General features: G+C 37.2%; 15 protein-coding genes, 1 long non-coding RNA gene and 1 pseudogene across 21 annotated transcripts; 10 read left to right on the top strand and 7 right to left on the bottom strand.

Annotated features, from left to right (window-relative positions):
* Positions 1-7,957: 7,957 nt before the first annotated feature.
* LOC145553666 (uncharacterized) lies at positions 7,958-16,317 on the top strand. Of its 2 annotated transcripts, XR_014089717.1 has the most exons (3): positions 7,958-9,328; positions 12,437-14,571; positions 16,230-16,317. XR_014089717.1 is itself a non-coding variant. In XM_081612472.1 (2 exons), the coding sequence occupies exons 1-2, from the start codon at positions 9,268-9,270 to the stop codon at positions 14,362-14,364; spliced, it is 1,989 nt and encodes a 662-aa protein (XP_081468598.1). In that variant the 5' UTR covers positions 7,958-9,267; the 3' UTR covers positions 14,365-16,168. The 2 variants fall into 2 exon arrangements, 1 of the variants encoding a protein (XP_081468598.1); XM_081612472.1 differs by lacking the exon at positions 16,230-16,317 and having other exon boundaries at positions 12,437-16,168.
* A 4,463-nt stretch (positions 16,318-20,780) lies between these two features.
* LOC145553664 (uncharacterized) lies at positions 20,781-26,340 on the top strand. Its single transcript, XM_081612471.1, has 2 exons — positions 20,781-21,091; positions 22,710-26,340. Exons 1-2 carry the CDS (start codon positions 21,031-21,033, stop codon positions 24,668-24,670), a joined length of 2,022 nt encoding a protein of 673 aa, XP_081468597.1. The 5' UTR covers positions 20,781-21,030; the 3' UTR covers positions 24,671-26,340.
* A 1,613-nt stretch (positions 26,341-27,953) lies between these two features.
* Positions 27,954-30,505, top strand: LOC103472589 (uncharacterized; annotated as a pseudogene).
* Positions 30,506-30,607: 102 nt separating this feature from the next.
* LOC108166699 (uncharacterized) lies at positions 30,608-36,131 on the bottom strand. Its single transcript, XM_017307410.2, has 2 exons — positions 35,872-36,131; positions 30,608-34,750 (listed from the first exon to the last, which is right to left on the bottom strand). The coding sequence occupies exons 1-2, from the start codon at positions 36,014-36,016 to the stop codon at positions 33,471-33,473; spliced, it is 1,425 nt and encodes a 474-aa protein (XP_017162899.2). The 5' UTR covers positions 36,017-36,131; the 3' UTR covers positions 30,608-33,470.
* Positions 36,132-37,036: 905 nt separating this feature from the next.
* On the bottom strand, positions 37,037-39,069 carry LOC103472651 (uncharacterized). Its single transcript, XM_017307421.2, has 2 exons — positions 38,809-39,069; positions 37,037-38,149 (listed from the first exon to the last, which is right to left on the bottom strand). The coding sequence occupies exons 1-2, from the start codon at positions 38,987-38,989 to the stop codon at positions 37,260-37,262; spliced, it is 1,071 nt and encodes a 356-aa protein (XP_017162910.1). The 5' UTR covers positions 38,990-39,069; the 3' UTR covers positions 37,037-37,259.
* Positions 39,070-39,585: 516 nt separating this feature from the next.
* Positions 39,586-42,533, bottom strand: LOC103472593 (uncharacterized). The gene is made up of 2 exons (XR_014089733.1): positions 42,246-42,533; positions 39,586-41,711 (listed from the first exon to the last, which is right to left on the bottom strand). It is a non-coding gene; the product is annotated as an uncharacterized LOC103472593 (long non-coding RNA).
* An 837-nt stretch (positions 42,534-43,370) lies between these two features.
* On the bottom strand, positions 43,371-46,843 carry LOC103472592 (uncharacterized). Its single transcript, XM_008422345.3, has 2 exons — positions 46,536-46,843; positions 43,371-46,318 (listed from the first exon to the last, which is right to left on the bottom strand). Exons 1-2 carry the CDS (start codon positions 46,696-46,698, stop codon positions 44,661-44,663), a joined length of 1,821 nt encoding a protein of 606 aa, XP_008420567.3. The 5' UTR covers positions 46,699-46,843; the 3' UTR covers positions 43,371-44,660.
* Positions 46,844-47,608: 765 nt separating this feature from the next.
* On the bottom strand, positions 47,609-56,464 carry LOC103472595 (uncharacterized). 2 transcript variants are annotated; one of them, XM_008422350.2, is made up of 2 exons: positions 51,051-51,378; positions 47,609-50,036 (listed from the first exon to the last, which is right to left on the bottom strand). In XM_008422350.2, exons 1-2 carry the CDS (start codon positions 51,217-51,219, stop codon positions 48,712-48,714), a joined length of 1,494 nt encoding a protein of 497 aa, XP_008420572.2. In that variant the 5' UTR covers positions 51,220-51,378; the 3' UTR covers positions 47,609-48,711. The 2 variants fall into 2 exon arrangements, with proteins under 2 accessions (XP_008420572.2, XP_008420571.1); XM_008422349.3 differs by lacking the exons at positions 47,609-50,036; positions 51,051-51,378 and adding exons at positions 51,830-54,642; positions 56,179-56,464.
* An 872-nt stretch (positions 56,465-57,336) lies between these two features.
* Positions 57,337-61,254, bottom strand: LOC103472594 (uncharacterized). Its single transcript, XM_008422348.3, has 2 exons — positions 60,960-61,254; positions 57,337-60,316 (listed from the first exon to the last, which is right to left on the bottom strand). Exons 1-2 carry the CDS (start codon positions 61,114-61,116, stop codon positions 58,611-58,613), a joined length of 1,863 nt encoding a protein of 620 aa, XP_008420570.2. The 5' UTR covers positions 61,117-61,254; the 3' UTR covers positions 57,337-58,610.
* A 359-nt stretch (positions 61,255-61,613) lies between these two features.
* LOC145553657 (uncharacterized) lies at positions 61,614-66,537 on the bottom strand. The gene is made up of 2 exons (XM_081612459.1): positions 66,211-66,537; positions 61,614-65,237 (listed from the first exon to the last, which is right to left on the bottom strand). The coding sequence occupies exons 1-2, from the start codon at positions 66,272-66,274 to the stop codon at positions 62,182-62,184; spliced, it is 3,120 nt and encodes a 1,039-aa protein (XP_081468585.1). The 5' UTR covers positions 66,275-66,537; the 3' UTR covers positions 61,614-62,181.
* A 1,858-nt stretch (positions 66,538-68,395) lies between these two features.
* On the top strand, positions 68,396-72,496 carry LOC103472597 (uncharacterized). Its single transcript, XM_008422351.3, has 2 exons — positions 68,396-68,699; positions 69,807-72,496. The coding sequence occupies exons 1-2, from the start codon at positions 68,507-68,509 to the stop codon at positions 71,345-71,347; spliced, it is 1,734 nt and encodes a 577-aa protein (XP_008420573.2). The 5' UTR covers positions 68,396-68,506; the 3' UTR covers positions 71,348-72,496.
* Positions 72,497-73,573: 1,077 nt separating this feature from the next.
* LOC103472598 (uncharacterized) lies at positions 73,574-85,431 on the top strand. 3 transcript variants are annotated; one of them, XM_008422353.3, is made up of 6 exons: positions 73,574-73,695; positions 74,445-75,798; positions 76,360-76,855; positions 77,307-77,714; positions 82,396-82,451; positions 83,512-85,431. In XM_008422353.3, the coding sequence occupies exons 2-6, from the start codon at positions 74,584-74,586 to the stop codon at positions 85,285-85,287; spliced, it is 3,951 nt and encodes a 1,316-aa protein (XP_008420575.2). In that variant the 5' UTR covers positions 73,574-73,695; positions 74,445-74,583; the 3' UTR covers positions 85,288-85,431. The 3 variants fall into 3 exon arrangements, with proteins under 3 accessions (XP_008420575.2, XP_008420577.2, XP_008420576.2); XM_008422355.2 differs by lacking the exons at positions 73,574-73,695; positions 77,307-77,714 and having other exon boundaries at positions 73,702-75,798; XM_008422354.3 differs by lacking the exons at positions 73,574-73,695; positions 82,396-82,451; positions 83,512-85,431 and adding an exon at positions 79,442-82,386 and having other exon boundaries at positions 73,702-75,798; positions 77,307-77,940.
* A 622-nt stretch (positions 85,432-86,053) lies between these two features.
* On the top strand, positions 86,054-90,441 carry LOC103472600 (uncharacterized). 2 transcript variants are annotated; one of them, XM_017307403.2, is made up of 3 exons: positions 86,286-86,422; positions 87,275-87,293; positions 87,940-90,441. In XM_017307403.2, exon 3 carries the CDS (start codon positions 88,047-88,049, stop codon positions 89,967-89,969), a length of 1,923 nt encoding a protein of 640 aa, XP_017162892.1. In that variant the 5' UTR covers positions 86,286-86,422; positions 87,275-87,293; positions 87,940-88,046; the 3' UTR covers positions 89,970-90,441. The 2 variants fall into 2 exon arrangements, with proteins under 2 accessions (XP_008420580.3, XP_017162892.1); XM_008422358.3 differs by lacking the exon at positions 87,275-87,293 and having other exon boundaries at positions 86,054-86,422.
* Positions 90,442-91,397: 956 nt separating this feature from the next.
* On the top strand, positions 91,398-95,226 carry LOC103472599 (uncharacterized). Its single transcript, XM_008422357.3, has 2 exons — positions 91,398-91,725; positions 92,306-95,226. Exons 1-2 carry the CDS (start codon positions 91,560-91,562, stop codon positions 94,102-94,104), a joined length of 1,965 nt encoding a protein of 654 aa, XP_008420579.1. The 5' UTR covers positions 91,398-91,559; the 3' UTR covers positions 94,105-95,226.
* Positions 95,227-96,288: 1,062 nt separating this feature from the next.
* Positions 96,289-102,530, top strand: LOC103472601 (uncharacterized). The gene is made up of 2 exons (XM_008422359.3): positions 96,289-96,620; positions 98,592-102,530. Exons 1-2 carry the CDS (start codon positions 96,440-96,442, stop codon positions 100,430-100,432), a joined length of 2,022 nt encoding a protein of 673 aa, XP_008420581.1. The 5' UTR covers positions 96,289-96,439; the 3' UTR covers positions 100,433-102,530.
* A 928-nt stretch (positions 102,531-103,458) lies between these two features.
* On the top strand, positions 103,459-107,060 carry LOC108166698 (uncharacterized). Its single transcript, XM_017307406.2, has 2 exons — positions 103,459-103,751; positions 104,768-107,060. The coding sequence occupies exons 1-2, from the start codon at positions 103,562-103,564 to the stop codon at positions 106,252-106,254; spliced, it is 1,677 nt and encodes a 558-aa protein (XP_017162895.2). The 5' UTR covers positions 103,459-103,561; the 3' UTR covers positions 106,255-107,060.
* A 6,483-nt stretch (positions 107,061-113,543) lies between these two features.
* On the top strand, positions 113,544-121,170 carry LOC145553673 (uncharacterized). Its single transcript, XM_081612513.1, has 2 exons — positions 113,544-113,782; positions 118,727-121,170. The coding sequence occupies exons 1-2, from the start codon at positions 113,719-113,721 to the stop codon at positions 120,160-120,162; spliced, it is 1,500 nt and encodes a 499-aa protein (XP_081468639.1). The 5' UTR covers positions 113,544-113,718; the 3' UTR covers positions 120,163-121,170.
* Positions 121,171-123,423: the final 2,253 nt, after the last annotated feature.

The raw sequence follows: 123,423 nt of genomic DNA, 5'->3' as shown, positions 1-123,423 counted from the left end.
CTCTATGAAATAGTTAAATTCCGCAAAGAACAACAGGAGTCCTCAACTACGTAGTTAAATTCCGCAAAGGACAGGAGTGTCCTACTTAAAAGTGTGAAAGTGTGTGAGTGAATGAAAACTGATTATCACTAGATAAACAGTTTTATACCAAAACAACGGGGAACAAATGGTGAGATTTTGTGGATGTTTGTAGACAAGAAAACTCCGCTCTCTGAGTTGAAGTGAGTTTTACCACAATCTATTTATCACCATCCTGTTGAAATTTTCCAGTGTTTAGAACACAGCAGGTGTTAAGACCACACTGGACTAAATTTAGTTCAAAATGGGTACCGGGGGAAGCAAATATAAACAGAAGGTCTTAGAAGACCTGTCCAGTAAAGACTGGAAAAGAGTTGAAAAAATAAATGAGGATGCAGTAAACCCGCTTTGTTACTGGGTGAAGCAGTACGATTTTAATGGCAGGTTAAGTACCACAGGCATAAAAGAACTACAGCAAAAAATTAGAACAAAATGTAATGGAAAAGAAAAACAAATGGCAAAAGAGGGTTATGAACAGACAAAAGTCTGGCTCCAAATAGCTGAGAGAAGAGAAGAGGGAGAAAGAAAGGCTAAAGAAAAGAAAGAACAGGAAACGGAGGAGCAGAAAAATAAGGCGGAGGGGAACCAGTCATTCTGTTCACAGCCGATGTTTTATCAGTTTGTATTGGAATAGTTTGTTCTTGATATGCGGAGGGCTCCATCCTAATCAGACATCCGTGAGCCTGTTCTTCTGAAGCGATGGTCACATTGTTGGTCTTGTTGATAAAATGAAAAATGTTTGCAGTGAGCAGCCTTATTCCGTGTTTGTTAAGATTGCGTCCTCCTCTTCCAAAGAGGTGAAAGCGCTGCCAGTAGATACAGAGGTTTTCTACCAGGGAGGAAGAGACAGAGGTAGAAGCAGAGGACGTGGGAAAAGACGAGGCAGGGGGCGAGGATTTGGTCCACACCCAGAAACTCGAGCTTGTTGGAATTGTGGAAAAGAGGGCCATCTAGCAAGGGACTGTAGGAGATCCCAACACCAACAATCAGCATGACTAGATGATGTTGAAAAAAGAAAAAGATCTTGAAACAGGGGAAGAGGAAATTTTGAATTTAGAGGACTTATTTTTCGAGGAGAGATACAGGCCAGAGGTGACTTTGATGATAAAAGGGAATCTACTCACAAGCAATGTCAGCCAGCCTCTCCACCTTTGAACCCCCAAAAGGGAGCCAAATCCTGTTGTATGTAGATGACATTCTACTAGCATCAAAAACCAAAGAAGATTGTTTGATAGACTCTCTGGCACTATTGAAACACTTATTACTACAAGGACACAAGGTCAACAAAAATAAACTCCAATTAGTACAGCCAGCAGTAAAGTATCTAGGTCACCAACTAGCATCTGGGGGCCGTACAGTAATACAGGATAGAAAAACAGCAATACTACAGGCTCCAAAGCCACAGAAAAAAAAAAAAACAAAAAAAAAAAACAAATGATGTCATTCTTGGGGCTGATAAACTATTGTAGAAGTTGGGTGCCAAATTATGCTGAGATAGTTGCACCTCTGAGTGCACTAATCTATACTACAGAAATGAAAATGACAGATAAACTGATTTGGACCACAGAAAGTGAAGAAGCATTCTGTAAAATAAAACAAGAATTAGTGGGAAGTGGAACACTAGCTCTTCCAGATTACAAGAAGCCGTTTGTCCAAATGGTTGATAGCAGAGATAAATTTATGACCTCGGTTTTGACCCAAAAGCATGGAGATAAGATGAAACCCATAGCTTTTTATTCTGCTAAAATGGATGCAGTAACCTGTGCTCAGCCTCCATGCATTAGAGCTGTAGTTGCAGCCTCAATGGCAGTCACCGTAAGTGCAGATGTGGTCCTTTTTCATGAGCTAATACTTAGAGTGCCACATGCAGTATCTGCATTATTATTACAAACAAACATGACATTTCTGTCACCAGCAAGGCATTTGTCTTGCATGTCCATCCTGTTGTCTCAACCACATTTAACAATAGAGCGGTGTACAATTCTCAATCCTGCAACACTTATGCCAACCTTAGATGATGGAGAACCACATGATTGTGAAGCCTTGGCAACAACTACAGCAAAATGTAGGGAGGATCTGACAGACACCCCATTAACAAAAGGAATCACAGTATATGTGGATGGTTCTTCTAAGAAAGACCAATTTGGGAAAACTAGAACGGGATATGCTGTGGTAACATCGAGCAAAGTGCTAAAAGCTGCGGCGTTACCACAACATTTCTCGGCTCAGGCTGCTGAATTAATAGCATTAACAGAAGCCTGCAAACTAATGAAAGGAAAAGATGTGACAATTTATACAGACAGCCAGTATACGTTTGCTACAACTCATACCTTCGCACAATATTGGCAAAATAGGGAAATGGTTACCTCTACAGGAAAACCTGCTACACATGCAGATCTGCTAAAAGAACTTTTAAAAGCAGTAAAACTCCCAAAAAACATTAGCAATATGCAAATGTGCAGCACACACCTCTAATACTGATTCTGTTTCACTGGGTAATGCATTTGCAGATAAAACAGCTAAGCAAGCAGCAATGGGAGAAAAAGAAGTACTGTGGTCCACAGAAGAACAAATCGATAACGAAATATTGAAAGACATGCAAAAACAAGCAAGCACACAGGAACAAAAAAAACCTGGATAAAAAATGGAGCAACTGTAAAAAATGACTTATACATCTGACCAGAAGGAAAACCAATCCTACCAAAAATCTATATAAATGGGCAGCAATATTGAGCCATGGGAAGACACATGTCTCAACAGGAGGGATGGTAGGATTAGTAAAACAGCATTATACAACCTATGGTTTTAATTTTAATCTATATTCAAAAAAATTTTTTGTAGAGCTTGCCTCATATGTGCTAAGCACAATGCTCAAGGTAATCTATGTCCAAAGCAAGGGAGGTTTCCAACACCTAACTATCCTTTCCAGAGTATACACATGGACTTTATAGAACTAAATCAAAGTGAAGGAAAAAAGTACTGTCTAGTGATCATAGATTCATTTTTAAAATGGATAGAACTGTTCCCAACTAAAACACCAGATGCCCTAACAGTGGCAAAAGCCTTATGTAAAGACATAATACCCAGATATGGAATACCAGAAAAAATCTATAGTAATAATGGTACACACTTTGTGAACCAAGTGGTAAAAAACATAGGAACTGCCTTCCACATAAACTTAAAAAAACCACTGCAGCTACCACCCACAAAGTGCAGGACTGGTAGAAAGAATGAATGGTACTATAAAAAATAGATTAAAGAAGTGTATGGAAGAAACAGGAAGGCCCTGGACACGGTGTTTGGACCTAGTTAAAATGTATATAAACATCACTAGTACATCAGGACTAACACCTTATGAAACACTATTTGGGAGACCGTACAGACTCCCATTATTCAAGAATGAATGGGAAGCAGAGGATGAACCTAACTTAGCAGACTATATGAAAAAAAACTATATGAGAAAATCACCAAAGTGGGAAGGTCCCTATCAGGTCCTGTTGACCACAGGAACTGCAGTTAAGATAGCAGAAAGAAACACATGGATCCACTTAGCACATTGTAAACTGATAATACAAAAAGATGACTAAAATAACTCTCTTGGTAATAGCCTTCACTGCTACAGTATTGCTAAGTGTTTTGGTCATCAGCCTTTTCTACCTTTTATGAACAAAGTTTTGCCTACCTTCAGTTAGACCCCCAGAGGAAGCCCGTGGTACAAAGGGAACTGTATTTCTAGTATACAGTTGTCTCAAACCGGTGAAGATAGTCCACAACTCTGCCGAGGGGTTCTTAGGAAGGGAATCAAAACATAAAACATGATGACTGAAAGAAAATTAAAAAAAAAAAAAAAAAAAAAAAAAAAGGTGATCTTTGGTGTAGGAGCTACGGTCATAATTATTGCAGCTCTCCTATTATTTTGGTATGAAACAAAAGTAAGAACACATAACACCGAGAAGTATGGATGCCACCTGGGAAGAGTTGTATGTGGAGTCCAAGGTTAGGGACATGGAAAATCCCTGTAAAGGGTCAGGTGAAGAGGTTGTAGATGAAATCTACCTGTGTTAATGCATCTATATTGGCAACTGTGGTTTCCCTAGACCTAAATAAGATCAATATTGGGGGCTACCCAGGCAAACCTGGGCAGGTTATGATTGGTACATGGCGTCACGGGACGCTGTTCGCAGTGTACAATGGGAAAACGTTTTTAGCTGGAGGCCAAATCCAAAGGATAGTTACCAAGCACAGTACTGGGCTAAGGTTATACATCTGGAAAAAAATCAATAAAGAGCTAAAAATAATCATAAACACCACAAACAATCCGATTCCTTTCAAAAATGATGTTCTTTGTTTCTACTTCTCCCTATGGATCGAGAAAAGTGGAAACGACCCCTATAAAATGTTTTCCCTGTGCCAGAACATCACAGAGTCAAATAACTCCTCCCCAGGCATAGTGGTGGCGGGCCCACACTCAACTAAACTCGCAAGTTCTGAAATGACTATATTCAATGCAGATGATGATGATGATAACCACAGGAGTTACCAGCCGAAGCAACAACTGCAGGAAATTGTTCGAATATAGTATATGTTACTCGGTACTTCAAACCATTATCCCGTAGTGACATCTGGTGGTGGTGTGGAGATAACAGGTTGTTTGATAAACTGCCATTAAATACTACTGGTTTGTGCACTGTAGTGACTCTGATGTTACCTGTTTCAATATACCCTATGACAAGTGCCACAATTACTTGACTCACTAGGTAATGTGCTTCCATCAGTGTGGCAGCAGCGTCAGAAACGCTCACTGAAAGATGACGATGATCCCACATACATAGACAGTATTGGGGTCCCACGTGGTATACCTGATGAATATAAGCTGGTAAAAAATAAATAAAATGTTGATAGAATAAAACTACATCCACTACAATGTCCAGAGGTTAGGTAACAAAACAGAGCAAGGTTTCTCAGCCGTCCACGAGCAACTGTCAGCTACCTCCCTGATGGCTTTCCAAAACCGCATTGCTGTTGACATGTTTGTTGGCTGAGAGGGGTGGGGTCTGCGCCCTTTTTGGGGAGCAGTGCTCCGCCCTTATCCCCAACAACACCACTGCAGATGGCAGCCTCACCAAGGCCTTGGATGGGTTGAGGGCTCTAAACAGCAAAATGAAAGACCACTCTGGAGCTGATACAGAAATGTGGGACGGTTTGAATAATATATTTGGCCAATATCAACAACTAATAGTCTCTGTCTTAATTTCCATAGCTGTGTTTGCAGCAAAACTGACCTTGTGTGGATGTTGTTGTATTCCCTGTATCAGAGCTTTAATTCAAAAGCTCATCACCACTGCCATCACTCCGATGGAGGAACAAGTGTATTCTCTCCTTCCTCCTGACGACAATAAAAATGTAAGTGATGAAACAGATGCTGAGTCCAGTGATGAAGAAGATGAAATGTCTCTCAACTTTCCAGACTTGTATCCTGACCCAAATGTTCCTAGGTCGAACTTGTAATACAATGTTAATGATGTAATGTGTGGAATGTGACATTTAATCCTCTGAGTGTACCTGTTTTGAACCACTTAATGAATTACCAATAGAAAATCGAAAGAAGTTATTGAGTAAGGACTAGATCTGGCTAAAAATGGCATAAACAGGAGGGAAATGTTAGAATTATTATTTGTTTAATCTTACTTATATGAAGCCTATAGTGTTATGCCACTTTTAGAAGTTTGTTCTGTCTGTTGTTTGTTCGCTTCTTGTGTTGCAGAAGATAAGCTGCAGGACAGGAACTCACCCCAACAGCCTCGAAGAGAATGTGCTGTTCAAGTTATCTTATATGGATAAGAGTTGCTGTGTCAAGCTTCAACAGAGTATACTTCCCCCCCCCTTTAGCTTCATGTAATTAGGGCGTTCCTAATCTAATAAAAGAGCGAGGCGAGCAGAGAAACTTCAGAGTGTTGGTCGGAGATTGTAACTGAAGCATTCTCTGAGCACTCTCCTCGCGAGTAAGAAACTCATCACTGACTCTTTGTCTCTGTTTTTTGCAGTGTGTAAGAAATGTCTAGTGTTTGAACCTGACAATGTATAAACTAGAAACTAACATGATTTGTATTTTGGGTTCTTGTTAATAGCTGCTCTGATGTCGAAATGTTTGGTTTGCAGAATAATGTATTCAGTTTTGGATGGCTTCATTGGTAATCTACAATGTTAAGTTCAATGAAATATTTATATAATATAATGTTATTTTCACTCTGGCTTAAGCTCCTCACATTTTGGGAGGATTGTATTAGGACCTTGATATAAACTACAGTAAGTACAATAATGTGTGGAGTGAGCAGAAATAAAGAGACTTTGTTCACTGAGACACAACTTTTATTTTTTTCTTTTTCTTTTGTTTGTCTTAACTCTCTTGTTGCTCTGCCATCTGCTGGTAGCTGCTTCCTGCTGAAGGAGATCAGGTGTTCTAACGGTTCTCCATAATGTCAGCCATGTTGCTCTCTTGCTCCCTGGTAATCAGATGTTATAGCTTATAGCACTTAAATGTAGATAAATAACAGAGTTACTAATGTGGATGTTACATACACATAAGGAATTATTTAAAACAGAAATGTTACTATATATGTACATACTAACACTTTTTTTTTTACCATCCAGTCATACAGAATTATAAATAACTGGAATAGTTGTGTAAATTAAAGACAAAATCTAGTTACTTGTAAGTTTTAGACCTATGCAGGCATACAGCCATGGATAAAATACCACTATTGTTTTCTTCAGGTTTATTGTTCATTCTACAATTAATAATTCATAACAATTTGATTAGAGAACTGATATCTAGCCATTTTACAAAAGGGTTCCATATGTTTTATTATCTCACAACGGGGGAAACTCAGATGCAACAGCAAAATGAGAAACAATCGAAGCATGTAGATTCACACAAAGATAAACAAAAGAAGGTAACATGCTGTACAATATTGAGTTATTTATAACTGTAATGTGCAACTGAGTGTTTTCAGAAAATGCTCATGTTGTGTTTGAGCAGTAAAAATACAGCAGGCTTTGTGTTTTATATCTACAAACTCTCACCTGGCTGGAGAGCAGCAGCGTTAGCTGCATCTGAGTCGGTGTTCACTGTGGGGCTCCGTAGCGGCTAACGAGGCTGACGAGGCTTTCCATTCTCTCCACTACCGTGACAAAAACGACTCATTCCTCACGGGTCCATCGAGCTGCCGCTGAATATTGAAATCCGAAGCAAAGAAAAAAGCCGACAGTTCACGCCTTATTTGTATCTTCCATCACTTCCGTGTTGCAGTAAGTTTCAAATGTTGCGCCTTGGTTTTTTCTTCTCTCTTCGCTGCTCCGTCTATCCACGCCCTCAGCCAATCAGTGAACAGCAGCGAAGCTTGCGTCACCCACCAAACCAGGGCCGGCCCGGCTGGCTCTGCTCCGAAGCAGGACCCTAAAAAGCAGCGCCAGCCCCGTAAAAAAGCTGGTGGAAACTCTAGGAAAGCGAGCGGAGCGGAGCCGAGCCGGGCCGAGTCGAGCCGGTGGAACAGGGGCATATGTGCCAGTAAGCTAATACAAGTAAATGGACCAAACTTTATAAATTGCCGTTCTACAAGGTATTTTAATTTAATACATTTTCTCACACACACTAATATATTTGGTAATCAAAGAAATGATTAAAGACAGAGTTTCTAACTTTTGATGTGATTATTTAATAGTTTTAATTTCTGAATAAAGAGCACAATGTTTTTATTGGATAGAAATGATTCTGATAATTTTTATATCAACATTGATGAACAGACAGTTTTACAGTGTTTAATTACAGAACATATTTACATAATTCCATAATTTTATGTACATTTAACGTTTCAAGACAAGAAACAAATAATTTTCTTGTATTTATTTTTTGTACGTTATTGATAAATGATTGATTTATCAAATGACAATCAGTCATTATCAAACATTAAGCTACATATTTTTCTTACTTTTTTCCAGACAAAATATATTACAGTATATATCAACTCTGCTATTGACAGCAAAGAGTGAAAATAATACAGAATAAACTATTTTTATTTCATTACATAAGCTGTATTAATACATTAATGCTTCAGATTGAGATATTTAAAAATACACAAAAATTGAATGAATAAAACCTTTATTTATTATACTGGCAACACTGGCCACAGGCAGGGCTTCAGTCTGCTGGTCACACTGGGAGAACTCCAATGACTTCTGAGACGTCCTGGTTCACAGGCTAAAGCCAAGAATAAAAGAGAAATTATCCAAAAGTTAATATAAAATAAATATGTTTCCTTCACATTCATGAAAAAAATATTTTCAGCATGTTGGGCTCTGACTCCTAGCATCTTCATAGCATAGCTAAATGCTGGTGTTCTCGAGGACTGACTCACTGGTCTATGTGTTGTAGTTTTTTTAGCTAGAGTCGATTAAAGATTCTGAGGGTAGTGAAAAATTAGGTAGAATCACCCTTTAGCCATTTCCCTAAATGTAAGCTAAAATTTGAAACTAATTTCAGCTTCGTCGAAGCAGCGGGGCCAACATACATTTCTCTTAATGTATGACAAATCTATGGTCAGCATAAAAGTAAATAATCCCAATACATAATTTAATCAAACCCTCTCTTAAATGATGGTAACATCATTTAGCCCTTCAGTCGTTCTATCTAGAACATTTCATAGTTTGATCTCAATTTTTTATTTTGTGGCAAAATGTACTTTTTTTTCTATCTGCAATAACATTAACACGCCTTTGTATTGGTGTGCAGATGGGACGCCACCGTTTCTACCGAGATGTCTGACTGTGTCATCCACTATTCCTGAGCTTCGCACTAAGATAGAATTAAAATCATTACATGTGTTGTAACTTTTATAGTCTTTCTCAGATTCAGAGGAAATTAGGAAACGCAAAACGGAACTAAAAGTCGGTTTCGTGTTTCTTCATCAGGAGCCGCCGTGAAACACACAGGAAATGAAAACAGAGCACAGACCGCGCTGTTTGCTTTTCTTTGTTTGAATGTAACCTGAAGGAGGGTTTGGTGTATTTGGCAAATATTTGAGTGTTTGCCGTAACTCTGTCTTCAGTTCAGTCTCCTGTTAACGAGCAGTTAACTGCTGTTGAAGAAACATTAACGGAGTTTTCTTAAATCATTGTCAATCCGAGGAAGAGATGGATGATCAGCCCAGACTGCTGTTCTCCCGGATTCCCTTGATAATCTTACATCGAATAGGTAGGAAACACCAGCGTTTGGATGCAGGTTAAGGTCTAAATGTATGAAGCTTTCTGTATGAGTGTCATTTTAGTAACTGTTCCCCTGTTTATAAATGTTTTAACAGACAAATGAACGCAGATGTAAAATGTGAACATGGCTCTTTAGGTAGTGTTAAGAAAATGGAAAATCCTAACCGATGACATAATTTTTACTGACACATGGAGCATAAAATCAGCCAACAAAATCATTCAGACTGTACTTATTTTATTCACTTTCTGAAAGGAGACACTTTTACCATTACATCCGAGTTTCTAAAAAAGTCTGTGTAGCTTCTGAGGAAAAGGAGGAGGGTAGCTGATCATATGGACTGAAGACACTCCCTGAAATCACACCATGTCTCTGTGACCTGATAAGTTTCTGAGGAATGGGCCTGAGTGACTAACACATGTACTGACACATGGAGCATAAAATCACCCAAAAAAAATCATTCATACTTTACTTATTTTATTCACTTTCAGCGCTGAAAGGAGACGCTTTTATCATTACTTTTGAGAAGAGTTTCTAAACTAGAAAATTCCTGCAGAAATTTTAAAGGGGCATGCCAAAGTGTGCCCGTCGACTTTGACCCAGCGTTATGATGCTAAAAATTAGCATTAATGCTAAAGAAAGCTGCAATGCAATCAATAACCTGTGGAGAGGCAGAAGCATGTTGAATAAGCTGTACTTTTAGCTTATGCATTAATTATGTTAAAATTAATGCATAAGCTAAAATTAGCCAATATGCTAATGCTATCCTAAATGCTGGCAGTAGCATGTGGAGCAACAGGACCATGTTGTTTTCATTTTACGTGCTCCATTCAGTATACTAAACATGTCTAATGAGAAAATGAGCTAATAGCTAACTTTAGGTAAAAGGCTAGTGCTACAGTCAAGGGCAGTGAAATGCTACTGTTTGTGCTAATGTTAATGTCTATCCTGAGAAAAAAAACATTAAAAAGGCTGATATTATCGCACCGCCTATGGCGGTGCACTAACCTGAGGAGAATATGCAGACTTTTATTTTGAAACTTTCAGTAAGCTTAATTTTAACTACCACACCAATTCAATGTGTAACAGTAGTTTGTTTAAACCAGTCTCAAAAAGCCCAAAATAGCAATTACCTGATGTGAAAAATGTCAAGGCTTTTATTTTGAAATTTTCAGTAGGCTTCATTATTGTTACACATTGCATTAATGGCCACATTAATCCAACCTGTAACAGCCCAGCTATATAATGCCCAAAACAGCAAGTAGTTCTAAATGCCAACTCAGCCCTAAAGTGTGGGATGTGAGAGTTCCGGCATGTTGTAGTTCTGCTATAGTAAATAATCCTCAGCCAACTGCTGTGTGTGTGCTGTGCAAGGCAATGCACTAGGGGGCATGTTGTAGTTCTGACCTTCCTCTCTGCCCTCCGTATTAAAGTGTTTACAATGTTGCAGTTCTGACCTTCTTCTCTGCCCTCTCTGTATTAAAGTGTTCCACCATGTTGTAGTTCTGACCTTCTGCTCTGTATTAAAGTGTTCCGCCATGTTTAGAACTACAGAGTTTTTGTAGTCCAAACCAGCAGCTCTGCTTTCTATGTATTCTGTTGCTATAGTGATTAAGCCTCAGCCAACTGCTGTGAGAGAGCCCCTGTGTGTGAGAGAGGCTTTATCTATCTTTATGGGAACACAGTCAGTTTTAATGAAAAAAGCAGTCCGAACAACTCCTTCCCATTCAGGATCCTTAAGGCCGATCCAAAAACCGCTTGAAGCCAATGAGAGGGCTATTTGTCGTCTCAAATAGTCCTGCGATTCTGATCTGTAGCTCATTCACAGTAATTGCAGTGATGAGAGAAATATGGTGTGCGCTGAGCTCAGAAATTTTTCAGAAAAGTATGTAAAACAATGGGGGGAGCGTCAGTCATTCCTGTCCCATCACTTTGCTCTGAAGCACCTTGACAGAAAACGGTAAGCCCTAGAGAAATTTTGAAAACATTTTACCAACTTTCATACCAATAGTACAAGTTTTGCGGCCATGAGAGAGATTTCAAAATTATTTTGGGGTCAAAATTCCACTTTGTTTCTCACTCTAAAAAAGCGACAGTTGGTGTCAATTACACTCTGCGTTTTAGCAGTTGGAAATTTTGCTCGTTTTTCGCTTTTTACGTCGCCATCGTAACGCCGATCCCCAATAAAAATAATAGCAATAATGCCGGCATCGAGCCGCACGTTTTGATACCACTTTTGTTGTTGGGCACGGAGCAGTACGAGCCGCATTGACGGTGACGGAAGAATAATAAATAACAAAGAGGCGTTCTATTGGGTGTAGAACAATAAGTGCCTGGCATGCAATGCATGGAGGCAGTGATTGAATAATAAACAGACATTCTATTGGGTGAAGAACAATAGGTGCCTGCCATAGGGAGAGCAATTAAAGAGACATTCTATTAGATGTAGAACAATAGGTGCCTGCCATGCAATGCATGCTCTCCCTATGCATTGCTATTGCATGCCCTTAAAAAGTCTGTGCGAGGAGGAGGAGGCTAGCTGATCATATGGACTGAAGACACTCCTTGAAATCACACCTTGTCTCTGTGGCCTGATAAGTTTCTGTTTCTGAGGAATGGGTCTTAGTGTCTAAAAATCAAAAATGTAACTCTTTACAATCGGCCTTTTGTCTACCAACATGCAAGTCTTTCTCAACCTTGGTAAAGCGTCTCAACAGTATCTAGAAAAATCCTGCAGTCTGCGCTGATTATCCATCTAAAACGGTTCTGAAGACACTTATAATCACGCCTCGTTATTATAGGTTATGTATGCGTAATTTTAATTTTTTTATATGTATTAATTGGTTAGATTAGTGTAAATTAGTTTACATAGTTTCCCACTGGCAACAATAAATCCCGAATATAAAACCAACATTTCACTACCACAACCAACATAAAATGTAATAATTCCTAAATAATAGGAATAATTACAAATTGTAATTTTTTTAATTAAGTGCAATGAGAAATTTGGGATTAAATGGGTTCTGTCTGAATGTCTTCTCTCATTTACTTCAATAAATAAAGTTAACAATTCCTCTTTTTTTCTGTTTTCTTCTCTAGATCGCCAACAACGTAACGTTTATAAGGAGGAGCTATGTAACCAGGAGAGGAGATCCACTATGGACCAGGAGGAGTTAGAACATCTGCAGGTGAAACGAGAACAGAAAGAACCAGAAGATCATCAGATAAAAGAAGAGCCGGAGGATCTAGAACATCAGCAGATAAAAGAAGAGCAGGAGGATCTAGAACATCAGATAAAAGAAGAGCAGGAGGATCTAGAACATCAGCAGATAAAAGAAGAGCAGGAGGGTCTAGAACATCACCAGATAAAAGAAGAGAAGGTGGATCTAAAACATCAGCAGTTAAAAGTGGAAGAGAAAAAAGTTTACTGCAGTCAGGGTGGAGAACAAGTTGAGTTAAAACAACAGACTAATACCTGCATGGTGGTTCCTGTTGATGAACAAACATCCCAAACTGAATCAGAACCAAACAGAAACCAAGTCATCTTCCAGAAAGCTGATGAAGCTGAGAACCAAAATCAGGAAAGAAGAAAACCTTTCTCATGTGAGACCTGTGGAAAACGTTTCACTGCCATATTTATCCTCAATCGTCATATTAGAACTCATACGGGTGAAAAGCTGTTTTCATGTGTGACCTGTGGGAAAAGTTTTAGTCTTAAAGAGGATTTAACTCAGCACATGATGATTCACACAGGTGAAAAGCCATTTTCATGTGTGACTTGTGGAAAAAGTTTTAGTCTTAAACAGCTTTTAACTCGGCACATGATGCTTCACATTGGTGAAAAGCCATTTTCATGTGTGAACTGTGGAAAAAGTTTTACTCAAAAACAGCATTTAACTCAGCACATAAGGATTCACACTGGTGAAAAGCCGTTTTTATGTGTGAACTGTGGAAAAAGTTTTACTCAAAAACAGCATTTAACTCAGCACATAAGGATTCACATTGGTGAAAAGCCGTTTTCATGTGTGAACTGCGGAAAAAGTTTTAGTCTTGAACAGGATTTAAGTAAGCACATGATGATTCACACAGGTGAAAAGCCATTTTCATGTGTGACTTGTGGAAAAAGTTTTAGTCTTAAACAGCTTTTAACTCGGCACATGATGCTTCACATTGGTGAAAAGCCATTTTCATGTGTGAACTGTGGAAAAAGTTTTACTCAAAAACAGCATTTAACTCAGCACATAAGGATTCACACTGGTGAAAAGCCGTTTTCATGTGTGAACTGTGGAAAAAGTTTTACTCAAAAACAGCATTTAACTCAGCACATAAGGATTCACACTGGTGAAAAGCCGTTTTCATGTGTGACCTGTGGAAAACGTTTTAGTCTTAAACAGGAGTTAACTCGGCACATGATGATTCACAGTGGTGAAAAGCCGTTTTCATGTGTGACCTGTGGAAAAAGTTTTATTCGAAAAGTTCATTTAACTCGGCACATGATGATTCATACGGATGAAAAGCCATTTTTATGTGTGACTTGTGGAAAACGTTTTAGTCTTAAACAGCTTTTAACTCGGCACATGATGATTCACACTGGTGAAAAGCCGTTTTCATGTGTGACCTGTGGAAAAAGTTTTAGGCAAAAAGGGCAATTAACTCAGCACATGATGATTCACACTGATGAAAAGCCGTTTTCATGTGTGACCTGTGGAAAAAGTTTTTGTCACAAAGTTATTTTAACTCGGCACATGATGATTCACATGGATGAAAAGCCGTTTTCATGTGTGACCTGTGGAAAAAGTTTTAGGCAAAAAGGGCAATTAACTCTGCACATAATGATTCACACGGGTGAAAAGCCGTTTTCATGTGTGAACTGTAGAAAAAGTTTTCGTCACGAAGTTGGTTTAACTCAGCACATGATGACTCACACGGATGAAAAGCCGTTTTCATGTGTGACCTGTGGAAAAAGTTTTCGTCACAAAGTTGGTTTAACTCGGCACATGATGATTCACACAGGTGAAAAGACGTAGAACTATTTTCCATATACTGTATTTTCTGGACTATAAGCCGCTACTTTTTTCCTAAGCTTTGCACCATGCGGTTTATAGTTTGGTGTGGATTTTATGTAAATTTTTCTTCAACCACCAGGGGGCTTTTTAGCAGGAAGTGAATCATTGGAAGTCAAGTTGGAAATAAAAGAAGAAAGCGCCCATTAAAACGGAATAAGGTTATAATAGGTAATTGAATTTTGAGAATGTTATCAGTTAAATAGCATTGAGGGGAAAAAGATGATTTTGTTGTTTTTTTAAATAATACTGATGATATGAGAATTTGAGCTGGGTTTCCCCCAGTGTATTATAGGCCTGGCGGCCCGCCATGCTTTACTACTGCCACCGCCAGGCTAAGCTTTTCTTCCATCTATCCATCCATTTTCTTTACACCCTTGTCCCTCAGTGGGGTCGGGAGGGTTGCTGGTGCCCATCTCCAGTTAATATTCCGGGCGAGAGGCGGGGTCACCCTGGACAGGTCGCCAGTCCGTCGCAGGCAACACACAGGACACACAACCATGCACACACACACTCACACCTAGGGGCAATTTGGAGATGCCAATTAACCTGACAGTTAATTGTCAGGTTAATTGGTCTGTCGCGATAAACCATAAATCAATTAATCGCACAATAATTTAAACCTACCAACCTCATTTTAATTATCGCCTTTATCGTCTCTTCCGGCCTTTTTTCTTTCTGTTGACACTGAATGAAAAAAGGCTCAGCTCCGGTGCTCTCCATTGACCCTCGCTTCCTCATTTTCTTAGTGTAATGTCCAGCGCACACGATACGAATTATCGGCTGATTGTCGGCCTGTTTTCAAAACCTGAGAGACACATTAGCCGACAGAAATCCCAGGTATAACGGTTCGATCGGGTTTGTCATGCCGTGTGGTGTTCAGCCACATGGACACAAAATAATGGCTACAAGTACAGTTGACTAATTTTAAAATCAGGCATTAATCAATGCTTTACTACTATCTATCTACAATGCATGTGACTAGAGTCAGCGTAAAGTCCTGACTGAATGAAAATCATTATAACCTATTTATGTCACGTTAACGAAGAACAGCTGAAAACTTACTGTGTTTATCAACTGCGGTAGCAATTTGGCTCCAATTTCTTCCCTTGTCATTTCTATATTTTTTGCACGTAATGTTGAATAAACATTAATGTTGCTTCCACATGTCATCTCCAATGTCCGCTGGACTTCGGGTTGAGTCGTGTCAGCTGTTTGGGATTCCCCTCATAATTTTTCCTCAGAAAGCACGGAGGAGAATCTGAGCTTTCTGATTGGGAAAACCCCTGATTTAGATCGGAGCGGCTACGACGATCTAAATCACACTGCAGGACGATCGGTTACGAAATCACCAGCGACAATCTTAGATCGTCCAACGATCGAAGATTGTCATAAGAGGAAAATGGGGGCAACAAAATCATGCAGTATGAACTACTGCATTAGGTAGTCGGATGTGCCCATCTTCTTTATTTAAATCTAGTGATTACTGAAGGGCAATATAGTATACAGACTTCATAATCTGCACTCTTTTGGTTGAATGCGGTATTTTTTTCCACTTTGACTTTATGTTGTTTAGTTTTTATTCAAGTACGTTTTTTTGTTCATGGGGATGAGAGTCCATTTTATTTTTGTTTTTGGTTGTTTTGTTTATTTAGTTTATCAGTTCCAGTGTTATGTGTTCTTCTGAAAATAAAGTGTATCTTTCTATGGCAGGAAATCACATGCATTATTAGTCATTTCCATTAAATCTGTGTCAAAAGGTCTTGAATATTATCGTTTATCGCAATAATTTCTTTAGACAATCACTGCAAAATTTGTTATCGTGACAGGCCTACCTGACACTCACGTTTTTGGACTGTGGGAGGAAACCGGAATCCCTGGAGAAAACCCACACATGTACAGGGAGAACATGCAAACTCCATGCAGAAAGACCGGGGCCAGGAATCGAACCCAGAACCTTCTTACTGCAAGGGAACAGCTCTACCAACCACACCACTGTGCAGCCCTTAAGCTTTTCTTGTTTTTTTTTTTTATTTTAGGAAAATAAAATAAAAAAATCACCTTTTCTTTTAAGCCAGATGTCAAGTGTTTCAGTTGCTCCGAGCGTTTCACTGTCAGAACAGATTTATTCCTAAAAGATATGGTTATAGAAGATATGTTTATAGTCAGGGCCGTGCAGAGACCACTAAAGGGGCAGGTGCTCAACAAAAAAAGGGCACATCTAACCGCATTCTAGGACAGAATATTAACAAAGCCACACAGCTTTCAGAGTTTAATAAACAATGATAAATTACCAAATTGGGACATATACAATCAAAGCTATGGAGAATCTCTATATAGAGCATACAACTATGCATATGTAAGATATTTTATTAGTAATTTCTGCAGGTCTATTTTGTTATAGGAAAGTATTGCAATATTCAAAGCCTAAATTTACAAGATATGTAAATCAGAGCTGGACCACCAGACATATTTTGTCTTAACAGAATTACACTATTAAAAATATTAACAAGGGCACAATGCAACCTTTAAGTGACTGTAATCTATAAAACATAGAGCTGCCTGTTTGCTACACTTGCAGTGAGATGAAGATGGTCCATTCAGGAAAGCAGAGCTGCATCAAACTAACATGAAACTGCAGAAAAAAAAAATAATTGTTAATGTATGTCACCATGAGAAAAGTCTACTGAGTTTTGCTTAGAAAACTCTTTTTTTAAAAATTAAAATCACTAATTTTTGTCTTATGAAGTGAAAAAAATTATTTGCAAAACAAACTTATTTGCACATGTCATTAATTTTTTCTTGCTATTCTAGGTTTTTGCTTGTGATTCTCACATGATGTCGTTTGCAGGGCCCAAAATCACAACAAAAGATTTCTGATGTGTGCAAATAAAAGTTTGTTTGGCAAATAACTTTTTAAGTTCACAAGACAAAAATTAGTTAATTAATAAAAAAAAAAAAGTTTTTTAAACCTTTTGTTTAAAAAAAAGAAATAATTACAATTCCAAAAGTTTTGATTCCAATTTTATTTTACTTAACTGAGGTTAGTTTTTGTTCTCTATTAAATGATTGGGGAAAACATTTAACTCCATACTCGGTGAACCCGACACTAAACTTAAAGTCTGGGTTCAGTTTTTTCCTCTTCATAAATGACATACTTTTATTACCCTGAATTACCATGATAAATATATATCATGGTAATTCAGGGTGAGTTATTTTTAATTCTAAATCCGTGTTTCTCAACCTTTTTTGGCCTAGCGCCCCCCCCCCCAGCCTTTATCCAGGTCCCTCACGGCCCCCCACCAAAGAATTTGCAGGCTACTTTGCACTGACCATTATTTTGTAAATGGAGATAAATATAAATATAAAATATTCTTATTCTGTGCCATTTTCTAGTTGTAAATATTCCACAAAATGACCAGATAAAAGATGTTCAACATGCCAATTTAAACTTTGAACTATTTGCAAAAAGACTGAGCTCTGCAGCATTAAAACATGGATAGAACTGTAACTACATTAATCATAGCTCTTCTTCTCTTCAGTGTTTCTGTGAGTTTCTGGTTGTGCAGCTCTGTGCTGCCTTCAGGAGAATGGGACATCAGAGTATCATGAATAAATCTTCATCCACATGGCATTTATTGTGCAAACCAGAGCTTTCAGTGGAAAAACAAAAGTTCCAGGTCCTTTTAATGCCACTGTCCACTTTTAAAGTTCATCTTAAAACCCATCTATTTTACTTGGCTTTCAACTCCAGCGGGATCTAGTTTTAAATTGTACGTTTTTGTTTTTAAACTGTGAGAGTTTTAATTTTTTTATTGTTGTGTTTTAATGTACAGCACTTTGTATCAGCTGTGGTTGTTTTAAAGTGCTTTATAAATAAAGTTGGTATGATATAATAAATATGAGACAGAAACATGGATTATATCTTTATATTGACCTGTCTATTGATTTATAGATTAATAGTTTTACTGGACAGAAATTACAAAGAACAAGTCTGGTTCTTAATCAAATCCTAATGAGTCAAATTGAAATTATCATGGAGTCTCAGCCTCATGATATTAACACTGACATGAAAAATAATATTGAATAAATAAATATATCAAATCTAATTAAAAACATAAGTGATCAGTCAATTACTGTTATGGTCTGTAAGATATATTTATTCTCAGTACTAGATGTGGTCTCAACAAACCCATGATATTTCAACAATATTATTTAACTTTTTATCTGGAAATAGTGTCTTTTTATTCTTGCCATACAGTCCTCTGTATTAATTATTGCTCGAAAGGTCTTGCCATACCAGTGTATTCCTCTGTATTTACTTTAGTTTCTTAGTTTATTCTTACATTTTGTTTTTCATTCATTTCCATCTAGTTTCCTTTGATTAGTTTTATCCTCTCTTGGTTTATTGCTATGTCCACTTTAGTTTCTTTCCTGTTGCTAGATTAATTTGATCATTTATCCATTATAAGACGAATAATCTTCACTCATCACCTGCTGCGCCGCCTAAACGTCATGTTTCACTGTTCAGCTTTGGATTCTCTGTTTTTATCCCATAATTAGAAAGTACAGGTGGACAGTTTTTATCGTAAAATGCTTTAAATATTTATATAAATATCTCAAAAGCTTTATCAATATATTTTTCTTCATACAACACATTCCAGTTCTGTGATTGTATCTCGTTACTTAATGCTCTTATTGAGTCTTCTGACATTATTCTTTTGTAAATAATGTTGGTGCCCTCATTTATTTTTCTGGAAACCTCTTCTAGGATAACAAACACTGGTAGATGGTCACTCATAATTTATAAGAAGTCCACTTCTCAATTTACCTTCCATGTAATTAGTAAATATATTGTCGATCAGGGTTGAACTTTGTGTTGTTATTCTACTTGGTTTAGTAATTAGTGGATATAAACCTAAACTATGCACGGTATCAATAAAGTTAGCTGTACTTTTAACCTTGTTTGGATTCAACATGTCAATATTAAAGTCTCCACAGATGAAAATGACCTTTTGATAAATCTTAGCAAACAATGTTTCCATGTCATTTGTAAAGACGTCAGTGTCAGATGCCGGTGCTCTGTACACACAGCTGACTATATTTTTCTGCTTCTCAAACTGGATTTCAATAGTAATGCTTTCCATTACATCATCAACTGACACTGACTTTATTTTCTAATTTGTTAAATGTGATCATTTGGTTCTTGACATTTGGATACTTAGAGATGTAGAATATGAACTTGAAGGATTGATTTGTATTATTCTGAATTGAGAGAACGAGTGGGGTGAAGGAGATTTATTTTAATACAATTTTAATCCAAAATAAAATGGGCTGTTGAAAAAAATAACAGCACATTTTTTTAAAGTTGAAACTAATTTTAATCTCTACACATATAGATACATGTTTGTTTAAGTCCTTACAAAGTCACTTGATGACTTGCATTTCCTTTGAAAATGCAGTGAGTGCTGAACGCTACTGCTGAAATTTGCAGAAATATATGAGTTCAAGTGCAGAATCATGGTTACAAAGGTAAAGTAAAATATATATTGAATAATTTTAGGATTAAAGAGAGCAATGACTTTTTACCCATTGTGCAGTAATAAGAATGTATAAACAAACATTAATCACAAAGAAAACAGTTAGCTTAACTATCAATATTTGGAAGGTCTGCCTAGATTTTTTATCAAGTAGTACCTCTCTAAAACTCATATGATGAACTTTTTTTTCATGAAACTTGGCACAGAAAAAGGTCAGATTGTGTACTGTTCTTTACTACATGTTTTGGATTTCAACTGCATGCTTTGAAAGGAACCGTTATAGATTAAAGTGTTTTTTTTAGGCGGAAATTGATTTTTTTTTCTTAATTTTTGCTGTTTATCATATTAATTCACTTTCCTCAGTAACAAGCAGGGTGCTTTTTAGAGCTGTATCATATTCTCTAGGGTCTTGCCTTTTTTTTTGATACCAAAACAATTAAAATAAACTCTGTAGTTCTTGAGATACATTCAATTCATTTTGGGCATGTTATTTTCAGCCATATTGCTCAAAAACAGGCCGTGTGTCAAAGAGGGTATTACCTATGTGCCAGTAAGCTAATACAAGTAAATGGACCGAACTTTATAAATTGCCGTTCTACAAGTACTTTAAGTTAATACCTGTTATTGACACATTTTCTCACACACAATAATATATTTGGTATATGTAATGACTAAAGACAGAGTTTCTAACTTTTTATGTGATTATTTAATTGTTTTTAATTTCTTATCACAATGTTTTTATTGGATAGAAATTATTCAACATCATTACATGTGTTACAACTTTTACAGTCTTTCTCAGATTCAGAGGAAATTAGGAAACGAAAAACGGAACTAAAAGTCGGTTTCGTGTTTCTTCATCAGGAGCCGCCGTGAAACACAGGAAATGAAAACAGAGCACAGACAGCGCTGTTTGCTTTTCTTTGTTTGAATGTAACCTGAAGGCGGGTTTGGTGTATTTGGCAAATATTTGAGTGTTTGCAGTAAATCTGTCTTCAATTCAGTCTCAGAGAGAGTTAATCAACGAGCAGTTAACTGCTGTTGAAGAAACATTAACGGAGTTTTCTAAAATCATCGTCAATCCGAGGAAGAGATGGATGATCAGCCCAGACTGCTGTTCTCCCGGATTCCCTTGATAATCTTACATCGAATAGGTAGGAAACACCAGCGTTTGGATGCAGGTTAAGGTCTAAATGTATGAAGCTTTCTGTATGAGTGTCATTTTAGTAACTGCTTCCCTGTTTATAAATGTTTTAACAGGCAAATGAACGCAGATATAAAATGTGAACATGGCTCTTTAGGTAGTGTTAAGAAAATGGAAAATCCTAACCGATTAATCATAATTTTTACTGACACATGGAGCATAAAATCAGCCAACGAAATCATTCATACTTTACTTTAGAGGTGTGCCGATCGATCGGCCATATATCATAATCGGGCCGATTTTCGTGAAAAAGTGCATGATCGGTGATCGGCGATTATTGGCTCATGTTGCCGATACCGATCACCTGCATCTCATTTCTCAGCCTGCCTGTGCAGCTGGTCTCCTCTTTCCTTCACACTGCAGCAACAAATCCTAAGCGATGTGGATTTTTCAGCCGTTGCTCTGCAGTTTGACCAAAAGCTGACTCTTGAGGACTGCAGTAAAACTGTCAAGAAGTGGCTTCATTACACGCCAGAACGAGAGGAAGACATCACAAGGAATCAAAGTGACGCCAACCAGAGTGAAACTGGGGTTACCACAACTTGTACCGTTGTACAAGTTGTGGCGGAAAATTGAAGCACGTCAAAATGCATCAACACGATGAATATAATATGGCATAAAAACAATGCCATAATTGACAGAGTTTGGCTACATCGAGGCTCACTGCAGTAAAAAAGACATGTGGAGGATCAGATACAGTAGCAGGTAAAGCAGCGCACAGCTACAAACACCCGGATTAGCATGACGGTCAAAAAGCTAAACAAATAACCCGCAAAATTATTTAAGTCTTCGAGCTGCGATGTAAGACGCTGGTTCTGCTCTCACTGTTGAACCGCTGCTACGCGCTACAGGTAGTAATAATTGACAGGCGGAGCGCCGCTTCTGCTCCACCTGGTAGTGACTCACACCGAACCTCTGCTTAAAGCTGCGGCATCTAACCTAAAAAAAAATACATTTTACATACGTATTAAAACTTTCGCTGTCCTAACATGAGACAGATAATCTCTGAAAAAATAATCGATCTCCTCCCTGCTCCACATAATTACTCCGCTGTCAGAAACAGCCAATCAGAACTAGCAGTAATCAACTAGCCGCCATGCTATCAGGATATTTTAATTCAGTAACTCTGGATTGTTTATTGTAATGGAACCTGTATTTGCCTTTGAATGTTAAGTTTTATACTTGAATTTTTTTGGCAATGTTGAGAGGTTTTATTTTGGCTCTTTGCATTATTTAGCCTCTTCAGAGCCTTCATATGTTATCAGTCTGTTAAAGATAGTATTACCGATAGCAGTACAATTTGCAGAATGCCTGTTTTGTTTAGTTTTCTTCTTGGAAAAAGTTATTAAAAACAAGTTTTTGTCTAAATTAAGGTGAATTCATGGTTCCTTTTTCCACATAATGTAACCGGTAGTGTTTATGATAAAAAAATATATAAAAAAATTATGTGATCGGTATTGGTATCGGCAGGAAAAAACCTGATCGGCACATCTCTAGTCTGAATGTATTCTCTCATTTACTTCAATAAATAAAGTTAACAATTCCTCTTTTATTTCTGTTTTCTCTAGATAGTCAACCACGCAACGTTTATAAGGAGGAGCTATGTAAGCAGGAGAGGAGATCCACTCTGGACCAGGAGGAGTTAGAACCTCTGCAGGTGAAACAAGAAGAGGAAGAATCAGAAGATCATCAGATAAAAGAAGAGCAGGAGGATCTAGAACATCAGCAGATAAAAGAAGAGCAGGAGGATCTAGAACATCAGCAGATAAAAGAAGAGCAGGAGGATATAGAACATCAGCAGATAAAAGAAGAGCAGGAGGATATAGAACATCAGCAGATAAAAGAAGAGCAGGAGGATCTAGAACATCAGCAGATAAAAGAAGAGCAGGAGGATATAGAACATCAGCAGTTAAAAGTGGAAGAGAAAAAAGTTTACTGCAGTCAGGGTGAAGAACAGGTTGAGTTAAATCAGGAGACTGATACCTGCCTGGTGGTTCCTGTTGATAAACAAACATCCCAAGCTGAATCAGAACCAAACAGGAACCAAGTCATCTTCCAGGAAGCTGCTGAAGCTGAGAACCAAAATCCAGAAAGAAGAAAACCTTTCTCATGTGAGACCTGTGGAAAATGTTTCACTGCCATTTATAAACTCAATCGTCATATTAGAACTCATACGGGTGAAAAGCCGTTTTCATGTGTGACCTGTGGAAAAGGTTTTAGACTTAAACAGGATTTAACTCGGCACATGATGATTCACACTGGTGAAAAGCCGTTTTCATGTGTGAACTGTGGAAAAAGTTTTCGTCTTAATCGGCTTTTAACTCGTCACATGATGATTCACACTGGTGAAAAGCCGTTTTCATGTGTGAACTGTGGAAAAAGTTTTATTCAAAAAACGGATTTAACTCGGCACATGATGATTCACACTGGTGAAAAGCTATTTTCATGTGTGAACTGTGGAAAAAGTTTTCGTCAAAAACAGGATTTAACTCGGCACATGATGATTCACATGGATGAAAAGCCGTTTTCATGTGTGACTTGTGGAAAAAGTTTTACTCGAAAAGTTCATTTAACTCGGCACATTATGATTCACATGGATGAAAAGCCGTTTTCATGTGTGAACTGTGGAAAAAGTTTTACTCGAAAAGTTCATTTAACTCGGCACATTATGATTCACATGGATGAAAAGCCGTTTTCATGTGTGAACTGTGGAAAAGGTTTTAGACTTAAACAGGATTTAACTCGGCACATGATGATTCACACTGGTGAAAAGCCGTTTTCATGTGTGAACTGTGGAAAAAGTTTTTGTCTTAATCGGCTTTTAACTCGTCACATGATGATTCACACTGGTGAAAAGCCGTTTTCATGTGTGAACTGTGGAAAAAGTTTTATTCAAAAAACGGATTTAACTCGGCACATGATGATTCACACAGAAGAGAAGCCGTTTTCATGTATGACCTGTGGAAAAAGTTTTAGTCAAAAACAGCATTTAACTCAGCACATGATGATTCACACTGGTGAAAAGCCGTTTTCATGTGTGACCTGTGGAAAAAGTTTTACTCAAAAAGTTCGTTTAGCTCGGCACATGATGATTCACACAGATCAAAAGCCATTTTCATGTGTGAACTGTGGAAAAAGTTTTAATCAAAAACTGCATTTAACTCAGCACTTGATGATTCACACTGGTGAAAAGCCGTTTTCATGTGTGACCTGTGGAAAAGGTTTTCGTCGCAAAGTTATTTTAACTCGGCACATGATGATTCACACGGATGAAAAGCCGTTTTCATGTGTGAACTGCGGAAAAAGTTTTAGTCTTAAACAGGATTTAAGTAAGCACATGAAGATTCACACAGGTGAAAAGCCATTTTCATGTGTGAACTGTGGAAAAAGTTTTACTCAAAGTTCATTTAACTCGGCACATGATTCACACGGAGAAAAGCTGTTTACATGTGTGAACTGCAGAAAAAGTTTTTGTCACAAAGTTAGTTTGACTCAGCACATGATGATTCCCACAGGTGAAATGCCGTAGAACTATTTTCCGTACACCGTATTTTCCAGACAATAGGCCGCTACTTTTTCCTAAGCTTTGAACCATTCGGTTTATAGTCTGGTGCGGATTTTATGTGGATTTTTCATCAACCACCCGGGGGATCTTTAGCAAGAAGTTATTATTTTAAATAATACTGGGATCATGAAAATTTGAGGTATAGATATTAGGATCCAGTAGATGACAGTAGTGCAACAATAATGGATGCAAGCTGCCTTTGAAATCTGAATAAGAAGAAAAAGAAGAAGAACGTGTCATTTTCATTTAGCACATGCTAGTAGCAGACATGAAGGATCAGCACTTTTACTGTTACAGTTACTGTTCGGAAACTACTGTAATCAGTTCAGTTAAATCTAAACTTGGGATCTTTTCTTTTTCATCCGTAATAAATGTGTTGTTCAATTGACCTGTTATGACTCAAATTTTGGGTGTCCACCCCCCTCTGCTGCTGCTGCATCGTTGTGGAAAACCTGGAACGGAAGAGATATCTGCGGCTTATAGTCCGAAAAATACGGTATGTCCCTGTTGAGGTTCACTATAAAAGTCATTTAGATGAAAACTGGAGTTTTACACTGGAGGGTTTTCTTGTCTGTAATGTGGAGAGAAATTGTTTAATTTTCTAATTTGTTAAATGTGATCATTTGGTTCTTGACATTTGGATACTTGGAGATGTACAATATGAACTTAAAGGATTGATTTGTATTATTCTGTATGGAAACAATAAGTGGGGTGAAGGAGATTTACTTAAAATAAAATGTGCTGTTGTGGGATTTTCATTAATTGTTTTGCATTTGAAATTTACTGTATTCAAAAAAATATTTGATAGGTTTGTCTTTAAAACAAAACTAAATTGAAACTGATGCTGTTATTTGTTCCAAATAATATTAACCAGCCTATGTAAAAGCTTTTCAAATAAATTGACTTGCCCTTTTACTTATAAAATACAATATTCAATATAAACATTTTCCTTAATTGATTGTTCTTGATTGTTCAAAATATGTGTGATTATTGTCTTGTATAACTTGGAGTGTTGCTCGTTTTACTTGTATAATTTTTCTGTTGTGGCAGTTTTCTATTAAAGATCACTACATATTTTTTTAAAGTCGAAACCAATTTAATCTCTCCACATATAGATACATGTTTGTTTAAATCCTTACAAAGTCACTTGATCACTTGCACTTCCTTTGAAAATGCAGTGAGTGCTGAACGCTACTGCTGAAATTTGCAGAAATATTTGAGTTCAAGTGCAGAATCATGGTTACAAAGGTAAAGTAAAATATATATTGAATAATTTTAGAAATATTTTTAGGATTTACAGCAAGACTGCAGGAGGATTGAAAACATCATTCAATGTATTTTTACTTATTGTAGGAGGTATTTGTAAATTTTTGGAGCTTGGTACAGAATGTTGTGAGTTTGATGTTTTGCTCTGCTGTTTGAAAGAGATGGGCATCCGTGGTTGTATTGCGCTTGAGCCTGTTGCGTGGTGCCTTTTGATTGGTTGTTTTGTCTAATTAGTTTGTGAAAGATTAGAGCATGCTCTTTGTAGAAGTCTGGCACACAGTCTTTTGACCGTCACTTTCTATTTGTTTTTGAATCTGTTATTTTTATTTCCTTTTGGATTCAGTAAAGACTGAAGAATGACTATTGGATTCAAGACCTCTTTCTTTCTAGAAGAAACGTGTCGCGTCCGAAAGAGCTTCGATGGGGCTAGACTAGTGAGAGCTTGTCGCACGTACATCAAGTCAAAAGACTTTCTCACGGAAGGACTCTTTCAAGACCAAGTAAAAACGAAAAGAGGACTTGCAGACTACCGGATATCCAATTCAGCTGAAGTAATAAAATCCGTAAGTACGTTGTTATCAAGGGCGACAGAAGCTTCCTTTGCATCAGCGCGGTTGCTAAGCTAACTTGCTAACTAAGCCAGCACATGTTAACTCGATAGATCCCGTGAACTACGGATAAGAAATCCTGCACATATAGGAACTCTTGTCACACATGTTTGTGGACCTTTTAGAAGAGAAGACGATGTTTGGAGACTCGCAGTTCATGTGTAAAGATTTGAAAATAAAACGGGGCTATGGAAGAAGATAGTGAAGTTGCGCATGTTGGACAGAAGAGGGAGCCAAAACCCACAGAACGAGCTCGAGATGACAAAATCACTAGATTAAAAGGAGAAAGAAGAGAAAAGCTGTCACAGCTGACAAAAGAGAACAACATTGAAAGATTGAAACAGAATGAATGCAATGCTGATTTCATAAATGAAGAATATTTTCCAATGTTTGTTAAATGTCTGAGTATGAACGCATTAATAACGAACTATGTGAACTGATAAGTGAAGATGATAAACGTGAAGACCAAGATGTGTTCGAGAGTAGACATTCTGAGTTTAAACTTTTCTTACAAAGCGTTAAAGAATGGATAAAAGATGCAAAATGCTCTCCTGAGGAAGATGTGCATCCATACGACAGTGTTTCAAAGGCTAACTCGGTTGCAAGCAGTACATCGCAAGGATCAAGTACAAGTTCAATGCGGCTGAAAATTAAAGCAGAACGTGAAGCGCTTTTAGCAAAAGCAGCAGCGATGAAAAAAAGAAGCAATTAAAGTAGAAGAAGCCTGTCTTAAGTTTCGAAAAGAGCAACTAGAAATTGAAACGAAGCTTGCCATTTCAGATGCAAAAATTAAAGGTTTATGAAGAGAATGAGGATGCTCAGAAGTCTGAGATTAATTCCTTACAAGCTATTTCAAGACTGAGAGTTGGATCTGTTCATTCTGCGAGCAAATCAGAAAGGCAAGAAATGTTCTCAGATGATGAACAGGCAAATGCTGATCCTCCAGTATCACGGAAGTCTCGCTTAAAAGGCTTTTCAACGCATGCTCAGTGTTCTGATTCTTTTCCAGATGATCTGTACCAGGTTTTGCAGCAACAAAATCACCATACTGAGATGCTCATAAAACAACATAGTATATCTCGACTTCCTCAATTCCAGTATTTACAGGTGACCCCGTTTCATACAAATCATTCATAAGAGCTTTTGAACATGCTATCGAGAACCAAACTGACAGTCAACAAGATCTGAACTCTTCATCACATTTTAATAATATATGATAGCACATGTATTTCGCTTCCTGTCAGAAGAAACATATTAGTTAAATTCATTTTTTTTTATAAGTTTGTAATTTTAAAGTAAGCAAGTAAAGGATGTGTAGATGCACCAAGAGATAAAAGTGAGGGGTGTGTTTGTTTTTTTACTCACATTTATAAAATTTTGTTTTGCCTTTTTGTCCAGATCTTCCAGAATGCTATGAGTGTAAAGAGGAGGGGATTCTCAACAAGGTCAGCAACCAGGATGGAAACCCTATTTTAGACCAAGAGGAGCCAGAACCTCCGCAGATAAAACGGGAACAAGAGGAACCACAACATCACCAGTTCAAAGAGGAGGAGAATCAACTAAGAATCTGTCAGGATGAAGAGCAGCTTGTTCTGAAACAGAAAACCGAGGCTATATTGGTGACTCCTTCTGACGTGCAAATGATTAACTATGAAACGGAACCAAACAGGAACCAACTTGTCTCCTCTGCCTCTCCTGAAGTTGAGAACCAGAATCAGGAGGGAAGAAAAAAAAAAGAGAGAAGAGCAGAAACAACATGAGAGATATCAGAAAACCAGACAGCAGAAAGGTTCAGATAACTCAAGACAAAAAACAAACAAAACTCAAACAGACCAAACTTTAATTTCTTGTGACTCCTTTTCTCAAAAGAGTCGCTTGGCTAGACATGTGAGAACTCACACGGGCGAGAAACATTTTACATGTACGACCTGTGGAAAAAGTTACTGTGACAAAGGTAGTTTAATTTATCACATGAGAAGTCACACAGGGGAAAACCCATTCACATGTGTCATTTGTGGAAAAAGTTTCCGTCAGAACAACATTTTAAGTATTCACATGAGAACTCACTCAGGTGAGAAGCCTTATTCATGTACAACCTGTGGAAAAAGGTTTTCTAAAAATAGTAGTTTAAATTGTCACAGTAGAAGTCATATGGGTGAGAAACCTTTTTCATGCATTGCTTGTAGAAGAAGTTTCAGTCAAAAATCTCTTTTAACCATTCACATGAGCACTCACACTGGTGAGAAGCCTTTCTCATGTACAACCTGTGGAAAAAGTTTCACTCAGAAAGGTAATTTATCTGATCACATCAAAACTCACACAGATGAGAAGCCTTTCACATGTTCTACTTGCGAAAAAGATTTCAGTCAAAAAAGCCACTTAAAGATTCACACAAGGACTCACGCAGCTGAGAAACCTTTCTCATGTACCACCTGTGGAAAGAGTTATAGTGAGAACAGTGGTTTAACTTGTCACATGAAAACTCACTCGGGCGAGAGACACTTTTCCTGTGTGACCTGTGAAAAAAGTTTTAGAAAAAAATCTCACTTAACACGTCACGAGAATTCACACTGCCGAAAAGCCTTTCTCATGTATGACCTGTGGAAAAACTTTCACTCAAAAATGTCATTTAACTTTTCACATGAGGACTCGTACAGTAGAAAAGCCTTTCTCTTGTATGACCTGCAGTAAAAGTTATAGTGAAAAAAGTAGTTTAAATTATCACATGTCAAATCACACAGGAGAAAAGCCATTCTCATGTGTTACCTGTGGAAGAGGTTATGTTCAGAAATCTCATTTTATATATCACATGAGGAGTCACACCGGGGAGAAGCCTTTCGCATGTACGACTTGTGAAAAAAGGTTTGCCAATAGAAGCAGTTTAAGTGTTCATATTAGAAGTCACACAAGTGAGAAGCCTTTCTCATGTGTGACCTGTGGGAAAAGTTTCACCTTAAAAAGTATTTTAACTCATCACATAAGAATTCACACAGACGAGAAGCCTTTCTCCTGCATGTTCTGTGAAAAAACATTAAACAAAAATCTCATTTAATACCGCACCTGAAAACTCATAATGATTTGGCGTAATCTGAACCTCAAGAATGAAAGTGCTCTGTAACTTGCTGTTTATAAAGTTTAATGATTTAATGAACACACTTAAAAATGTATCTCATTGTATTTTGCATTATATTTAAAATAGATTTTACAGTAAGATAGTAATCAAAAAGTTAATTTAAATAAAATGGTTAAGTCTCAAGTTAATTTTAAAAAATGGTTTATGGTTTTTTTTTCAAGTGATATTAATATTGTGCCTTAAAGGAACCTAGTTTGACTTTGTAGCCTACTTTGATAGGAACAGCAAACGATTAATAAAACTACATTTTGTTAAATGCCATCATCAGTTAGACCTTGAAAATATTTACACTTTCACTGATAATCGGGTCCAGAGTCTTCGATTCTTTGTTGTATGTTGGATCAAGTGAAAGTGTTGAAGTATATAACGTAGCTCTAATATTGTCTTTAAGGGGTTGCATATTTGTACAATCACTTATTTTCTGTTATACGTTATTTGTCATTATTTTGTAGAAATCAGCTGTCACTTCATTAGTTCTGTTGATTTTTTCCCCCAGAAAGATGTTGATTGTGATTGATTAGCAAAAGCAAAAAAAGGTCAAAACAATCAAGATTTTGAATACTTTTTATAAACACTGTCGTGTGGAGAATAAAGAGCACCAAATTACAATAAATAAATGAATTATGAAATTATTTTAATGTGTCCATTAAAACCAGAAATAAATACAGAATAATTTATTATATTTGTGCTGCAGTTAAATATATTGACTTCATTTTAAAAACTAGATTTTTTAATGGTTTCATTTAAACAGCTAACTTCATTCATTAAACTCAGTGGGTGGGATTAGGGACCTCGACATCCGAGTAGCTGCTTCAAACGACAAATTATTCCAGGTTTACTATGACTCTGGGAACAATGTCTTTGCTGGAAAGAACAAACATTACTTCAATAAACTGGGTGAGAAACTCAAGCCTCTTTATTTCTAGTTTGGTCTGAAATATCTACTAACCTCACAAGAGAATCATAGAAAGCTTACAGACTGAAATAAGTAATACAATTTTTTTTTCTCCAGAAGTAACCATACCAACTTTATTTATAAAGCACTTTAAAACAACCACAGCTGATACAAAGTGCTGTACATTAAAACACAACATAGCAATAAAAAAACATCTTACAGTTTAAAAACAAACATACAATTTAAAACTAGATCCCGCTGGAGTTGAAAGCCAAGTAAAATAGATGGGTTTGAAGACGAGCTTTAAAATCGTAAAAGGTAAATCAAAGTTTATTGAGGGTTTTTTAGGGGGTGGGGAGAGGATATAAGTTCTGTTGGTACCAAAACATGAAGGGTAATTAATGAAGCAGAAAAACTTGCTAAAAGGAGTTTTTGGAAGAAAATAATGCACAATCCATTTGGGGAAAAAAGAGTAATTAATTAAAAGGAAAAAAAACTATAAAATACAAATATCTAATAAATAATGGAAAACGAAGAAGAAGGGAAGGTGTGATGACAAGATTGAGAGTAGGATGTATCTGGAAAAGGAATAATAACCAATGTGATGCTTGTGGAGTAAAAGGGAATGTAGATCGAAGTAAATTGTGCAACTGAAATGGAGAGGAAGAGGGAAAAAGTACAGAAATTAGGAAAAGAATGGAATCTATAATGAAAAGTAAAGACTTGAGTGTAATAAATCTGCATCATTTATTTCTTTTAGTAAATTGAGTAAATTGTTAACTAAAATACAGTAACGTTTTAGCATTATTCCAGAATTTCACATGTAAGTTAGGATCATGAAATTTAAGCGGAACTAAAAGTCGTTTAGTTTCTACAATTCAAAAATGTAAAACATTTTCAGCTTTTACCAACAACTTATTTTGCTTTTTGAAAAAACATAAAATCTCCTTTTAAGTTTTTTTCATTGTCAGAAGAAAAGAAAAATACAAGTTTTCAACTTGTTTAAAAAAATAAAATGCTTGGTCTTTACTTGTTTCTATACATGATTGTTTAATTAGTAATAATAATAAAAACATGGAAATCCATGGAAGCAGCTTTAATGAAAAGAAATATTTGAATTATAAAGTTCCCACGGCAGCTTTAAGAAACCCAGTTAGTGCACATAGAAAGAGAATGTGCACGAAAATTAGATGCTAGTTAAATATAAACATTTATCAAGTATTTTCTGTCATTTGTTTTTCTGAATAGCATAACAAATTGATTATTTCTCAATAATTAGTTGATTTTTAGGTTGTAGTTCTGCAATAAACAACCGCAAAATATAAATGGATCACTTTGTTTTGTCACATCAGACACTTTGGCCCCTTTAGGTTAAGCACAGCCTATTTTTGCAGGTAGAAAATATAGAGTTCCCCCCTGAGTGTGAGACAAAGGAGATTATTAGAACCAACATATTTTGGTTCTAATACCAACAATTATTAATTGTTGGTTCTTTAATTTACATGTTTCTGTCTCATGCGCAGCATGAACGCCATCTTAATGGGGATTTGTTAAGCTTCCTTGAATGAGTTAGGATAGGCCTGTGGGCTAAACAAAACACCTTTATAATTTTTTATTTTTTTTTTTACACAAAATAATTCTCAGATACAGATTTAGTCAGTTCTATTTTGAGCACCTTTCAGAATAAGTTGTTTTAGGGCCACTTGTCTTTTCCAGTAGCCATTGTACAACTCATACAGCAGTAAAACCAGCTGACCAAATGTGTTTGATCTCGGCTAGGTAACAGGACAATGCCTGTTGATTTGTAACATTATATTCCGAAAGGCTTTTGAAACAGTTTGCACCAAAACACCAAAAAATATTAACTTATTGTTCTTTTTTAAAACACCTGGAATGTTTCTAGAAGCAGTAGAGACTCAAATAGACGTACAAAAATATACACTAACTCTATGAAGAACCTTGAATTAATGAACTGCAGCAACATCTAATTTATCTTTGGGATCAGTAAAGTATCTTTTAAATTTCAAATGAAAAAGTGAAAAAGCCAGAGTTGAGTAAACAGCCAACAATTGATTTTATGAGAATGAGAATAGAAAAATCGCTGCAATGACTTTAAATTGTAGTAACATTTGTAGGTAAATCCCTTGTGCTTAATTCTGAACAAACTGATTATTTGGCAATAATTTTGCATTTGGAACAAATGGCAGCAACTGTTTCGATCTAGTTTTTGTCTTTTAAATTTGGCCTTTTCTAACTTTAGCTTGTTTAATTATTAGCTAAATGTCCCCAATATATATAAGACTGTAGTAACCCTCACATATCACATTCTTTTTTGCAAAAGTGAACACGACAAACTGTATTTATGGTATCATCATTTACCGTGATACATTTTTCATAAGAATTTTTGATTTATTATTGCCACTATAAACTCCAATTAGTGCTGTTTAAAACCCTCCAAAACCATCATTATTACCATGATTGATAGTTTTACTATTTTCTCCACTGCTTGTTCAATAAAAGAATCAATACATACCAATAAATTTGAAAATTCATAAATTTCAAGAAGTGATATAAATACACTTCTTTACAAAACTGGCATTTTCCTAAAGAAGCTCATTACAAACAGGAATGTTTTTAAACAGCAGTCATAGTCATAAAGTTACCTAAAAAAGATGTAATAAATAGTTACTATCGTCACTTTTATCGTTATCACAACGGCACCACAACATTTCCTAATAAAACTTTAAGTCCAGCCCTAGTGAACCATCACCATCTTCCACGTTATATTACATTAAAATATGAGCTGTTACGTTAGTGGTTGTTAGCATCTTTATCTCTACACTGTAAACAGCAGAAATGTTCCTAGCCGATGTGAGTCTTCATGTGTTTGGTCAAACTACTCTTTAGGCTGTAGGTTTTAGTACAAGCATTACACCTGAACGGTTTCTCCCCTGTGTGAGACCTCATGTGTCTATTCAGACGACTCTTTAACGTGAACGTTCTTTCGCAGGTGTCGCATGAGAAAGGCTTGTCGCCCGTGTGGGTTCTCATGTGGTTATTCAAGCTGCTCCTCAGGCTGAAGGCTTTCTGACACATACCACAAAGAAAAGGTTTCTCCCCCGTGTGAGTTCTCGTGTGATCCGTTAAACAACTTTTCTGAGCGAACCTTTTTCCGCAGATCATGCAGGCGAAAGGCCTCTCACCTGTGTGGACTCTCAGGTGTTTATTCAAGTGGTTTTTAGAGTTGAAACTTTTGTCACAAGCCAAACACTGAAAAGGCTTCTCACCAGTGTGAGTCCTCATGTGTTCAGTTAAATTGCACTTCAGACTGAATCTTTTCCCACAGGTGATGCACGAGAATGGCCTCTCGCCAGTGTGAATTCTCAAATGCTTATTCAAATGGTTTTTGGAGGGGAAACTTTTCTCACAGGCCAGACATGGGAAGGGTTTCTCACCGGTGTGAGTTCTGATGTGCTCGGTTAAAATACATTTTAGACTGAAGCTTTTTCCACAGGTCACGCATGGAAAAGGCTTCTCACCTGTGTGAGTTCTCAAGTGAAGGGTTAAATTCGATTTTGTAGTAAAACCTTTGCCACACGTCTCGCATGAGAAAGGCCTCTCCCCTGTGTGACTTCTCATGTGTATTGTCAGGTTATTATTCTGGGAAAAGCTTTTGTCACACATTTTACAAGAATATTGTTTCTTTTCTTTGTGAGCACTGTGCCCTTCTTGATGTGAGCGCTCAGAATACTGATTATATTGTCTGGTTTCCTGACCCCGCTCATTTAGCATTTGCTCTTCATCACTCTTTGACCCCCAGTCTTCTGAAGCGCTTCCTTCCTGGTTGTCACTTTCAGGGGAGTCCTGAGAGTCGAGCGGGTACCAGTTTGGTTCTGTTTCGGTGTGAAAGCTTTCCTCATCAGCAGGCGTCACCATGAAGGTGTCAGACTCCTCCTTCAGCTCAAGCTGCTCTTCATCTTGACTGATGAGGAGCTCCATGTCTTCCTCTTTTATCTGCAGATGTCCAAACTCAACCTGCTCCTCTTTCATCTGCAGAGGTTCTGGATCCTCTTCATCAAAACTGGAGCTCCTCTGCTGGTCGGCGAGCGCCTCCTCCTCCCAAACGTCATCCTGGTGGACGTCTGGAGGGTCAAACAGAAAAAGGCCTGGGTCAGTTCCTGGTCTTAAACTCCCTTTAATGAAATTCCAGCTCTAAAGCTAGATAGTGAGTTTGTAGCAGAGTGAGTCCATTTAATATCCCTGTTTTCTTCAGCTGGAAACTAAAGGATGAAATCTTTTACTGCTGTTAGCATAATGCTCTTTAGAAAGTGAAGTTTATAAAGCAGGAGTCTACAACTTCAGTCCTGCATCACACCTGAATCAAAAGGCTGAATTAGTTAACATGGCAAGAAGTTTTTCAAAGGAGTGTTGCATTTCCACACCATACTTTTGAGTCAACTGCCAATAATGCACCTAGTGTTGAGAGTATGAAGTATCTTGAATACTTTTAAATCTTTCTCCTACAATGTCCAGTTTTTCCATGTAGGAATTTTATGTTTACATCTTGTTTGAGTTATGTAAAGTTTCATATTTTTGTCTTTGTGTACAAAATACCAGAGCAAAACAGGTCAAATATGTTCTTTCCATCAATGCTACACAAACATAAACATGACATAAACTTTCTGTAAGAAGGAAATAGACTACATCTAAACCATTTAGACTATTTGAGTTATAGTCACAGGGTAATGTCATTATCTAACAGTTTTGGTTGTGTAAAGAAATAGCTGTTTTCATAAACGGGCTGCACATCCTGGTGGACGTCTGGAGGGTCATGTATACAAAATGAACCAGGGTGTATTTGTTAATTTATTGCGAGGTACTGTAAAAGCAAAAGTGTCCCCTCATGCCCCTTAGGGCGCTCCGTAGACTAAAGATAAAAGTTTTTTAAAAATGAGGTGGAATCATCTTTTAGTAGTTTCTCAAATCGGAAGCCAGCTTCCTATTACTAGTAGAAAATAATTTTCTCTTCATTTCCACATTTAAACACAAAATAAACGTTTTCACCTGCAGACATTTCGCAGCAGTGTGTGCCAGATAACTGATTTGCTGAGATACAAGCCGTCAGGAGTGTTTAATTATAGTTTATGGCTTCAATGTTCGCTGTTTTGCGCGCAGCCATGTTGGATGCTGATCTCTGGGGAGCTTCATGAGCTAATTTTGGGATTTAGCAGAGAAATGACGTTAGCATAGCTCATTTTAATACCTTCTTGGGAGAAATCCAGCAGACTGGACTGATCATCGAGCTCGTCTTCCGATTTCACGATGACTTCTTCAAACTCCGGGTCGGTTTCTTCAGCAGGAGTTAACTGCTGGGTGATAAACTTCCTCTGGGGCTGAACTGAAGACATCTTCACTGCAAATACTCACATATTCAGAGAATAACCGTCTCCAACGTCGGCTAGCAATCCGTTTACATTCGCCGCCTCTTCTTCTACTAGTGTTTTTTTTTCCCAGCGAGTGAACACACTACCACCCCCTAGTGGATTAGAGCAGAATGTTACTAAACATACGGCGAAAATCTAATACATTTCTTAACTTTTTCTTCATATAGATTAACCGCCCCCAAAAAATTAGGAATCAATTTCGTAATTGGTCCACATAAGACATTCAAATATTACTTTTATTCCAATATTGTTGTTTTTTTCAACTAAAGATGGAAAACGTTATATAAAAAAACATCAGCAGAAAATAGTTAAATGTTGAACATGAGTATTCTCTCAAAGAAAGTGCCAACTTTGCATGATTTAGTAAATAATGACAAATTAATGCAACGTTTTCACTTTTAATGGACTTTCAATGGAACTTTTAGAGCAACTTTGCATTAAAAGGGTCATTACTTACCGAATGACGCTTCATGACAACTGTCATAAACATTCATAAAGACTCGTTCATATTCATGACAGGTGTTACGTCATGTTTATCACAGTGTCATGTCAGTCTTATTCACAACCCGTCAAATAAAGTGTTACCAAGACGTTTTCCAGGCCCTCAAGACCTGGATGAGAACTCTCCAGCAGAACAATTTACTTTAGTATTTGAAGACAAGGAAGATTATGAAAAGTTCTGCTCAAATATTGTAGATGAAAAGCTGAAGGTTTCTGCTAGGTTTTAGATTAATCTCTGCTCCAATGCAGCTGATTCAAATGGTCCAGCTACCTCCTCAGCATGTCATAAAGTTCTGCAGAGGTTCTGCTAATGAGCCATCATCTGATTCAGGTTGAACCAGGGGAAGAACTGAAACATTTGTCTGCTGTGTGAACATAGCATTAGATATCTCAGTTTAAAACATTTTCTACATTTAAAACACAAAGGTTTTGTTTTTTTTTTACGTGAGTTAGCCAGGGGATATAAAATGTTTTTTTCATCCTAACATTTAAATAACTTTTCTCAAGGAAACCTTTATAAACATTTCAAACATAAAGAAGGTCTTTTATTTTTATGAGTTATCAGGACAAATAAATTTAATTCAAAACATTTTTGGCAGGCCAAACCTCCAAAAGGCTTCTCACCTGAATGAGTCACAATGAAATAAGTTAAACTGAATTTTTTACATGAAAATGTTTGCGACATGTTCAGCAAGACAAAGTGCTCTCATCTCATTGTCCGACTTGAATCAAAACAACCTGTAGATTTAAGATGTTTTCCACAGTTCCTCATGTGTTTCACCACGTTTCTTTTAAGGCTGAATGTCTTTTTACAAGCGTCACAAGGAAAAGGCCTCTCACCCGTGTGAGTTCTTGTGTGTTCAGTTAAAATAAATTTCAATCTGAAACGTTTTCCACAGGTCATGCACAGGAAAGGCTTCTCGCCCGTGTGAATTCTCATGTGTTTGACCAGATCTCTTTTTAGACTGAATGTCTTTTTGCAGGCGTCGCATGAAAAAGGCTTCTCACCCGTGTGAGCCTTTAAGTGACGAGTTAAATTGGATTTTTTGGTGAAACATTTGCCACAGGTTTTGCACGAGAAAGGCCTCTCCCCTGTGTGAATTCTCATGTGTGCGATCAAGTTTTTATTTAGAGAAAAGCTTTTATCACACATTTCACAAAAGTAAAGTTTCTTATCTCCATGAGTTTCTGTGGACTCTTTTTCTGGTGAACTTCTTGTGTCACTATGGTGTCTAGTTTTCCAATGTATTTGCTCTTCATCCATCATTACTCCTGAGACTTCGGGATTGCTTGTTTTCTGATCCTCATTCTCAGTTTCAAGAGGAAAGTTGAGTTGGTTCCAGTTTGCTTCTGGTTCAGAGTGAAATTCTTCATCAGTAGGAGTCGCCATTAAGGTTTCAGTCTCCTGCTTCAGCCCAAGCTGCTCTTCCTCCTGACTAATGCGGACTTCCTTTTCTTCTTCCTTTATCTGAAAATGTTCCAGCTCACCCTGCTCCTCCTTCATTTGCTGAGGTTCTGGTTCCTCTTCGTCAAAACTAGAGTTCCTCCGCTGGTCGGCGAGCGCCTCCTCCTTCCAAACATGTTCCCGTTTGAGGTCTGAGAGGGCAAAAAGCAAAACGAAACGCACCTTTAATGATTTTATTTATATGAAATAAAACACAGTTATCAAATTAACACACATAATCCAGTCCTCGAGAGCATCCGATGTTAAATAATGACAGAGCTGGGTAAAAAATACAATATAAGCATTTCATATCAGTTGATATCAATAATTCTCCATAATAATTTGTGTTAAGATATTTACCTCCCACCTTGTTTAATATGGACACGTGAAAAGAATATTCAGCGTTTCTTTGTACATAATTTTGACAACAGCTCTGCAGGATAGCCACTAGGTGTCGCCAAACCCCCCAAAAACTGGAGTCCGTCCGCCCTGGAGCGAGAGCTGACCGGTGTATTACGGCTCCAATTTATGAATGAATGTTTAAAATCTAAGATTTAACATGGAAAAATGGATGGGGAAATGACGAAACCTGTCCCGAATAACCAATAAGACTACGTGTTTATAAATATTGCTCTTTTAGATGGAAAAATCAATAATAGAAATTGGGAAACCTTTTAAAAATGCTTTTATTTTGAAAGCGGACAGGAAAGGAGAATATTGCATCCTATTAACTGTTCCCAATTTAAATACTTAAACCGCAGTATGCGTCCTTCGTCTTCAGTAAAACATTATAATCGCAGGTGTTTCGTACCTTTTCGGTGTAAGATGACTTGAGGAGTCCGAGTGAAATCCAGCAGTCTGCGTTGATCGTCCATCTTTTTCTCGGTCTTGGTTATTCCTTTAAACTCTGTGAATGTTTCTTCAGCAGGAGTTAACTGCTCGTTGCTCGTCTTTCGTTGAAGCGGGACTGAAGACATTTTTACTGAAAACATTCACATATTCAGCCAACAGATGATCAACCTCTTAAGGAATGACTTCAAGCAGAAGAGAAGCTACGCTGCTAGCAACACATTCTTCTTCTTCTTTTATATAATGGCGGACTTCAAGGTGCACATCGCCACCTACTGTACAAAACTGTACAGCAACATTCTTCTTCTCGCCATCGAGGGTGAACAGCAACGTCACTTTGATCGAAGATAACCAAATATTGCCAGAAAAGTATTCTGAATCATTTTAAAGTAAATACGTTTCATTATAATTCTGTTAGATCAACTCTTTGTTTCTAACAGTGTTATATAAGATGATATATTGTCCCCTCACCTCCACAGTACTCAAATTTTTGATAATTCTGACCTAAAACAGGAGAAGTTGGGTTTGATTTAGTTTCAGACAATAAGAAACGTGATTTTTTCTATTTTTTACATAGAGTAAATTTCTGGTTTCAACTTTTTCTTAAACCAGATTTTATTTCTCTCACATCTAGTAACAAAAACCATACAATAAATGGGGTTACAATTGTAGATAACATTGTTGGTACCCTTCTATTTATAACCAGAAAGCTGAAATAAGTTGAGATGGACAAGAGAAATGATAAATAAAAATTTATTGAAAATGAATAAATGAAAATCAGACACTGCTTTTGAATTGTGGATCAATAGAATCATTTCAAAAAACTAATTAATGAAACAGGTCAGGACAAAATTGGTGGTACTTGTATCTTAACTCTGCTTTCATTTTCTGGAAACATTGGTGAAAATTAAAAACAGAAATGTTTAATGTCACTTTCTTCTTTAATTTCATTATTTTAAATCAATGTGGACATTAAGAAAGTAGTCGATTTCATGCATTTTTTACATACATTTTTACTATTGTATCTAAGCTGTCTGCCATCTTAATTCTGACAAAGATGATTTATTTTGAAAAGCAGTGTATTAATCTATAATAACTTACAAGCTAATGGGAATAAGTTCTTCAGACTTTTCCTGTTCATTTTGTGCATTTCATATGTTAACATTAGCACAACAGCTACTGCATTTCTTGAAAATAATAAATACAAAACTGCAAAACACAGCTGATAACCTGCAGGAGTGAGCCACTTGCTAACAAATAATAGCTTCTTCCTCAAAAGCAAGTATTCGTATCAATGAAAGTGTCAATGTCATCAAAATGAGAAGTCCTGACAGCATTGTTCACGAACAAGATTTTCATGCGTTTGTTATGACAGTTAGCTTGGTGCTAAACAGAGCTTGGTGATAGAATCTGGTTGAGACAGCAGGTGAAAACTGCACAGAAACAAATACTGCATTAACGGGACACCGTGGCATGAGTCGTACTTCTGTATTATTCATCATCCTTTACACTTGGTTTCATTTTAATCCCACCTAAAATCTGTTGTCTCCGACTTTATTTTCTACCACCAAATAAAGAAAAACATTCTGAAAAATGCTGAATTTTACATTTGTGCTTCATGCCAAGTGTCAATCTGTTTTTCTCATAACTTTATCCACACGTCAAACAATGAAAAGGCTTCTCATTTGTGAGTTAGCAAATGGGCTTTAAAGCTATTATGGTGGATGAATGCTCTTCCACAGGTCTTGCACAAAAAGGGTTTCTCACCTGTGTGGATTCTCGTGTGTCTTTTCAGTGCATCCTTTCTTTTAAAAGATTTTTCACAGATATCACAGGGAAAAGGCCTGTCGTCTGTGTGATGCGTCATGTGATAAGCCAAATGCTCCTTTTGAATAAAGCCTTTGCCACAAATCGTACAAGAGAACGGCTTCTCACTAGTGTGAATTCTGACGTGTCTCTCAAAATTAGACTTGGTTGTGAAAGTTTTTCCGCAGAAAGAACAAAGCTTCCCATCCGTGTGAGTTTTCATGTGAACTGTGAAATGTACTTTTTCTTTGTAACTTTTTCCACATGTTCTGCACTGAAACGGTGTCTCCTTTGTGTGAGTCATCAGGTGAGTTCTTAAGCTGTTGCTTTCTTGGAAAGCTTTTCCACAGATCCCACACAAAAAGGGATTCTCAACTGTATTGTCGCTCGATGGATCTTTTGATGAGTACGTTTGTTCACAGGTATTCCAGGGAAAAGGCCTTTCATTTTTGTGGCGCCTCATGTGATAATTCATAGTATAATTTCGACTAAAACCTTTGCCACAAATGGCACAAGAAAATCGCTTCACACCTGTGTGGGTTCTGACATGAGAGTCCAGGACAACTTTGGTAGTGAAGCTGTTTCTACAGAGCCAACATTTGAAAGGTCTCTCGCCTGAATGAATCCTCATGTGATCCGTTAAATCCCTTTTCTTAAAAAAACTTTTTCCACATGTCCGACACGGAAAACGTTTCTCACCTGTGTGACTTTTCAAGTCTTGAATCAAATTTTTCTTTGGAATAAAGGAATCTCTTTTAAAGTTCTGAGAGACAATTTGGTTACTGATTGGTTCTGGTTGAATGTGGCTCTTTTCTTCGTGATTAGGAGTCAGCATTAATGAATCTTCATTCTCCTGCTTCAGATCAAGATGTTCTTTATGTTCACTTATGCAGAGCTCCAATAGTTCCTCTTTAGTGCAGGGATGATCTGGCTCTTGCTGCTCTTCTTTCAGCTGCAGAGGTTCTGGTTCCTCCTGGTCCAAACTGGGATCCGTCTCATGTTTACAAAGCTGCTGGTTAGAGCAAACTTTGTCTTTCCAAACACGATCCAGTAGGTGGTCTGCAAAACATATGAAATGGTCTGAAACATCAAAATCTCAGTTGAGAACAATCTAGTCTCTGATCAAAGAGTCCAAGTTTTGTAGTTTAACAATTAGAGCAGATTGGAGATGCTAAAGGCAATAAAAAGAAAATTATGCACAACCCTGACCATCCTCTTCATGAGACTGTCTTGGGAAAACAGAGGGTCTTCAGTCAGAGGCTTCTTCAAATTCTCTGTAACACAGACCGCTACAAGAGATCGTTCCTGCCAACAGTCATTGTAATATACAATAACGCTCTTAAGAATTAGGATTAGTATGAGTTACAACAACAGTTATTTTCCCTTTGGGCTCAATAAAGTACTTTTGAACTTGAAAACAATCGGTGGAATCGCCCTTTAGTCTGTTTTTAAAGTGGAAGGCACAACCGTAAGGAAACTTTAGCTTCATTGCCTGCATAATCTCCGCTAATAAATCTCCCAAATGAACGCTTTGGATCCACAATCTGCATCCTGCGTCATCGGTAAAAAGTTACCATCGCGGGCGTTTCATACCTATTCGACATAAGATGATCTGAGGTGTCCGGGTAAAAACCAGCATCTGATCTTCCATCTCTTCCTTAGACTTGGAGATTTATTTAAACTCTGTGAATGTTTCTTCAGCAGGAGCTCCTTTAAAACATCGTGTTGAATCCGGACTGAAGATGTTTTTACTGCAAACACTCACATGTTCAGCTCACAGATGATCTGACTCTCTAGGATGGCTTCAAGCAGAACGAAAGAAAGCTAAAGCTGCTAGCATCACATTTAGCTTCCTCCTTTTGGTGTTTATTGACGGTTAGCAAACAAATCGGGTAATTATCGCCACCAACTGGTCTGGAGGATGGACTGCAGCGTCACTTTAGTATAAATTTAACACATGTCTTTGTCTAAGCTAATTAAATATTTCCTGTGTAAGACTGGAAATGTTAATTTTACTTTTTATTGTTAGCAATAACAAATCTCTTTTCAATGTTGTCGTTTTATATTGTTGCACTTTGAGGTTAATTTGCCTTTATTGCAGTTCCAATTTTCTTTTGTAAGAAAAGTAAAAACTGTATAAACTGAAAACTAAGAGGGAAAAAGTATCTTTTGAAATTCTCATAACTTGACAAAATATTTCATATGCTGTGTTCAAAATATTTTAAGTTTTTATAATCTGGTTCATCAATCAGAAAACGAAGACAGTGGACAAGAAGCAGAAAATGTAGTAAAAGAAATCAGGAAAAAAGCACAATTAATCTAGATTCTGTACATAAATACCACATATTGAATTCAAAATGACAGCAATAAAATTGATAGGAAATTTGTATTTACAAAGAACTAAACTTCAAAAAAAGGAGAAAAGTTTAACTTCTAGTGTAAGATTTCTTTTTAAAAAGTATTCTTAATTCAACTCTGTTTTAATCAATTTCAACTATAAATCAAATGACAGGCAGCTTTAATCTTGATAAACTCGTTGAAAAAAACATTTTCAGTGGTTTTAGGTCTGAGCAGTGTTGCACTTTTTATTTGTGAGTTACACATAAACTGTGATATTATTCTTATTATGTGGAAAAATCTTAAGATTGGGAATGGCCTCCAAAAGGCGTCAGGAGTCGAGGTCAGAAAAGAGAAAACGAAGAGAGAAATTTAAAGAAACTCCACATTTATTTTACTAACAAAAAATAAATAAACCATAGCAAAATATTTTACATCCAGTAATGAGAAATGCTAAACTCCCTTTAAGAACTCAAAAACATAAAAAATGACAAATACAATGTGTAACATAATGAGATGAAGTTCTACAGATCTCGAGGAATTTTGGCTTCACAGTTTTTCCTTCAGTGGCTTTGGGACATTTCTCACATTAATATTTGCACAACAGCCAAACATAAAATGTTAATTTCTCAAAGCAATGAATACAAACCACAAAATCTCATTAACCAACAAAAGCGTGTTATTTGCTCTGAATCTGTGAATGGAAGCGTCATCATAATGAAACCTCACGTTTAGAAACATGTTTTCATTAACACAGTTCCCAGGTGACAGTATTTTCTTTTCTTTATGGCTACTAGAAATCTACATCTACAGTAATAAGTGAGATAAATAACCATCCGGCACTGAATGCATATGTTTGACGGTTTCGCAGTTCTAAATCGTTTACAGTATTGAGCAAAATTAAAGCACAAACTCGTTCACAACAGAAAAAAATGCACCAGCTGTTCACCAGATTCACCTCAGGAAAAAATGTTCAATTTAGGAAACATTTTCAGAAATAGATCAATTCTTGACATCTAGTTCGGCATTTTTTGTTTGTAATGACTCAGTTAATGAAATTACTGTAATTTGCACAGAGTTTGTTCAGCATTTATTTTTTTAGAATTTATTTATTGTACATTTTGGCTGCAAATTATCAGACAATTAACACATGTCCAAAAGGACGTTGCAACTTTTAGAAGTAATAAACTACTACTGTGGTGATTTAAGTAGCATTTATGAGAATAAAGTGAGCCGCCTCAAAGACCGAAGAGGCTTCATTTTAAAGAGATTTGACCAAATTATTTTCACACAGAGGAAAAAAATAAGACTCAACATCAAGACTATAGTATTATAATCCAAGTCCAAATAAAATCAAGCAAAAACAATGATAAACATCAGTTTATAAACCACACAGTGCCACTTTGTGAATTCCCTATTATCTAACTTTAAGGTTTAATTAAAGAAATGAACAAGTTGCATTGTTAAAACACAAATTTAATTAAAAACAAAGTGTTACTAGTTTCAACAACAGTAAATGTCTGACTGGATAGTTTTCCTATTAGATCTTAGTTCTTCAGCTCAGTGGTTCTCCCAACACACATCTGCCAAACTTAAATTTTAAACACCATTGCAGTAAGATTTCTGACAAAAACAAGTATGTGGCCTTTTACATAATACTGTAACTGTTACTTAAGGCTCCTCTGGTTTTCTGGCTATTCCTTTTGGGCTTACGGTCTCTGTAATTCTAAAGACGCTGTACTTTTTCCCACCAATCACGCATGAGAAGGGCATCTTGCATGTCTCAACTCTCATGTGTTCATTCAATAAATCTTTTGATCGGAAAGGTTTTTTACAGGTATCACAGGGAAAAAATATTTCTTCTGGGTGAATCCTCATGTGAGAAGTCAAGAAACATTTTTGACTGAAACCTATGCCGCAAATTGTACAAGAGAAAGGTTTCTTTCCTGTGTGAGTTCTGACATGCCGATCCAAAAAAGCTTTTCTAGCAAAGTCTTTTCCACAGAACAGACATTTGAAAAGATTCTCACCTGTGTGGGTTTTCATGTGAAATGTCAATTCTGTGTTTCTCATGTAACTTTTCCCACATATCAAACATGAAAAATGGTTTTCATTTGTGTGAGCTGCAAAGTGAGATTTCGGTGAACTGCAATCACTGAATGCCTTTCCACAGATCGCACACAAATAGGGCTCTTCACCTGTATGACTTCTTATGTGAGTCATTAATTTTTGCTTTTTATTAAACTTTTTTCCACAACTCACACACAAAAAGGGTTTCACGCTTGCGTGAACTCTCATGTGGCTGCTCAATGTATGTTTTGATCTGAACTGTTTTCCACAGGTACTACAGGGAAAGGGCCTTTCATCTGTGTGACACATCATGTGGCGAGACAAATTAATTTTCTGAATAAAACTTTTGCCACAAATCTCACAAGAAAAATCCCTCTCACCTGTATGAATTTTGCTGTGCATATAAAAGCCAGATTTACGATTGAAGCTTTTTCCACAGGACAGACATTTAAAAGGCTTCTCACCTGTGTGAATTCTCATGTGATCCATCAACACAAATTTTCGATTGAACCTTTTCCCACAGGTCCTGCACAAAAAAGGCTTCTCACCTGTGTGAATTCTCACGTGAACTGCTAAATCTATCTTTTTAAGAAAACCTTTTCCACATGTCGCACAGAGAAAAGGCCTCTCCCCAGTGTGAACCTTCATGTGTACATTTAAGGCATCTTTTCTAATGAACGTTCTATCACAGGCATTACAGGCAAAAGGCCTCTGCCCCGTGTGAATATTCATGTGCATAGTTAGTGAATTTTTTCTTTTGAAGGTTTTTTCACACGTATTACAGGCAAAAGGTTTCTCACCTGTGTGCGTTTTCAAGTAAGATGTCAAGTCAGATTTTTTTGCATGACTCTTTCCACATGTCATACACAGAAAAGGCCTCTTCCCTCTGTGAATTTTCCTCTGTACATATGAGTTTTTATGATGGTTTACTTTTTCATCCTGGTTCTCAGTTTCATTAAAGTCCTGAGAGATGATTTGGTTGTTGATTGGTTCTGGTTTAATGTGGTTATTTTCCTCATGAGTTGGAGTCGACATAAATGTATCTTCATTCTCCTGCTTCAGTTCAAGCTGCTCTTCATGCTCACTTTTGCAAAATTCTAATGGTTCCTCCTTAATACGGGGATGTTCTGGCTCTCGCTCCTCCTCTTTCATCTGAAGATGTTCTGGTTCTTCCGGGTCCAAATTGGAATGCCTTTCCTGTTTACAGAGCTGCTGGTGTGAGAAAGCCTCTTCTTTCCAAACATGACCCAGTTCGTGGTCTGAAAACCCAAACAAACACAAGAGAAAGGCTCAGCGGACGGATCGCAGGTAAAAAAAAAAAAGTACATTCACTATTAGAATTAGACCATTTCTACAACCGGAAGTTAACTTTCGTTGCCTAATCTCCGCTAATAAATCTTTATAAGTGAACGATTTAACTCCTAAATCCAAACTCTGCACCTCCAGTAAAACTTTATCATAGCTGCTGTTTCCTACCTATTCGGTGTAAGATGATCTGAGGATTTCGGGAGAAATCCAGCAGTCTGCGCTGATCATCCATCTCTTCCTCCTTCACGATGATTTCTTTCAACTCTGTCGTTTCTTCAGCAGGAGTTAACTGCTCGTTGATAAACTCTCCTTGAAGCTGGACTGAAGACATTTTAGTGCAAACACTCACACATTCTGCCTACAGTTGATCAAACTCTTTAGAATTGTTCAAAGCAGAAAAGAAGGAAAGCTAACGCTGCTAGCATCACGTTGACTTCTTCTTCTTCTCGTTGTTGATTTTTATTGGCTGTTGCCAAGAAATGTTACGGTTGCATTACCGCCCGCCACCTGGTGGCGGGCATTATGGAGTGTGGCTCAAATTAATTGTTTGTTTATATTTCTAAATTCCTCCAACATTAATCTCCTTTCTATCTCATATCAAATTAAAATAATATGTTATATTGTTTCATTTTCTTACAATATTGCCATTTTCCTGTCTTATGTTGTTTTATCGTGAATGAGTTGCTAAGTGTAGTATGTTCAAATCTTAACCGTAACAGTTTCTTCTCTCTTCTGTTTTTCCTTCCTCATCCCATTTCCAATATTTGCTTTTGAATCCTATAATACCATCTTCCTTTGCTATCTTCATCCCATTCTGTCAGCCACATATTCCTCAATTTTTGATTAATTTTATACTTTTTATCACGTTTATTGGTTGTTCTTCTTCGATTAGATTTTTTGGCGATTGGCAAACAACGCCACCAACTGGTCTGGAGGATAGCAGAACTTTTTTTTTTTTTTAAAAGAACCTTATTTTAATTTTAGACTTGTTACGATTTAATGGCTTCTACACGTGTTAAAAGCGAAAGATGCACTTTATGTGTAAGATCCTATCCTATCCAGGGTTACCATAATTTAACTAGCACATTCCTAAAAAAAGAGACTTCAGGCATGCTCCCTTTACTCAAAAAAATGCCTTTATTTTTTAGATATTTTACAGACTCCCCTTGTGTCTTTTACAGATGCCACTTCACTTTCTAAAACTTTTTTATGCTCTTCTTAATAAAAAAAAAGTAGCTTACTATGAGAAATAAAATCAGCTTTATTGGTCATGTTTCCACGCACAAACAAGGGAATTGAAATTGTTTATCTTTGTTCCCAACATACACAGATTTGAAATATAAGTATATAGACATAGTTACTTTTGTTTTTGCGCTTTAGTAAAACTTTATTGACTTCAAATTATCAGCAAAATTGTAATACTGTAATAAGGTAGCCTTATTACACTGTGAAAAGCACATTTTAAATGATTATTTTATTAAAAGAAAAAGTAAATCAATGTAATTAAAATCAGTTCATATATTCCAATTCCAATTCACAACACACCTCATGGTACTTAACAAATAAAAATAAAATCAGTGGAGTCATACATGTCACAACCGTTCATTATAACTGGAAATTAGTGTTTAAGTTTAATTTCACCCCTGAAGAATTTCGGCCCACTTTACGCTGGGGAAACATTTTAATTCTGCAATGTCGGAGGCTTTTCAACAGCATGTTTAGGATCATCCGACACACAGTATCCGAATTGGATTTCAGTCCAGAGTTTGGCTATACCACTCCAAAACTTCATCTTGTTGAAGTTACTCAAGAAACCATCTGGTGGAAAGATTTCAACCAATGCAACCAAATTTTGCACAGGTAGATTAAACTTGTTTGTAGACTTGATTGGTCAAAGATTCTCGGCTCTGTCAGGGTCTTTCTGTCCCTTTGCACTCTGACTCTACACTGGACTTTCAATTTGTGTCTGGGAAATAAAACAAAAAGACAATCGAGTTTTCCTAAACAAACCTGAATATTATCAGCTGAAAGCAGTGTACTCAACTCCTACTACATGCACTACAAGAAGGTGGACAAGTAACTTCAAAAACATCAATTCAACATATTGTTATAACTTTATAAAAATGCTTTAAACATTCAATTGTAACAGCTTCATATGTATATAAACACTGTACTGGAAATTATTAGGAGAACAGTCTATCCAGTCCAAGTCAGCTTTAGACTTTTCCCTAAGAGTCTAGGCTGGGATGGTGAGATGTTTACATAACTTTGCATATGTATGTGCAAATTTGTGTGTTTTATAACAGATCTTTCCAGTTTTGGTTGAACGTGTTTTGGAAGACTTCTATTCTGTGTGAATTTTCATGTGTAAATTCAAATTACTTTTTAGGCTAAACGTTTTATGACAAGTGTTGCATGAGAAAGGCTTCTCACCAGTGTGAATCCTCATGTGATCTGTTAAATGAGTTCTTTGAAGGAACCCTTTTCCACAAGTCATACACAAAAAAGGCCTGTCACCTGTGTGAATCCTCAGGTGATCCGTTAAGTGAGTCTTTTGAAGGAAACTTTTACCACAGGTCACACAGGAGAAAGGCCTTTCGCCTGTGTGAGTTCGGAGGTGTTTGTTTAAAAGACTTTTGATAGTGAAACTCTTTCCACAGGTCAGACATGGAAAGGGCTTCTCTCCTGTGTGAGTTCTCATGTGACAAGTTAAATTTCCTTTTTGACTATAACTTTTTCCACAGGTCACACAGGAGAAAGGCTTTTCACCTGTGTGACTTCTCATGTGTAGTTGTAACTGACTTCTTTGAGTGAAACCCTTTCCACAAATGCTACACGAGAACGGCATCTCACCTGTGTGAATTCTCATGTGATAAATCAAATTACCTTTCTGATTAAAGCTTTTTCCACAGGTCATACATGGAAACGGCTTCTCACCTGTGTGGATTCTGACGTGTATATTCAAACTGCTTTTGAACCTAAATGTTTTCTCACAGGTCAAGCATGAGAAAGGCTTCTCATCTGTGTGAGTAGTGGAGTGATGAGTTAAATGAATTTTTTGAGTAAAACCTTTTCCACAAATTGAACACGAGAAAGGCCTTTCACCGGTGTGGACCCTCTCATGGTTGGTCAAAAAACTTTTTTGAGAAAAACTTTTTCCACATGTCACACATGCGAAAGGCTTTTCCTCTGTGTGATTTTCCATGCTTTGAGACAAAAGACTATTGTGAGGAGTAAATTCGGCACCAATTTCACAAGAACACGCATTGTTATTATGTTGGCATCTCTTGTTTTGCATTTGCTCTTTTTCATCTGTCTCTGATTCTGAGTCTTCATCACTGCTTCCTTCCTGATGCTGGATCTCAATTCCAGAAGGATCCTGAGAGATGATCTGGTTCCACTTTGGTTCTGGTCCAATCTGGTATTTTTCCTCATTACAAAGAGTCACCATAACGGTCTCAGTCTCCTGCTTCAGCTCAAATCGTGCTTCATCATGACTGATGCAGACTTCATCCTCTTCCTCTTTAGTCTCTAGATGTTCCAGCTCATCCTGCTCTTCTTTGATCTGCAAGGGTTCTGGTTCCTCCTGGTCCAATGTGAAGCTCCTCTCCTGGTTCCCAAGTTGCCGGCCAACAAGAACCTCCTTCTTCTCAACATAATGCTGCGAATCTGAAGAAGCAAACAGAAAAAAAATTGCTTATTATCCAAGAAAACTAAAAACACTTAAAAAAAAAAAACCCTGCACAATACTTTGGGAATGTTGTGTTCCCATAATCTGTAGAGCTGAGCCGACAGCGGAGATACAGGTTATGCTTCATTTAATAACTCGGCAGCAAACCGCTGGCAGCTGTATCAACATAACGTCAAACATTCACTGTTTACAACTCAGTGAATGCAAACAGTAGCTCAACTCTCTGGCTCTGTCAGCCACTTCTCCTGAAATGCAACCAGGTAAGATCAGTGCAACAAAGCAAAGTTAATCATGATGCCTGTTAATGCACAATTACAAATAACCATTACATAATTAAGAACAGAAAACCTACTCAGTTGCACATTTCTTGCATAGTTGCACGATATTTTTTAGGTTATAATCTCATAGTTACTGCACAGTGTATTTTTAATGTTTGTTTTTGTTTACATTTGATATATTTTAATAGTTTTTATATGTTAGTGTGAACCTACATGCTGTTACACCTGAATTTTATTTTATATGTATGGAGGATTTGACCTTTTGGTGAGAAGAAAAAAAAAAAAAAAAGAAAATCTGACAGTCTATAAAAAAAAAATTGAATTCTGAGAAAAATATTAGAATTTTTATTAAATTCATATGAACCAAATGAAACGTAAGACTCCTCTCTTACAGATGTTAATAACCAACAGATCGCAAACACCTGCCCACAGAGCTCTAACGCCGTAATACACCATATATGAGCGGCGCTTAATTTCAGCCCAGGGCGACCCGTTGGCTTGCTTGACCGCAAATGAAAAACGATTTGTAGATTGACTTAAGAAAAGGCAAAACCTCGTAAACAAGAAATGGGTTGGACGAAATGAAACGGATAACACCAGAAAACTTACGTGACTGCTCTGTAATACGTTAACTTCGGAAATTAACTGCAAACCGCATCAAGCATCTGTAAATCCTCTCATCAGGTTAAATTTTGCACTCCTGGTGTTTCATACCTATTTGGTGAACGATTATCTGGGGTATCCGGTTGACATCCAGCAGTCTGCGCTCACCGTCGATCTCTTCCTCGGACTTTACAATTATTTCCTTAAGTTCCGTAAATGTTTGTTCGACAGGAGTTAATTCATCGTCACTAAGCTCTTCCTTACACGTTGGTGAAGACATTGTGATTATAGATACCCATAAATTCAGCTCAGACACCACAACGGGACTCAAAATGACACCAGACGAAGATAAGCTAACACCGTTAGCATCTCAGTTGGAGGATTCTTCTTCTTCTACTTCTTCTTCCTCTTCTATTTTTGCGAATTATTGCCACTCTATGGATGAATCGTGTATCACAATGGCTTTACAGCATGTCTATGCCAAAAGCCATTTTAATACGGAGGACATACCCTGCCAAAATAATTAATAAATAAATAATTTCTACACTTATTTAGTTATGTCATCTATTGTCAAATTTGGCAGGATAAGTCATCCTCATTTTTAGGTCTATGCTTTCCTGAAATAAATACACCATAACTTTAAAACTGAAAAACCAATACTTTTCTGCAACAATCCACTATTCATTACCGACTACTGGTAATTTATTTTATTTTACAGTTTCAAAACAGCCTGAAATAAATTGTCTGAACTCACATCCACCTGCAATATGCTGATTGCTTTTCATGGCTCTTTCAGTTTACTGCAAACAACATGTTGGAAAATGTCATAAAAAACTGTAAGCTTATATAAATATACAGTTTCTTATGAACAACCAAATAACACAAAGCAATGATTTTTAGTATTTATTTTTATATTTCATAAATAAAACCCTACAAATACAACTGGACTCCAGTACAGTGCTGTGGTTGTTTTGTAACATACTGTAAAGCAAAGTTACATAAACATAACAATGTCATCAACTTTTTTGCATTTAACAACCAAGATGGAAAATGAGACATAATTACAAACTTTTACACGTTTACCTCTGAACTCTTCATGAGGTCACAGCCAGTTTAAGTTTGCTGACTTTGCAAAGTGGGAACCAGTGGATTCGCTGAGTCTTGTGCTCAGTGACAAGGCTAACTGTTAGTAGCAGTGCGAACCAATACCTTTGTCAATATGTGCATGTCATTTTAACATAAAAATATCACCATAAACCGATGTGCTCACAGTTTTAACGAGACACAGAGCCGACCATCTTAAAAACTCATATCATGTGATTTGCTATGTTTAATGTTTAGTTTTTTTTGTGTTCAGCACTTAGTGATCTATAAGGTTCTAAACAAAGTTTTATTTACTTATTGATAAACTACCTTTCTCTTCAAAATAGTGTACTAGTCCAAATATGTAAATATTTTTGAAAGCAGAATAAATATTACTGCTTAGTTTGTGAGGCACTCTGTGTTTAAAGCAGATTAAAAGTAGATTTTAATCCAAACCGTAGGCCTGAAACAATTATTAGCTTCAGATTATAAGATAATACAACTTTTAACCAATTGAATTTAAATTAACTATCTGGTTGCTTATAAATCATGGAGTAAAACTAATAACATGGAAATATTTAGAAATTTAGGAAAAATGATGGAACTGGAAGAAACACTCGATTATTTAAGATAAACAGTGCATATGTAGTGGAGGATACTTGATAAAATGAACATTTGTTTAGAAGATTTCTTTAAAATTTTAGGGTAACGTTAATAAAAGGACTGGTAATTTGCAGAAAGTACATATCTGGTATTTGTTAGAACCTCTCAAATATTTAATCACATTTCTTGTTGAACAAAAAAAATATCACAAACATAAAGTTTGTTGTTAAATTTACGCTGTAAAAACAAATTAAAGTAGTAAGCTAAAGTTTCTCATGTAAAGGTCACATATAGTATGTGACCAAAGTTATTATTTATCATAAATAGAAAGCATTTTTATTCTTGTTTTCCTTTAAAAACAAAGATTTCATTCCAGATTTTAGTTGAAATACATTTAAATTTAGTTTAAATTGACAAAAAAGGTATTTGCTACCAAAACCTAAAATTCTTCATGTGATATCAGAGGAATTTCGGTTTCAAATTTTAGTTACATTTTTTTTTCTTTTGAACAAACTTCATGGCCCCAATTTTGCTCCGTAGTTGCCGTTCCATTCATGTTAAACTTTAGTAGGAGAGAAGTTTAAGCTGGTGTTTATTTAGATATGCTTGAATTTGTTTAGTATGACCTAATGTCACTCTAAAGTGAACCTATGTGTGTGTGTGTGAGCAAACAGTAGTTTTAATTTTTTCCGTGCAGCTCTATGAGTGTATACAACACAAAATTGTCCTGAAGACACATTCATTAGAGATGTGTTATTAACCATCAGTTCAAGTGAACATTGTTCAGACACGGATGCTACAATCTGAAACATTAAAGAACCAAAAAGCAAAATTAGAAGAATTATGTGAGGAGATGTAAAAAATGCTTCTTGGCTCCTTACACTGAGACGCTTCCCACAGGTCACACAGGACTCCTCCTATCTTGTGTGAATTCTCGCGTGTTTTTTTAGACGACTTCTTCGACTGAAGGTTTTTCCACATGTGCTACACGGAAACGGCCTCTCACCTGTGTGGATTCGCATGTGAACTGTCAAATGGCCTTTCTGACTGTAACTCTTTCCACATGTCAGACATGAAAATGGCTTCTCACCCGTGTGAGTTCTCATGTGATCAGTTAGGTGACCTTTGTGGCTGTAACTTTTCCCACAGGTCGCGCACGAGAAAGGTCGGTCGCCCGTGTGACTTCTCATGTGAAGCGTCACTTGACTTCTTTGACTGAAACTTTTACCGCAGGTCACACACGAGAAGGGCTTCTCGCCCGTGTGGATTCTCATGTGCTGCTTCAGATTGCTTTTCAGGTTAAAAGATTTATCACAGGCGTTGCACGGAAAAGGTTTCTCACCTGTGTGAATTCTCATGTGATCCGTTAACTTATGTTTGAGAGTGAAACTTTTTCCACAGGTCAGACACGAGAAGGGCTTTTCGCCTGTGTGGATTCTCAGGTGGTTGTTCACAATACTTTCTCGACTGAAACACTTTCCACAAAACTTGCATGAGAAAGGCTTCTCACCTGTGTGCGTTCTCGTGTGGTAGATCAAGTGAGTCTTTTGAGAGAACAATTTATCGCACACCGTACATGAATACAGACTTTTATCCTTGTGACTTTTCTTCTTCTCTTTTTGTTTTAATTTGTCAGAATTGTTCCCATACCGTCTGGTTTTCGGACGTCTCTTAATTAGTTTCGATTCTTCATCGCTGCTTATTTCTGTGTCTTCATCATTGCTTTCTTCCTGATTTCGGTTCTCAGCATCACAGCCGTCCTGAGAGACGAGTTGCTCCCCGATTGGTTCGGGTTCACTGCAGCTTATTTCTACACCGGCAGGAGACGCAGGAAAGGTTTTCATCTCCTGCTTCTTCACCACAGGCTGTTCTTCATCCGGACCGATGCTGAGTTCATTCTCTTCCTCTTTTATCTGCAGATGTTGTGGCTCACTCTGTTCTTCTTTCATTGTCAGAGGCTCTGGTTCCTCCTGGTCAGAAAAATCCTCCTCCTTCTTAACATCGTGATGTTGGACGTCTAGAAAAGCAAACAGACATGAAAAATGACATGAAACTGATTAATTGTCCAACTTATCCCCAAACAAGCGATTTAATACCAACTAAATTCAAACCTAAAATAATCCAACTTTATGATACTGAGCAGCGGAAATCCACAAAAAGAGAAAATCTTCTAAAAATAAAAACATGGACTGCATATTATGTTATGACTGGATGCACAGCTGCTTCTGCATCATGTCATTGCTTCACTTTTCTCTTTCTTTAAATTGTCAATTTGTTTCACTTAAACCTTTACAAGTAAGCATTCTGTTGCTCATTTTGGAAAATCTCGTCCTTTGCCCTTATTCTCACTTCCCATGTTAAAAGTATTTCCCTATTGCAAAACGTTTTCTGAGCCAAACTCCTTCCTCTAACCCTCACTGGATCCACTTTGGTCTGCTTTCTTGACGTAGAGAGCTCCAAATGAAGAGCAAATTCTGCTTTTCACTCAGTGTGCTGCTGCAGAGGCTGGTGTGGAGATGGAAATAGATGCTGTGGTTTAAACAAGGCAGAAAAACAACAGCAAAATGCACCTTTTATCTGCAAATGTTGCTAAAATGTACAAAATCTCAGACAAAATTTTACTCTTTTTTTAAGATCTTTTGGGACAACAAAAATGATGTCTGTTCACTAAAATGCAAGAATTTAAAAAGAGATCATTTTTTAAAGCAATCAACACAATCAGTAGTTAAACTGGAGAGGTTTGGATGAACCAGAGCTCCACAAATCTCTCCTCCAATCATACAAGAGTTAATTGAGCTTTTCCAAACTTAAAACTTAAATTATACTTAAGGTATAATACAAGCAATGATACAGGTTTACTTTGTAATACCTAAAAAGGTAATATATTAAAACAACCATTTTAAAGAAGTTTCTGATAGAAGTACAAAAAATGTCTGAATTTGTCCTCTTTAAACAGATTTAGAGAACACTGAAATATTTACATATTGTAGACAATATATATTTTAATATGCAGATATTTATAAAAAGATGTTTTATGTTTGTTAGTTTCCCTCTATGCCAATTCATATCCCTAATTTCTAGATGTGTATTTCTTTGAAATATTTTGAGCATAAAAAAGCTCAAGGATCTCTCCTAATTCAATTGTTGTTCGGAGGATTTTGCATTATTCGCCAACATGTATTTTATTGCCTTCTGAAGTCACAAAACCTGAAGGTCACAGATGCAACAGCAGCACACAACAGTACTGATACCATAATACACAGTGTATAGGCGCAGCTAATTTACAGAGACAAACGATCGGGTAGTTTGGCTGCTCTTTAGCTTCCCTCTTTCAAAAACTCCCGTGGAAAGACCCTCCTTACAGTACCGAATAATCATACTATAAAAAGAAACGCCAAAAATGTGAAATACTTCATCTTTGAGTTCGTATAACCTCAGCTTATGTAATTGAATGTTCTCTATAGCTTTAAAATGACATTTAAACGGCATCAAACAACATTCAGACACGTGATCTTATCGGTAAAATGACATTACCACGCCTGGACCTTCATACCTGAACGTTTTACGGGTAGTTGGGTTTTTTCGCTGAAATCCAAGCTGGCCTCGATCTCTTCCTCGGATTTTACTATGATTTCTTTAATGTCTGTTAATGTTTCTTCAGCAGGAGGTGAAGGCTCGTTGGTGAACTCTCTCTGAGATGAAAGCGAAGACATTGTTTCTCCAGGTAGTCATTTACTCAGCTCAAAATGTAAACAAAACTGGCTAGCAGCTCCATTAGCTTCCATTGTGTTATTACGTGACGCACAGGAAGTATGTCATTCTCCGATAGCTGAAATCCAATAGGCTGCATTACTGCCATCTGCTGGAGAAAGACGGTATTACACGTTTTCCAAAAGACCCCAGAAATATGCAGAGGAGGTAATAAATAACTACATTCACCTGAATGAGCTTTTGGGAAAATAAAATAAAATAAACAAGATCAAGAAGACACAGCAAACACCATAAACCTTGTTCTAACATGTATACACTACCTACTGTACATATTAGTCTTATATTTTTTTGTATTGACAGGTTTTGATTTGATAAAGAATTTCTTATGCCTGAATCTTGTTTTGTAGTTATGTCATTTCTTTAAATAGACTTATTGTCAGATACCAGAATTTAATATTAAAATGAATATTTATCAAATGTTAGGCACTTAGGTAAATTTTTAGAAAATACTTTTTTAAAATTTTGCTTCAGTTTGGCCAACACTTTATTTTTATTAGCACATTATTCACAGACAACAGACTCCTATCCGGTCCAGTCACTCTTACGAGGAAGGTTCAGGAATCCAAATAATCTCTTCAAGCAGCATCATGTGATGCTGCATCTTGACCCAGTTCTCACTCATTGTGCTTTGTCTTGACTTTATAGTCATGCCAGACGTCCTACAATGGTGTAACATGTACCTGGTTTGCACATAATTAGTACATTATGTCTTGACATTTGCACCAAGCAGGATAAGAACCTTTTAAATATCGATTTTTCATACATATTTTAATTTTCCTACATTAGAACTAATGTGTGATCTTGTACTTGTGAATGTGGTAGACTGGATTTGTTTCTGCTTTCTAAATCTAATGGCAGGCAGCTTTGGTCCCTAACCTCCACAAATACTGAGGGTCCATTTTATTTGCTTTCTGGAGAGGAATAGAAACAGAGACAAAACACATAATACATTTTTTTATTTCAAAGGCGCCTTTCTGGCACTCAAGGACACCGTACAAGAGTAAAAAATAGTGACAGAAACAAATAAAATATAACAATTAAAAATAGATAGAAATAAATAAAACAAAACAATGTATCTATATAAAATCTATGTAAAATCAGGCAAACCAATTGTGTCATATGGAAAAGGCAGATCTAAAAAGGTGTGTTTTGAGTTTGGTTTTAAAATTTGATAATGACTTTATGTTTCTAAGGTATGGTGGTAATGAGTTCCATAGTTGGGGAGCAGAGCGACTGAAAGCTCTGCTCCCCATGGTGGTGAGACGGGCAGAGGGGACAGTGAAATGGATAGAGGAGGATGATCTGAGGGAGCGAGAGGGAATGGCAATATGAATAAGATTTGAAAGATATGGTGGGGAGAGATTGTAAAGGGCCTTGAAAGTGTACAGAAGAATTTTGTAATCTATGCAGAACTTGGTGGGCAGCCAATGGAGTCTTTGCAGGACAGGAGTGATGTGGTGCATGGATGGGGTTTTGGTAATGATACGGGCAGCTGAATTCTGGACCAATTGGAGCTTATGAAGAGATTTCTGGGTGAGACCAAACAGAAGGGAGTTGCAATAGTCAAAGCGTGATGTCACAAGACAGTGAACAAGAATGGCAGTGGAATGGGGAGTAAGGGAGGGGCGGAGGGGATTGATGTTGCGTAGGTGAAAATAAGCCGAGCGGGTAATGTTATTAATGTGAGACTGGAAAGACAGAGTGCTGTCAAGGATGACACCCAGACTCTTTACCTGAGGGGAGGGATAAACGGGACAGTTATCAATTACAAGACTGAAGTTTTAGATTTTGGCCAGAGTAGATTTAGTACCAATGAGAAGAACCTCTGTTTTGTCACTGTTAAGCTTAAGCAGATTTGAGGAGAACCAGGATTTTATTTCAGTCAAGCAGTCAGTAAGCGAAGACGGTGGGAGGTTGGAGGCGGGCTTACTGGAAACATAGAACTGGGTGTCATCCGCATAACAGTGGAAATCAATGTCATGCTTACGAAAATATAGAAAATTGTATGTTTTGCTCCAAAAAACATCTTTAATTTATTAAAAACTGCAAGCGTGATACATTATTAGAGATGTTACATGTTCAAGAAAGTTTAGACACATTTCTGAAGGCATTTTTGCAATATTTGTTTTTAAATATGAAGCTTTTTTACTTTTCGCTTACTTCAGTTTCTAAAAAAGTGCCCAAGCTCCTTGATGCTTCAAAGCATTCACCAAATTACATCTTCTCATCTGTATGGGTTCGCATGTGACAAATCAAATGGGCTCTTTGCCTGAAAGTATTTCCACAGGACGAACATGAGAAAGGCTTCTCGCCTGTGTGGGTTCTCATGTGAACTGTTAAAAAACTTTTCCGAGTGAAACATTTTTCACAGATAGAACACGTGAAAGGCTTCTCCCCAGTGTGAACCCTTAGGTGAACTGTTAAAAAACTTTTGCGAGTAAACTGTTTTCCACATGTGTTACACAAGAAAGGCTTCTCACCTGTGTGGCTTCTCAAATGAGATTTGAATACATCTTTTTTACAGAAACTTTTTCCACAAGTACTACATGAAAATGGTTTCTCGAGCGAGTGTATTCTCATGTGATACGTTAAGCTACTTTTTTGAATATAACTTTTCCCACAGATTTTACATGTGAAAGGTTTCTCACCTGTGTGAGTCCTTAGGTGAGTATTAAAACTCTTTTTTTGGCTGAAGGATTTTCCGCAGGTGATACATGAAAAAGGCATCTCACCTGTGTGAATTTTCAGATGAGTTGTAAAGTTTTCCATCTTACAGAAATTTTTTCCACAAGTGACACAGTGGAACGACTTTTCACATGCGTGATTTTTTGTGTGATATATTAAATTGCCTTTCAAACTAAAACTCTTTCCGCAATTTATGCACGAAAAAGGTTTCTCACCTGTGTGACTTCTCATATGATAAGTTAAACTACTTTTTTGACCAAAACATTTTCCACAAACAATACACGAAAACGGCTTCTCACCTGTGTGGCTTCTGTTGTGATAAGCTAATTGACCCTTCTGGCTAAAATTCTTTCCACAGATCACACAGGAGAAAGGTTTCTCATCTGCATGAATTCTCATGTGAATCGTTAAATGGCTCTTTTGACTGAAGCTTTTTCCGCAAATGCTACACACAAAGGGTTTCTCGCCTGTGTGAGTTCTCATGTGATCAGTTAAATGACCCTTTTGCCTGTAACATTTTCCACAGGTTGTACATGAAAAGGGCTTCTCACCTGTATGAGTTCTCAGATGTCTAATAAACGTGCTGTTATGAAAAAATGTTTCATTACACGTTTTACAAAAATACCTGCTCTTACCTAAAGATATATTTTTAAGACTTTTTCGTTTTGCATTGTCAACATTGTTTCTGTGCTCTCTGGTTTTCTGAAGTCTTCTATTTTGTTTTGGTAATTGTGCTCTTGTTGATTCTGAATCCTCTGGATTTCTTCCTTCCTGGTTCTGGTTCTCAGCTTCAGGAAGATCACAGGAGTTGAGCTGGACCCTGTTTGGTTCTGGTTTACTGCAGTATTTTTCCTTGTTAGTCAGCGTTGCCATTAAGGTGTCAGTCTGCTCTTTCAGCAGAAGCTGTTTTCCATCTTGTCCCACAAAGCCAGGATGAAGTTCTTTCTCTTCCTCTTTTATCTGCACACATAGTATTTCCTCCTCGTCCTCTTTGATTTGCAGATGTTGTATTTCCTCCTGTTCTTTTTTAATCAGAAAATGTTCTAGATCGCCCTGGTCTTCTTTTATTTGAAGATCTTCTGGTTGTCCTTGCTCCTCTTTTATCTGGAGATGTACTAGTTCCTTACACTCCCCTTTTATTTGTGGACGTTCCAGTTCCTTCTGGCCTAAACCTGAGGTCGACTCCTGGATACACTGCTGTTGGTCATTAAAAACCTTCTCCCCCTGAAAATCGTCTTGAGAAAGAGAAAGAAAGGCAAAAAAAATCTTTAAAAAAGTAAGTAAAATATAACTAAAGTCACATTAACTCATTAGTGCATCTGAAGATTATTTTCTCAGTTTAATTTCGTCAATACATCCGCAAGCTGGCTCTTACTAACGTTAGCTAAAAATGATAACTTCAGTAGTTCAGCATCAAATTTCCACAACAAAATGACATTAAAGTACTAGTAATGTTCGCTTTGATCTATTTTTCTTATTATTAGATATAAAACTTTGTGGAAACAACAACACCCCACATCAGTGTACAATATTTCTCTTCAGGTTTGAGCTGTCAGACTGATAAAATTTTCAAGCTGGATACCGTAATTGTACAATTTAATCCCAAAACTTCCATAGAAGATTTTAAACAAATATAAAAAAAGATTAATTTTTGTGGTTTCTTAAAATTTAAATGATCTATCCATGTATTGTAATTTTCCAGCTATGCTTCTTTTATATAAGGTTCCTACAAACAGAAAGTCGGTGGAATAGCCCTTTAATCCAGCTCGATATCAGTCGTAAAATACTGTATAGAAGCGCAACAGATACGGAAACACAATCATCTTAACACAACAATTAACCCCTTAGTAAAACGTTATTGTCGCTGGTGTTTCATGCCTGTTTGTTGTGAGGTGATCAGAGGAGTCCGGGTTAAATCCAGCAGTCCACTCTGACCATCCGTCTCTTCCTCGGACTTGACGATAATTTCTTCAAACTCTGAAGACTTTTCTTTAGAAGGATTTAGCTGCTCGTCCTGAAGCTGAACTGAAGACATTTTTACCACAAACACTCACATATTGAGCTCACACACCTTCCTCGTTTTCACGTTCCCTAGAGCTGAAGGAAAGCTAACGCTGCTCATGTTGTTTTGGACATTTTGGATTTTCCGTGTCACACGAACACGCTACGGAAGAAACCGTAACGTAGTTTAGTTCCGCTTTGAATTTTGACTGCACTTATAAAGGATCCGTCTAACTTTAGCTAAAAAATATAAACTTAACCAAGACGAGTGGAAACGGCTTTTTATGGATTGTGTAGCGAACCGCACCTTCACTTCATGTATGACACGATGTTATGAGTTGTTTTTCAGCAGACAAACACTGCACTGTTAATTTACAGAAAAATAATTATTTAAATCACTTGACTCGTTTCTAAAAGTGCATGGTCCCCATACTACCAACAATGTAACCCAAAATATCACGTAGTCACAAAAATTTTTAATATATTAACACTTTACACTTTCTAAATAAGAGACAATTCAGTTTAATCCAATTCAGTTTATTTACATTTGCAACAATTTACAACAAATCGACACTTCAGAGAAAAAAGTCATTTCAATCACACGTTCAAATGAATCCTAATTATCAAACAATGTATCAAGTTCACTTTATTATTCAAATTAGATTAGAAAGTTTTCTATTTCAAAGGAATCCCAGCAGATTACACTGCAGTATTCAGTCGACTTTCAAGTAAACCCTCACATCTAGCATGCATGTGGCAACAGTGGAGACATAAAGAAACCTCCAGCAGAACCAGAACGTGGCTATTTGACATGACCGACTGGAAGTTTGAAAAGACAAAGCAGATAACAAAATTCTTGTCCACAATTTCATACACCTTTATTCTTCAGTTAAGACATACTGCTTATTTATATTTCAGTTTTTAATCCTTTAGAATAGGAAGTTTCTAGAAAATATTACATTCTTCTCATTTACTTAAAAAATTTAAAAAAAGAGGTTATGAACTTAATTGTGATTATTCAGTTATTCCAGCTTTTAGGCTGCGAGTTAATCAGGACCCCAATGCATGAAAATATTACATGGTTACACCTTATCGTGGTTCAACAAATACCTTCTCGCAAAAGCATTTCCACAGACCATGTGAAAGGCTTCTCACCATTATGATCTCTAATGTGACAAGTTAATTTATATTTTTGTCTGAAACTTTTTCCACAGATCGTACAGGGGAAAGGCTTCTCACCTGTGTGAACACTTAAGTGATGTTTTAGAGCCATTTTTACACTGAAACCTTTTCCACATGTCGTACAAGCGAAAGGCCTTTCACCCGTGTGAGACCTCATGTGACGTGTGACCTCCGATCTTTTGTTGAACGTTTTTTCACAGGACACACAAGGGAAACGTCTCTTAGACATGCTAGTTGGCACGTGGCTTTGACGAGAAGTCTGACATGTGCGACTTCTTATGTGAAAATTTAGACTACTTTTCTGAGTAAAATGTTTTCCACAGGACACACATGAGAAAGGCTTCTCACCTGTGTGAGTTCTCATGTGAATATTTAAAGAACATTTTAGATCGAAACCTCTTCCACAGATCGTACATGGGAAACGTTTCTCAGCAACATGACTTTTCATGTGACGATGTAAAGTAGCTCTTTGAGAAAAAGTGTTTCCACAAACATTACACAAGTAAGGTTTCTCACCTGTGTGGAATCTGACATGACAGGTTAAAGCATTTTTCTGAATGAAAGTCTTCCCACATATGTGACATGTGTGTGGCGTCCGAGGTACGTGGGTTTTCACGTGTTTATTTAAAGTACTTTTATAAGCAAACGTTTTTCCACAGGTATCGCACGAGAAAGGCCTTTCATCTTTGTGAGTGCTCATGTGACAAGCTAATTTACTTATTTTACTGAAGACTTTTTGACAAGTCTTACACGAGAAAGGCTTCTCTAGTCTGTGAATTCTTGTGTGTTTAGTCAATAATTTTTTTTCCGTGAAAGATTCATCACAAATTACACAAGAATACACACTGTTGTCTGTGTGAATTTCCTCACTATTTTTTAACAGTAAAGTTGTAGAATTTTCATCAAGCCGTTTGATTTCTTCATCTCTGCTTGATTCTTCGTCTTCAGGATTGCTTTCTTCCCTATCCTGGTTCTCAGTCTCAGTCGTCTTCTGGGAGACGACCATGTTGCTTTTTGGTTCTGGATCACTGTGAACTTTTTCCTCAAATGCAGGAGTCTCTATTAAGGCCTCAGTCGCTGTCTTCAAGTTAAGATGCTCTTCATCTCGACTGGTCCCATCAGTTAAGTGAAGTTCTTGTTCTTCCTCATTAATTTGCAGAGGTTCTGGTTCCTGCTGGGCTAAACTGGAGCTCTTCTCCTGGTAGACTGGCTGCTTATTCATAAACACTCCCCCTCCTGGGAAACGTTTCTCAGCAACATGACTTTTCATGTGACAATGTAAAGTAGCTCTTTGAGAAAAAGTGTTCCCACAAGAATTACACAAGTAAGGTTTCTCACCTGTATGGAATCTGACATGACAGGTTAAAGCATTTTTCTGAATGAAAGTCTTCCCACATATGTGACATGTGTGTGGCGTCCGAGGTGCATGGGTTTTCACGTGTTTATTTAAAGTACTTTTATAAGCAAACGTTTTTCCACAGGTATTGCATGAGGAAGGCTTCTTATTTGCGTGAGAGCTCATGTGACGAGCTAATTTACTTATTTTACTGAAGACTTTTTGACAAGTCTTACACGAGAAAGGCTTCTCTACTTTGTGAATTCTTGTGTGTTTAGTCAATAATTTTTTTTCCGTGAAAGATTCATCACAAATAACACAAGAATACACACTGTTGTCTGTGTGAATTTCCTCACTATTTTTTAGCACTAAAGTTGTAGAATTTTCATCAAGCCGTTTGATTTTCTCTTCATCTCTGCTTGATTCTTCGTCTTCAGGATTGCTTTCTTCCCGATCTTGGTTCTCAGTTTCTGTCGTCTTCTGGGAGACAACCATGTTGCTTTTTGGTTCTGGATCACTGTGAACTTTTTCCTCAAATGCAGGAGTCTCTATTAAGGCCTCAGTCGCTGTCTTCAAGTTAAGATGCTCTTCATCTCGACTGGTCCCATCAGTTAAGTTAAGTTCTTGTTCTTCCTCATTAATCTGCAGAGGTTCTGATTCCTGCTGGGATAAACTGGAGCTCTTCTCCTGGTAGACTGGCTGCTTATTCATAAACACTCCCCCTCCCGGGAAACGTTTCTCAGCAACATGACTTTTCATGTGACGATGTAAAGTAGCTCTTTGAGAAAAAGTGTTTCCACAAACATTACACAAGTAAGGCTTCTCACCTGTGTGGAATCTGACATGACAGGTTAAAGCATTTTTCTGAATGAAAGTCTTCCCACATATGTGACACGTGTGTGGCGTCCGAGGTGCGTGGATTTTCACATGTTTATTTAAAGTACTTTTATCAGCAAACGTTTTTCCACAGGTATCGCACGAGAAAGGCCTTTCATTTCTGTGAGAGCTCATGTGACGAGCTAATTTACTTATTTTACTGAAGACTTTTTGACAAGTTTTACACGAGAAAGGCTTCTCTACTCTGTGAATTCTTGTGTGTTTAGTCAATAATTTTTTTTCCGTGAAAGATTCATCACAAATTGCACAAGAATACACACTGTTGTCTGTGTGAATTTCCTCGTTATTTTTTAGCACTAAAGTTGTAGAATTTTCATCAAGCCGTTTGATTTTCTCTTCATTTCTGCTTGATTCCTCGTCTTCAGGATTGTTTTCTTCCCGATCTTGGTTCTCAGTTTCAATCATGTTCTGGGAGACGACCATGTTGCTTTTTGGTTCTGGATCACTGTGAACTTTGTCCTTAAATGCAGTAGTCTCTATTAAGGCCTCAGTCGCTGTCTTCAAGTTAAGATGCTCTTCATCTCGACTGGTCCCATCAGTTAAGTTAAGTTCTTGTTCTTCCTCTTTTATCTGTTCATGTTTAAGTTCCTTACGCTTCTCTTGTATTTGAGGATTCTCCATTTCCACTACTTCCTCTTTAATCTGCAGAGGTTCTGCTAAACTGGAGCTCCTCTCCTGGTAAACTGGCTGCTGGTTCAACAACACTCCCCCTCCCTGACCGATGTAATACAGCGGAATATCTGGACAGAAACAAAGACACAAAACAAGTTTTTAAATGAGTAAAAGAAAGTACATATTGTAATCAAATGAAATGTATGAGTTACATATATTTTATGTCAAAATGTTCAATTTATCCAGATTCAAATTTCAAAAATTGGAAAGGGTCTGAAGTACAAGCTCCAGATTTGATGTGTTTTGATTTCAGCATCTTCATTTGGCCTGTAAATAAAGCCATGCACAGTTGTCACAGGTTAATTTATCACTGGGATCTGCAACTTGTTGCTCTTAGGACCTTCAAAATGTTTTCTTAATAGCTTGGGCTAAAATTAAGAACCAATATTTTTTTCAAATAATACCAAATGCATGTTTAAGCCCTTTCACTCCTTTTAATATTTCAATTAAATTTGCACCAATAAATTTACACTAAAGTTAGCAGTAATTTATTTTTAGATCAATTTTCGTCACTAAATTAAATTTTCCATAAATACACATTCTATAGAGGATTATAAATCTATCTTCGTTTTATCCAAGTTTTATCTTTAAAACTGATTTTTTTTTTAACTAAAATAATTTTTTTTGTAGTTGCCTTGGTATCACTGACTAACGCCTGTAAAAACATTTTTAACACAATACACTCAGGTAAATAAATAAGCAAACACTGTTAAAAAGTATTAATAAAAATTCTATTAAATAAATACATGTCCCCATGAAATTAAACAGTCATTTTGTGGTGTGCAAATACATTATTGTTCCGTAAAGTCAACGGCATTGACATGGGCAGCTAAGTGGGGTCCTTCAGCTCAACTAGATGTGCGGTAGCTCGCAGCCCTCTGTCAACACGAAAACAAATGAATACAAAACATCGGAAGCGCAGCGCGCCAATTCTCTATTTGTAAAGTTTCATAAAGTAACACTTTAAACAACGATCTTGTCCAAATTTGTTTTTTTTAATTCTCCTATCCGTAAAATGTTAGCATCGCCGGTGTTTCAAACCTGTTCGAAGCAAGATGATCTGGGGAGTCCAGGTTACGTTCACCAGTCTGGGCTGACCATCCATCTCGTTGTCGAACTTCACGATAATTTTTTTAAAAACTGTGAATGTTTCTTAAGCAGGAATTAACTGCTCATTGATCAACTCTCTTTCTAGGGTTGAACCGAAGTTTTCTTCTTCTTCTTTTTCTCCTCCTCGTTCTTCTTCTAGTCTTGAGGTGGTTGGCGAACCACTTCAAGTGCTTTACCGCCACCTACTGGGAGGGAGTGTAAACCAGACACTGAAAGATTTATACTGGGTGGGCCTTAAGTTTCCATACATAGGAGAATTTTTAAATGTATATTTCATTTATATTTCAGATACCCAAGAAGATGCGTTTGACAAAAGAGAAAAGAAGTGAATTATACTGATGGCTGGATCGGGAAATTTTAACAGAAAACATGGAATGAGCATCACACAGACGACACGGTGGCAAAACTTATTTGCAAGTTTCAGAAAACTGGAAATGTTGCAGTTCAACCACAAAGAGGTCCGAGACGTGCAGTGATGAAAAAACGGTTGTCCAATATAAAGTGTTTACTTTTTCTATGTATGGAAACTTATGGCCCACCCTGTATTTTACAAATGTGCTTTGATAAATATTACCTAATAACTTCTATTTCTTGAGTTATTTCTGAGTAACTAAACCAAATAGTTTCATTTTAATCCTATTTAAAATTTTAGATCAATTGTAGTCTTGCTTCCTCTTACTTTTGACAGTGTAATATAACATTCCTTCATCATCTCCACAGATTTTGCTAATGTGCTAACCGGTTATAATTATTATTATTATTGTTGTTGTTGTTGTTATCATCATTACTACTACTACTACTACTACTAGTAGTCATAATAATAATAATAATAATAATAATAATAATCAATTTGAGTTATTCTGATTCTAATTCTACATTTTATTCTCTTTGAAGCTTGTTTTTTTTTACTTAAGGTGATTTCTTTCATTTTGGGAGATGGGCATATACTTGTGAAACCGATCTTATCTAACTTTGTGAAGGTCTAAAAACAAGTCATTGTTTCATTTTGTTTTGCCGTCAGAGAGGACTGACTCTTAGACCCACAGGGTTATGTCTTCAGGTTTGTGGTTAGCTATAGTCCTATGGAAACGTTACTGCTAAATTTAACAACTTTCAGACATCAACATTTCAGATACCAAATCGTGAGCTCAGTGATCAGTTAGTCAGAGACCTGATCGTTGCAATCGGACTAGTTTTATATATATATATATATATATATATATATATATATATATATATATATATATATATATATATATATATATATGTATTCTAACAATTTTTTGTGTTTTTCTTAATTGAGAGAGCATCTTTCACAAATACAAAGGTGAACAAATTAACAGAATACAGGATATGAAAAAGTATTGCAGGGATGTGTACTTCCACAGTAAATACTATGGTGCAAAAACATCCATCCATCCATTTTCTTGCACCCTTGTCCCTCAGTGGGGTCGGGAGGGTTGCTGGTGCTAATCTCCAGCTAATGTTCTGGGCGAGAGGCGGGGTCACCCTGGACAGGTCGCCAGTCTGTCACAGGGCAACACAGAGACACACAGGACAAACAATCATGCACACACACACACTCATGCCTAGGGACAATTTATACAGACCAATTAACCTGACAGTCATGTTTTTGGACTGTGGGAGGAAGCCGGAGTACCCGGAGAAAACCCATGCATGCACCGGGAGAACATGCAAACTCCATGCAGAAAGACCGGGGCCTGGAATCAAACCCAAAACCTTCTTTCTGCAAGGCAACAGCTCTACCAACTGCGCCACTGTGCAGCCCTGCTGCAAAAACAATCAAACAAAAAATGAAACAAAAGACAGACATTATAACAAATTACAAATATTCAATTACTGATAACATTCATATGTGTTCACATATGGGAATAGTGGATAAATCATTCAATTTCCTTAATCAAAACTGCCTTATAATAATTGCCAATCCTCTACTTATATTAGTGTTTTTTACCATGAAAACCAAAAGTGGTATATTTACACCTTAGCAAAAAATTGTTACAATACAAAAACGTTACAATGTGGGGATTTTTTGTCGTTTCCTCTGTTTTCTCTATTTCTCATCCAGTCCAGCAGGTGGCGGCAAGGCGCCTGGCAGTTGGTCTGCCACGAAGGAGAGGAGCAGAAGAAGAGAATCTAAGGAGTGGGATGAGATGGTGAAAGATACGACAGCGACGTTTATATTGGAGTCTTTTTGGAGACTCGTATGCTCTTTGATTCAGCTGTAAAAATGTCTTCAGTTCACCCCGAAATAGAGTTCATGAACGAACAGTTAACTTCCGCTGAAGAAACATTAGCAGAGTTCAAAACAACTATCGTGAAGGCCGAAGAGGAGGAGGATGATCAGCGCAGACTGCTGGGTTTAACCCGAACACCCCAGATTATCTTACACCGAATAGGTACGAAACACCTGCAGTGCTAACGTGTAATTAAGAAAGGAATGGCTCGATGTAAGTTTAAAGTAGTAGCTTCTGAAGCTTTTTAATAATGGAGAGCCCACTATTTAGACATATAAACGTGTCGATAAAGGGAAAAGTAATCGTGAAATGAAGAGACCTGATTCGCTGGTTTACTCCTCTGATGGCCAAACGGGGTTTAATGTGGTTCGGTAAGGATGGACGGATGGGCGGTTTCATCCCAACGGAAGCGAGGTTACAACATTTTTCTAACTGCAGCGAGCTGGACAGCAGACTGCCTGTCCGTTTTAAACAAAACACGCCGACCTTTAAGCACAAATAACCTTGGCCTTAATCTACAGCTGTTTATGGCGACTGTGGCACAAAGAGCAACACCCTGCTGCAAAAACATTCGGTGTCTTATCTGATAATTAAAGCCTGTAAATCCCGCCACCTGTGCATATAGGAAATAGAACAAACTTCACGATATTTTTGGCAAATTAGGAAAATAACCAGAAATATGTCCTCTACATTTTGTATTTTGTTAAGCATCCGTCACAAATTTTGAGAATTTACTCTTAATGGAAATATATAAGATACTCTGAATAATACTTTGTTTATTATTGGTCGTGTTGTCGCCGCACACCAATTTGTGACAGGAACTCTGAAGAAAAATTAGACACGCCTAGAACGCCTAGCAACCCACTCATTCTATGGTTACTTGGCAACAACCTGTTGAGAAACTTGTGTTTAAATTTCCACCACTGTTCCTCATAGCTGCTTAGAAAAAAAAACAGAGCGGTGTGAAAACTGTGGATAAAAGTTATGGTCATGCCACCAATCTGGCAGCATTTATATATTTGTAACAAAAGAATCTGCATAAATTATCAATATTGACGATTATTGATGTCGACTGGTCTGAAACACTTATATCGTTTTAAGTTTTTCAGCCACATCGCCCAATCCTACTCAGTGACTAACTTTATCCTTGTATAGATAAAGTTAGTTCATCATAAACATAATGTTTACTCCCAGTTTTTAAGGTGGTTTTAGGAAAACTTGTCTCAAATTCTATTTTTGATAAAAGCTTCTGTTTGCTTCCCTGACCAGACTTCCTGCATCCTGATGAAGTGAAGGAGGAGCATCCGTTTAACCAAGAGAACATCTCTAATTTGGACCAGGAGGAACTGGAACCACTGAGGATAAAGGAAGAGCAAGAGGAGCTGCCATGTCAGCAGATAAAAGAAGAGCCGGGGGATCTGGAACATCAGGAGTTAAAAGAAGAGCAGGAGAGTCAGGAAATGGAGCAAGTCGTGGTGAAGTGGGAGACTGATGTCTTCATGGTGACACCTACAACCAATCACAAAGACTCAGAAAGAGATGAAGAGCTGCAGCAAAATAAGGACGAGAATCATGACACTACAAAACAAAATCGGCTCATTGAAACTCAAGATAAAAGTTCGTATTCTTGTAGCATTTGTGACGAAACGTTTACTGAAAACAGCTTATTGGCGAAACACTTGAAAATTCACACAGATGAGGGACTTTTTTCATGTAAGATATGTGGAAAAACCTCCAGTCGAAAATGTCATTTAGATGTTCACATGAGAACTCACACAGGTGAGAAGCCGTTCTTGTGCAACCTTTGTGGAAAAGGTTTCAGTCAGAAAGGACATTTAACCATTCATACAAGAACTCACACAGGTGAGAGACCTTTCTCTTGCAAGATTTGTGAAAAAGGATTCATTGAAAAAGGTTTGTTGACTGATCACATGAGCGTTCACACTGGCGAGAGGCCTTTCCTGTGCAAGGTTTGCGGAAAAGATTTCCGTCTAAAAGCTGATTTACGTCGCCACACGATGACCCACACAGGTGGGAAGCGTTTCGCTTGTGTGATTTGCTTCAAAACGTTTTGTCGTAAAGGCCGTTTGACTCTTCACATGGAAAGTCACACGGGCGAAGACCCTTTCTCGTGCAAGATTTGTGGAGAAGGTTTCTGTGAAAAAGACTTTTTAACTGAACACATGAAAATTCACACTGGTGACAGGCCTTTCCCTTGTAAGATTTGTGGGAAAAGCTTTAGCCGAAAAAGTAGTTTAACCGTTCACGTGAGAACTCACGTTGCGGAAAAGCCTTTCTCCTGTGAGATTTGTGGAAAAGGTTTCTGTGCAAAAGCTTTTCTTAATCTTCACATGAGAGTTCACACAGGTGACAGGCCTTTTTCCTGTGTCATCTGTGGAAAAACCTACACTCAAAAAAGTCATTTATCTGTTCATTTGAGAACTCACACAGGTGACAGACCTTTCTCCTGCACGCTGTGTGGGAAAAGTTTCCAATACAAACTGTCTTTAACGGAACACATGACTATTCACACAGGTGAGCGGCCGTTCTTGTGCAAGGTATGTGGAAAACGTTTCCGTGAAAAATGCCATTTAACCGTCCACATGAGAATTCACACGGGTGAAAAACCTTTCTCATGCAACATTTGTGATAAACGTTTCTGTAAAAAATGCCATTTAACCGTCCACATGAGAATTCACACAGGGGAGAAGCCTTTCTCATGCAATGTTTGTGAAAAACGTTTCTGTAAAAAATGTAATTTAATTCTTCACATGAGAAATCATGCGAGTGAGAATTCGGTCTCTTGCTAGACATGATGACTCACAAGGGTGAGAAACATTTTTGTGTGTGATTTGTGAAAAATGTTTGGAAAAAAAAAGCCGACTGTGAAAAAAAACAGTTAAAAAAGTAAATTATATTATTTACATAGTTAAGGGGCCTGGGGGCCTTTATTAAAAACAAACTGTAGAAAATATTTAAAACAAAAACCTTTCTCACAAAACACTCCTGTGAGAGATAACTTCCTCTCAGATTTTCCTTCTGTCATTCGTAATTCATAAATCAGGTGAGCAATATCTGGCACAGAGCTTAAAAAATGTCAGGAAAATAATGAAAGGTTGAAATTTATGCCACTTTCAGAAACTGTCCTAGTGTCATTTTTCAAAGTTTGACCGTATTGATAAAATGTAACTGTTTTTCAAGGGAAGAAAACACTAAATCTGTAGCTCCCCTTCTAATAATGTAACCTTTGAACTTTAATTGAAGACTTTCAAGTGTAAAGTTCTACACCAACTAATTTTCAGTGAATTCGGGGTGATGTTCTTAATTCTGCAAAAGTTCAGAGATAATTCTATCTCTTTTGTCTTTAAAACACTTTGTAATTTAACCATTGTTTTAAATTTCTTTCATTCCTGCTGCAGTTGTTTTCCCTGTATTTTCATCTTTTTGTGATGGATTAATGTCAAAATTTAGCTTGGAGACATAAAATCTTGAACTTTTTTTCCCCGTTTTACTAACATTATTTGAGAAATGAAATGAATCAAGATATTAAAATGTCTGTACTTGTGCAGAACTTTATTTAGTCCTGAGGACCATAAACACTTCACTCTACATTCAGCCATTCATTCATGCACACATTCAGGCGCTATTGATTTAAATTAATGTTAACCATTAACCATAAATCTAAAAGTCTCTTTGATAATTGTTTCTTTTGAAGTAATTACTCACAAAGCTAAGTTACTCTAACCTAATTCTATGTGTATATGCTAATGAGGATTTAAACAATATGTTTAATGTTTTAAATGGTGTACAATGGATATGAATGTTATTGGTATGGTTTACTAATGCTTCATTTGTTCATTGAGCACAGGATTTTTTTCTGAATTGTATATAAAAACAAGCACGGTTAAAGTGAATGAATTAACATAAAATTAAATAAAATTGAGTTTTCAAATAGTTTATATTCCTGATTTTTGTGAATTTGTTTTCCATTTTCATTTGAATAAATGTATTTATGTTCCTTTTTAGCACTAATTGCCTTTATTTTGTTGACTTCCGGTTTATAAATAATGCTTTTATTTTGATGAGAACTTCCGCTGCTTATGTTGTGCAGCTTGGCAACAGAAGGAACGGAAGATGGCGACATAAAATCTATCTTTTTTTTATTAGCGGCCCCCTGGATAGAGCACAAGGAACGTTTATTTTGTAACTAGGATATTTCTAATATTTATCAATTGTCTGCTACAACAACATTATTTCTAGCCAAAAATGATGCATGCTTTTTCCAAAACACGAGAAGGTGTAAAGGGGGAAAAAAGTTTTCGTTTTTTATTTACATGAAAAAAGATATGCTATGTGCAAAGTTATTCATACACTTAACAATGATCAATAATCAATGGAAAATTTTCTATTGGTAAGTACAGCAACCAATAATGTAGGATATTACAGACTCCCATAGTGGATGTCTCTGCTGCCTGGTGTTTTTGTTACTATCCAATTCAATCTAATTGAATGGGTAAAAGTTATGTTTCATTGTATTGTTATCCATCCATTCATCCATTTTCTTTACACCCTTCTCCCTTAGTGGGGTCGGGAGGTGCTGGTGCCCATCTCCAGCCAATGTTCCGGGCAAGAGGCGGGGTACACCCTGGACAGGTCTAATGTAAAAACAGTCTTTTTAAATCCCTGTAACTGTTTAATGGAGTATAAAGTCCATAAAAGAGTTTGGAATCACCTCAGCTACACACCTAAGTAATATACACTGCTCAAAAAAATAAAGGGAACACTTTAACATTTAAGTGAACACTGAAGTGTTCCCTTTATTTTTTTGAGCAGTATATATAAATGTAAACGCATGTATGTATGTATTTAAAAAAATATAAGGGAGAACTTATGTTTAGTAAAGAGAAAAATGTATTTAAAAAATATAAGGGAGAACTTATGTTTAGTAAAGAGAAAAATATTTATTTCTGTTTCCTGCTCTGTTCACCATCCAATCCAGTAGGGGTCAGTAATGGGCCTTTGAAATGAACCCGAGCGGAAGATTGTGTTTCCGGGTGAAATTTCTCTCCATGTTCTGCAGCGAGACGCTTTGGGAGGAACAACGCGCCAGCGTCGTTACTTTGTTTAATTTTTTTGTGTTACTTTGAGGAAAGAGTAGGTGAGTGTTATGTAGACTGAGTGTCTTCGGTTTATCTTCAGATATGTTTCATTAAGCAGTAGTTAAGATCCACACTATATAAAGAAATGATCGTCGAGTCCGAGGAAGAGCTCGACGGACACTCTAGATAATCTCCCGAACAGATTTGAAACACCGGTGTTGAGAACATGTAGGAGAAGTTGTTGAATGCAGTTCCGATGTTTGTGTTCTCGCCTCTTTTCCGTCTCAGATTATTTATATACGAGTTTTTTCGTGAGGCTTTCAGAGATGGATTAAACAATTTTGTGCCACTTACGACTTGGAAGTAAAACAATAACACTCCTTGAAGTTGTTATTGCGAATAGCAAAGTCTCCGTTCGCCGAGCAATGTGCTTGGTATCCAATATGGCTGCCCGTCTACAGTATGCGGCGTTAGTTTGCTGTTTATAAGCGTTTTTGGTGGCTTATTTCGCATTAAACCGATTACACACATATTAAGCTAATATATAGTTTTTAACAAATCCACAAACGTGTTTTGTCTCCAGAAAATGGAGACAATATCGGGATTGTGTTGCTAACATTAGCCACCCTTCATCTATATGGGAACGGTTAGACATGTTTCATACGGTATATTGGCAAGAATGAAAGGCTAAATATGAAATGATATTAAGTTGTAAGTAACCAGTAATATGAAACCTGTTTGACTTGCGTTGGACCATGCGGCTTATGCGAAGGTGCGTCCTTTCTGTGTGTTTTTCTTTGACCGCCAGGGGGCTCTTTAGCAGGAAGTGAATCATAGGACGTCAAAGTTGGAAATCAAAGAAGAAAGCTCCGGGTTTTCATTTAGCACAAACACAAGCTAGCAGCAGGCACGAAGGAGCTTTTCTTTCAAACTCATACCCCTTCATTATGGAAATCACACGAAGAACTTCATATAATGCCGCTTTTAAGTTGAAGGCTATCGACATCGCAGTAAGGGAGGGAAATAGAGCCGCTGCACTTAAATTTGGCGTGAATGAATCAATGGTTCGGCGTTGGAGACGGCAGCAGGTAGAACTTACTGAATGCCAAAAGACGAGAAAGGCTTTCAGAGGACAAGACAGCAGGTGGCCTGAACTTGAAGATGTTCTTGAGGATTGGGTAAACACTCAGAGAGCAGGCGGCCGAGGTGTATCCACCTTGCAAATCCGGCTGAATGCCAAATCAATTGCCCGCCAAATGAATATTGACAATTTTAGCGGAGGACCGTCCTGGTGTTTTAGATTTATGAAAAGAAAGAACCTGTCCTCTGGGGCAGGGACACGCCTCTTTCAGCAACTCCCCCCGGACTACCAGGAAAAAGTTACAAATTTCCGACAATTTGTTGAGGCAAAGATCGTGGAGAGCGCCATCGGACCAGACAACATTATAAATATGGGTGAAGTGCCATTGACATTTGACATGTCTCTGACCAAGATAGGTGAATCGTCCATTTTGGAGAAAACCAATGGACACGAGAGGACATATTTCACTTGTGTCCTGGGCTGCACCGCTTCTGGACAAAAGCTCCCACCGATGGTGATTTTCAAGCGCAAAACTATGCCGAATGACCAACTCTCGAAGGACATTGTAGTTAAAGTCAACCAGAAAGGACGGATGTCAGAATATCTGATGAAGGACTGGTTAACGGAGTGCTACGGAAAGCGCCCAGGAGGATTTTTTCACCTGAAAAAAGCGCTGCTTGTTTTGGACAGTAAGAGGGCCCACATCACCAATTCGGTAAAAGCAGTCATCAAGAGAACCAGCTCAATTCCAGCTGTTATTCCTAGAGGTACAGAAAAGTATTTGCAACCCCTTGACATCAGTGTGAATCGGGCATTTAGAGCAGCATTCAGGGGTGAATGGAAGGCTTGGATGAGAAGCGGGGACAAATCCTTTACAGAAACTGGCCAAATGCGAAGAGTGTCATTTTCTGAGGTCTGTCAGTGGATCCTAGCAGCGTGGAGCAGAGTGAATGAATCCACCATCATCAGTGGGTTCCGAAAGGCTGGACTGCTGCGTGAAGAGGGCACCACAGCTTCAGAGCCAGCTTTACCCCGGGATGACTGCAACACGGAGAGTAACACTGACATAGAGGCAGAAAAGGTATGTGAAGAAGCTGTTCAACTCCGACACTGGAGAAGATGACTTCAGTGGTTTCAGTGCGCAGGAGGAAGATGAATGAGCCAATCAATAACTTTTCTGTTTTGTTTCATCAGCACTTTTACTGTGTTACAGGCACCGTTCGGAAACTACCGTAATAAGTTAAAACTAAACTTGGCAACTTTTACATCTTTTTCAACCTAAGTAAATTTGTTTACAAATTAATGTGATGGTGAATTTACCTGTTAGACTCAAATTTTGGGTTGTCTGCCCCCCTCTGCTGCGTCGTTGTGGAAAACTGAGAGCGGCGGAGTTTTCTTTTTTTAAATTTTTATTTATGGGTGCGGCTTATAGTGAGGTGCGCTATATAGTTCAGAAAATACGGTGCTATGCAGCTATATCTGCTGTGTACTGGTTGATCCACTGTATTTCAATGTATATTGTTTAATGTTGTGGTGCTAAATAATGCATTTGTATATTCCTAGACTAAGGAAAGTGTGGTTTATTTAAGCTACTATATTGTGTTTTTTAAAAAAAATTCTGTTTTCCTTTTTACAACTATAGGATTATGTTGAAATGGAGCAGCTCAGCAAGGAAGACAGGGACTTCAGTTCGCACCAGAAGAAAGCAGAACCTCTGCAAATTAAAGAAGAGCAAGACGGGGCAGAACATCAACGGATGAGAGGGGATCAGGAGGAACGAAATCCCCCACACCTTAAAGAAGAGCAGCAGGAGTTTGAAGCTTCCCAAATAAAAGAGGAAGACGAGGAACTCTGTGTCAGTCAGGATGAAGATCATCTTCTGCTGAAGTGGAAGACGTATACCTTTGAGGTTTCTCCTGTAAACGAAGAAAAATACCACCTTGAACCAGACGGGAACCAACTGGACCTCCAGGATGCTGCTGAAGCCGAGAACCAGATTCAGGAAGAAAACGACTCACAATTAAAGCAAGATGAAGATCTGGAATCAAATGGGAAATATTGGAAAAATCTGTTCTCTGGAGAAATGCATGATGGGTTTTTTCCTCAAGATGGCAGGAAACGCAGGAGAATCCACACAGGTGAGTTACTTTCCTATTTTTGTGGAAAATCTTACAAAAAATATTTACTTGTCATATGACAATACAAATTTATATAACCTATGATTTTATTAACTAATATGATCTAGTACAGACACACTACTACCAGTCACAAACACCTTCAGTAATCCACTAATATTTAGTTTAACTTTCTTTGCTAACTTTGAAAACGTTTAGTGCAATTAGCTTTCCCTAAATTAATTTTTACAGATAAATCCTAAAGCGCTGTTTTAACTATTTTATAAACTTTCAGTTGGAAAAAAAGACTTACCAAAGGAAAAAAAAAAAAATTCGTTAAAGATAAGTTGTCGTAATAGGTTGACACACAGTGGTTCGCTTACCATGTGTCATGTGACAAGACGTGATTGTTCGACTCAGTGGTGGGAAGCTAAACGAAGCATTGTGTAACGCTGAAGTCTTCCGTTGTTTTCAGCTCGCTTACAAAGCGTTTATTTCGTGGATGAACCGCGTGTAGAAGAGGAGTCGACAACAGCGGCTGTAGGTGAGGCAAAGTTCGCTGAGGTTGAGAGCCTGGAGTCTCACCCGTGGCCCCACCTGAAGGACTACTTTTTTTTCGAGGCCAGGGATAAAGCCAACGAAAAAACCCTCCACTTCCAGTGCGTCCTGTGCCAGCCCAAGAAGATCACCATCAAGGGACAAGCGAAGAGTCTGTACAATTTAAAGTCGCATATCAACCGGAAGCATCCGGCGCACGCCACCCAGTTCGAGGAGGACATCAAGGCCGGCTCTTCCCGTGGGAAACACAGGCTATCTGTTAGCAGCAGCACTAGTAGCCAGTCATCACAGCCATGTGCAAAGAGAGCGCGGCAGCCCAGCTTTGGTGAGACTTCTTGCAAAACAGCTGGGACTGACGTCAGCCAGTCTATGGTGGACAAACAGATTGTGGACCTGTTTGTCCACAACTTGCTACCGTTACATGTGGTGGAGTCCCCCACCTTTGTTGACCTGATAAAGATGTTGAACCCCAGCATGACGTCTATGTCCCGCCGCGACCTGAGCAGGAGCATCTCAGCCAGCCGCGATCAGCTGGAAGAGCACCTCATAAGGTACGTGTTAATCAGTTTTCTTATTTTTGGAATGGTGTGCTTTATGGTTTAATGATTGTCTAGTTTGACTTTGTTGAATGTAGTGTAATAAAAGAATAAACAAAGTTATACACAAAGCAAATCAATTTAAAATAAAAGAACGATGGCAAAGTATAGTTACACGATAATGTCATGTGTTGCATCGCGACAGTCGACAGCAGACAAATAGACTGAGCTTATATTCTGACCGTCCTCCATCTAGAGGTGGGTAAATACACAGAAATTGTGCTCAACAAATAATAGCACTGCTGTAACATATGTTTACTCTAGTAAAAGTAAAAAGTAGCCATTCAAGAAGCTACCAAAGCGTAAAAAAGTGGTTGGTAAAATTGGCTACTGAAGTACTGAGTAACTAATCAGAATATTTGATTGGATGTTCTACAGTGATGTCATCAGAAAAAATGAGAAGCTATATGAAAATTCAGATATTTTAATCACTTAAAAAAAAAAACTTTATAAAACAACAAATTGGAGTGACGGGATGAACAGTTTTTCTAAGCGTTTGAATTGTTTGACAGTGCAGTGAGAAAGCAAATCACACCAACAACAAACTACATTTATAAACAGGAGTTTGGTCATCAAATCGGACAGAGTCCACCGGACGACAATGTTTGAAAACAGTTTCAGTCAACCAACATTTATAATCAGTCCCTATTAAGGAGGTTATTACTTCCTATTTTGTTTCATTAGGTGTTGTTGAAATCTCAAAAAATTTCTATGCATTTATTCAGTTTATTGATTAATAGTCATTTACACCATGCAGAAAGTCACAGATCACAATACTCACACGTATCTATCACCATGGCAACAAAACACTCAAATTAACCAATTAATATTGTGCCAAATAATATACCAACAATACCAAGAAGGATGGTTTACATTGAAGATTTTATGTTTTTAAACGTGCTAAAATGAGATCAATATTTCTATTCTGATGAATAAATAATATATGAAACATCAGGATCCATTTTATTGATGGTTTTATTTTGGATATTTAAAATATCTTCTTGCTCCAATGTGAAATTTTCTTTACAAAACTGAAGTTTATCTGAGAAGGTGAACTTGTATTATTACGTCATTATCAGTGTATTACTTGAAAATGGTCTCAAAACAACAATATTATTATTTATCGCAATAATTACTGGGTTGATTTATCGTTTGGTAAGATTTATTGCAACAGGCCCATTCACAGGGTTGAAGTTTTACGCTTCAAACTCACAAGTGTGTCGTTTCTTGGATTATTAATAAACTCTTTAACCTGTTCAACAGTCTAATTTTATATTTTAATCGGTAACCTGTTACTGATTTCGCTGTGAGGCTAAGCAAACATGGCGGCATGAGTGAAACGTAGCTTACATGGAGACGCAGAGAAGAGATTAGGTTGTGATTTGATAATATTGTGCTCCAGTTTATGTACACAGTGTAAATTTATGTTAAATATTAATTTTGTTTTTAAATGCAGATTGCTTGAGGACATCCCCTGGGTTGCCACCACTGCGGACTGCTGGTCGGCCCACAACAAGTCCTACCTGGGCATGACGGCACATTGGCTGGACCCCAAGACTCGCGCAAGACGGCACGCGCTCCTGGCCTGCACTCGGGTCAAAGGTCATCACTCCTCCGACGTTCTCGCCCAGGCCATGCTAGACACCCATTCCAAGTTCAATCTGCAAGACAAAGTGACCAGAACCACGACGGACAACGGCAAAAACTTTGTGAAGGCGTTTGTGCAGTTTGGTGCAGAAGCCGAGTTCTTGCCAAACATTCCTGAAGCCGCTGCCGAGTTGGAAGAAGATTGGATCCAGGATGTGGATCCTGAAGCCGGAGGCGTGGAGTACATCTCCGTTGATGCCACCCTTGACAAGTCCAGCAGCCTGGGCCTTAAACTCCCGGCGCACATGAAGTGTGCCGCTCATACCTTTAATTTGGTAGCCAGCGTAGATTCCAGCGAGGCTCTGAACTGCGCCCTGTTCAGGTCAGCCTACAGGAAGGCCATGTCCAAAGCCCGGGCGCTGTGGTGCCTGCAGAGCCGCAGCACGGTGGCGGCAGCCTGCGTATTTGATGTGTTGGAGAGGAGGTTGGTGGTCCCCGACGGTAAGAGATGGAACTCAACTTATGACTCTGTTGTGGTCCTCAACGGCCTGCTTGAGAAAAGCAGGGATGCTGTGAACAAGGTGATGACGCAGCTGAAGCTGCAGACCTTCACCAGCTCTGATGTCGGCTTCCTGAGTGAATACGTCCAGGTGATGTGTATCATCGCCAAGGCTTTGGATAAAATCCAGGGGGAGGACCAGGCCTACCTCGGTAGCCTTCTGCCAACAGTCGCGGCCACCGTGATGAGGCTGAAGGAGGTCAAGTTAAAGCGTCTGCTGCACTGCGGTCCTCTGGTGGACGCCATACTGGCAGGCATCTCTAAAAGGTTTATGCCGCTCCTGGAGGACCTGGAGTGCCAGCTGGCCGCTGCCTTTCATCCCAAGTTTCGTCTGTTCTGGTTGGAGCAGTTCAACAAGAGCCAGGTTGGCAGCGTGACCAAAGCAATGGAGGCGGTCGTACAGACGGGCCTGAGCGCGCGCAGTGAGGAGGGCAGCAACACCTCCAGCAACGAGGAGGAGGATGAGGAGGAGGAGGAAGACGACTTCTTCAGCAACATCACTCGGTCCTGTGACGGCAGGAGCCACAGGTCGCAGAAATGGAAGGCTCAGAACCTGGTGAAGACCTGGCTGGAGGCCGGATCCAAGGACGCCATGACGGATCGGGCCTTTCTGGGCGAACAGGTCCTGATCGACTTGTTCATCAAATACAACACACCCGTCCCGTCCAGTGCCGCCGTCGGGCGCCTGTTCTGTCAAGGCCACAGCGTTCTGAGGGCCGGCGTGTCGGATGTTGGCTTTGAGAGTCTGATGTTTATGAAGGGAAACCAGCATCACATGGCGGACATGACCAAGGCCCAGCTAGAGTAGCTGCACTGCAAAAACACAAAATGCTTTTGCCAACTTTGGTCTATTTCTAGTCCAAATATGTTTCTAAGCTTGAAATAAGACAAAACTAACTTATATGTAACTTTTCAGCAAGCTAATGGAGCTTTTTTTTTTTTTTTGTCAATAATTTCTTGGTATTGATGAAAACGTACCAGTGGCAGATTGTTTCACTTAACATTTTTCTTGTGTTATAGAACTTTTAACTTTTGTTTTTTGTACTCTGTTTACGCCATATGCGTAAAAAAAGAAGCTTTTCTCGCTTTCTTTTAAGTGAGTAAAGCTGTTTTGTTTCATTTTATTCATTTACTTATATTTGTAATCTTGTTGAATTTATCTTTTGTTTTAAACGGCAAATAAAGCGACTAAAAACAGTTAAATGTCATTTTGTTCATTCATCGGTGTGCCTCACCTGATCTTGGCATGATGTGTCTTTTTGTGAAAATAAAATGTACCAAAATTAAAATTAGGGTCATTATCAGTATCCTGTATTAAAATTGCAGTTATAGCCAATAATTAAAAATATTAAATACATATGATGTATTACAGGTGCAGCCCTGGGAATTCTGAATTGATTCAAAAATGTATTTTAGTCTGCTTTAATTTTTTGTAAAAATGTAATTTGAAAAAATTTTTAACTTAAGAAAATGCCTTACAGCGGAACTAACCCAATAATGATAATTTAAGTAACACAGTTTTATGTAAAACCCTTTTATTGTTTCACGTGGTCCTCTCTTTAAACAGAGTCTCCTGACCTTTTGAACTATTTGAAACTAAACTATTTGCTTCAGATTCAAAAGGCGGTGCAAATATATCCTGCATTTCTATAAAAACAAGGCAAAAAACCCCAAAACATTTGTGACGTCCCATCAGAAGTGTGAACATTTTAACAACAGATGTAGTTTGTCAGTAATGTTGAAATTTTTTGCAGCTACGACTTTATTTACATGCATGAATAGCAACATTTTACCTCCATGTAACATAATTGGAAATTTTTCCAGCTGTGGGATGTTTGGTGAAACATTGGTTTTACAAAATCTTCAGGCTCTTCTTAACATTGTTCAGAAAAGAATTGAAAGTTTCGAATCTTCAGTGATGAAGACATTTGGTGGAAAACTGGAGCCACGTTCTTCTTTTGCAGTAAATGTTTATTCTGTACCCAGAATGCTTTGCTGCAGTTTAAAATCTACTTATGTCCTGTGTGGTTTTCGACTGAAGCCCTGTTGTGATCAATTAGGCAAAATCAGCAACAGAGTTGGTAAAACTAAACAAGTATTAAACTGAAACAATGAGAGAAAAGTCTGTTCCAAAGACTCACTTCCTGAAGTTCAACCGTACAGATACATACGAAAAACAAACTAATTGTGTGATGTTGGTTTAAATGTACGTGTTGTTTTAATTATAAGTCATATTTTAACCAGCACCTTTCTGTGTCGATTAGACCGCCCCTCGTTGTTCAGAAGACAAACATCTAAACGTCAAAGCAGTGAAACACAGGTGAGGAAATTCACACACACAAATTGCTGAACAATGTTTTTAAAAAAGTTTTCACCGCCTTGGAAGTTTTGCCGCTTTTCAAAATCAGTCATGATCAGTTAAATTTGACTTTTGCTGCAGAAAAAATTTGAAAATTGAAACTGATTTCTACAAAGTAATTGAAATGTTAAACCTAAAATAATTCACTACATAAATATTTACGCCATTCAAATTGGTATTTAGTAGCTGCACCGAGTCTGTGTGGATATGTCTCAATCGGGCACATCTGGATGCTTTTTCCTCCATTCTTCCTGCTCAACTGTTTAAGCGTTGTCAATCATACTCTGTGTTGCGCTGCTCATGCCCACTAGGTCTCTGCTACGCTGCAGCTAGCGCATCCTGTTGTGATTGCTAGTTAGCAAAGCCACATATGATGTTGAATAAATGGTTTTCCTGTCATAGTAAGTTGTTTCTCCACTATTGGAACAATTAGCAGCGAAGACATGAGATTGATTGACGGCACTAAGACCCTCCTCTTGGCTCTGACTGGTTGTTTTTGGTCAGATGGCAATAGTAGCTCAGGGAGAAGGAGATCAATGTTTTCGCAGATTATCTCATACTGTCCCAAAATGACAAAAATGTAAAAACAACAAACATTTTTTAAAAATAAAAGTTACATACTGCAGCTTTAAAAATTTTTTTGTAATTTTATTTGCCAAAACAACCAAATTTTGTTGATCATGACTGATTTGTAAAAACAATAAAATAGTTTATAGGCACAATAAAACAAGTCGTTTTGTTAAAATCACTCTATTTCTATAAAAACTTTATTTATACAACTTTTTGCAACGTTAAGTGAAAAGTACAATAAAAACAGAAGACTGCAGATTTGTACCTCTACCTTTAATAACAATAATTCATTTTGTTTGCATAGCGCTTTTCTAAACACAAAAATCAAGTAAAATTACAAACAGAACACCAAGTACGTCAAAAAAAATCATAAAAGGAGAAGACTTAAATATTTAATCATATTTAAAACCAGAACCTAATCATCATCATCATCATCACCTGCTCTCTGCAGGACAGCAGGCTCCGAACCGGAGTCCCACCAGTGGAAAGCGATGACAGCTGCCTCAGCGACAGCGACGACAGCGATGAGGACAACAGACCGAAACCAGGTGATGAAAGCAGCAGCGATGAAGAGTCCGACTGCAACAACGATCCAGCTGCCAGCACCAGCGCCGCTGCCACCTGCGCTCGGTCGGCCTCTGGTGAAACGAGACGATGGCGAAGGTTGTCGTGGGAGACGGTGCAGACAGAGGACTCTGCGAAAGATGTCCCAACGTGGCGAGGTTCTCTTCCCGCATCTGATGAAACTGTAGAAGTCAGAGAACCTATTCAGTACTTCCGGGACTTCTTCGACGCGGATCTTCTGGATACTATTGTAGAACAAAGCAACCTGTATTTCATTCAGGAAAGCACACGCAATCGTTACACTGGCCTCAAGCTGGATCGAAATGAACTCGAGCAGTTTATCGGGACTTTAGTGTACATGAGTATTCTACATCTTCCAAATTCGGGAATGTACTGGTCCAGTGAGTGCCGAGTAGAGTATGTGGCTGATGTGATGACCCGGGAGAGATGGAAGAAGATTAAGGAGTTCCTTCATTTCAACGACAACAACAACATGGCCGCCAACAGCGGAGACGCACTCTTCAAAATTAGGCCGGTTTTTGATTCACTTCTCCAAAAGTTTAACACCCTCCCTAAAGATCAGATGCTGTGTATTGCTCAGCAAATGGTCCCTTTAAAATGTGATTCTAGTCTGGTGCAATATATCCCCAAAAGGTCACGCGAATGCGGATACAAGATCTTCGTGTTGTGTGATACAAAGGGCCTGATTCACTCGTTCGATGTATTCACAGGGAAAATGGATCCACTGCCTGGAGAACCAGACATCGGGACAAGTGGAAACATTGTCCTGAAGCTTACACAAGTCATCCATGGTTCTGCCAATCATCTTTTGTATTTTGACAGTCAGTTTACGTCCTTTGATTTGTTTGCAGCTCTGACAAAGAAGGGGATACCAGCCCTTGGAGCTGTGGAGAAAAATGGCCTCCGAGGCTGCAACTTTAGCACAGATCCTGAGATGAAGAAGAAAGGATTGGGGTCGTTTGAAGAGAAGAGGGCTGCCGTCGATGATGTGGAAATAAGAGCAGTCAAGTGGTTTTACTATGGGGGGGTGACTGTTACTAGCACCTTTGCTAGTGCCCATCCTGTGGCCAACGTCCAAAAATGGAGCAGAAAGCTGAAGCAAAAACAATCAGTGGAATACCCAAACATCATCAGCCTGTACAACAAGTTTGTGGCCGGCATCCATGCTCTTGATGTGCTGATTACATCCTATCGCACCCAGATTAGGTCCAGAAAGTACCACCACAGGTTGTTTTGTCAATTCCTCGATATGGTCATTGCGAACAGCTGGCTGTTATACAAACGTGATTGCGAATCGTTGGGTATTCCAAGACGGAGGCAGAAGGACTTTCTTGCTTTTAGGGTTTCAGTTGCACAAGCTCTTTTCATGCAAGGCAAAGACCTGTCCAAGAAGAAGAGGGGATGGCCTTACTTTGACGTCGAAAGTGAATTTGAGAAGAAGAAACGTCGAGGCCCGGCCAAGGATATTCCGACACTGAAAGTGCGTTCAGACGCTGTCGGTCACTGGCCGGTGGTGGAGAGCGGACGGCAACGCTGCAAGATGCCTCAGTGTAAGGGCCAGACTGTCTTCAAATGTTCAAAGTGCAAAGTGCACCTGTGTCTCAAGAAGAACAAAAACTGTTTTCGACAGTTTCACAAGTAACTCTTTATTTTGTTGGTTTTCTTTCTCCAAACAAGGGGACACCAATCCTCTTCTGTGTTTGCAGCAAAAATGATTGAACATATGCTGTTGCTCAACTTCCACAATCTGTTTCAACAACATCAATAAAATACTCTACATACCAGAGATTGGAAAATGTAATTATTTGCAATCACAGGGGATGCTAAAATGTATAATTCCTAAATTTAGATCTACTATACTCAGCAAATTTTGATTTAAAATGAATTCAACCGAGTAGCTTTTCCTTTTCTGATTCCTTGGTAGACTGTGATGAATTCAGAATAGTGTCTCAAAGTGAATCAGTGAGAGCAACTGGTATTTTATAGGACATGCTGAAACGAACACAGACGTTTGATTTCTGAGAGCAGAGTATTGAATGTTGGTGTTTACATGAAATGAGTTTATACTGATGTGATTGCCCTATCTTTTTTTTTTTAATGGCGATTCAATGCATGAACAATACAGCACTATTTTCTGCTAGAACCCATTATGTAAAAAAATTAAGTAATAAAAGTAATCTCACAAAAATAAAAAATATATATATGTATGTGTGTGTGTGTGTATGTATGTATGAGAAATACCTCATGTATTAATAAAACATTTAAATTTCTAAAGGAAATGGGATTATATACAAGAATATAGTTTAAGTAGGTAAGATGGAACATTTAATGCCACCTGCCATAAATCCACAAAGAATAAAATTACAGTTTATACAAATGTAGATGGTTATGTATGTGTATGTAGATCTATATTTAAGTGTGCTTATAGAATAAATTAAATCCTCATGAACCACACTGCTTACCAGTAGGTGGCGGTAATGCTTACCTAACGGCCTTTGCCAACCGACATTTAAACTCAAGAAGAAGAACTGTGATGCTAGCAAGCGTTAGCTTCCCTTCTATCTAGAGTTTGACCATCTGCGGGCTGAATATGTGAATGTTTGCAGTAATAATGTCTTCAGTCCAGCTAAAACGAGAGTTCACCAACGAGCAGTTAGCTCCTGCTGAAGAAACATTCACGGAGTTTAAGGAAATTATCGTGAAGGAGGAAGAGGTGGACGATCAGCGCAGACTGCTGGATTTCGCTCGGACACCGCAGCTCACTTCACACCGAGAAGGTAAGAAACACAAATGATGCCAACGTCTTACTGATGACGGAGGATGCAGATTTCGGTTTTAAAGCATTCATTTTGGGAGATATCAGCGGAAATTAGGCAGTGAAGCTGAAGTTGACGTGTTGTTTCAGCAAAAACGTCTACAGCAAAACAATTCGTTTTTACTACCGTGAGCATCTTTAGTATACTGTAATTTGAAAAGTACCAAGCTTAAAGGCTTGCATTTCAGAGTGTCACTCGGGATGACAGGACCTTCTGACATTATCAAACTGTACAGCTTTTTTTTTTTTTACTGAATATATTTATTTCCTTTACTCTGAGTTAATGTTTCTGAATAATCCTTAGATCATTTAGATGGATGTTACCACAAAAAAGTTGTTTTGTTCATTTGTGTCATGAAGTGTAACCTCAACAAAATGATTTTTAATGTATTGTTAATTCAAGTAATTAATGAGAAATACTTGTATTTAGGACAAAAGAGTTTAACGAATTCAAACCAGATTATAAATACATGAGAAGTTTGTCAAGTTCTTTCTAAATCGGAAAGTTGTAGAGCAAACTTGAGGTAAGCCTTTTTATTTGCCTATATAATGGCAAATAATGTATCCAAAAAGAGTATTTAAAACTTACTGAGGGTACATTTTGAATGTAATAATTTAATATTGTTGCCATTTGTTTTATTTCCAATTTTGTTTTATTTAGTTTTCATTTTCATGAACTTATCACTTTTATATAATATAAAATATATATTATGTATTTAATAATATTTTCTCCCTTCCTGTTTTCACCTTTGTTTATTTACGGATTTGTTTCTGTTTTCTCTCATGTTTTGTTTTACCTTCTGACTCTTTGTAGGAGGTAAAGTGACAAAGCGGTAAGGATGAGGGAAGAGAGTCAGTTTCTCTCTTTTCGACCAAAATCAAGATCCAAGCTCTTAAGTTGGGAAAGTTCTTATTTCAAAATTTTTGATGCAATATTTGCCACTTCATCTGCTTTATTGAGCCATTTAGTTATTCATATTTTTGTTGCCAATAAAGTCTTCTACTTGAACAAAAAAGTTCTAAAATGGGAATAGTTTATTGCAGAAATTTATTCTAGAAAAAGATTAAGCAGAGGAGAGAGAAAGAAAAGTTGGAGGCAAGGGAAAAATTTAAATCAAGATGCCAACTCAGCGAAGACCAAAGTCATGAGTTCAATTAAACTATTTAGGAATTTTTTCAACAAAGTTGTTACTATTGAGACAAATGTAGCTGAGAAGGATGAGAATATGAAGCCAAAAGAGAACAGAGCCACATATACTGTTTGATGACAAATGGAGAAGAAAATTAAGAGGAACAGTGATTACAAAGGATACATTTAAAAAAAAAACATACCATACATTCAGACTACAATACATTCAGACTAAATTCATGTTTTTCCAAGACATTTTAGGATTTAATCCTTACTTGTCGATTAAAGTTTTATACATTTTTTATTTAAACCCACAATAGACAAACTTTCTTTTGTGTTTTTGTTTCTAGATGATCTACAGGATTATGTTTGGAAAGAGGAGGTTTTTTCTGACCAGCAGCTCTGGAAACGGGAGAGTGATTCCAGTTTGGATCAGGAGGAACCAGAACCTCTCCAGATGAAAGAAGAGCAGCAAGAGACAGAACATACCAGGTCTAAAGAGGAAGTATTGGAGATTTGCATAGGTGAGCATGAAGACCAACTTGAACTGAAGCAGGAGAATGAAGATACATTTATGGTGACATCAAATGATGAAGAAAAGAACCACATTAAACCAGAACCAATCAGGAACCAGGACTTCAGTGAGTCTGAGAACCAGGATCAAGAAGGAAATCATTATAAAGACTCAGAATCCAAGCACGATAAAGCACAGGAACCAGATAAGAGCTATCTGAAAACCGCAAAGAGTAACAACTGTGACAATTCAAAACCCAGAAGGGACATTTTTACTCAAAATAGCAACTTGACCCAACAGTTGAAAAGGCAGATAGGTGAGAAGCGTTTCCCATGTACAACATGTGGAAAATGTTTTATAAAAAAAGGACACTTAGTAGTTCACATGAGAATTCACACAGGTGAGAGACCTTTCAAGTGTCTGTCATGTGGAAAAAGCTTCACTAAAAAATCAGTTCTTGATGAACATGTCAGAATTCACTCAGGTGAGAAGCCTTTCTCTTGTATGATTTGTGGCAAAAGTTTTGGGCGAAAATGTAATTTGACTTATCACATGATGCTTCACACAGATGAAAGGCCTTATCCCTGTAATACCTGTGAAAAGACTTTCAAATCAAAAGTTTCATTGAATGATCACATAAAGATTCACACAGACAAGAAGCCATTTTTGTGCGTGACCTGTGGGGAAGGGTTTATTCGAAAATGCCAATTAATAGTTCACATTAGAACTCACACTGGCGAGAAGCCTTTTAAATGTCAGTCCTGTGGAAAAAGCTTCATTACAAAGTCTGATTTGAATAAGCATGTCAGAATTCACACAGGTGAGAAGCCTTTTAAATGTCTGTACTGTGGAAAAAGCTTTACTAGAAAATCAGATTTTAATAAGCACATCACAATTCACACAGGTGAGAAACCTTTTAAATGTCTGTACTGTGGTAAAAACTTCATAAGAAAATCAGATTTTAATAGGCACGTCAGAATTCACACAGGTGCGAAGCTTCTCTCTTGTACGATTTGTGAGAAAACTTTCAATGAAAAGGCTCATTTGACCAATCACATGAGGCGTCACACAGATGAAAGGCCTTTTACCTGTAACATCTGCAAAAAAACTTTCAGAGCAAGAAGCTCACTAACTGAACATATGACAGTTCACACAGGCGAGAAGCGCTTTTTGTGTGTTACCTGTGGAGAACGGTTTAATCGAAAAGGCCAGTTAGTGGTTCACATTAGAAGACACACAGGTGAGAAGCCCTTTCTGTGTGGGATCTGTGGAAAAGCTTTCCATCATAGCCACACCTTAAGAGTTCACTTCATGGCTCACACATTAGACACTCATTTTCAATGTACGACATGTGGAAAAAGTTACGAAGAGAAAGTAAATTTCACAATTCACATGAGGACTCACACAGAGAAGTCTTCCTCTTGTACGATTTGTGGAGAACAATTTGCTCAAAAGGGGGATTTGTCTGATCACATGAGAATTCACACAGATGAAAGGTCTTTTCCCTGTGATGCGTGTGAAAAGACCTTCAGATCTAAAGACGCATTGAATAAACACCAGAGAGTTCACACGGGTGAGAAGCCGTTCTTTTGTGTGATTTGTGGCAAAGGTTTTTCTCAAAAAGTGCATTTGACTAATCACATGAGGATTCACACAGACGAAAGGCCGTTTCCCTGTAATGTCTGCGAAAAAACTTTCAGAAGAAAAGACTTACTGAATAGACACATGAGGGTTCACACAGGCGAGAAGCCATTTTTGTGCAAGACATGTGGAAAAGCATTCTGCCACAGCAGTAGCTTAAAAACTCATTTCATAACTCACACAGATGAGAAACCTTTTCAATGTGTTGCGTGCGAAAAAAGTTAGCTTAGAAAAACAGATTTGATACGTCACATGAGAACTCACTCTGGCAAGTCTAAGTGAGAACACTCTAGAGCAGGGGAGCCCAAATTCGGCCTTCCAGAGCCGGCATCCTGCATGTTTTTGTTCTCTCCCGGGTGGTAATATCAACCTTTTCAGCATGTCAGTGTTCTTCTTGGGCCTTCTAATGAATCATCATTTGATCCAGTTTTGTATTCGTTACATAAAATTACAAACAGAAATGGTGAACAAGTTGTCAAAGTTTCATGCATTTTTTTTTTGTTTGTTTTATGATTCATTCCTGCAAAATTAAAATTAAGTTATTTTCTCTCAGGTGAACCTAATCTTTTACAGATATTCTTTATAGTGGCGCACAACTTTAAGCCTCATGTTTGTTGTACATACAGTAAGTTTGTAATTTACTTTTGAACAGTGCAGTGAATTGCAATGAGCATATGCAATAAAAATGTAAGATATACTTGATGTCTTGTGCTCATTTACCTCACTAACTGTAGATCTCATTTGTCTGTGCAAATTATACTTTTTTGCATTGGAAAACACTTTCAGAGTGAACTGTCATAATGAAAACATGACAAATGCATTTTACAATATTTTTAATAAAGAATGGTGTCCAGATTTTAGCAAAAGATGCTGTTGAACTTTGTGTTAATTGTTCTGAGAAATGCACTAGCTGTGGTGCAAACCTTAATGTGAGAAAAGCAACAACACTACTGAGGAAAAATTGCAGAACTGAAACATACTCAGTTGACAGAACTTTTTCACATTTGGTTACATATTTTAGACCAAGAGTTTTACTCTGCTGCTCAAAGTAAATCATTTTGAAGCTGGGAAGATGCAACAGGCTGAACGTGATAATTTCTCATCTTTGTGTTTTCTTGTATTCATTATTTTTTATGATTTATTTTGTTCAAAACCGTTTAGCGGTTGCCCTGAGTTTTATCAACAATGACAACTCTATAGTTTGTGTAAAAAAAAAAAAAATCAATTTAATTTAATTTAGTAAAACCTGTAAAATATTAAAACTTCAGAACATTAAAGAACTTTGTCCGTAGTTCACTTTTATTCTGAAGTCCAAAAACCACAGATGTTTTTTTTCTTAAATGTTAAACAGCATTAAAGTTGTTTCTATTGTTTGGTTTAAAGTTGAAATTATTGTTTAGCTATAAACTGCTTTGGCTTGGTGGATATGAAATATTAAGAATATAAAATCAAACTACTTCAAATCATTTTATCTTCCTTCAGACAGAACTCCAAGCACCATCACTATTGAGGGTTTTTGCTCAAAGTCATAACATAAATAATGTTACACAGTTATATTTTGGGCTCTTCCACAGGCGATATTTAATTATCTTTTTCTGACATATTTTACATGATGGTATCTTGGGTTTTGCGGTTGGCCTTCAGACCAGTTGGTGGCGGTAACGTTCTGTTTAATTGTTTGCTAACCGCCGTTACATATCAAGAAGAAGCAGAAGGAGAAGAAGAAGAAGAAGAAAAAGAAGAAGAAGACCGTTAGCTTTCCGTCTACTTGTAGTCTGATTATCTCTTCTCTGAATATGAGTGTTTGCTATAAAAATGTCTTCAGTCCAGCTTGAACAAGAGTTTATCAACGAGCAGTTAACTGCTGCTGAGGAAACATTCACGGAGATTAAAGAAATAATCGTTAAAGAGGAAGAGATGGACGGTCAGCACCGACTGCTGGATTTCTCCCGGACATCCCAGACCATTTTACACGGAAAAGGTATTGGATACACACGATGCCAACGTTTTAATGCCGACTGCGATTTTAATGTTATTTTTTTATTGCTTTATTAGCGGAGATTATCAACGAAGATAAAGTTGCCTTCCGGTTGTAGCTGCAGCTTTAAGAAACGGCTAACGATGAATTCACCTAATTTCTCAATGCCATGAACATTTTTAATCTGTTCCTATTCGAAAGCTATAAAACTGTTTAACCCAGACCGGATTGTTTCATATGATTGACAGAATCTGTCAGACATAGTTTTGTGATTTGTGGCAGTTCAATAAAGTAAACGCCATATGGTTGAGCAGCGTGAAAATTTGAGCTCTTAAGGAAGCCCATACTGTTTCAAGAGCTCAAACTAAAAATTTCTAACATTTTTATTCATGGAAATTATTGAATTGTACAGATCTAAAATTGCCTCGTACTGTCTTTAATGCTTTGTTGAACTGAAATGCATTGAGACTAAAATCTTGTGAGATTCAGCAAATATAAGGACTAAATATTTCTCAAAGCATGTTTGTATGCATAGATTAAAGTGAATAGAAGCCCTCTCTCCTGTGTTTTGTTTGATTTCCAGATGATCTACAGGATTATGTTTGGAAAGAGGAGCAGCAGGTCTGCAAGCAGGAGAGTGATTCCAGTTTGGACCAGGAGGAACCAGAACCTCTGCAGATAAAAGAGGAGCAGCAGGAACCAGTACATTCATGGATTAAAGAGGAAGTATTGGAGATCTGCATAGGTGAGCATGGAGAGCAGCTTGAACTGAAGCAGGAGACTGAAGATACGTTTCTGTTGACTCCTTCACACAAAGAAAATGACCACATTGAACCGGAGCCAATGAGAGGCCAGATAATCTCTGAGGACTTCGATGAAACTGAGAACCAGGATCAAGAAGGAAACTATCAGAAAGACTCGGGAGCAAAGCAAGATAAAGCACCGAAACCAAATAAGGGATGTCAGAAAACCATAAAGCGTAAAAAGTGTGCAAATTCAAAACCAAAAAGACATGACAATTTGTGTTCTTGTAAGATATGTGGTGATTTCTTACCTCAAAATAGTAACTTGGCTCAGCACTTGAATTATCACACAAGTGAGAAGCGTTTTCCATGTGCAACATGTGGAAAAAGTTATATAAACAAAGGACATTTAACTGTTCACATGAGAATTCACACAGGTGAGAGACCTTTCAAATGTTTGTCTTGTGAAAAAAGCTTCACTACCAAACCTTTTCTTGAGGCGCATGTCCGAGTCCACACAGGTGAGAAGCCTTTCTCTTGCGCCATTTGTGGCAAAAGTTTTACTCAAAAAGGTAATTTGACTACTCACATGAGGCTCCATACAGACGAAAGGCCCTATTCCTGTGATACCTGTGAAAAAACCTTCAAAAGAAAAGACTCACTGAATGAACACATGAGAGTTCACACGGGTAAGAAGCCATTTGTGTGCAAGACCTGTGGGAAACACTTTAATCGACAATACCTGTTGATGGTTCACACAAGAATTCACACTGGTGATAAGCCCTTCAAATGTCTGTCCTGTGGAAAACGCTTCACCACAAAACCTGTTCTTGATGCACATGGCAGAATTCACACAGGTGAGAAGCCGTTCTCCTGTATGATTTGTGGCAAAGATTTTACTGACAAAGGTCATCTGACCAATCACATAAAGTGTCACACAGATGAAAGGCCTTTTCCTTGTAATACTTGTGGAAAAACATTCAGATCCAAACATTCATTGAAAGAACATATAAGAATTCATACCGGTGAGAAGCCCTTTCTGTGTGTGACCTGCGGAAAAAGGTTTAATCAAAAAAATCAGCTAAAGGTTCACATAAGAAGTCATACGGGCGAGAAGCCGTTTCTGTGTGTGACCTGTGGAAAGGGATTCAATCAAAAACACCAGTTAGTTGTTCACACAAGAAGCCATACGGGTGAGAAGCCCTTTTTGTGCGTGATCTGTGGGAACGCATTCAGCGACGGCAGTAGCTTAAAAGCTCACTTCATGATGCACACAAATGAGAAACCTTTGCAATTTGTGACGTGTGGAAAAAGTTTGATTAACAAAAGTCAGTTAACGGTTAACATGAGAACTCGCAAAGAGGGGAGGCTTTTCAAATGTCAGTTCTGTGGAAAGAACTTCACAAGAAAATCTGTTTTCGATGAGCATGTCAGAATTCACACGGGTGAGAAGCCTTTCACTTGCATGATTTGTGGCAAGGGTTTTACTCAAAAAGGTAATTTGACTTCTCACATGGCACATCACACTGATGAAAGGCCCTTTTCCTGTAATTTGTGTGAGAAGACTTTCAAAAGAAAAGATTCGTTAAATAAACACATGAGAGTTCACACAGATGAGAAGCCACAAGAATGCACATAAGAAGCCTTTTTGCTACTGTGGCCTGTGTGAAAATGTCCATGTGTCATTTTAACTGGTAATCCAAGAGTTGATCTGAAAACCTTCAACAGAAAAATTTTATATTGTAAACCTCGTAAAAATGTCCAGCATCGGAATTAGAAAAATGTTTAAATCTGTCTCTCTCATTTGATTTAACATTTAAATTCTTGAGTTTCATCATTGGCAAAAAGTCATTTGAATTAACAGTAAAAAATTATTTAGAAATGCTAAACTTTGAACTTTCTACTTTTTAGTTTCTTTAAAGTGCAAATATAGCAACTAATTTCAATGCTGCTGCTTTGATTCTTCGGATGTTTTCTGTACCTCTAAAATATAAATTTGTGTTCCTCATATTTTTGTTTTCTGTGGCTGCTACTCCTTAAATTGATCAAACAATAGGAAAAAAATGCTTTAATTTTTAATATGGTTTCCTATGAGTGACAAAAGATATTTGGTGGTTTCTCACATTTTCACACAATCAAAAAAAAAGTAATCTATATTTTGTTATGGTATTAAAGTGGTGAGATCATGTTTACGGAATGTGATCGCATTCATTATTTTTGTGGTCAATGTTTGGTAAATTTAGTTGTTTACTCAAGACAAAGTGAGTTTGAACATGTTGGTTGGCTGTCAGAAATAAATGTGCGACTATAAAGAAACCTGAACACAGTGTGGAACAGAAAGAAAAACATGTTTGGTGATTTACTGGGTGTGGTATGCTCCCTTTTCTATTTGGATGATCAGTCACATAATTATATTTTGTGTATAAAATATACGGTTTGGTTGGAGAAAAGGTGAAGAGAGTAATCCTTAATTTTAGAATTGAAGTGGAACAGAAAAGGTTGAGTAATACATTATAGAACTCATTTTACAAAAGTAAATGTTTCAGTTTAAAAAAAAAAGTCCAACGTTACGTGCCTGGTTCTCAGTTTTCACTGAGACAGGAGGACAGCCTTTTGAATATTGCACCACATGAGACACTAGACAACTTTCAGGAAAACTTTTGGCTCCACATTCAACCTGAGAGTCGTCGATCACATTTCTGTTCACCTATAATTGTGAATGTGGAGTTTTGTGCTTTGAAAATAAATTGGTGTAGCTGGATGTGTGTTGATGTCATGGCATGAGACTGAAACTACAGTTTGGAGCTAAACATTTATTCACTCATATCCCCGAAAGAAACAGCACTGCCCTTATTTTATGATTAAAAAAGACAGCGGTAAGTGAGTTAAGAAAATAATAGCTTCATTTTTCACATTGTGTATATTAGAGTGTTGATGTGGGAGCAAATTTAAGTAAATTATCCAGGAGTTTTGGGGCAATGGGTGACGTGGTCACCTCTAGTCTAGCAGAAGGAAAATATGAAATACCTACTTAATCCAGAAGATGGCAGCAGCAGGCGGTGTAAACATTCTTCCAGACAGTTTAACATCAAAAACAATGGGTGCGTTATACCAGAGTTTTAACTCAAAGTAGGGAAAGGGACAAATAACGGTATTTCAGCACACACAGATGTTATTGCAGTATTAAACTCAGAACCATGAAGATAAATTATTTGCTTGGATTCCAGTTGACAGTAGATTATTTGGCAGCCGATCAGAGATTTTAATATAAATTGACATGATGAGCCAAATTATCAGTTATTTATTGGTAGTGCTATTACATATAATTCATACATATTATGGTGTTCAGGAAAATTCTGTTGTAGAAAATGCAACACATGAGCTGTGAATCAGCTTCAGCTAAAAAGAGATAAAAAATCAATTAAAATAGAAAATAAGTTGACAAGCAAAAGGACGAGCTAAATATATATATATAAAAAAATATATATATATTTTTTTTTCTCCTCATTTATTTGGTTTATAGATTTGGGTTCCCAGGAGGAGCTGGAAGAAGTGGCTGGGGAGATTGAAGTCTGGGCCTCCCTTCTGAAGCTGCTGCCCCCGCGACCCGACCGCGGATAAGCGGCAGAAAATTGATGGATGGATGGTTTATAGATTACTTTTCATTATCGGTTTGTGTTTTTGTTTTTTCTCACTTACTTGTGTTTGGAAGTAGCCCGCGCTAGCTATTTCAGCTTTGAATACATTTGTTATTGATGTCGTATTTGTTGTACGTGCAGTTAATAACGATTGAATAAAAAGCAAAGAAAATCTTGCTGTTAACCCTCCAGACCAGTTGGTGGCGGTAAAGACCTGATTCGATGTGTGAAGAAGAAGAAGAAGTAGTAGCTAAGACGTGATCTTAGCAACGTTAGCTTTCCTTCTGCTCGGAGTCATTCTGCGGATTTTGATCAATTTATGGGCTGAATATCTGAATGTTTGCAGTCAGAATGTCTTCGATCAATCTTCAACGAGAGTTGAGCAACGAGCAGGAAACTCCTGCTGACGAAGCATTGACAGAGTTTAACGGAACCGTGAAGAAGGAGGAAGAGGTAAATGACTGGGACAGCTTGCAGGATTTGTCCGGGACGCCCCGGACCGCATTACACCGAACTGGTATGAAACAATGTTACGTTATATTATGTGACGGCAGGGGTGTAGAACTGATTTTGATTTTGGGCTATGAATGTTCCAAACTGGACGGTTGTTGTGCCAGAATAAAACCCATGATCATACTGTTAAAATACTAGTAAATATCTATCTAAATTTGATAAATACTTCCTAAAATTAAATAATATTGAAAGTTTTTCACATTGATTAATCCATGAAGGACTTCGTGGTTGTTTTGGCAATCCAAATAACTTCTAATTCAGAAATATTTGCAAAAATATTTAGCAATGTTTGTGCTATAATTTAGATTTTTGTTGTTTTCCACCTTGATCAGACTATAATTTTATAATGTAAAATGTTTTTGAACATTTTTGCAGAAAACGTGCGTTAAACTCACAATTATACATTAGTGCCAAAATAGTGCAGCGATCTGTTGATTTTGTATGAGTTTCCTTGATTGTGTAATTGGTGAAAAGTGGAGTGACTGGTTTTAATTTGGCAGCAAACAGTTAAAATATTTAATCACACATTTTTTATCTTGAAGGTTCTGTTTACTCTTCCTTCTGGTGGCCAAATTAAAACATATTGTGGGCTAGATTTGGCCCCCAGGCCTCGAGTTTGACACGTGTATTAGAGGAAACAAAGAGTCACCAGAGACAGTTTGGCTATATATCCTATGACAATCTATATCTTAATAATAGTTATAATTCAGTCCAAAGAGCCATTTTGTCCTCAGTCCAGCTAAACAAACATTTTTTATAGCCTTAAATGTTGCCTGACTTGTAATTTGTCATTTTAAAGAATCACAGTTTTATTTATATTTTGGTATTTAAATTAAAATAAAAACAAAAAACAACATGGAATGTACAAAAAGTCTGCATACACTTTCCCCCTTGAGATGTTATTTATGGAAAATGAAGTAAAAAAAAAAATCTTGTAGTTTTCAAGCCAGTGATAATAAAAAATATATTTAAAACATACGTTATAATTACTTTTATTGTCATTGTAATTGTATTAAATTTTACTAAAATGTGATCTTTTGATTATATGTAGGTTAGAAAACATTAGTTGGTTTTTCAGCATGTTTAGCCTTGTTGTCAGAGCCTGACAATATTGTTTTGAAAAGTGGAGGAATTCCCCCACTAAATAATTCACATGGGGTTATTGGAGCAATTTTGGGGGTTGCTGGAGGTATTGCTTATGAACTTGAATGTGAGTTTATCTCTCTTGTCTCTTTACTCGTTGGGTTTTCCTCTGCTTCATCATTCAAACATGAAAAGGAAGAAATGTTGAGATTAACTGTAGATCTTGTGAAATTTAGTTGAAGACATTAATTAGTTTCCTTTCTGTCTTTTTCCCTGCATCATTCTCCTTTGGTTCTGTACTCTACCCCTTTTCCTGTTCTCTATTGTTTAATCTTTTCCTTTTCTTTTTTTTTTCTCTCTTTTTAATCTCTTTTTGGAATAATTGTTTCTGAAATATTTCAGCCAGTTTTTATAAGCCGGCTCAAGGCATTGCAAGTTAATCAGTTGCTTAGGACCCCGGCACCACTAGGGGGCTCCCAAGAGCATCATTTGATTTGTAGTGACGGATTTAATGTTTTTGCATATTTTACACATCTGTTCCAATTTTTAAAAACAAAAGATGCTAAACTTGCTAACTTGTTTACTTTAAATTCATCCAGCATTTCTCTGTAGATGCTTCCAAATCATGAAAATAATTGTGAACCGCTCTTTCAGAATCCAAATTAATTAGAGCATCTTTGCTTAATGCTACAGCTGTAAGGTTAAAATCATTACCCATAAGAAGTAGCATGATGTAATCTAATCACAATTGACACTAACACCAGGAGGCATGCTGCATTCATAGTGTAGCCCAGGAATAATGGCGGGCACCGAATTAAAATCGGGACTAGTTGCACTGGCAGATGATAACCTACAAAAAAATCCTTTCTCTTGTGTTTGTTTGTCTTTCTAGATGATCTACAGAATTATATTTGGAAAGAAGAGCAGGATCCCTCTGACCAGCAGCTCTGTAAACAGGAGACGGATTCCAGTTTGGACCAGAAGGAACCAGAACCTCTGCAGATAAAAGAAGAGCATCAAGAACCAGAACATCCCTGGACTAAAGAGGAACCTTTAGAGATCTGCATAAGCAAGCAGGAAGAGCAGCTTGAACTGAAGCAGGAGACTGAAGATACATCAATAGTGAGTCCAACTCATGAAGACAAGTACCACATTAAACCAGAACCACTTGTGGACCAAGTTGTCTCTCAGGATTATAATCAAACTGAGCTCCAGGATTGCGAAGGAAATCCTATTCAAAACTCAGGATTGCAGCAAGATGAAGGGCAGAAACAAAACAAGAACCATCAGAAAACCATGAAGCGCAACAACTGTGTCAACAATTCAAAATTCAAAAGGGACAAGAAAACTCGCACAGGAACTGCTGTGTATTCTTGTAAAATATGTGGTGAGGCTTTTAGTGAAAGTAGTAACTTGACTCAGCACTTGAAAAGTCACAAAGGTGAGAAGCGTTTTCAGTGTATGTGTGGAAAAAGTTTTACAAAACAAGGAAATTTAACAGCGCACATGAGAATTCACACAGGTGAGAGACCTTTTACCTGTAACACCTGTGAAAAAACGTTCAGATTGAAACATTCATTAAATAAACACATGAGGATTCACTCGGGTGTGAGGCCATTTAAATGTCTGTCCTGTGGAAAAAGCTTCATCACAAAACCTGCTTATGTTAAACACGTCAGAATTCACACAGGTGAGAAGCCTTTCTCTTGTACCATTTGTGGCAAGAGTTTTATTGACAAAGGTCATTTGACTAATCACTTGAGGACTCACACAGATGAAAAACCTTTCCCCTGTAACTCCTGTGAAAAAACTTTCAGATCTAAATATTCATTAATTGAACACATGACAGTTCACACAGGTGTGAAACCCTTTTCGTGTGAGACTTGTGGACAAGGATTTATTAAAAAACGTCAGTTAATAGTTCACATGGGACGTCACACAGGTGTGAACCCCTATTTGTGTGTCATCTGTGGTAAAGCGTTCAGCCACAGCGGTAGTTTAAAAACTCACTTCGTAACGCACACAAATGAGGAGTCGCACTGTGTGACGTGTGGAAAACGTTTCATAAGCAAAACGGGTTTAACACGTCACATGAGAATTCACACAGGTGAGAACCTTTTCAAATGTCAGTTCTGTGGAAAAGGCTTCACTCAGAAATCTTTTCTGGATGACCACGTCAGAATTCACACAGGTGAGAAGCCTTTCACATGTGTGATTTGTCTCAAAAGTTTTGCTCGAAAAGTTAATTTGACTGATCACATGAGAAGTCACACAGATGAAAAGGTGTTTTCCTGTAATTCTTGTGAAAAAAGCTACAGATCCAAACCGTCATTGAACAAACACATGAAAATTCACACAGGTGAGAAGCCTTTTTTGTGCCACACCTGTGGAAAAAGCTTTGTTACAAAGTCCGAATGTAATAAACACATGAAAATTCACACTGGGGAGAAGCCTTTTGTGTGCAACACTTGTGGAAAAAGCTTCGCCGCAAGTTCTGATTGCAACAAGCACATTAGAATTCACACAGGTGAGAAGCCTTACTCTTGTACCATTTGTGGTAAGCGTTTTACTCTAAAAGCTTATTTGCCTCAACACATGATGATTCACACACATGACAGGCCTTTTCGCTGTAATACCTGTGAAAAAACTTTCAAAAGAAAAGATTCACTGAATAAACATGAGCGTTTACACAGGCGAGAAGCCCCTTTTGTGCAGGACCTGTCGAGCATTTAGCTAAAGTAAAAACTTGAAAACATTTTGTTCTTAACACAAATCGATGTACCATGCAGAAACAGTTTGATTGAACACAATCAAGTACCTATGTTACCTTCAACTGTTATACAAAATTATGTGTATATCGAACATAGCTTAAAAGAAGTTTGACTTTACAATGTGATGTCTTGAAAATGGCCTCTGTCTCTTTAAGAAGCTCCTATGCCTTCCAGTACAATACGTTAACTTTAAGCTGCTTACAAACCATCTTAGGAGTGTTGGACTAAAGAAGTTCATATAAGCTCAGCCTACAAGCAGTTCCACCAGGTGTTTGCTAATTGCTGCTGCCACTAGTCTACAGGAGCAGAAGCACATATTGAGACAGTAGACTTTATGGAAATAGGTGGCGCTTTGTGATAGCAAGTGTTTAGGTACCCCTGAATGGTTGCCATGGAGATTAAATTATTTCTCAAACATGCATGAAAGAATCAAAACAAACCCCCAAGTATGTTTTTGATGAGGGAATAACATTTATAACATGACATGATGCTCAAAGTTGTTGTTGTTGTTTTTTTACATGATACCCCCTGTTAAAATAAAAATAAAAAACTCACACTGGTGCACAGTAGAAGCCACAGCAGCCATTCGGGTTTCCTAATTGACCCATATAGTTATACCAGTTGTTTCTTATGGCTTTACAGACTGCAAACCCGTTTGCTGCCATCAGTGGCGCAACTGCACATTATTCAGGTGGATGCGAAAACATAGATCGCCCCCCCTCATTCTCCCCCAGCGAAGGAACGTCAGGGTGAAGGAGTGACGCTCACTCGCTCTTTAACCCCCTCCACCCGCCCCAAAACCCCCTGCCAAAAAGCAGGGGGTTTTGGCGCCCCCTCTGGTGCTGCGCCCCTATGCGTTGCATACCCTGCATACCCACTTTTTGCGCTACTGGCTGCCATACCTTTCTCTGTTTTTTTATTTTACATAATTGGCTTACGCCATGTCAAATTGTGCTGTCGGTATTAATGCTGAATTGTCGTCATTGAACTGTCAAGCCAATATTTTTCTTCAGTTATTCCTGAAATTGTCTTCCAAATCAAACATTTTCTGTCAGGTGAATCTCAGTACTTTGCCTTTTCATGTTGTTGTGAATAAATTAGAACTGCAAAGAGCATACGCGGTAAAAATGTCAAATTTATTCAGTGCCTGGTGGCCATTTACCTAACATACTGTAGATTTGAAACGGCTTTGCAAGTATTTCTATAGTGCTGTCTTGAGTATTTTCAGGCACCGTCACCAAGATTTGACTGGCGAGACCCTTTGTCTGATAAACTTTAAGCCAAATTAAACAGAAAACTTTTTCTCCAGCAAACATATTACTGTAATGCTTATATATATTAAACTCTAGACATGTTTATTTATATGGTACTATGATGACTCTAATGATGATGGTTTGTTGTAATCAGATTGTTTTTTTGGTGGATTTTTTATACCCGGCCGTCTGCCCTTCGCGAAGTGCATAATCCCAGCCTGATGAGTAAATGTGGAAAAAATGTCTGCTGACTGTTTTATTAAGTGGTAATCCAACAGTATTTATTTTATTTTACAAAAAAGTTGTAAACCTGGTAAACATCAGGATGTCAAAGAGATCAGAAGTCTGTAGTTCACTACTGAGCTGAAGTTCTAAAACCACAGAAACACGTTCTGTCCAAGAGTTTAATGAGATTAAGGCGTTTTCATTTGATTTAAATGTGAAATTATTTTAGTTTTATCTATATTTTACTTGATCAAAAATCCTTCTGTGTTAAGAAAGGCCAGTGTGTTTGAATAACTTGTACTCTTCTAGAAGTTCACACTGTATGTTTAGTTATTTAACAGACACTTTGTCCAGTTCCAAGCGCAAAGAGTCAAGAACACATATTGAGCGAGTGTGTAAAATGCACACATCACACATTGTTCTTTGGTTACCCAACATGTATGCACTCACACCAGTCTCACTGCCAGCTTGTGCAAATGTGTGAGATTTTCAATGTTTACTAATGTCATTCTTACCTGAAACAAATCAAACCACCATGTGCTTTCTGTAAACCTGTCTGGTTCTTAAAGAACATTGATGGAACGAACATGATCTTTTTGAATATGATGCATTAAACAATCTAATAGTATGAGTTAAAAATGCAACAAGCACACCTTGCAGGTTAAAGACCTTTCCTTTGCAGTGTTTGGAAGATAAGGGTTTATTAACAGTATTAATCCAACTGTTTATGTGAAGCTTACAAATGATAAGGTGTAATATCGTAAACATGAAATGTTAAATACTAGGACGTCAACAAACTGATTTTAAAGGCAGGAGTCTGTAGTTTGCTATCAAAATAAATCTTGAAATCACTGAAAAATGCTCTTGCTGTCAACGTTTTAAATTGTTGATTAGTTTGAACATTCTTGGATAAAAAGCCTTTTGATTTCTGAATAGAAAATTATTTAACAAGCTACTACTGTGTGTTTTCCAGACAGATAATGCCATTTTATAGCACAGTCAAGTAACTAAATGGTACCTTCAGTTGTTACTAAAACGCTGTATTGACCATGAAAGAAATATGATTTAGCAATTTATCACTTGTCTCTAACAATTCACTGCTCACTGCCTTCAACAGATCACGTTTTATTTTACCCTATATTTTTTTAATGATTGAAAGTAGTTTAGAAGTTTTGAGGAAATATTAAAAATTATATTAACATGCTTATTGTAAAGGTCATTCAACCACATCTGTGCTAACTCAGAAGACCTTTTCAATTTTATTTATACAAATAATTGGAGTTGTTCTATTAGACTTCAGTTTTTTGTGAGGAAGTAACTAAACAAGTGGTTGGAAACCTAAACAGAGTTAAAAAAAAGAACTAGATTTTATTGATTAACTTAACTATACCTCATGAAATAATTATCAGGCAACATTTAATTATCTTAAACCCATCTGTATTGTTACATGGCCGTATCATGACGCTGCAGTCCACCTTTCAGACCGCTTGGTGGCGGTAGTGACCTGCAATGTTGTTTCTCAACCGCCAACAGACAAAACAGAAGAAAATAACTGTGATGCTAGCAGTGCTAGCTTTCCTTTTGCCAGTAGGCTGGTCCTCTGTGGGCTGAATATGTCGATGTTTGCTGTAAAAATGTCTTCAGTCCAGCTTCAAGGAGAGTCGATCAACGAGCAGGTAACGCCTGCTGAGGAAACATTCACAGAGTTTAATGAAATCATCGTGAAGGAGGAAGAGATGGATGATCAGCGCAAACTTTCCCCGGATTTCACCTCGACACCTCAGACAATCTTACACAGAACGGGTATGAAACACCTCTAATGATGATTCCGGAAGCATATTATGGTTTTAAAGCGTTCGTTTTGGGAAGATTTTCTTTTTTTAACGGAAACTAGGCAATGAAGCTAAAATCACTTCCGGTGGCTTATTTTTTTGAGGAACGTCTAACGGGCGAATAAATCCACCTTAGACTATTGAAACCTGGACTAGATGGTTCTACAACAAGGGTGTTCAAATCAAGTCATCCAGGTTTGGTGTCTTTTTAGATTTGCCTCTACGTCAGCGCACTGGATTCAGACCCCAAGCATTTTGTGCAAAAGTATAAATGGGGCACTTCCCAAAAATACAGGGAGCTTTCTCCTCACATATGGATTAGTTACACACAAACTGATGTTTTAAATTGTTTACTTCTGTTAATGATGATGATCTCTTGCTTACACTTAAATAAAACATGACATTTAAGATTAGAATATTAGACCAGGCCAGTAAAGACTTTTTAATGCAGCAATATGGGAATGAAAAGTATGTTTAATATCTACTCAAGTTATGCTACTAATCTGTCAAACATCAGAACACATATTGTAATTCATTGAATATAACTTTATAAATTCTTAATGAACAAGTCAAAAATAACAAACTAATGGTTTTTAAAGTGAAGCAGGTTAATTTTTTTAATTCTGTACATAAATCATAATTGTGATATATCAGTACTTTCTAAACCAGATTGTGTTATTTTAAAAATGTGCATGTCTCCCAACTTCAGCTCCAGATTACTATAGAAAGTCCTCTCTGTCTCTCACTTGAGCTTAACATGAAGTTTTCCTGAAGAAATTAAAAACTGCATTTGATAAGATTTTCCTTCAAAGTCTATTGGACTGAAATATGTTTTTAATGAAAGAAATGTTTAAATTCAGTTTTAGCTAATATTTGGACTGGATACTTTTTTTAAGCATCTTTATGTTCAGGGAATGATTAAAGTGAAGTGTTTGTTGTTTTGCATACAATAGAAAGATTTTCTCCTGTGTGTGTTTGCCTTTGCAGACCACCAACTGGGTTATGTTTGGAAAGAGGAGGATTCCTCTGACCAGCAACTCTGTAAACAAGAGACGGATCCCAGTTTGGACCAGGAGGAACCAGAACCTCTGCAGATGAAAGAGGAGCCAGAGCATCCCTTGATTAAAGAGGAAGTATTGGAGATCTGCATAGGCGAGCATGAAGATCAGCTTGAACTGAAGCAAGAGAATGAAGATACAAATATGGTGACTCCGACTCATGAAGAAAATAACCATGTAGAACCAGAACCAATGAAAGATCAAATCATCTGTAAGGACTTTAATGAAACTGAGAATCAGGAGCAAGAAGGAAGCCACCATAAAGACTCAGGATCAAAGGAAGACAATGGGCCGGAGCAAAATGAGAAATGTCAGAAAACCATAAAGTGTAAAAACTGTGTTGATCATTCAGAACCCAGAAGGGACAAGAAAAGTCGAGCAGAAAACTCGGCTCAACACAGGAGAAGTCGCACAGATGAGAGGCCTTTTGAATGCATCACTTGTGATGAAAGCTTCACTACAAACTCTAATATTAATAAGCACGTCAGCAATCGCACAGCTGAGAAGCGTTTTATATGTGTGACCTGTGGAAAAAGACATAATCAGAGATTCCTACTGCAGGTTCACATGAGAACCCACACAGGTGAAAAACCTTTCAAATGTCAGCCTTGTGGAAAAAGCTTCCCTAGAAAAGAGCATTTGGCTAAACACACCAGAGTTCACTCTTGTGGCAAAGGTTTTACTCAAACAATGCATTTGACCACTCACATGAAGCTTCACACAGATGAAATGTCTTTTCCCTGTAACACTTGTGAGAAAACTTTCAAAAGCAAAAAATTATTGACTAAACACACGAGAGTCCACACACATGTGAAATCCCTTTCGTGCGTGACCTGTGGCAAAAAATGTAGTCACAAACATCAGTTAATGAGTCACATAAGAAGTCACACAGGTGAGAAGCCCTTTTTGTGTGTGACCTGTGGAAAAGCATTCAGCTACAGTTGTTGTTTAAAAACTCACTTAATAGTTCACACACGTGAGAGACGTTATCCATGTCAGACTTGTGGAAAAAGTTTTATGAGAAAAAACGATTTAAGAGTTCACATGAACTCTCACACAGGTGAGACACGTGTCCAGTGTACAACATGTGGAAAATATTACATGGACAAAAATAGCTTAGCACGTCACATGAGAAATCACACAGGTGAGAGACCTTTTGTATGTCAGTCCTGTGGAAAGAGCTTTACCCGTAAAGTTATTCTTGATCAGCATGAGAGAATTCACACAGGAGAGAAGCCTTTCTCTTGTTCGATTTGTGGCAAAAGTTTTAATCAAAAAGCTTCTTTGTCTCATCACAGGTTGCTCCACACAGGTGAAATGCCATTTTCCTGCAACACCTGTGGAAAATCCTTCAGATCAAAACGTTCATTGAATAAACATGAGAGTTCACACAAGGAAGAAGCCCTTTTGGTGTAGGATTTTTTTTTAGAGAAGCATTCTGCAACAGCTTAAAAGTTCACTTCATTAAAAGGCCTTTCACAAATGTTGAAAAAGTTATGCAAACAAGACGGAATTGAGTTTTTGAAAATCTACTTCAAATAGTAAATATGTCCCAATAAAGGACACTGTTAGAAGTTCTTGAGTACCGTGGTTAACGTAGATGGAGTTCTTCTGTTAGATCTTAGTTCTGCTTTTGACCTATTTGATTGTGATTTTCTGTTAGATAAAACTAATGACTAAAAATGTTTATTTGTATACTTGTACATTTAATTACTTCTCGCTAGTTATGCATCTCAACTTTAAAATACCAGTTGTTCATTTCTAAAAGAATTGTGTACAATTCCACAGGGCTATGGCTTAGGACCTTTATTGTTTTCCATTTTCACCAGTAACTTGCCTTTTATCTCATCACCACCACCGTCTTATCTCACTTGCAGTAATGCAACATTTGGTCCAGAGAAACATCTAAACTAACTACAATTAGTCAAAAATGAGGCAGCACTTCTTGTATAAACTATCCCAGATCTAAAAATATTTTTGGCATAAACAGAACATTAGGTTGGTCATTGAGAAGATGTAGAATTATTTTGTTATTCTAAAATACTAAATGTTTTGTATGAGAAACTTTCATCTTTCAATTCCTGTTTGTGATCAATATGCTGGTTTTGAATTGAATTTTAAATATGTTAATATACAACTTAAATATGGTGTGTTGTGTGAACAATTTGAAACTCCTGGAATATTCAAGCTGTCTTCTGTTCATTAAACTTTGTAATCCTTTACATCTTCTTGTCGACTTGATGTGGGTCAAGTGACATTTTGTTTTTCCTACTGAAGTTTGACAGGAAAAAAACAACATGTAATGTTTAGATAGGAAAAACCACAATAAAATGAGAGAATGAGCCTTGAACAAAAAAATAGTCTTATAATTCTAATAATAAAAACATGTTTGAAGTAAACTATAAGATAATTTGTTATTTTATGATAATTTTGTTAATAATATGGAGTCTCCTAAGAGTAATGGGACATTTTTCCTTGTGTCTTCCTTTGCAATAAGCAAACACACCTTGGTCTATCCTAAAGAAAAATATACTGCTCAAAAAAAATAAAGGGAACACTTCAGTGTTCACTTACATGTTAAAGTGTTCCCTTTATTTTTTTGAGCAGTGTATATAAAACTTCAGATATCTCACAAATGATAACAATAGATGAAAAAACCCGATAACAGAAAGTGTGATGGCCACCCTAGGAAAGATGTTCAGTAGTCAATTATGCTGCAGGAACTGATTAGTACATTATTGCAACAGAATGCAAAACGTTTTGCAAGGTAAAAATCCTCCATGTTTGCTAGGGGGTCCTTTCAGATATGCACAACAAACAAAGCTATGTGCAAAATGCAAAAAACAGGCCTAGGGAAGCAAATATGGAAGTAAATATGTGCCATTCAAATCCTAATAGCACATATTTACTTCCATACATTTACTGTTTTAACCATTTAATTTCAGGTTATTGTTAATTTAAAAACATTGAAGTTTGATACATTTTTGTAGAACTTTCTGAATCTCGTCTCCTCATTTCCAGCAGGACATACCTGTTTCCTCATTACCATTACATTTCCTGGAGTTATTACAGGTGGAGTTGTTGGTATCCCACATAGCAAACTTTAACATCCTGTTTTTGGGTTTCATCATAAGAAAATCCATCCCAGGTTGCCACATATACAAAAATTTTTTTGGTAAATTTCTCTTTAAAACAAAATGACTATGCAACTGATACCATTTGTTTCAAATGATATTTTCCAGTTTAACTCTACTTAATATATGTTTAAAAAATACTTTTAATACTAATAAACTTATTTTTATACATTGATTGATCTAGTTTGTACAAATTATGGTTGATTATTATTGTCTACAATAATTTAGTTGTATTTTTCTCTTTTCTGGTGCTGCAGCTTCTATTATTATGAAAAGATTTTACGTTTTTCAAAGAGAACTGGCGCTGGATGAGAACTCTTTAGATGTGATGATCGTATGATCCACTAGGTGGCGGTAATGTAAAGACATGAAAGTCGACAGTCATGAAACCCCGAAGATGAAAAAGAGGAAGAAGAGAAAGCACACAGCATAGACGTAATATAAGAGTAGACCCCGCATTGGCTGCTCCGGCGCAGGAAATACGGCGGCCATCTTGGAGCGGTACTTCCTCCTACTTTGCTCTACCAAAACAGCATAGATGCCTCAGCAATGAGGGATATTGTTGTTCTGATCGATGGACTATTAATGTGAGGTCTCCACAGACAACATTTCACAAGTAAGATGTACATATTATTGTGTATATATTGTGATTAGAATATTACTTTACTGTATTTATGTCCACTGACTATATTAGAAATGAAACAATATAACACATATTATAAAACTTATGTGTTATAACATTCACCAGCAAAGTTTACACAGGTGGTAAAGACTATTATTTATATGTAATTCTTTCACTAGTAAGATACATCCCAAATCTTCCATTTTTGTTTTGAAAGTTTCATAAAGACACGATGTGAGGAAGAAGAGAGAGATATCTAGAAAGAGAGACAGATTCACTGCAGCACGGATGAATCTCGCATCGGATTTTGGACTCAATCTCAGCTGCTGAATCTCTCTGAAGCTAGAACTCGTCGGCTGAAAAAAAATATAAAAAATTATATATATATATATATATATATATATATATATATATATATATATATATGATAGCAGAATATTTAGAACCATGTTTGGTATTTGTGAAACTTTTAACTGATTTGTGAAATTTCATAAAATGGGGATTTCACCACTTTTTAAAAACTCTTGGTCACATTAGAACCTCTCTTTCCAAATCTACAACACCTGAACTCTTCAAAAATAGACTAAATTATTCTGCTTTAATAGCAGAATATTTATAACCATGTTTGAGATTTGTTAAACTTTTTTCTTATTTGTGAAACTTCACTTCACTTAACAGACTGCTACAGGTCTTTCCTTCCAACAGCTATCACCATCTACAATAACTCTTTGAAGAATTAATGAGTTACACCAACAATTTATTTTCCATTGGGATTAATGAAGTGGTTTTGAATTAGAATTGAATTTGGAAAAAAAAACTGCATTGAATAATTGTGAATAGTAATCTAAACTTTAGTGAATTTTCACAAATCACAAAGATTACCCCAACCCCAATCTCTAGAAGAGATTTTAAGTGATTTCTCTTTTTTATGCTTGAAATAAGAACATTTTACTTGGACAAAATAAGTTCTATACTTGAAGTTTGCTTTGTAAATATTGATATTCTAGTTCCTAGTATATATTTACTCATAAGTAATATTCTCTTAGTATCAAACATTTATATCTTACTAAGATAATTAAGTAGCAAAACACTTAAAATAAGAAAATATTCTAACATAAAAACCTCTTGGTGAGAAAATTTATCTTGTCAGCAAGAAAACAAGCATAAATCTCCTTAATTTAAGATATTCAATCTTACTAAAATTTAAATTTTTGCAATGAACCTTTCGCTCTTGAATTTTCAATTGTTTTTTTTCCTGTTCATTTCTGTCTTAAACAATGAATAATTTCTCCCATTTACTTCAATAAAGTTAACAATTACTCTTTTCCTGTTTTCTTCTCCAGATTTCCTGCAGTGTAACATTTATAACCAGGAGAGGAGATCCACTCTGGACCAGGAAGAGTTAGAACCTCTGCAGGTGAAACAAGAACAGGAAGAACAGAAGGTCATCAGATAAAAGTGGAAGAGAAAGAAGATTACTGCAGTCAGAGTGAAGAACAGGTTGAGTTAAAACAGGAGACTGATGCTTTCATGGTGGTTCCTGTTGATGAACAAACATCCCACACTGAATCAGAACCAAACAGGAACCAAGTCATCTACAAGGAAGCTGCTGAAGCTGAGAACCAAAATCAAGAAAGATGCAAGACTTCCTCATGTGACATTTGTAAAAAATGTTTCGCTTTCAATTCTGCTTTGGATGCTCACATGAGAACTCATACGGGTGAAAAGCCTTTTTCATGTGTGACCTGTGGAAAAAGTTTTAGTCGAAAGCATAATTTAACTCACCACATGAAAATTCACACTGGTGAAAAGCTGTAGAAGTATTTTCCATACATATCCTATGTTGAGGTTCGCTATATAATTGATTTTGGTTAAAAACTGGAATGAAAGACTGGAGGGGTTTCATGTCAATAAAGCTGACAATTGTTACATTTGTTAAATGTGATCATTTGGATCTTCACATTTTTATACTTAGAGATGTGCAACAATGACACATTTTTTTCCTTCAGAGAAGCTTTGGAGTTTTTTCTGGCATATTCTGTATCAAAAACAATAATGATAAACTGCATGTTATTGTATGAACATCCTGTTTATGTCGATTTGTATGTTGTGTGTACAACGTGAAGAGCAGAGGGCTCAGCACACAGCCCTGAGGAGACCCAGGACTGATGCTGACTATTTCATGCATGAACAGAGTCTGACCGGATCTGGACTCCCTCCCAGAACATTCTCACAAGATTGTACTTGGATCTGTCTTATTTTGTACAATAGAGACAATTTGTGGGGTTTACTTTTGTGGATCAAAAATAGAATGTACTACAATGGTTGAATGTATATTTGTACTTTAAAAGAAATCCAAGATTCACCACAAACTAATTTTCATGCAATGTTTGTACAAAGGGTGTGTGATTGTTTTCAATTATTAGCTTTTTCTCTACTTTTTGCTGTAATATTTTGCTCTTTTATACTGCAGCTGACTTCTGTTATATCACTGTCTTTATGCTGAAACTATGTTCATGTGCATTTATATTGATATAAAAGTTTTATTAATGTCTTAGAAAGAAATTGACATGTAAAATTTCATGTAAGAATAAAGGTTCATGAGACATAAAAGCGATTGGAGCTGCAGAGATCTGAGCGTGGAACCCCAGGAGCACCGAGGCTACAACTGCACTCTCCTCTAAACGCTAGAAGTCACCCCAGTCACCAATGAGGGCCACAGACCCCAGATGGCCCATCTGCATCTGCCCCAAGCCAGCAACAAAGTCTCAACGGACAGTTTGTTTAATAATAAAAAAATTCAGGCGGACTTTGGGGAAGTGTATTACCCACAATTCATTGTTGCATGTGACGATTTCAGTTAAAACGCCACATGCGTCACACAAAAAGCAAAGTTTTGTTGCCCGTCTTTATAGAAAATGGAAAGAAAATAGCATAACAATGCATTCATTAGTGCTAAAACGTTTGATATGATCAACTCAGCAGAAAAAAGAAAAGAAAAAAGTCACAAACTAACTGAGGAAAGTAAAACTAAATGTTACAAATGCAAGACAAATTTCAATCTTAAAGTAAGATATTAACATATTGATATGTTATTTGTGATGTTACAATTTTGACGCACTCTGAAATAAAATTGTTTCCCTTTTAAAATGGAGGTGATTTTTAGAAAGCAGTACTCTGGGTGGTGCTGTGGTGGTGCAGGGGCAAAGGATGACCCACGTATGGAGGCCTTGGTCCTCGTAGCGAGGTCACAGGCTTGATTCCTGGCCTGGCGACATTTGCCTCATGTCTTCCCCCTCTTTCCTGCTATACTACTTTCAAATAAAGGCCTCTATAGCTAACCAAAAATAGAAAGCAGCATTTGTGGGAAAAAAACAACTTTTTTTATTAGCATTGTTGCTAATGTTTTGCACCAGAACTCTTTTCTCACTTATTAGCCATGTTTAGTATCCTGAATGGAGAAAGTCAATGACAGACAACATGCTCGTCATGCCCCAAATGCTACTGATAGCATTCAAGCTAGCTTAGTCAACATCCTTCTGACTCTCCACAGGTCATTGAGTACAATTATCTCAGCTTTGTATTTATGCTAATGTTTTAAATCAGAACAGATTAGCTTATTAGCCATGTTAAGTATACTGTCAATAATAAGTCAATGACAGACAACATACTAGTGATGCCCAACATGCTACTCATAGCATTCATGCTAACATTAGCATTTTGGCTAATTTTACCTGATTTATTAATTTTAACATACTGAATGGTACAAGTACAGCTTGGTCAACATGTTTCTGACTCTCCACAGCTTATTGACTACAATTTAGCTCAGCTTAGCATAAATGCTTATTTTTAGCATTAGAACCCTGGGTCCAAACCAACGCGCACACTTTGGCAGGCCCCAATTACATTTCTTTAGGAATTTTCTAGTTCTCTCATTACTCCCCTGTTCAACCGCTCACCTTTTTCCTCAGTTCCTCCAAAGGTTCAGTTCCTCCCTGCAGTCGCAGATCAACGCCTCTCCACCCTCTCTCCATTGCACTTAACAAATTCAATAAATCTGTTAAACTGCGTTTGGTGTCCGTAGTTGTTGCTATCTTTTGAGTCCTTGTAACTGTCCTTGTGTCTGTCTCATCACGACAGACACAAGCAATTTAAAATTTGCCATTTCAACAAATTGGCCATCAAGTTAAACTGGAATCACTTTCAGGTCTTGTTTATGTCATTTAATTAGCTCTACTTCCTTAAGGACATGAAAAGGTGTGCCTCAGTTTCCTTTGAACTTTAAACATTTTATGACAATCAATAAAATTAAAAATGCATTCACTGTTTTAACCATTTAATTTCAGATTATTGTTAATTTAAAAACATATTGAAGTTTGATACATTTTTGTAGAACTTTCTGAATCTCGTCTGATCATTTCCAGCAGGACTTACCTGTGTCCTCATTACCATTACATTTTCCTCAAGTTATTCCAGGTGGAGTTGTTGGTTTCCCACATTGTAAACTTTAACATCATACTTTTGGGTTTCATCATAAGAGAATCCACCCCAGCTTATTGAAAAAACAACAAGAAACCCCCCCACACACACGCACGCACGCACGCACGCACGCACGCACACACACACACACACACACACACACACACACACACACACACACACACACACACACACACACACACACACTTCTTACTTTTAATAGTCACAAACTAAGTTTTATACATTGATTGATCTTGCTTATACAAAGTATGGTTGATTATTATTGTCTTCAATAATTTAGTCTGTTGTCTTAGTTGTATTTTTCTCTTTTCTGCTGCAGCTTCTTCTATTATTATGAAACGATTTTACGTTTTTCACAGAGAACTGGCAATGTATGAGAACTCTTTAGATGTAATGATCGTAGGAGCCACAAGGTGGCGGTTATGCAATACCAGGAAAACCGACAACCATAAAGCCCCGAAGAAGAGGAGGAGGAGGAGGAGGAAGAAAACGGTCTGTTGTGTTTGAGTGTTTCTCTCAAAATATCTTCAGTCCAGCTTAAACGAGTTTATCAACGAACAATTAACTGCTGCTGAAGAAACATTAACAGAGTTTAAAGAAATTATCGTCAAATTGGAGGAAGAGATGGACGATCAGCGCAGACTGCTGGATTTCTCCCGGACTCCCCAGATAATCTTACACCGTATAGGTAGGAAACACCAGCGTTTGGATGAAGGTTAATATATGTATCTTTCTGTATGAGGATCATTTTAGTAACTGTTCCACTCCCGTATACATGTTTTGTTAACAGATAAATGAACGTAGTCTTCACAATTACACTGTGATCATGGCTTATTTATAGAGAGAATATGGAGCCAATTACCTTTTTTTACGTCTCTCCCTCCTTAACTACACGAAGCTGAAGTTTGTTTCAGATTCCAGCTTCCGATTCGGGAATTGGCTAAAGGGCGATTCCACCTCATTTTTCACTACCTTCCGCATCTTTAATCGATTCTAGTTTAAAAACTACCACAGCTAGACTCTTCAAACCTGGACAGGATTATTCTGTTCTTCAATCTGTATACTTATAACCTTGTTTGTGATTTGTGAAACTTCAATAAATGTTGATTTTAACACTTTTTTGCATCTGGATCACACTAGAACTCCTTCAGCTCCAAAATAACAACTCATAGACTCTTAAAACTTGGATTCTCAACTAATAACAGAATATTTATAACCATGTTTGGGATTTGTGAAACTTTTAACTGACTTGTGAAACTTCATAAAATGGGGGTTTCAACACCTTTTAAAAAAATCTTGTTGACATTAGAACGGCTCTCATTCCAAATCTACGACACCTTAGGACAGTGGTCCCCAAAGTGGGTCCTCCAGGAAGTGGGTCCTCCAGGGCCGGCATCCTGCATGTTTTAGTTCTCTCCCTATGGTAGCAACAACCTCCTCAGCAAGTCAATGTTCTCCTTAGGTCTCTAATGAGCCATCATTTGATGCAGGTGTGCTAAACCAAAGAGAGAACTAAAACATGTAGGATGCCGGCCCTCGAGGACCGACTTTGGGGACCACTGCCTTAGGACAACCCAAGACAACCCAAATAGGACATATTCGGAATTTAGTGGGAACACCGACATGCAGAAGGCATATCTGACTGTTCAGCCTCCCTCTTCTTCTCGCTCTCCTGGCCGCAACAAATTTTCCAAATCTTGACCGGTCCACGGTAATAAAAAGGTTGGGACCACTGATTTAGCACATGCTAGTAGCAACATGAAGGATCAGAACTTTTAATGTTAGTTACCGTTCGGAAACTACCGTAGTCAGTTCTGTTAAATCTAATCTTGGCATCTTTTTCTTTTTCAACACTAATAAATGTGATATTCAATTGACTCAAATTTTGGGTGTCCCCTTCCCCCCCTCTGCTGCTGCTGCATCGTTGTGGAAAACCATATAGCTGAGATATCTGCTATATGTGTATGTTTACTGGTTTAAACTTTGGGGTTGTGGCTTATAGTCCGGTGCGGCTCATAGTTCGGAAAATACGGACTATAATCCTTCCTGGATTTTTTTCTGTCAAGAACCCAAAGAGGGTTATTTGGTTATTATTTATTTAATTAATAGTGTTATTATTTATTTCCTGACTTGTTCTGTGAAGAACCCAGAGAGAGTTATTTGATTGTGCTTTCTGGAAAACAATAAATTTTTACATTTAGGCACTCCTGCAATCGTCACACTTTTTCTGTTACAAACTGACTCCGGTCCCCGACCAGAGAAGGGAAACGTTATGTGGCCCTCACAGGAAAATGTTTGGGGACCCCTGCCTTAGGGGCTCCATAGAATTTTAAAGTACTTTTAACCAAAATGTTCTCAATGATAAAAATTACATCCAGCTGTTACTTTATACAATTAAAATTAGAGGTGATGCAGGAAACTCATCGATCTGCAAATAAACATGGCATAGATATTGATTGAAGCTATTCAATTTTAAATTACCAATTTTAATTTAGTAAGAGCTTCTATATAACTGTATTTCAGTCATGCAGGAAGGCCCAGTATAAGAGCTCATTAAATAAACTCATAATATACCAATGTCAAATGAATAAATTCATAATTAACCATATCTATGAACCGACTAGGAACTACTAGAGTCCATTTCTTCTTCACCCCCTGTTGATAAAATAAATAAAGATTTGAAAGCAATTTTGCATTTGTTACTATTCTCCAAACTAAAATTTTCAGGGTGTGTTACAAGTTTCCCAAATCTTCTGTATAGAATTGAAAGTAGAGTGAGATGTTTTAAATGTAAAGTTTTATCAGAAATGTTTTATGTTTATCATTTACCATTCCCCCTTTTGTTTTCTTATGTAAATAGAAAACCAAAATTTCTGACAACATTTCTATTGTTATCAGAAATGCTGTTCAGAGACTCTTTCTGTACACCTTTCTAAAATGTCCAACTGAAACTGTACTGCAAAGGCCAAACGTTTTATTGTCATAAAGAGTTAAAATCAGAATTTGGATTGCTTTCCTAAAAGGCAGTGTCAATGTTTATTTTGAACTGACAAAAGAAGAATTGATCAATTTAGGCATAGGAGGGGAAAAATGTAGACAAAGATTGTGCAGTAAGATGTCATTGCTTTCCAAATCAAATGTTCTGTTGGACTTGAATTTATGTATCAATTCAATCAAAATTTAATTAAGGCACACAAATGTTGTGAGCCTGTTGTTGTCCAACCAGTTTGTGTGACATAATCAATCACTATCAGATTCACTTTAAAAGTTTCATCATGTCCAATTTGTGCCTTTCTACAAAGACACGCATGTGTTTCGAAAGCAGCAGTTAGTTCAGTTAGTAAGTTAGTTTGCTATTAAAAAATAGATGAAAACAATAATATTAATAAAATGAAAATAAAAAATAAAAAATGTCAAACTAAATGAAACAGTTTCGTAATAAAAACTATCTGGTTTTAAACCAAAGCTGAAATGTGATTATTCCTTTTCTAACATATTATTTTCCACTTTGAACAGCCAGTCCAATCTCTCCTCATGTGTCAACACAAACCATCCTCTGCTACCAACTGTTGGGAATGGAAATCCTGATCGATGAATCATAATTTGTATTGACACATGGAGCATAAAATCAGCCAAGAAAATCATTCATACTTTACTTATTTTATTCACTTTCAGCGCTGAAAGGAGACGCTTTTACCATTACATTCGAGAAGAGTTTCTAAAAAAGTCTGTGCAGCGTCTGAGGAGAAGGAGAAGGGTAGCTGATTATATGGACTGAAGACACTCCCTGAAATCACACCATGTCTCTGTGACCTAATAGGTTTCTGTTTCTCTGAGAAATGAGCCTCAGTGTCTAACACAGGGGTGCCCAAAGTGGGTCCTCGAGGGCCGGCATCCTGCATGTTTTAGTTCTCTCCCTGGTTTAATAATGGCTCATTTGAAGGCCTTAGAAGAACATTGACAAGCTGAAAAGGTTGTTACTGCCACCATGGAGGGAACTAAAACGTGCAGGATGCCGGCCCTCGAGGACCCAGTTTGGGCACCCCTGGTCTAACAATCAAAAATGTAACTTTTTACTACGGGCCTTTTGTCTAACAGCATGTGACTTTTTCTCGACTTTGGTAAAGCGTCTCAACATTACTCATAAGTAATATTTTCTTAGTATCAAGCTTTTATATCTTACTGAGATAATTAAGTAGCAAAACACTTAAAATAAGAAAAATATTCTAACATAAAAACTAGAGATGTGCCGATCAGGTTTTTTCCTGCCGATACCGATCACCGATACCGATCACATAATTATTATTATTTTTTTATCATAAACACTACCGGTTACATTATGTGGAAAAAGGAACCATGAATTCACCTTAATTTAGACAAAAACCTGTTTTTAATAACTTTTTCCAAGAAGAAAACTAAACAAAACAGGCATTCTGCAAATTGTACTGCTATCGGTAATACTATTTTTAACAGACTGATAACATATGAAGGCTCTGAAGAGGCTAAATAATGCAAAGAGCCAAAATAAAACCTCTCAACATTGCCAAAAAATTCAAGCATAAAACTTAACATTCAAAGGCAAATACAGGTTCCATTACAATAAACAATCCTGAGTTACTGAATGAAAACTTCCTGGTAGCATGGCGTCTAGCTGATTACTGCTAGTTCTGAGTGGCTGTTTCTGACTGAGCGGAGTAATTATGCAGAACAGGGAGGAGATCGATTATTTTTTTTAGAGATTATCTGTCTCATGTTAGGACAGTGAAAGTTTTAATATGTAAAATTTATTTTTTTAGGTTAGGTGCTGCTCCTTTAAACTGAGGTTCGGTGTGAGAGTCACTACCAGGTGGAGCAGAAGCGGCGCTCCGTTTGTTAAATATTACTACCTGTACCGTGTAGCAGCGGTTCAACAGCGAGAGCAGAACCAGCGTCTTACATCGCAGCTCGAAGACTTAAATAATTTTGCGGGTTGTTTAGCTTTCTGACCGTCATGCTAATCCGGGTGTTTGTAGCTGTGCGTTGCTTTACCTGCTATCTGATCATCCATATGTCTTTTTACTGCAGTGAGCCTCAATGTAGCCAAACTCCGTCAAGTATGGCATTGTTTTTATGTCGTATTAGCTTCGTCGTGTTGATGCATTTTGACGTGCTTCAATTTTCCGCCGCAACACACAAACTTTCCCATTCACTCAGTGCGTTATAGTTCCACATCGCTTAGGATTTGTTGCTGCACGTTTGCTCAGTGTGAAGGAAAGAGGAGACCAGCTTCACAGGCAGGCTGAGAAATGAGATGCAGGTGATCGGTATCGGCAATAAGAGCCAATGATCGCCGATCATGCACTTTCTCACAAAAATCGGCCAATTAAGATCGGTGGCCGATCGATCGGCACACCTCTAATAAAAACCTCTTGGTGAGAAAAATTATCTTATTAGAAAGAAAACAAGCATAAATCTCCTTAATTTAAGATATTTAATTTTACTAAGATTTCAGTTCTTCCATTGTAACCCTACGCTCTTGAATTTTCAACAATTTATTTTTTGTTCTATTCATTACTGTCTTAAACGATGAACGATTTCTCCCATTTACTTCAATAAAGTTAACAATTGCTTTTTTCTCTATTTTCTTGTCCAGATTTCCTGCAGTGTAACATTTATAACCAGGAGAGGAGATCCACTTTGGACCAGGAAGAGTTAGAACCTCTGCAGGTGAAACAAGAACAGGAAGAACTAGAAGGTCATCAGATAAAAGAAGAGCAAGAGGATCTAGAACATCATCAGATAAAAGTGGAAGAGAAAGAAGTTTACTGCAGTCAGAATGAAGAACAGATTGAGTTAAAACAGGAGACTGATACCTGCATGGTGGTTCCTATTGATAGGCACACATACCAAACTGAATCAGAACGAAACAGGAACCAATTCATCTTCCAGGAAGCTGCTGAAGGTGAGAACCAAAATCAGGAAAGAAGAAAACATTCCTTATGTGTGACCTGTGGAAAAAGTTTTAGTCGAAAGCAAGATTTAACCAATCACATGATGATTCACACTGGTGAAAAACCATTTTCATGTGTGAACTGTGAAAAAAGTTTTAGTCAAAAACAGCTTTTAACTCGGCACATGATAATTCACAATGGTAAAAAGCCGTTTTCATGTGTGAACTGTGGAAAAGGTTTTAGTCGAAAACTGACTTTAACTCAGCACATGATGATTCATACTGGTGAAAAACCGTTTTCATGTGGGAACTGTGGAAAAAGTTTTAGTCGAAAACGGAATTTAACTCAGCACATGATGATTCATACTGGTGAAAAACCGTTTTCATGTGGGAACTGTGGAAAAAGTTTTAGTCTAAAACAGCAATTAACTAGGCACATGATGATTCATACTGATGAAAAGCCGTTTTCATGTGGGAGTTGTGGAAAAACTTTTAGTCTAAAACAGCATTTAACTCAGCACATGATGATTCATACTGATGAAAAGCCGTTTTCATGTGTGAACTGTGGAAAAAGTTTTAGTCGAAAGCCGGATTTAACTCTGCACATGATGATTCACACCGGTGAAAAGCCGTTTTCATGTGGGAACTGTGAAAAAAGTTTTAGTCGAAAGCCGGATTTAACTCAGCACATGATGATTCACACTGGTGAAAAACCGTTTTCATGTGTGAACTGTGGAAAACGTTTTCGGCAAAAACTAGACTTAACTCGGCACATGATGATTCACACTGGTGAAAAACCGTTTTCATGTGTGAACTGTGGAAAAAGTTTTAGGCAAAAATTAGACTTAACTCGGCACATGATGATTCACACTGGTGAAAAACCATTTTTATGTGTGAACTGTGGAAAACGTTTTAGTCTAAAACAGCTATTAACTCAGCACATGATGATTCACACTGGTGAAAAGCCGTTTTCATGTGGGAACTGTGAAAAAAGTTTTATTCGCAAGCAGGAATTAATTCGGCACATGATTATTCACACTGGTGAAAAGCCGTTTTCATGTGGGAATTGTGGAAATAGTTTTCGTCACAAAGTTAGTTTAACTCGGCACATAAGGATTCACACTGGTGAAAAGCTGTAGAAATATTTTCCATACATGTCCTATGTTGAGATTCACTATAGAATTGATTTTGGTTAAAAACTGGAATGAAAGACTGGAGGGGTTTCATGTCAATAAAGCTGAAAATTGTTAAATTTGGTAAATGTGATCATTTGGATCTTCACATTTAGATACTTAGAGATGTGCAATAATGACAAATTTTCCTTCAGAGATGCTTTATTTTTTTCTGGCTTATTCTGTATCAAAAACAATAATGATAAACTGCATGTTATTGTATGAACATCCTGTTTATGTCAAACTGTATGTTGTGTGTACGACGTGAAGAGCAGAGGGCTCAGCACACAGCCCTGAGGAGACCCAGGACTGATGCTGACTATTTCATGCATGAACAAAGTCTGACCGGACCTGGACTCCCTCCCAGAACATTCTCACAAGATTGTACTTGAGTTATTGATTTGTATCATTCTGTTCAATAGAGACAATTTGTGGGGTTTACTTTTGTAGGTTTTTAAATCAAAAATAGAATGTACTAGAATGGTTGAGTGTACATTTGTACTTTTAAAGAAATCCAAGATTCACCACAAACTAATTTTTATGCAATGTTTGTACAAAGGGTGTGTGATTGTTTTCAATTATTAGCTTTTTCTCTACTTTTTGCTGTAATATTTAGCTCTTTTATACTGCAGCTGACTTCTGTTATATCAATGTATGCTGAAACTGTTCATGTGCATTTATATTGATATAAAAGTTTTATTAATGTCTTAGAAAGAAATAAAGTGTAAAATTTCATGTAAGAATAAAGGTTCATGAGACATAAAAGCGATTGGAGCTGCAGAGATCTGAGCGTGGAACCCCAGGAGCACCGAGGCTACAACTGCACTCTCCTCTAAACGCTAGAAGTCACCTCAGTCACCAATGAGGGCCACAGACCCCAGATGGCCCATCTGCAACTGCCCCAAGACAGCAACAAAGTCTCAAGGGACAGTTTGTTTAATAATAATAATAATAATAAAATGCAGGTGGACTTTGGGGAAGTGTATTACCCACAATTCATTGCTGCATGTGACGATTTCAGTTAAAACGCCACATGCGTCACACAAAACGTAAGAAAATGCAAAGAAAATAGCATGACAAGGTCCACAGTATAGTACTAAAAAATTTTATATGATAAATTGAGCAAAAAAAAGAAGAACTAAGAAAATAGACACAAACTAACTGAGGAAAGTAAAACAAAATGTTACAAATGCAAGACAAATTTAAAATCTAAAATTAAGATATTAAAGATTGGCTTTTGTGATGTTACAATTTTTAAGCACTCTTTGAAATAAAATTGTTTCCCTTTAAAAATTGAGGTGATTTTTAGAAAGCAGTACTCTGGGTGGTGCTGTGGTGGTGCAGGTGCAAAGCATGACCCACGTATGGAGGCCTTAGTCCTCGTGGCGAGGTCACAGGCTCGATTCCTGGCCTGGCGACATTTGCCTCATGTCTTCCCCCTCTTTCCTGCCAGACTACTTTCAAATAAAGGCCACAAGAGCCAACCAGTAATAGATAGCAGCAATTGTAGGGGAAAAAAATTAGCCAAAGGATTGAAATGTTAATCTCATAATTTAACTCTTCATTCCCTGCCACGAGACCAAATTTTATTAGATTAAAACTTAAAGATAGAAGAGATTTCTTGTGCAATATTCAGTTTTGAAAATGTTCCTAATGAAGTTGCAACTTAAAAAAGGTTTATTGTCTTAAAATCTCAGTCACAAAATGCGCAGGAATTTATATTTAATTCTTATGTCTTTTGCAGTAGGTCATTAGTTGATGACATTATGAAATTAATATTTTAAATTTTTGTTGGAGTGGAATAGAAAGCTCTTGTCATTATTTTGTACTAATACGATTTTAAAACAAATGTTTTCTGCTCAGACTAGAGGGGAAGAAAGCTGATGTCAGAGTTTCTGATGACTTAATTGTAACATTTTGGTCTACGAAGTCATAATATTCATAGTTTCTTTTAAGAAGGACATTTTAGTTACATTAGTCTTTTTATTTTTCACAACAGCATAAGGTCTTTTTTTACATTTTTTAAATATATGCCATTTATTTGTCCTTAACTTGATCTTGGTTAGCACATTAGCTCCACTTTAAACCAAACCCATTTTTAGCTGCATGAAAAAGATGCTTTTGTGAGTAAAAATCATATCTAATTTGTCAAATCTCTGACTATTAAATTGAATATCAGTACATTTTAATGTTTAATTTTTTTTGCCATCTTGGAAATATGGCAACGTTCACAGAGCAAGCTCTGTCTGTCGCAAGAAATAAAATAATAAAAACAGAAAATCAGATTTCAAAAGTAAAATGTTGAAATAATCTTTGTTTCGCTCTGTTCAACATTGAATTTTCTGTATTCAACAAGTCATAACAAAACACTCTTGAACAGCCAAATATCTCCAATAATGACTTAGGAAAACAAAAATACCTTTACTGTACATCTAATATGTATTTTTTGTTGTACTTTCTAGCAGCACAAATGCCTAAATATTGAACAATGCCTGTTTAACTTGAAGAACTACAAATATTTCAGAGACTTTAACAAACAAAAAATTCAATACTGGGGGAGCTTGACCATTAAAGTTTTTGCTCAAAATGCAATTGTTATTGCACGTTGTTCTTGTAAGACTGGAATGAAATCATGAAATAAGTACAATTTTGAAAAATAATGAATCACATTTCATTGGACCACACTTTCTCCCGTGTTCGCCTTTCCAGGCCATCGATTGGATTATTGTTTGAAAAGACGATAATTTCTCTAATCAAAAGACAGATCCCAGTTTGAACCAGAAGAAACCAGAACCTGTGCAGATGAAAGAAGAGGAGCCAGAACATCAGAAGAAGCATTGGAGCTCTGCATAAGTGAGCATCAAGAGCAGCTTGAACTGAAGCAGGAGAATGAAGACACATGCCCTGTGACTCCTACTCATGTTAAAAGGACCACAGTAACTCAGAACCAGATAGGAACCAAATCCTCTCTCAGGAAATGAAAAAAACTGAGAACCAGAATCAAAAAGAAAAATCTCAGAAATATTCAAGAACAAAGCAAGGTAAAGAGCTGAAACAAAAGAAGAAAGGTCAGAAAACCTGTTGTGACCATTTTTTTAAACTCAAAATATGACCTTGACTCAACACTTGAAAAGCCACACAGCTGAGAACTGTTTTCCATGTATGACATGGAAGCTGTTCTCTCGTACGGTTTGCAGCAAAGGTTTTCCTCCATAAGTCAACTGGACT

Source organism: Poecilia reticulata, chromosome 11 (assembly GCF_904066995.2).
Source record: "Poecilia reticulata chromosome 11, P_reticulata-male-v2, whole genome shotgun sequence".
In the NCBI taxonomy this organism is placed as follows: Eukaryota; Metazoa; Chordata; class Actinopteri; order Cyprinodontiformes; family Poeciliidae; genus Poecilia; species Poecilia reticulata.
Note: the sequence above shows the minus strand (reverse complement) of the source record. Positions and strands in the feature narration are given on the sequence as shown.

Excerpts from the sequence above, each read along its gene's own strand:
- LOC145553666 (XM_081612472.1), top strand. The coding sequence starts at position 9,268 with ATGGATGATCAGCCCAGACTGCTGTTCTCCCGGATTCCCTTGATAATC. Across the intron at positions 9,329-12,436 it reads GATAATCTTACATCGAATAG|ATCGCCAACAACGTAACGTT; the intron begins GTAGGAAACACC and ends TTTCTTCTCTAG.
- LOC145553664 (XM_081612471.1), top strand. The coding sequence starts at position 21,031 with ATGGATGATCAGCCCAGACTGCTGTTCTCCCGGATTCCCTTGATAATC. Across the intron at positions 21,092-22,709 it reads GATAATCTTACATCGAATAG|ATAGTCAACCACGCAACGTT; the intron begins GTAGGAAACACC and ends TGTTTTCTCTAG.
- LOC108166699 (XM_017307410.2), bottom strand. The coding sequence starts at position 36,016 with ATGTCTTCAGTTCAGCCCCAGAGGAAGTTTATCACCCAGCAGTTAACT. Across the intron at positions 34,751-35,871 it reads GCTGGATTTCTCCCAAGAAG|ACGTCCACCAGGATGACGTT; the intron begins GTATTAAAATGA and ends TTGACCCTCCAG.
- LOC103472651 (XM_017307421.2), bottom strand. The coding sequence starts at position 38,989 with ATGTTTTCAGTAAAAATGTCTTCAGTCCCGCTTCAACGAAAGACGAGC. Across the intron at positions 38,150-38,808 it reads AGTCATCTTACACCGAAAAG|ACCTCAAACGGGAACATGTT; the intron begins GTACGAAACACC and ends TTGCCCTCTCAG.
- LOC103472592 (XM_008422345.3), bottom strand. The coding sequence starts at position 46,698 with ATGTCTTCAGTCCAGCTTCAAGGAGAGTTTATCAACGAGCAGTTAACT. Across the intron at positions 46,319-46,535 it reads GATCATCTTACACCGAATAG|ACCACGAACTGGGTCATGTT; the intron begins GTAGGAAACAGC and ends TTGGGTTTTCAG.
- LOC103472595 (XM_008422350.2), bottom strand. The coding sequence starts at position 51,219 with ATGTCTTCACCAACGTGTAAGGAAGAGCTTAGTGACGATGAATTAACT. Across the intron at positions 50,037-51,050 it reads GATAATCGTTCACCAAATAG|ATTCGCAGCATTATGTTGAG; the intron begins GTATGAAACACC and ends TTGCTTCTTCAG.
- LOC103472594 (XM_008422348.3), bottom strand. The coding sequence starts at position 61,116 with ATGTCTTCAGTTCAGCTTCAGGACGAGCAGCTAAATCCTTCTAAAGAA. Across the intron at positions 60,317-60,959 it reads GATCACCTCACAACAAACAG|ACGATTTTCAGGGGGAGAAG; the intron begins GCATGAAACACC and ends CTCTTTCTCAAG.
- LOC145553657 (XM_081612459.1), bottom strand. The coding sequence starts at position 66,274 with ATGGATGGTCAGCCCAGACTGGTGAACGTAACCTGGACTCCCCAGATC. Across the intron at positions 65,238-66,210 it reads GATCATCTTGCTTCGAACAG|ATATTCCGCTGTATTACATC; the intron begins GTTTGAAACACC and ends GTTTCTGTCCAG.
- LOC103472597 (XM_008422351.3), top strand. The coding sequence starts at position 68,507 with ATGCTCTTTGATTCAGCTGTAAAAATGTCTTCAGTTCACCCCGAAATA. Across the intron at positions 68,700-69,806 it reads GATTATCTTACACCGAATAG|ACTTCCTGCATCCTGATGAA; the intron begins GTACGAAACACC and ends TTCCCTGACCAG.
- LOC103472598 (XM_008422353.3), top strand. The coding sequence starts at position 74,584 with ATGGAAATCACACGAAGAACTTCATATAATGCCGCTTTTAAGTTGAAG. Across the intron at positions 76,856-77,306 it reads ACGCAGGAGAATCCACACAG|CTCGCTTACAAAGCGTTTAT; the intron begins GTGAGTTACTTT and ends CGTTGTTTTCAG. Across the intron at positions 82,452-83,511 it reads GTCAAAGCAGTGAAACACAG|GACAGCAGGCTCCGAACCGG; the intron begins GTGAGGAAATTC and ends TGCTCTCTGCAG.
- LOC103472600 (XM_008422358.3), top strand. The coding sequence starts at position 86,242 with ATGTTTGCAGTAATAATGTCTTCAGTCCAGCTAAAACGAGAGTTCACC. Across the intron at positions 86,423-87,939 it reads GCTCACTTCACACCGAGAAG|ATGATCTACAGGATTATGTT; the intron begins GTAAGAAACACA and ends TTTTGTTTCTAG.
- LOC103472599 (XM_008422357.3), top strand. The coding sequence starts at position 91,560 with ATGTCTTCAGTCCAGCTTGAACAAGAGTTTATCAACGAGCAGTTAACT. Across the intron at positions 91,726-92,305 it reads GACCATTTTACACGGAAAAG|ATGATCTACAGGATTATGTT; the intron begins GTATTGGATACA and ends TTTGATTTCCAG.
- LOC103472601 (XM_008422359.3), top strand. The coding sequence starts at position 96,440 with ATGTTTGCAGTCAGAATGTCTTCGATCAATCTTCAACGAGAGTTGAGC. Across the intron at positions 96,621-98,591 it reads GACCGCATTACACCGAACTG|ATGATCTACAGAATTATATT; the intron begins GTATGAAACAAT and ends TTGTCTTTCTAG.
- LOC108166698 (XM_017307406.2), top strand. The coding sequence starts at position 103,562 with ATGTCGATGTTTGCTGTAAAAATGTCTTCAGTCCAGCTTCAAGGAGAG. Across the intron at positions 103,752-104,767 it reads GACAATCTTACACAGAACGG|ACCACCAACTGGGTTATGTT; the intron begins GTATGAAACACC and ends TTGCCTTTGCAG.
- LOC145553673 (XM_081612513.1), top strand. The coding sequence starts at position 113,719 with ATGGACGATCAGCGCAGACTGCTGGATTTCTCCCGGACTCCCCAGATA. Across the intron at positions 113,783-118,726 it reads GATAATCTTACACCGTATAG|ATTTCCTGCAGTGTAACATT; the intron begins GTAGGAAACACC and ends TTTCTTGTCCAG.